The 124,453-nt window shown below is 50.2% G+C and overlaps 3 protein-coding genes across 4 annotated transcripts; 1 reads left to right on the top strand and 2 right to left on the bottom strand.

Moving 5' to 3' along the window:
• The first annotated feature begins 1,435 nt into the window (after positions 1-1,435).
• On the top strand, positions 1,436-39,436 carry NID2 (nidogen 2). The gene is made up of 21 exons (XM_007663133.3): positions 1,436-1,738; positions 3,369-3,677; positions 8,580-8,812; positions 15,596-16,287; positions 20,064-20,213; positions 21,258-21,503; positions 21,646-21,846; positions 22,899-23,129; positions 24,803-24,949; positions 25,757-25,885; positions 26,410-26,553; positions 27,498-27,617; positions 28,436-28,651; positions 31,230-31,451; positions 32,186-32,355; positions 34,342-34,471; positions 34,879-35,050; positions 35,416-35,573; positions 36,936-37,059; positions 38,498-38,610; positions 38,698-39,436. The coding sequence occupies exons 1-21, from the start codon at positions 1,481-1,483 to the stop codon at positions 38,706-38,708; spliced, it is 4,176 nt and encodes a 1,391-aa protein (XP_007661323.2). The 5' UTR covers positions 1,436-1,480; the 3' UTR covers positions 38,709-39,436.
• Positions 39,437-39,534: 98 nt separating this feature from the next.
• On the bottom strand, positions 39,535-53,393 carry RTRAF (RNA transcription, translation and transport factor). Its single transcript, XM_001514913.4, has 8 exons — positions 53,272-53,393; positions 50,465-50,589; positions 48,091-48,190; positions 44,797-44,883; positions 42,243-42,331; positions 40,821-40,889; positions 39,989-40,037; positions 39,535-39,845 (listed from the first exon to the last, which is right to left on the bottom strand). Exons 1-8 carry the CDS (start codon positions 53,330-53,332, stop codon positions 39,691-39,693), a joined length of 735 nt encoding a protein of 244 aa, XP_001514963.1. The 5' UTR covers positions 53,333-53,393; the 3' UTR covers positions 39,535-39,690.
• Positions 53,394-59,662: 6,269 nt separating this feature from the next.
• Positions 59,663-110,786, bottom strand: GNG2 (G protein subunit gamma 2). Of its 2 annotated transcripts, none has more exons than XM_007663118.2 (4): positions 110,613-110,786; positions 70,684-70,749; positions 65,824-65,937; positions 59,663-63,266 (listed from the first exon to the last, which is right to left on the bottom strand). In XM_007663118.2, the coding sequence occupies exons 3-4, from the start codon at positions 65,908-65,910 to the stop codon at positions 63,138-63,140; spliced, it is 216 nt and encodes a 71-aa protein (XP_007661308.1). In that variant the 5' UTR covers positions 65,911-65,937; positions 70,684-70,749; positions 110,613-110,786; the 3' UTR covers positions 59,663-63,137. The 2 variants fall into 2 exon arrangements, with proteins under 2 accessions (XP_007661308.1, XP_001515398.2); XM_001515348.6 differs by lacking the exon at positions 110,613-110,786 and adding an exon at positions 110,543-110,596.
• Between the last annotated feature and the right edge of the window lie 13,667 nt (positions 110,787-124,453).

The raw sequence follows: 124,453 nt of genomic DNA on the forward strand, positions 1-124,453 counted from the left end.
TACCACAATTATTATTTTCTGTGCTTGTGAACTCATCTACAAAATGGAGATGAAGACCGTCAGCCCCACGTGGGACAAGGGCCGCGTCCGACCCAATTAACTTGTACCTACTCAGCGTTTAGTACAGCGTAGCGAGAAGCAGCATGGTGTAGTTGGTAGAGCACGGACCTGGGACTAAAGTCAGGAGTTCTGATCCCAGCTCTGCCACATAATAATAATAATAATGGTATTTGTTAAGCGCTTCCTATATGCCAAGCACTGTTCTAAGCGCTGGGGTAGATAGAAGGCAATCAGTCCCACGTGGGGCTCGCAGTTTTCATCCCCGTTTTACAGATGAGGTAACTGAGGCACAGAAAAATGAAGTGACTTGCCCAAAGGCACACAGTTGACAGGTGGCAGAGGTGGGATTAGAACCCATGACTTCTGACTTCAAAGCCCTTGCTCTTTCCACTAAGCCACGCTGCTTCCCCTCTTGCCCCCTGTGAGACCTTGCACAAGTCACTTCACTCCTCTGGGCCTCAGTTCCCTCATCTGGAAAATGGGGATTGAGATTGGGAGCCCCACGTGGGACAAGGACTGTGTCCCTCCCCATTTCCATGTATCCACCCCAGCGCTTAGTATAGTGCGGGGCACATAGTAAGCGCTTAACAAATACCACAACTATTATTATTTTCTGTGCTTCAGTGAACTCATCTGCAAAAGGGGATGAGGACGGTGAGCCCCACGTGGGACCGGGCCCGCGTCCAACCCCATTCTCCTGCGCCTCCCCCAGCGCGTAGCACAGTGCGGAGCACATAATAAGCGCTTAACAAATACCACAATTATCATTATTATTCTCTGTGCCTCAGTGAACTCATCTGCAAAAGGGGGATGAAGACGGTGAGCCTCACGTGGGACAGGGCCCGCGTCCAACCCCATTCTCCTGCGCCTCCCCCAGCGCGTAGCACAATGCGGGGCACATAATAAGCGCTTAACAAATACCACAACTATCATTATTATCCTCTGTGAACTCATCTGCAAAAAGGGGATGAAGACGGTGAGCCTCACGTGGGACAGGGCCCGCGTCCAACCCCATTCTCCTGCGCCTCCCCCAACGCTCAGCACAGTGCGGGGCACACAGTAAGCGCTTTAACAGTGCTCAGTACGTAGTAAGCGCTTAACAAATACCATTATTATTTAAAACAAAAACCTAGTAAGCGCTTAACGAATACCATCATCATTATTTAAACCCCCCAAAAATCCCCTAAAAAGGGGGAGGGGGCGGCCGGGGCCGGCTCCTCCCTAACGAGAAGCAGATGCGGGCCTCGGCGCCCTGATTGGCTGCCGCCCGGGTCTCGCCAGCCAATCAGTTTTGCGGGCCGGGGGCCAGGGCCCCTCCCCGCCTCGGGGCAGAGCGCGCCCACCGCGCCCAGTGCCTCCCACTAGCTCCCAGTGGCTCCCACCGCCCCCCACCGGCCCGGACAGCCGCCCCCAGCCCGGCATGCCGGGGCCAGGACGGTCCCGCCTGATGCCCCTGCTGCCCCCGCTGCTGATACCCCTGCTGCCCCTGCTGCTGATGCCCCTGCTGCTGATGCCCCTGCTGATGCCCCCCGCCTTGGCCCTGCCCCATCAGGACCTGTTCCCCTACGGGCCGGCCCGGGCCGACCTCCTGCTGCAAGAAGGAGACGACGAGACCTCCCCCGTGGTCCAGCTGCGAGCCCCCCTGCCCTTCTACGAAGCCCAGTTCGGGAGCCTCTATGTAAGTGTCACCCCGTGCCATCCTAGAGGAGGGGACGGGGACCGTCTGCCCCCCACTCCGGGACGCCCCTTCGGCCGCCCCCGCCTCCCAGCTGGGCTTGGCCACCGGGCTCTCCGGGAGGAAGGGAGAGAATAATAATGTTGGTATTTGTTAAGCGCTTACTATGTGCCGAGCACTGTTCCAAGCGCTGGGGCAGATACAGGGTCATCAGGTTGTCCCACGTGAGGCTCACAGTCTTAACCCCCATTTTACAGATGAGGGAACTGAGGCACAGAGAAGTGAAGTGACTTGCCCACAGTCACACAGCTGACAAGTGGCAGAGCGGGGATTCGAACTCATGAGCCCTGACTCCAAAGCCCGTGCTCTTTCCACTGAGCACGCTGCTTCTCCCGTGGGGCGTCGGGGGCCTCGGGGCAGCCGGCAACATGGGGAGAGGAATAATAATGTTGGTGTTTGTTAAGCGCTTACCATGTGCAGAGCACTGTTCCAAGCGCTGGGGCAGATACAGGGTCATCAGGTTGTCCCACGTGAGGCTCACAGTCTTCATCCCCCTTCTACAGATGAGGTCGATGCGGCACCGAGAAGTGAAGTGACTTGCCCACAGTCACACAGCTGACAAGGGGCAGAGTCGGGATTCGAACCCGTGATTTCTGACTCCCGAGCCCGGGCTCTTTCCACCGAGCCACACTGCTTCCCTAAGAAGCAACCATGAAGACGCCTCCCTGCTGGGACATGGGCGGGAGGTCTCCGGAGGCTGTGGGGATGGAGAGGGAATTGGTGGGAAAGGGAAAGCCCCAAAGGCCATGGGGAACCTTAGCTCTCTTGGCTTCGCCCGGTGAAGAGGGGGTGCGGGGTAAACTGAGGAAGAGGATGCAAATGGGCTCATATGGCCGAACTGATTGGGAGCAGGGCATCCGGGCTCAGTCAGTCGATCCATCGATCGATGGGATTTTGGGCACTCGCTAAGCGATTGGGAAAATACAGCAGAGAGGGTAGATGTGATCCCCTTCCACGACGAGTTTACAGTCTGGATGGGGAGACGGACATCCAAGTAGATTTGAGATAAAGGAAATGTCCCGAGAAGTCCGACTGGACGAGTGGTGGTGTTTTTGTCCCCCGGGGGTATTGGGGAGAGGGGTGGGTTTGGGTTTGGGGATAGTGACCCGATGGGTGGCGGGCAGTTTGAGGATATGAGGTGGAAGCACCGGTCAATCAGTAATAGTTACTTAGTCCCTTCTGAGCATGAAGCTGTTCAAGTGTTCACTGCCTTCCAGGATTTTGAGTCTTATCTATAATGATAATAGTAGCATTTGTTAAGTTCTTACTGTGTCAGGCGCTACACTAAGCATCGGGGTGGAATCAAGTAAATTGGGTTGGATACAGTCCCTATCTCACAAAGGGCTCAGAGTATTAATCCCCATTTTACAAATGAGGTAACTGAGGCACAGGGAAGTGACTTGCCAAGGTCACATGGCAGACAAGTGGCGGAGCTGGGATCAGAACCCAGGTCCTTCTGACTCCCAGGTCCTTCTGACTCCCAGGTCCTTCTGACTCCCAGGTCCTTCTGACTCTCAGGCCCGTGCTCTGTCCACTAGGCCATGCTGAGTGATGCTTCTCCATCTTCCTCCAGGTGGGAACCAACGGCATCATCTCCACCCAAGACTTTCCCCGGGAGACCCAGTACGTGGACGATGACTTCCCCACAGACTTCCCTGCCATCGCTCCCTTCCTGTCAGACATCGACACGAGCAACGGGAGGGGGAAGGTCTACTACCGGGAGGACGACTCGGAGGAGGTGTTGAGCCAGGCCGCCCGTTACGTTCACATGGGGTTCCCCAGCACCGCCGCCGGCTTCACGCCGACCCGGGCCTTCGTCGCTACCTGGGAGGATGTGGGGGCTTATGAGGAAGTGACCCGCGACCAGCCCCCGTCCAGTCAGGTGAGCGGAATGGCTGCGGCCCTGTTCGATTTCACTGGTTCCAGTTCGTGCATTCATTCGATCGTATTTATTGAGCGCTTGCTGTGTACAGAGCGCTGTACTAACCGCTTGGGAGAGTACCATAGAACAATAAACAGACATCTTCCCTGCCCACAATTAGCTTACAGTCTAGAGTGGACTTTCCTTAGGAAACCGGAGAATCCGTTTGGTTGGAAGAGGCTGGGGGAGGCGGGAAGGTGGGGCCCTTCTTCAGGTAAATATTCTTAGGGCGGTAAAAGTGGACTATGGGGGAAGACTATATTCATTCAGTAGTATTTACTGGACACGCAAAGGGTGCCAGGAGCTTAGGTGAGTATAATGAAATCAGTGTGCAGAGCTCTTGGCCTCAAGCGGCTTACAGTCCAATGGCCATATTTGGGGACAAGCTCTAGATACATAAATGCAGTTCTCATTCTTTTCAGACTGCTCTCCACTGAGTCCCAAAGTCCTTAGCTTTGGCCAAGATTGATCCACAAAGAACATTTTGAATGTACCCTTTGTGTGTGGGAGAGTTCAGAGAGAAGGGTTCCCTTCTAAAGTTTTGGGGTTCCCTAGAAACAAGGGGCTCCTGGCATGCACAGTGTCTAGGTCAACGAGTTCATGCTGGTAGGGTTCAGGCCGGCCTTGGGAGATTCCAAGCAGCAGTGGGTTGGAGTGTTTGCCCAGCTGAATGGGAAATGGAGGCCAAATCTTGGAATCTCCTCTCCCTCAAAGGGAGAGTGTTGGAAACTGGTGACCCCGACCTCAGATTCTTTCCATGCAGGTGTTAGAGCCACAGTTCTGCAGCTGCCGGTTCTTGAGGCATCAGGCCAACTCTTCCCAGTGCTTCTTGGCTCTAGAAAGGGGATAAAAATCTTCCCAGGAAGCTAGACTGACTCTTCTCAGGGCACAAAATTATTCCCGAGGGATTTAAGAAAATTCTTTGTCATTAATTTTCCCAAAAAACAACAGGCTTGGAATATAGAGTTATTTCTAAAATCAAAGGTTTGGACATCCCTGAGGAAGGCAGAAGCATTTCCAGTGATAAAAAGTGAAAAAACAGAATGCATGTCAATGTGTACGGAGGTTTTTTTCTTTCCTTTCTCTCACATGGCTGACTCTGAGGGACTCGATGATAATGTTGTACTTCTGCCAGTCTCAGGAGGGCTATGTGTGAATTAATGAGGTAAAAAATGTTTTATGATCCTTGGAGAATGGCAGTCTGGAAATTCACTGTTTTAGGTTGCCTGTGGGTTTCTGTTTTTTTAGTGTGTTTTTTTTTTTTAAAGTTTGGCCTCTGCCTCTCTCTCCTTGTTGTAATTAAAAATAACTGGTAAATCATTGACAGTGGCTTTGGAATTTCCATTGTGGTTTCCTCTTAAAGGAGATGATAATTAGATCTGGTCTGGACTGGAAGGCATTGTTTCAAGTACTCTGTGTTAATGGTTCCTGAGAAAACTCCGAAAAATCTCCAGCTGTTATGGGAAGGAGCTTTGTTCACAACTAGGCCGGATCATCCAGCTAGCCAGCATGGCTATCCCTTTCCCTTTCCCAGGAAACCAGTTCCTGACCATGGAAACCAGTTCACGACCTGCTTTTTCCATGGATGCTGATAGTCAATTGATGAACACTTACTGTGTGCAGAGCACTGTACTAAGAACTTGGGAGAGTACAGTACAACAAAGTTGTTTTTATGGTATTTGTTAAGCACTTACTAGGTTCCAGGCACTGTACTAAGCGCTGGGATAGATAGAAGGTAATCAGATTGGACACAGTCCCTGTCCCATGTAAGGCTCACAATCTATCCCCATTTTACAGATGAGGTAACTAAGGCACAGAGAAATAAAGTGACTTGCCCAAGGTCACAGCAGTCATGGGACAGAGCTGGGATTAGAATCCAGGTCCTTGACTCCCAGGCCCTGGCTCTAATCACTAGGCCACGGAGTTAGTAGACACATTCCCTTCCCACAGCGAGCTTACAGTCTAGAGTGACGTAGCACGTGGCGTGGTGGCAAGGGGCCCCAAAGCTGTCACCTTCTGACAGCTGCCCTGTCCGACAGATGGACCATCGGCCCTGCCCGGAGGCTCTGAAGGAAACCTGTGAGTTTGGGTGCCCACCTGGTGCTGGTAGCGGCAAAGGGGCCTTGGTCCCAGACTGTAGGGAAGCGAGGAGAGAAACCATTTTCTACAGAGAGAATGGAAAAGAGACCATGCCCTGGAACCCCAAGTGCGAATTATAGACCAGGCCAGCGATGATGGGGTGATGATCTCGGAAGACGTATTCCCTCGCGAGCTTTTCAAGATGGATCGACTACCTTCTGGATAGCTGCTCTGACAGTATCACTGACATTAACGATGATCTGAGCCAGGGTCGCGATCGCCCAGTTTAGGAGCTATTGTGCCAGGCTGGACCGTGGCTGTTTCGCGCACAGAGGGCAGCATGCAGATCACGATTCAGACTCTGGGGTGGTCTATGGGGCAGGCTGGCTCTCTCAGTTTTGCCCTGTTTCGTGTTTACGGCACTTGGTGGAATAGAGCACCTTTGGGAATTAGGGAACGTTCTCCCGACCACCTGCATCATTCTGGACTGAGCGCCACCTGGGTTTGGAAGAGGTGGTTGTGTGCATGACGTGGTGTTGGCAGACTGATCATTCGTCCATGTATATCCCGGTTAAAGTCCGCTGACCTTCTGGTCTTCCCCTGTCTAGTGTGGACACCTTTATCACATCCACTGTTTTAATTTTCAGGGGCCCAGCCTCCCGCTACCGAGTTTCGTGGCTTGGAAGGGGCTCCCGTATTTGTGGGAATCTGGGAAGAGAACAGCTGAGAGGCAGTGTGCCCTAGTGGATAGAGCCTGGCCCTGGGAGTCTACTGTGTGACCTGGGGCAAGTCAACTTCTCTGGGCCTCACTTGCCTCATCTGCAAAATGGGAATTAAGTACGTGAACCCCATGTTGGGCATGGACTGGATCCGGTCTGATTGTGGTGTATCTACCACTTAGAACAGTGCCTGGTGCCAATTCACTCACAGTCATTCAGTAATATTTATTGAATGCTTACTGTGTGCCAAGCACTGTACTGAGCACCTGGGAGAATACAGTGTAACAATATAATAGACACATTCCCCACCCACGAGTTTACAGTCTAGAGGACGAGACAGACATTAATATAAATAAATTATAGTTGGGGACATAACTGTTGTGGGGCTGGGAGGAGAGACTTATAAAGGGAGCAAGTCAGGGTTATGAGAGAGGGAGTGGGAGAAGAGGAAGGGGGGACATAGGGAAGGCCTCTTGGAGGAGTTGTGCCTTCACTAAGGCTTTGAAGGGGAAGGAGAGTAATTGTGTGTCGGAGGCAGGGTTGGGTGAGAGGTCAGCGGAGTAAGTGCTTAACAAGTACCATAAAAAGAAAAAAACAAACAGAAAAACCCCAGTGGAAGCAATGAAACAGTGAAGGGGGTCTGAAGCCTCCCCTATCACACATCCTGTCCTACCTAGGTTCGGTCAACCTCTGCAAACAGCCTTTCGTTGTGTGTCCTTAAGACCTCTGCCTCATTTACCATAATGTCCAAGCCCAGCACACCTCTGCCTCTTGCACAAAGATGGGGGGCGACAACAGCCATCTCAAGGGCGTCGGTGGTTGCAAGGAGGGTCTCCAGCACGAGTCTTCCTCGACGCGGGCTTCCGCAAAAATGCAGTGCCCACGTTTCGGGAGACCTGGGGCGTCTTCCGGCCTCTCGATCGGCTTCTGGTTCTCAGTGAGAGCAGCACTCCCCTCAGCAGGCCCCCCCCCCGCAGCAGGCCTCGCCCCCACAGTTGTCTTCCGTCGGAAGCTCCTCTCCGACGCGGGATCCCGACGGAGCGGAGGCCGGCGACCCTGTTTGGCAGTCCTTCTGAGAGTTTTCCTCCTCAGGATGCTGGACTGAGACAGGGAGGGTGGGTCTCTCGCAGAGCTAGAGAGCTAGGAATTTCATGACCTTTCCGGTTTGGCACCGAGCCGATCCATGGCCCGCGGCAGCCGTTCGGGGAACGGAGGAGCGCGGTTGGGGCTCGGAGTCTGAGGGGCCTGAGGGGCCACGGGGGAGACTCAGAGGAGGGAAATTGGATGTGGCCCAGTTCCTTTTCAAAGCTGCAAATCCTTGTCCGAGGGGGAGGTTTTAGGTCAGGAGTGGAAAGAGCCCAGTGACCGATTTTAAGCAACTGAAAAGCCATGCGGTTAGTGGATAGAGCCCGTGCCTGGGAGTCAGACTTATCCAGAAGTGAGGAACAAAAACTCCTCACTCTTGGCTTCAGAGCTCTCCATCACCTTGCCCCCTCCTACCTCACCTGCCTTCTCTCTTTCTACTGCCCACCCCCTATACTCCGCTCCTCTGCCGCTCACCTCCTCACTGTCCCCCATTCACGCCTATCCCGCTGTCGATCTCTGGCTCACATCCTACTGCAGTCCTGGAATGTCCTCCCTCCTCACCTCCGCCAAAATAACTCTCTTCCCCTCTTCAGAGCCCTACTGAGAGCTCACTCCTCCAGGAGGCCTTCCCAGATCGAGCCCCCCTTTCCCTCTGCTCCCCCTCCCCTCCCACCCTCTGCTCTTCCGTCTTCCCCTCCCCTCAGCATTGTGCTCATTTGTATATATTATTACCCTATTTATTTTGTTAATAAGGTGTATATCTCCTTGATTCTATTTATCTTGATAATGTTGTCTTGTTTTTGTTCTGTTCTGCTTTGCTATTTCCCCCCGTTTAGACTGTGAGCCTGTCATTGGGCAGGGATTGTCTCTATCTGTTGCCGAATTGTCCATTCCAACTGCTTAGTACCGTGCTCTGCACATAGTAAGCGCTCAATAAATACTGTTAATGAATGAATGAATGTGACCTTTTCTTTTGCAGCTGAACACTTTTCAAGCCGTTTTGGCATATGACGAGTCTGATGCCTACGCCCTCTTCCTCTACCCCGCCAGCGGGCTCCAGTTCTTCGGCACCCGACCGAAGGAATCGTACAATGTCCACCTGGAGCTGCCGGCCCGAGTGGGTTTCAGCAGGGGAGAAGTCGACCACCTGAAGCGGGAAGGCCCCCACTTCAGTGTCACTAGCACAGAGCAGTCGGTGAAAAATCTCTACCAGTAAGTGGCGATTTATTGTCGTTAGGAAAAGCTCTCCGAGTTAGTGGTGACTGTCTGATGCAAAGTCCTTCCCGGTAAGTGGTGGACGATTTTTACAATGGAAAGTCTCTCCCAGCTTGTGGTCTTTGTCCATTTAGTTTGGTAATTCTGAAGCACTCGCTATGTGCCCATCAAGATGATGATGATCATTGTGGTATGAGTTAAATGCTTACTACGCACCAGACACTGTACTAAGCACTGGGGTAGATACAAGACAGTTGGGTTGGACACTATCACTCTCCCACATTGGGCTCACAATCCTAATCCCCCTTTTACAGATGAGGAAACTGAGGCACAGAGAAATTAAGTGATTCATCTGGGGTCACACAGCAGATAAGTGGCAGAGCTGGGATTAGAACCCAGGTCCTCTGACTCCCAGGCCCGGGCTCTTTCCACTAGGCCATGCTGCTTCCCAGCCGCGAGACTAAGCACGAGTAGATATAAGACAATCACATCAGACTGTCCCCTTTGGGAAAGAGAAAGAGGCTGTGGTTGGCAATTAAGCACTTGCACAGGGCCAGGTGGAGGGCAGGCGATCTGATTGGGCACATTTCCTAGGAGAAACCTTTAGAAATGGAGAAGCATGTGTGGGTGGCCATGGAAGTTGAGTGGTCACTTACACCTGGGATTAGGGGACATGGGTGAGGGCCGGGGGCATAGGGTAGGGGGGACCCTAGAAGGCATGAGGGGAAAAAAAACAGTTCACCTGGAAAGTTTCCCAGCCTGCTCCTGGCTGGGAGAACTAAGGCACCCCACCAAACTCCCCGGCCTGATGTTTTTTTTTCCACAGCTTGGCAAGGGGGCAGCAATGTCTTGGTCCCACCAGACTCTAATTCTCCCTGGGGGAAAAGCTGAGTTTGGGCCAAGAAACCTCCTGGGGCTGGATCAACTCTCAAATGAGCTGCAAAGCAGCCGAGAAGCAGCATGGCCTAGTGGATAGAGCAAGAGCCTTGAGGCTGAAAGACCTGGGTTTTAATCCCAGATCCACCACGTGTCTGCTGGATGACCTTGGGCAAGTCATTTCATTTCTCTGGGCCTCAGTCCCCTCATCTAGAAAATGGGGATTATAATTGGGAACTCCATGTGGGACATGGACTGTGTCCTGAGAAACTTGTATCTACCCCAGTGCTTAGTATAGTGCCTGGCATGTAATAAGCACTTACAAATACCATTTAAAAAAAAGTCAGTCATATTTATTGAATGCTTACTGACTGACTGATGTCACTGTCCCAGATAATAATGTTGGTATTTGTTAAGCGCTTACTATGTGCAGAGCACTGTTCTAAGCGCTGGGGTAGACATAGGGGAATCAGGTTGTCCCACGTGGGGCTCACAGTCTTAATCCCCATTTTACAGATGAGGGAACTGAGGCACAGAGAAGTTAAGTGACTTGCCCACAGTCACACAGCCGACAAGTGGCAGAGCTGGGATTCGAACTCATGAGCCCTGACTCCAAAGCCCGTGCTCTTTCCACTGCACCACGCTGCTTCCCCTGATGGCAAAGCCTGGACTGAAACTTAGATCTCCTGACCCCTAAAGCCACTTTTTTTTTCTTGGGAAATGGGAGGGGAAGAGCCTCAGTTGTATACCATTCAGTGTATTGTTATATTGTACTCTCTCAAGCACTAGTATAGTGCTTTGCACAAAGTAAGTGCTCAGTGAATACGATTGAATGAATAAATGAATGAATTGGCTTCCTTAGGCCTTTCTGTTCTCTGCGGCCCTGGTCTGGATCCCGGCCTTTCCTCTGACCAGATGCTCCTTGGTCTCTGTTTTCGGGGGGCTTCTTCCAAGGGACTTTTCCTCAGAAATGTTTGTTCTGCCCTTCTTTGTCCACTCTGCCCCCTCCCTCAGCTAGTCCCGTGGCTAAGCCCAGTAGGCCAAAATGGCTTCTCACAACTTCACGTCTAAGAAACCGTGACTGTGTCCTACACTGAGGAAACTCAAAAGGGCTATCTGTCCCTGGTTCGTTATTCAGTCATTTTGTGGGCGTTTTCCTGAAATGGTGGCCCGGGAGCTCATCCTGCTTTCTGGAAAACTCTGCAAATTTTCTGAGTCTCTGGCCAGGAGCTTTTTGAATTTTGGTTCTCCGTTTCAAAATGAGCTTTACCTTCTATAGTGGCTCCCAACTCAGCATAGTGGGTTTTTTTCCACTTCCATAATTTTGACATTTCTCATCCTTGGAAGCCCATAAAAATTTCCATGACTGGCTGTAAGCTGGAATTTTGGAGCTGCCACACTTCATATCATAGCTTATTCCATCTTCTCCGGCCTTTCCTTTATCTCCCCCAATTCCTCTTTGCTTGCCAATAAGGCAGACATCTTGTAAACACAGCCCGTGTACACAATTGAGGAGCAGAGATCAAGATCTTTCCATGTTATCTCTCCCTCAAGTCAGGCAGTAAAGATCCTTTCTATTGAAGAAAGGTCAGCTCCATAGAAATCCGGGAGGAGAGAATAAGTGGCTTCAGCTGGGGGTTAAGAGAGCACTTACTCATGTTGAATCACAGAATTGCTCATTAGGCATTTTATTTACCCTTCATCTTTTCTGAGTGAGTTTTGGGGAAGCAAGCTTTACTTTTCCATAAAAGATACCCAGGCTTCTTTATTTGCAAAAGTTTGGGCTTAACATGCGAGAAACCTCATGCATAATAGTCCCAACTAAGAGGTGTAATTGTTTCTTTCTAAGAGATGATTCCTGGACTCTGTCTTGTTTGTGGCAAGATTCAGGAGAAAGCTGGGGAAACATACAATTTTTTTAATGGTGAAAACTTCATTCTTCAGGGGAGAGACGTGGTAACATGAACTCACTAAGCACCATGGAGGTTTCCAAGTCCCAGTTAACCCTCTTTTTCTCTTTTGTTTTTTCTTTTTTTAATGGTATTTGTTAAGCACTTATGTGACAGGCACTGTACTAAGCAAAGGGGAAGATACAGGCTAATCAGGTTGGACACAGTCCATGTGTCAGGTGAGATTCCCAGCCTTAAGCCCAGTTTTCCAGGTGAGGTAACTGAGGCCCAGAGAAGTGAAGTGACCTGCCCATGGTCAAACAGCAGATAAGTAGCGGAGCCAGGATTAGAATCCAGGTCCCCTGACTCTTAGGTCCATGCTCTTTCCACTTAGGTCATGCTGTTTTTCCATTTCCATTAAGGAGCTTTGTTTTTTTTCTCCATATTTTCTAGCTTACATTTCCAGAAGATAATTTAGTTACATTGAGCTTGGCCGTAACACATAATTTCCCTTTGCTTTTGGACTAGAAAGTTGTTAGGGAATGTTGCCCAGCTTGCCCTGTTCTGTCAGGAGAAACAGCTCATTCATTCATTCAATTCAATTGTATTTATTGAGCGCTTATTGTGTGTAGAGCACTGTACTAAGCACTTGAGAGTATAGTAAAACAATTAGCAGATACGGTCCCTGTCCTCAACTATCTTACAATCTAGAGGGAGACACAGGCATTAAGAGAAGCAAATATGACAGATATGAACAACAGAAGTGTTGTGGGACTGGGAGGGAATATGAATCAAGGGAATGAGTCCGGCTGATGCAGGGAGCAGGAGAAGAGGAAAGGAGACCTTAGTCGGGGAAGGCCTCTTGGAGATGTGCTCGCATTCCTCGCATCCGTCTCCACGGCCTAGGATGGGGGTGAGAACACAAGCTTTCCTTAATGTGGGGTTTTGTGAGGACGCCACCCTGGCTTGCACCTCTTTGCCGGGATACCGTCTTATTCAGCTAGCCATCTTGCCAGGTGTCCTAGGGAAATGTGGGTAAATGTGCTGCACCATCTCAGAGTTTGAATGATATTTTTCTAGGGCCAATTCCCCTTGGATGCTCAGAACAGGGTTTTCTGGCTTGGGAAGGGTTGGGGGAGGGGGGGATTTTTGCCAGGTATTCTTAAATTTTAGCTTTCTTTTTTGAAGGAAAGGTTAGGCAGAAGTGTTAGAACTGTGAGGCTCTTGGGAGTTTCTTTGGTCTGAGCCATCCTCTGGAAATAAACTTCTCATCCCTGTTAGGTGAAGTGAATGACTTCTTTGAGGGCTTCAGACAGGGTACAGAAGAGGGCCCTGTCTGAGGCTTTCCTTTTGGGGCGAGTTAGAGATCTTCCAGGGCTGAGGGCTCGTCTCCATGAGGACACCCGCTTCCTAGCCCACGATAGGCACAGTCTGTAACAAATGGACTCCCTGACATTTGATGTACTTTAATTGGATTTCTTCTTTTCCTTTTAACAGAAAGATTGCTGAGAGGGGAATTTAGGCCTTATTAGCACCCGGCTCTCCTTATTCAAGGAAAGGCTGAAGACTTCCTTTCTGGCCTGGCTCATCGTCAGCCACAGTGATATGGGGAATGGTGTAATTCCTGGGGACCATCCACCCAATCAGGCCAGGCCTGATCACTGGGGGTGTCCCCTCTGAAGCTGGCTGCGAAATGGGTGTGAATTCAATGGATAATTGTTAACCTTCCACTTCTGTTTGGTTGGGTAAACACAGCCTCTGGCCCCCCTGTTTCCCTAGGAAATGATTGCTGGCACTGGAAAAAAAAAACACCCCAAACCCTCGCTGTGACTCAGTGTAGAGAAAGTTTTAGCAACAACTAAACTAAAAACTCCATTACTGCATGTTGATATAAATGACTTTGTTAAATAACAAGGGGAAAATGCAGAAACTTCTAGAATGAAAGGTTTTTTCCAAACTCTGTGCTGTAATTTGTCATTTTAGGCTGAACTTAGGTAGTTTTCTTAGAAAATTAAAGTCAAATTCCTAGGGCAAAATGGCCATTTTAAAAAATTCTTCATAAAATAATTGAATGAGTAATATGATGATTTTTCTGTTTCATACAAATTTCAAAATAGTAATTACAAAAGAGACAATCTGTATACAGTAAGTACTTAACCTGTGCCACAGTTATTATCTGCAGTTTGGCTAGAACGCTCATGGCCCATCCTTCTACCAGTGCGTCAACTTTGCTGGGTGTATTTTGTATTTTTTACTTTTATGCTATTTGTTAAGCGCTTCCTCTGTGTCAGTCACTGTTCTAAGCACAGGGGTGCGTACAAGTTAATTAGGTCAGACACAGTCCCTGACCTGCATGGGGCTTACAATCTAAGTAGGAGGGAGAGCTGGCATTTAATCCACATTTTACAGTTTGAGAAAACTGAGTAATAATAATAATGTTGGTATTTGTTAAGCGCTTACTATGTGCCGAGCACTGTTCTAAGCGCTGGGGTAGACATAGGGGAATCAGGTTGTCCCACGTGGGGCTCACAGTCTTAATCCCCATTTTACAGATGAGGGAACTGAGGCACAGAGAAGTTAAGTGACTTGCCCACAGTCACACAGCTGACAAGTGGCAGAGCTGGGATTCGAACTCATGAACCCTGACTCCAAAGCCCGCACTCTTTCCACTGAGCCACGCTACTTCTCACTTATCTGAGTCACAGATAAGTGAAGTGACTTGCCCAAGGTCACCCAGCAAGCAGTTGACAGAACCGGGATTAGAACCCAGGTCCTCTGACTCCCAGGCCTGTGCTCTATCTACTAGGCTAGGCTGCTTCCCTGATGCTTCGTGGTGGTGTCCGTCTAGGTTCTTTTTATTTTTAATGGTATTTGTTAAGGGCTTACTATGTGCCAGTCACTTGACTAAGTGCTGGGTAGATACAAGCCTATCAGGTTGGACACATCCCTGTCCCACATGGGGCTCACAGTCTTAATCCCCACTTTACAGATGAGGTAACTGAGGCCCAGAGAAGTTATGTGACTTGTCCAAGGTCATACAGCTGACACATGGTGGGGCTGGCATTAGAACCAGGGTCCTTCTGACTCCCAGGCCCTGGCTTCATCCACTAGGCCATGCAGCTTCTCCTTGAACACGGGCTGCCTCCTCACCCTGCCCCACACCAAGGGAAATTGGTTCTCTCATACCTGCCGTGTCCACCATCCTTCCGGCGCTGAGGCAAACCCAGCCCACCCAGGCTCGCCATGAGGCGGAACTGAGGCTACTCCACTACCAATTCTTGACCTGTTTATCTTGTGTCTTCCCCGGCGTTTAATGCAATGCTTAGCACACACCAAAAGTGCTTAACCAATACCATCATCATTGTCAGGGAAGGGGTCCCCTGTTCTCAGAGACCTGCCTGCCCCCAGACTGAAAGGGGCGCCGGCGGTGAGGGCTCTCGGAAGAGGGGCTGCGGCCCAGGGGAAAGAACCCGTGTCTGGGAGACCGGGGCCCGAGGTTCGGCTCAGCCCCCAACCAGTGACGTGACCTTGAGCGAGTCACTTAACTGCTCTGGGCCGCCGATTCTTCCTCTTGGAAATGGGGAGGTGGTGGTTATTTTTTTTTAAATGACATTTGTTAAGTGCTGACTTTGTGTCAGGCACTGTTCTAAGCCCTGGGGTGGATACAAGCAAATCAGGTTGGACATAGTTCTGTCCCATGTGGGGCTCACAGTCTCAATCGCCATTTTACAGATGAGGTAACTGAGGCCCAGAGAAGTGAAGTGACTCGCTCAAGGGTCATCAGCAGACACGTGGTGGAGCTGGGTTTGAAACCCATGACCTTCTGATTCCCAGGTCCGTGCTCTATCTACGATGCCATGCTGCTTTTCTACTGGGGGAGATTGAAACCCCCTCATAGGGCAGGGCCCGTGTGTCATTATCTAACCTTCTAGCTGCCCCAGAGCTCATCATCTAGTGAGCACGAGAGGAACGTCACCAGTGGCTGATGCCGTAACTATGCCTCTTTCCGATTCAGAATGAGCAACCTGGGCCTCCCCGGCGTGTGGGCGTTCCATATCGGCAGCTCGTCGCAGCTGGAGAACGTCGTGCCCGCCACCTCCGAGGGGAGCAGCCCGGTCCCTCCGGGCCGCTCTCCCGTCAGCACCTCCTTGGAGCACCGGCGCCCAGAAGACAACCTGGACTACGCCGAGACGTTTTATGACGAGGACGGCGATGCCATCGACTATCCCCCCGCTGGCTCTCTGGAGCCGGAGCTGGACGGCCACGGCCCCACGGGTCCTCCGCCCCCCTCGGATGGCAACCCGCGCAGCGAGTCTAATGGCCAAGAGCTCAGGCCTTCTGGCCCCCCGCTGCCCCAGCCGGGGTCCCCCGGGACGGCTTCTCTTCTCCCCTTGTCTCCTCGGTTAGAAGACGGGCCTCCGGAACGGGGAGCAGGCCCGCCCGCGCCGGGAGAGCGAGTCGACCCTCCTCGACAGACAGGAGAAGAAGGGTCATCTCCATGGGAGGCCCAGCATGGGAGCGGAGTCACCGGGGCTCCACCGTCTTCCTCTGCACCAGCCTACCCCCCTGGCCGGGCAGATGTTCCACTGGCCTTACCTGAGGGAGAGGCGGTCCTTCCCGGATACCCCTTGCCTGGCCAAGCTCCACCATTCAACCATGGGAAGTATGCAGTCGGCGTGGCAGAAGATCTTAATGCCAACACCAAGGGTGAGCAGCTCTCTCTCTCTCTTTCCCTCCCTCTCCCTCTCTTTCTCTCAGGGATATTTGTTAAGCACTTTTTACGTGCCAGGCACTGTACTAAGCACTGGGTTGTTAGTTTGGATGCAGTTCCTGTCCCGCATGGGGCTCACAGTCTTAATCCCCATTGTACAGATGAGGGAACCGAGAGGCACAGAGAAGTGATTTGCCACAGCCACCCAGCAGACAAGTGGCAGAGCCAGGATTAGGACCCAGAGACCCATGCTCTAATCAGTAGACCATGCTGCTTCTCTGCCTCAGGATTTAGCATCTTATGGTCCAAGTCCACGCCATTTGGGGAAAAGTTACCCGAACCAGAGAAAATCAGTCAATTAATCGTATTTATTGAGTGCTGTGCATGCAGGAAGTACTCAATAAATATCACTGATAGATTGAGCCCATGGGAAAAGAAGAGGCTGAACTCAGTCTGTGCTTCTGGGTCAGTGATAAATCGGTTTCACACAGCTGTAGCCTTTGTCTCTTTAGAGACTTACCCCTGGCCTAATCAATCGATCCGTCATATTTACGGAACACTTAATATGTGCAGAGCATTGTACTAAACACTGAGGCTCTATTTATTACTGGCCTCGTAAAAATGGCATCTCCGTACTTCGTTCCCTTCCCCTCAGGCCTCTTCATCGTAAGGCCTCCTCAGCTGACCTCCTTCTGCAACCCAATCCACACATTAACACCGACCTATGCACTGTACCTCCATCTGATCTACCCCGCTGCCAACCCTTGCTCGTGTCCCCTTGCCGTGGGAAAGTACAGTATAATAGAGCCGGTAGACATGATCCCGACCGCAAGGAGTTTATAGTCTACAGTGGGGGCAGTCATGAAAATAAATTAGAGACAGAGAAAATAGAGTAAAATGCTAGGCTCTGAAGTGCTATGAGGTTGGCCTATCGATGTTGAATAGTTGAAACAGAGGGAAGGCAGTTGGGGGAAATAAGGGCGTAGTCAGGGAAGGCCTCTAGAAGAAGGTGTGATTTTAGGAGGGCTTCGAAGATGGGGAGAGCAGTGAACTCCTGGATAGAGCAGTGAACTGCCGGATATGAAGGGGGAGGGAATTCCAGGCCAGAGGGAGGACATGGGCAAGGGGTCGACGGCGGGGTAGATCAGATCGAAGTACAGTGCGCAGGTCGGTGTTACTGTGTGGACTGGGTTGTAGAAAGAGGTCAGCCAGGCAAGCCTTATGAGGAAGAGACCTGAGGGGAAGGGAATGAAGTACTGAGATGCCATTTTTACCAGGCCAGTAATAAACAGAGCCTCAGGGCATCTAGGTTCTCCCATGCCTTGCGGAGGCCTCTCTGCCTCAGAATTGTAATGTCCACTAGACATTTCGGCATCTTTGTAATGATGATGATGGTATTTAAGTGCTTACTACTTGCCAGGAACTGTACTAAGCACTGGAATGGATATGAGTAAATGGGGTTGGACACAGTCCCTGTCCCACGTGGAGCTCATAGTCTTCATCCCCGTTTTCCAGATGAGGTGACCGAGGCCCAGAGAATGAGGTGACTTGCCCAAGGTCACAGCAGACGAGTGGCAGAGTCGGGATTAGAACTCAGGTCCTTCTGACTCTGTGGGAGGGCTAGTGGATGGTGATTTCTTGTCTGCAGGAGCGCTTAGAGATGAATGTGTGTGCCTTCACGCCCACACACACTTCCAGACGCCCCTACACACTACCACATGCACTCACACACATCTGCGTGCCTCCAGACGCGCTCAAATCCTCTGCCCACCAGCACACGTTACGAATAAGGATTTTGCCAGGCCTGTTCTGAGCTGGAAGAAGTTGAGGCACTTGAATTACTATGAAGGAGGCTTGAAGAGAGTAGACTGTGGAGAAGATCAGAAGTTCATAACCCGTCCAATGCTTGAACTGTGATATTTAGCAGCTGCCACATGGCCTCTGACACCGACATTTGGCAGAGACCTGATCCATTTACAAAATGCGACGTTCGCTCAAGAGGCCTCTAGGAATCCTAAACCAAGCCAAACGCTTGTAACTCTGTATGAGAAAATTCACAACCCCGCACCCTCACGCAGTGGGGAGGAGTGACCGCCCCATCATGGCCTTGGGGTTGGGCCCCCTGGCCTCTCTCACCCGGCTCTTGGATCAGACAGTTGCCAGCCAAGTCTGAGGAGACCGTGAGAGTGGGGGGCTTTCAGGCTTGTTTGCTGTTCAATTTCTCCCCCCTCGCCCCTCCTCTCCTTTGCTCCCCCACGTCCTGTGAATGGCTGGAACTCGTATCTCTAGTTTGCACGTAGAAAGATGTATGGAATTTGTGTTTGCACTGTGTGATGGGGATTGTTGGCTTTTCACGGGTCTTTCCAGCCTACTCCCACTGTCACCAGAAACCCCTGTGGAATGGTGGTGCGGGAAGAGACCACAAAAGTGTCCCTCCACCGGGTCCAGTTTCCTCGGGGCCAGTTGCTGGTCTGGGTTCCCTGTGGGTGCTGCAGGGCCTGACTAAATAGAGTTCTTTCTGGAAGGCAGTGGGCAAGTGATCTCTTCTTCCCCCCTACCTCCCCTATGCTCTCAGGCACCTCCCCCCAAACTCTCACTTCCATCAGGAAATGTGAGTTGAGGTGGAGAGTCTCTCCTCTCTGAAGGACTAGCCAAGTTGAGTAAAACCATAACTGCGTGTGCCCTCCTCCAATCCACAAATAGCTCCCCAGTCCCATTTCTTCCAGGTTTTCCCAGCACCAGATCAGGGTTGAGGGGGAGTGTGGGAGTGGATTCTGGCCTGTGGAGAATTGACTTACCTGGGCCCTGGTTGGATTATTGACTGGACTGGAAGAAGTGGCTTTGTTCCTCGGTTGGTGTTGGGACGCAGGTGCCCCTCTTAGCTGGTGATGCGGCGGTCCGGGGGGGCGGGTCTGCGGAGCCGCTCTCTGGATCGGGTGGTCCTGGGGATGGCGGGAAAGTGGATGCCACCATCCCCTCCATCCTTGTGTTTCCTTCACCCCACTCCCTCCCTGATTCCAGGGGCCACTTGGAGTGGACCTTTCCCTCCGTATCCATCAATCAGTGGTACTTATTGAGTGCTTACTGTGTATACTGTGTGTTCTGGAGTACAGCAGAACAGAGTTGGTAGGGTGCGATCCCTGCCTATAGGGAGTTTTCAGTGTGTAGGGGGAGATGGACCACTCAAAACCACCATTTTTGTCCTTCTCTGCTCCCCATTCTTGTCTCCCTCCCAAGATGGGAAAATGCCATTGGGGCTGAGCATTCTACTTTCCTGATACTAAATGAGAGCATCCTTCCCAGGCCCAGAGCCCCCAGTCTGGGAGCACGTGATCCCCAGAGAGCGGGGAGCAGGCGGACTCCTCCCTGCTCCCCCGGAGCGAGGCCGTCGAGTAACTCCGACCTGGCCTCTCTTGTGCTGCGGGTCACCAGCTCTGTCAGAAAGTGAGGTCCGTGTGGGCAGGGAGTGTGTCTCGTGCTTCTCCAAGTGGTTAATGCGGTGCGTTACAATAGATACCACTCCTCCTCCTCCTCCCCCAGTTGCCCCTACCACCTCCTGCACGGGAAGCAGCCAGCCGGCCCAGGGTTGGAATTTCCCTGCGGGGAGGGCGACGGGTGGCTCTCGAGGACAGAGTCCGAGGTTTTGCGTGTTTCCAACACAAGCCGACTTGGCCGAAGCGGGGCCGGCCGCCCGACGGCTTCGGGGACGGGATCGGGCCGTGGCATCGGAGGCGGGGCCGTTGGTTCCAATCCCCGGGTGTTTCCGTCCCAGTGTTCACCTACAGCGCCTCCGGCAGGGAGACCTGTGAACGGAACCACGGCCAGTGCTCACAGTATGCCTTCTGCACCGACTACGCTACCGGCTTCTGCTGCCACTGCCAATCCAAGTACTACGGGGATGGGAAGCATTGTCTGCCAGAAGGTAGGGCCCTCCACATGGAGCTGGGCACAGAGGCTGGGCTCGGGTGACACTTCTAGGGGCTCTTGGGGAACGGGAGTGGGGGAGATTTACGGTGCTGGGAAGAGGGGCGGGGGCGGGGGTGGAATGAAACTCGGTGACACAGAGGCCAACTGGAGAGATCTGCACCCTCAGACTACCGACCTGCCCGTAGCCGCCCCACTCTCGCCAAACGTTGGCCTGCCTAACCTGACCGGCACCCCCCCGGGGGGTACCCGGCTCCAGCTGCCCTCCCATTGGTGGGTGGCTTGTGATTTTTGCTTCTCCTCCATTCCCCTCCCACCCCCTCCTCCTATGTGCTTCTTCCAAGGAGGAAGGGAAAGAGAGCCAGGCTGTGCGGTGGCTTGCCAGCAGTTTGGGAGGGGAGCCGACGGTGGGGATGTGGGGAAGATGAGTTAACCTGGGATTTGGGGGTGTCTCTGCGTTTCATCTGTCCGTCGAGAGCCCAGAGAATCAAGCGCCCGTTGCGGGTGCCACTGTACTAACCCCGGGTTAGTTACCAGAATCAGATTATAGATTGTCCTCCGCTCTCAAATAACTCAGAACCGGAAGGAGATAGTGGATTATGAAATGTCTTAAGTACTTACTGTTGGCCAAGCACTGGAGTTGATTGAGAATGCTTCAGTCGTGACCCAGGCAGGGCTCATTGTTTAAGAAGCACGGAGAGCAGGAATCTGATGCACTTGAGATGAGGGAATTGAGGCACAGGGAGGTTGAGAGACATGTCCAAGGTCTCACAGCAGGCCAGTGGTGGAGTCGGAATTAGAACTCAGTCCCGTGATCTTTCCATCAGGCCACGCTGCCTCAGCGGATGTGCATTGAATATCGAAATGGGTCATAGAGAAGCCTGGGGCAGGAAACACCTGGGCTCTGTTCACCTTCCGGCCTCCCACCCTGAGACCGATGCTGAGGGGTAGATGTGGGGGCTTTGACCACACTCGATCTGGCCAGCCTCAAGCCTGGCCCATCCTCAGATATTCCCGCTGTCCCTCCCCGCTCCCCTTCCAGGAATGCCTCACCGGGTCAACGGGAAAGTGAGTGGCCAACTCGGCGTGGGCCAGGCGTCCGTGGCCTTCGACGACGTGGACCTGCACGCCTACATCGTGGGGAACGACGGGCGGGCCTACACCGCCATCAGCCACATCCCCGAGCCCGCCGCCCCTGCCCTCTTGCCGCTGGTGCCCATCGGCGGTCTATTCGGCTGGCTCTTCGCTCTGGAGAAACCGGGCTACCAGAACGGCTTCCGCATCGCAGGTGAGACGCGTGGGCGGCTGTGGCCCCGGGACGGTCAGAACAGCCCAAAATGGGGAGGAGAGTGGCCGTCTCTCGGCCAACTGGGCCGGGTCTGTCTCCATCCCTTTCTCCATGGATCTCTGTCCCTCGTCTTCCCTCCCAGGAGCCGAATTCACTCACGAGATGGAGGTGTCCTTCCACCCGGGAGAAGAGCAGGTCCACATCACTCAGACGGCCGAGGGTCTGGACCCGGAGAACTACCTCACAGTCAGGACGATGATCCGCGGCCGGGTCCCGGCCGTTCCGGAGAATTCCACCCTCCATATGGGCCCCTATGAGGAGCTCTACCGCTACCACAGCTCGGGTACGGTCGGCCCCTCGAGGAGCCCTCCCCACCCCGGGCTCAGAAAGCGGGGAGGGACAGGCAGGCCCTCTTTGAGGGTCTGGGATCGATGTGGCGGGGAGAGATCTGGGGACGCTGTTCTGAGGACCAGTAGGGATCAGTGGAGGAGGACAGAGCTCGGCCGATTCTCGCTGACCATTTCCCGAGGCCCAGCGACGGCCTGGGTCGATGTTCAAGGGAAGAAGTTGGTCTTTCTGAAGGCCTCCCTCTGGAAAGAGATTAGGAGGTGCCAATGTGCAGGAAGCATGTCTTCGGCTATTTCTGTATGACCCGTTGTGAGAGGAGCAGGGGAGGCCCCGATCATTGAAATCCACGGGTACCCGGGAACCCTCTGGTCCGCCGAAGCTCCTCCCTCTTCCCCCAGCAGCCTTCGCACCCACCATTAACAGCGGTGCAATGCACTGTGCTGATGTTTTTGTCCCTTTTCTGGCCCGTCCTCCAGGCCGCTAGAGAGAGAAGGCAGAGTGGGGTCTTTGGAATAGCCACAAACTGGGCAGCCCGACTCCCCGGCCCGCAGAATCTGTGATATTCCCTGCCCCTGAGAGGGCAATCTTTAGAGAGAGGCTCCTCCTCCTTGGAGGCCTAAGTGCTTAGTGGTTGGCTCTCTTCTGTCCCCATTTCTTCTCCTCCTCAGCCCTCCCAACCTTGGGGACACCCCCCCCCACTCCCCGCAAGCCCCATGCAGTTGTCTCTCTCTCCCCCCTCCTTCCCCTGCCCCCCAGAGGGCCAGCTGCCACTGGCATCATTCAGGACGGGATGCAGTTTGTGGGGACTCCAAGAGATCCCGACTCCGCCACTTGTCTACTGTGTGACCTCGGTCAAGCCACCTCACTTCTCTGGGCTTCAGTTACCTCCTCTGTAAAGTGGGGATTAAGAATGTGAGCCCCAAATAGTCTAGGGTCTGTGTCCACCCTGATGAAATTCTATCTGCCCCAGCATTGAAAACAATGCCCGCCACATAGTAGGTGCTTACTGTGTACCATAATCCTCATTTTTATTATTATCATCTGCAGGCGTGACCTCCACCGCTTCCCGAGAGTACACTCTAGTGTCGGGCGGGGTCGAACGGACGCTGTCGTACCGGGTCCGGCAGAACTTTACGTACCTGGCCTGTGGTCCCGCTGGCCCCAGCAGGGCGGTACCCGCCAGCCAGCAGCTCAGGGTGGACCGCGTCTTCGCTCTGTACAGCGCCGGGGAGAGGGTGCTGAGGTTCGCCGTCACCAGCCACGTGGGGCCCATAGAAGGTGAGCTCTCTGCTTCAGCTTCCTCCCTTCCCCTCCTTTCCCTTCTCCCCCTTTCCTGCCCCTCTTCTTCCTCCCCTGTCATTCATTCATTCATTCAGTCGTGTTTATTGAGCACTTATATTGTACAGAGCACTGTACTAAGAGCTTGGAAAGTACAATTTGGCAACAGAGACAATCCCTACCCAACAACAACAACACCTCCTTCCTATAAAATCCGGCCGTGGGCGGGGGGCCGCTCCGTTTCCGCTTCAACCCTGGAGGAAGGTGACGGCACTCGGGGGAGACGTACTTATCCCCCCGACCGCATCAGGCTTGGCCAAAAAAAGAGCCCAGGGTGGGACTGGGACAACTTCCTGCCCCGCTCAGTGGGGGTCTGGAAACGCTGGTTGGCTGGAGGGTCCCTACCCTGCTCGGACTGAAAGGAGAGGGGCGGGGGTAGGGGGTGGGAAGTCGAGGGGCTCACATTTATTCCCTCCAGAGGGAGGGGTTTCGGGGTTGGGGACTGGAATTCTCTACACCAGCACCCTGTAAAGCAAAATGCCCACCCTGCTCACTTAGCGGTAGGAAATTGAAGACCTCTTGAGGGGCTGGGGTGGTATGCGTGCGTGCGTACGTGTACCCGTGTGTGTCCATCTGTCCTTCTCCCAACCCTCTGTCTTTTTCCTGGGGGAGTTGTTTTCTAATAGGAATGCCTGTAAAACAACACAGCTGTCTGCCCTTCACGTGGAAGCTTCATTGTTTCCTGAGGCTTGGAACAAAGCAGCGTGTCTTTCCTCTTCAGGAATCCAGGATAAATAGCCGCTCGCTGACTCCCTCTCCGCCTCCCTCCCCTCTTCCTTCTTCTGCCCTCCGGGACCCCAGAGCAGCCCTGTGGATGGCAGGGGCCATGAAGAGGGCTCTCGGGGTTCTCCCTAATCCTCCCCAAGCCTCCCGAAAGGCCCGTTTACTCAGGCATCCGGTGGAGTTTATTGAGCACCCGCTGTGCGCCGAGCACTGTACCGAGCGCCCGGGAAGGATACAGTGGAGTATAAATTGAGCGGGGCCCACAGACTGAAAATAAGGGTCGGGGACAGGAAGCGGACTCACGAGGAAAGGTTGAAGGGATAAAAAGAGAGCAAAAAGATCAAGACACCAAGAACAATGAGAGCTGATGTTTGTTCTGGAAAAGCTCTTAGAGGGTAGGGGTGCGTAGAATATGTGGCGGTCCCTTCTGCACGGAAATAGTGGTGATGGTATTTGCTGAGTGCCTAAAGAGTACATTCCACTGAGCACTTATGAAAGGACAGCAGAAGCAAGGCACGCATTCCCAACCTCCAAGGAGCTTCCACTCAGTCGATCATACTTATTGAGCCTTACTGTGTGCAGAGCACTGCACTGAGCCCCCGGAGAGTGCAATATTACAGACACATTCCTTATCTACAACAAGCTTATGGTCTAGAGGAGACTTGAACAAGGAGCTTATCTTAATCGGGTTCGGGTCATTCGGCTGTATATACGGAGCACTTATTGTGTGCCGAGCACTGCGCTAAGAGTTTGGGAGAGTACAATATAAAAATAGACACATTCCCTGCCCTCTTGCTCTTGCGCCTCGATCTTTATCTTATCCCGACGTCAATCCCTTGCCCGGCCCTGGGTCGCAGCACGTTTGTTTTTTTTTCCCTCTGCCGATTTAGGAGATGCTGACGCGTTGACGGTGAACCCCTGCTCCGACGGCACCCACACGTGTCACGGCTCGGCCCGGTGCCTGGCGGGAGCGGCGGGCCCGGCCTACACTTGCGAATGCACCGCCGGCTTCCAGGGAGACGGGCGCCACTGCGAGGGTAGGGGCCGATGCCAGCCAGGCAGGGTTACTGACTGATCCAGAAGCAGCCTGGTGTAGTGGGTAGAGCCCGGGCTTGGGACTCAGAAGGTCATCGGTTCTATTCACGGCTCTGCCACTTTGCTGGGTGATCTTGGGCAAGTCACTTCACTTCTCTGGGCCTCAATTCCCTCATCTTTAAAATGGGGATTGAGACCGTGAGCCCCATGTGGGACAGGGACCGGGTCCAACCTGATTTGCCGCTACCCAGGTGGGGGCTTCAGCCTCTCTTGGAGCTTTCACGGTGGCCCAGGAGTTGCTTCAAGGAGAGTTTCACGCGTGCAAGATTTGCAGGGAGAGTTTCTGAGCTGTACGCGGTTGCTCCAAGATCCCCCAGACACCTTTAATGGACTGCGTTCTGGGCCTGGCTACCTACTCCTTACAAGGGCTCCACACAGATTTCCGCCACATGAATACGTGCGACCATTCCACCCAACAGCTACAGTCCAAGTCCTCTTTGTCCTTCAAAGCTGAATTTCCATTTGTTTTTTTTCCCCTGCTAAACAAGGTGGACGCTATCATTAGGATGCTATTTGGAAGGAGAGAAAACACCCCCTTAAAACTTTTGCCGGTGTGAGCTGATTTTTTTTTTTTTCATTTAGTTCAGTTTGGAGTGATCTCTAGTCAGAGCGGGCAGAGAGACGTGGCCAGCCGCTGTTCCCTGCCTGCTTGGCCCGGCCCGGCTGGGGGTTGGCGGGAGGGCATGAGGGGGATGACGGTCTGCCCTTAGCCGCCGTCATCGTGACCTCTATCTGTGCTTCCTCCCCAGATGTGGACGAGTGTGCTACGGGCTCCCACCACTGCGGCCCCAACTCCCACTGCATCAACTCGCCGGGCAGCTACCGGTGCCTGTGCCACGGCGGGTCCCAGCTCGCCCCTGACGGGCGTACCTGTGTTCGTAAGTGTGGGCTTCAGGGCAATCCTGCCCGGCATCAGAATGGGGCACAGCCATGGGCCGAGCTCCGTACCCAGTGATTTCCTTAATTGGCTGCCTTTGAAACTCAACTAGAAGGGTGAGCTGCCACCCCTTACACCCCTTGGTCTCCGGACTCTCCCCGGTGGAGCCGCGTTACCAGGTTTAGGATCCGCTAATGGGTTTCCGCAGCTACAGACACTGGTTCGGAATGCCCTATAAGGAAATAAAAAGCATTACCGAACTCACTACTCACCGATGAGCCCCCACAATGATAAATAACAAAATCTTTAAGGTGCTCTCACGTCAGTGACCTCCTTTTATCCCAGTGTCTCTGTGAGGGAGAGAGAGAGAGGTGGTTGTTATTCTCCCCATTTTACAGAGGAGGGAAGTGAAGCCGAGGAATGGGGAGTGACTCGCCCAAGGGGGCACCTGGGTGGGCAGAGCGCTGTGCCGGGCACCCTTGCTGCCTCAAGGAGGCTGAGCCTGTTTTGCCTCTCCCTCCTCAGTTGTTTCCCCTCCCTCCGACCCCTGCGAAGATGGCAGCCACAACTGCGGCCCCCCGGACCGTGCCCGCTGCGTCAGTCACGGGGGAGGCTCCTTCAGCTGCGAGTGTCTCCCCGGCTACGTCAGCGACGGCCCGGACTGTGCCGGTGAGCGACCCCGCCTCTCTGACTCCCCAGGCTGGACTGGAAGCTCTCCAAAGGCAGGGGTCGTGTCTGCCAACTTGACGACACTGCCCAAGTGCGCAGTACAGCGCTCTGCAATCAGTCAATCAATCACTCATATTTATTGAGTGCTGACTGTGTGCAGAGCACCGTAGTAAGTGCCTGGGAGAGTACACTATAACAGACACATTCCCTGCCCCCGGTGAGCCTACAGATTAGAGGGGGAGAGAGACATTAAATAAATAAACGACAGATACGTACCAAAGTGCTGTGGGGCTGGGGAAAGCCGGGGCGGGGAGGTGGAATAAAGAGAGCAGGTCAGGGTGATGAAGAAAAGGTTAAGGGGGCTTAGTCAGGGAAGTCCTCTTGGAGGAGATGTGCCTTCGGTAAGACTTTGAAGGTCGGGGGAGCGATAGTCTGTAGGATACGAAGAGGTGGGATGTGGGCAAGAGGTTGGCGGTGAGATAGATGAGATCGAGGTGCAGTGAGTAGTTTGGCAGGTACAGCGAGTAGGTTGGCACACGGTCACATGGTAGGCACTGTCGATTGACAGGATAGATGCTGTCGATTGACCGACTGCCCTCACCCGCCCACGTGGGTTCACCCCAGAGAGACCGGGGATCTGAACTCTCCTTGGGACTCTCGGGCCGAGAGCAGAGGGCGTGCGGTGTGTCTGGAAGGAGAACGCAAGGTGGCCGTTCCTCCGTGCCACCGCCCCTGGGAATTCTGAAGGGTCCAACTCTGAAAGGCCCAGCCCCCACCCCGGAGGAGCTCCCAATCTCACCGGGGAGGCAGGCAGATAGACACACACGTTATTTCCCAGTGGTGGGATCAGGAGGAAGAACCAAGCTGTGACAGATTGCGTCTCTTGGTGAAGTGGCCCTTTACTTCCCTGTCTCTCCTCTCCCCTCCCCGGCCGGCCCCCGCAGATGTGGACGAGTGCGCGGAAGGCCGATGTCACCACGCAGCCGCCTGCCACAACTCCCCGGGCTCCTTCACCTGCCACTGCCAAGCCGGCTACCGAGGGGACGGCTTCCAGTGTGTACCCGGTAAGCCTTCGGGGCTTGGGGCGTTGGTGCCCTCTGCCCGCCCTCCGCGTTGCAGATCCCGAGCCTACCCCGGCTCTGGCCGCGGGGTCCGGCTTCTGGGTTTAGCTCCGGCCTTTCTCTCCTCCTCGGGTCTTTCCTCCTCCCACGCCCGCCCCTTGGTCAACCCTCTGCTCCCTCTTCCGCCCCGGGGTGGGAGGAGGGATGAAACGTCCTCCTCGGGACAGTAGTAATGGTGTTTGTCGAGTGCTCCGTCTTTGGGCGCGGTGCACCGGGCTGAGAGTCAGAAATTTATCCAGTGACAGCGAAGGGCCAGGCCCTCCCCCTCTGGGGTGTAATTTTCCCATGACATACACGCTGCATGACGTCCAGCACGGTGACCGGGGCGGTGCCCGCCACTGAACGCAGACACGCAAGGTGGCTGGGCCCGAGAGGCCGCTGCCCAGAAACGGGGCCGGTTCTCCTTGATTCGACAGAGGGAGGAGCAGGGTGCCAGTTCCCCCTTGTCACTCCCCTGTGGGCACTGCCGCCATCCCCCCGGGGAGGGGACCGGTCTCCACCTGGGGAACTGCTTTCGTTTTCCCCGCGGGGCCGGGCCTCGATGTAGGGATCGTGGGCCCCGCAGAACGCCGAGGGTCGGCTGAGCGGAGCCTGGGGACGCGAAGGGCATCGGGCTGGCGGCAGTCCCGAGCCGAGAGGGCCGGAGCCTCTCCGGTACCTGCTCCCGAGTGGGTGGGGGGGCGTCTGCCGGGAAGACCCAGCTTGGTCTGACCCTCTCCTTCTCCCCTACCTCTCACCCTGGGGCCGGTTCTCTCCGGAAGACCCCGTCCCCGGTCTGAAGCTGTGCGAATACCAGCGACGCTATTCCCAGGCCGAGCCGGACTTCCACATCCCGCAGTGCGACGAGCAAGGAGACTTCCGGCCTGTGCAGTGCCACGGCAGCACCGGCTACTGCTGGTGCGTGGACCAGAACGGCCTGGAGATCGGCGGCACCCGGACCCCCCCGGGGGCCTCCCCGCCCCGCTGCGCCACTCCAGGTCAGCTTTCCGTTTTTTAATTTAGTGAGCACCGTAGCCTAGTCGAAAGAGCCCGGGCTAGGGAGGCAGAAAGACATAGGTTCTAATACCAGCACCGCCAAGGGTCTGCTGTGCGACCTTGGGTGAGTCACTTTACTTTTCTGGGTCTTATCTATAAAACGAGGTTTAAGACTGTGAGCCTCATGTTCAACCCGATTAGCTTGTATCGACCCCAGAGCTTAGTACGGTGTCGGGTGCATAGTAAGCGCTTAACAAATACTATTAAAATCTTATTAATACTACTATTAATAATAATTATGGTATCTGTTAAGCACTTACTATGTGACAAACACTGTACCAGGCAGTGGGGTAGACACAAGGGAATCAGATTGGACACAACTGAGCTAAATGCTCAGTTCAGTGCTCTGCACCCATCAAATATACGTGATTAAGGACGGAGAGCAGGTACCTTCTCCGCCATTTGGTTAGTAGTGAAACTGAGGCCCAGAGAGGTGAAATGCCTTTCCCAAAGTCACACAGCAAGCCAGTGGAAGATCCTCCGTTCTCCTTTATTCCTGCCATCCAGCCGGGTGAGTTTTGTAGCTGGGTTGTGTCCTCTCTCCCCGGGAATCATTCGGCATTTTAAAGAGGAAGATCGTGGCCTCTGGTTTCAGGGGTGCCTCCTTCCGGGAAACCGGAGACTTGAGCTCGACGAAACTTCGATTCCGACAGGGGACGCCGGATCGCTCAGATTAACCAGCACTTTAGCGGCGGGTTTTCCAGCCCGCCCGCCCAGCTGGTCTGTCTCTGGAGCGGCCCGCGGATCTGCCCCGCGCCAGCTCTCCCTTCCTCACGAGATCCGAGTCCTCCCCGGACGGGTTTAACCGTGGATCTCGTGAGGTGGTGAGCTCGGGCACGGGGGAAGGGAGGTGTTATTGAAAGGTTAAGAATGCAGCAGAGGACAAGTACACGGGAAGCAAATATCTCCCTTGGCAATATTGAGAGCATACAGCACCCCTCACCTCCCCACCCTGGGTGGATGGGCAGAGGCAGAGTGGCAGTGGCGGAGAGGAGGGGAGGTAGGCCCAGCGTTCCCTCCGTGCCCACGTTGGTCGTGCGGGGAGAGGAGAGGTAGGTTATGGTGGGGTAGCGGTGGTGAGCAGAGGGGCGCTCAGTGAGGGCAGCACACTGTATGTCCGGCAGTATATATATACTGCCTCCTTCCCTGCCCACGAGGAGCTGACGCTCTGATGGGGAAGACCGAGAGAAAGGCACTTACAGAGTAGTCAGGCTACGTGTCGGAATGTAGAACGGAATTTGATGTCAGCTGAGGATGGGCAACGGTAAGACTGCACGTGGTAGAGTTAGCTGGCTGGGTCGGGTGACGTGGAAACACTTCCCCGAGTTGGAGGAAGTGGGTGCGCACCAGGGCTTTGGCCATGGGGAGGGCTGGGGTCGATGGCGCCGGAGCGGGAGGGAGGGAGACGGAGTGGGGACGATGATGAGGAGGAGGAGACGGGGGAGGAATCGGGTGCTGCCGGGGTGGCATGAGGGGAGGAGGCGAATCTGGGGAGCCCCGAGATGTAGGGTGGCAGGCAGCGGGTGAGACGGAGCCCCGCTGGGATGCATTTGGACGACTGCTGAAGGCTTTAGCTCTCCCTAACGGACCAGGCCCCACCGGGGACGAGGCTCCAGGTCAGGAGATGGTCCAGTCCAAATCGTCCCCAAAAATTGAGTGGTGGGCTCCCCGTCCCCATCTCACTGAGAAAACCTCCTCCGGGAAGGCTCCCGGGCGGCCGCACCAGAAGGTAGAATTCTTCTCCCGACCTCTGGAGAGCCGAGGGCCCCCAGGGAGGTTCTGGGGTGGGAGCGGGGGTCAGGGCGACCTGACCACGCTCGGACCGTGACGGGCACAGATGGCCCGGGCACAGCCCCTCCCTGGGGCCACAGGCCCCCTCCTCATAAGCAAGGCAAAGGAAGGTTAAGATTGCCTGGAGATTTTTGTCTCCTGAGGCCCTCGTTGCCTAGAAGCTAGATTGGGAGCTCCCTGGTGCTTGTCAGATGCCTCTGGTCATTCTTAGTCACTAACTTATTCAAGCAGCACGGCCTAGGGGATAGAAACTGGGCCTGGGAGTTAGAAAGGTCGTGGGATCTAATCCAGCTCCGCCACTTGTCTGCTATGTGACATTGTGCAAGTCGCCTCACTTCTCCGGGCCTCAGTTCCCTCACCTATCAAATGGGGATCGAGACCGTGAGCCCCACGCGGGCCAGGGACCGGGTCTGACCCGATTTGCTCGTATCCACCCCAGCACGTCGTACAGTGACTGGCGCGAAGAAAGGACTGAACAGATACCACAATTATTACTATTGTTATTGTTCAGTCATATTCATTGAGCACTTACTGTGCAGAGCACTGTCCTAAGCGCTCGGGAGAGCACATTAGAAGAGTAAACGGACACATTCCCTGCCCCTTGCCCCTCCTCAAGCCGGGGACCCGTGAGGACCCGCGTCCGAGCTCGCCGCGGCGGGCCGGTCGGGCTCGAAGCCCCCCCGGCCCGGCCCCTGCCCCGACCGGGTCTCTCCCTCTCCCCCGGAGCAGAGCCCACGCAGAGGCCGCAGACGTTCTGCGAGCGATGGCGGCAGAATCTCCTGGAGCATTATGGCGGACGGCCCCGGGAAGACCAGTACGTGCCCCAGTGTGACCAGCTGGGCGAGTTCCGCCCGCTGCAGTGCCACGGCAACAGTGACCACTGCTGGTGTGTGGGCCGTGACGGCAGGGAGCTCGAGGGGACCCGGTCCCGCCCGGGCGTCCCGCCGCCGTGTAAGTACTCGTTCGTTCCCTCGGATTGATTGAGCGCCCGCTGCGGGCCGAGCACTGTACTAAGCGCTGGGGAGAGTAAGATCCGACAGTGTAACAGATGCATCCCCGTCCCCCGTCCCCAACAAGCTTCTCCGGGGAGGATGGCAGCCTGAGCTGTTTCCGTGGGAACGGGAGGAGTCCGAGGAACGGGGGGATCCCCAGACTAAGGGTCCACGGCCAGTCGATTTGAGGGAGGAGGGTCCGGTGGCAGATGGAACGGGCCAGGAGCGGCCAGGTGCCGGGGCTTACGGGTTAGGTGTTTTGGGCCGGCGTTCCCGGAGCTACCCAGAGACAAACGTGACCGGTCTGTCTGCCATCTGGTTTAGTTGGGGGGCCATCTGGAGCTGATGGAGCCACGGGGGCCCCCCTCTATCTCCCCTCCCCCAGCTCCGTGAGATCAGGAGAGGACGAGGGAGCCTTTGCCGGTGACCGTCCTGCCCTTTCTCCCTCTCCTTTCATTGTTCTGGAGGAAGTTTTCCTGGTCTTCCTCCTCCTGAGCCATTGGCAGCGATTGACATAATTGATCCCTGCTTCAAAGGAAAGGATCCCCAAGAGTTAAGCGTTCTTCAAGAGGACATATGGGGCCCATTTGTGTGTGTGTATGTGTGTGTGTGTTTGTGTGTGGGGGCGGGGGATACACAGCCCCAGGAGCCAGTAGACTGTGGGAAACCCGGGCCTTGTCTCTCTGTTGGCAGGTTTGCCCAGCGTGGCCCCGCCCACCGCCCAGCCTTCACCGCGTCCTGACGTGAACCCCCCGGCCACGGGCACCTTTCTCCTTTACGCCCAGGGGCAGCAGATCGGCTACTTACCTTTGAATGGCACCCGGCTTCAGAAGGACTCGGCAAAGACCCTGCTGTCCTTGCATGTAAAGTATCTCACTGGGGAAGGGCCGTGCCCCCCAATCCCATCCCACCCCATCCAGCCGGTCCTTGGCCTTCATTCGTAGCGTGAGGTGTCCTTCTCCTTTGGGCAAGCCACTTTACCTCCCCCTAGGCCTTGGTTTGGGTAGGATGGGGATAAAAAAAATACCTATGTCTCTCCCTAAGGGAGATTTTCTGAGGCTAAAATGCAAGCTACAGGCAGTCCTCCCATCATACCAGTTTTCACTGGGTGCTGTTGGGGAAATTAGTGTGGCTTAGTGGATAGAGCATGGACCTGGGAGTCAGAAGGACCTGGGCAAGTCACTTGACTTCTGGGCCTCAGTGACCTCATCTGTAAAATGGGGATTAAGAGTCTGAGCCCCATGTGGGACAGGGACTGTGTCCACCCTGATTATCTATCCCAGTGCTTGGCCCATAATAAGTACTTAAGAACTATTACTAATATTGTTAATAAGGGTAGTAATGATGATAATTGGGGGATGTTCTCCCACCTCTGCTTGCCTGTCGGGATGGAGAGAGTGTGAGTGGGGGCAGAGGAGAAGGTTGTGTGCCCGCAGGCGGCGTGGTAAAGCTGCGAGGGGCACAGGGCCATTTCTCAGCAAGAGCATTGTGCCCCGTGTCGCGGAGACCCTCTTCCTATCCCCAAGAATCCTTCAGTCTCCCTGTTGTGTGGGCCTACTGCCCCATCGGGGCTCCCGCCCAGAGTCCCCCGCCCGGGCTCAGGCCCATTTTGCTGCTCCCCTCTGGGAGCAGCCTCTGGATCTCTGGCTGTGCAGGTATCTCTCAGCTTGCTCTGACGTCGGATTGGTGTTGCCCGTTCCCTGGGTTCCTCCCTACACGCGGCCCCAGATAAGGCTTTTCTTTCAGCTTCTTGAGTTTTTTCAGCTTTGGTTAAGCTCAGCAAGGCAGGGCCAGGCATTCCGAGGGGTTCCCTGGGGCCCCCGGGCAAAGCGCCATCCCCCGTCCTCCGCGTGGGCCCCAAGGAGTGCTCCGGGACATGAGATCCGTAGGGCCCGTGGCCTCCATCCCAGCCGCCTCCTTCCTCCCTCCTTCTCCCAGTCCCACATGTTCGCTTTTTCCTGACTTGCAGCTCTGGGCCCAAGGCTTATGGCTAGTTCTCACAAAAGCTGTTCTCACTTCCTGCGAAGCTTTCATTTTCCAAATCCTATTGGAAGGGCCAAGTGGCCTTTTTCTCCGCATGACCTCCCATTTGTTAGCTCCAAGAGCGGCACGATCCCGGCGGGACGGGAACCCGGGTTGGCCGACCGTCTCGGGGAAATTGACCTCAGCGGTGAAGAATCCCCCTCCCGCCCCCGAGAAGTCTCGCAGTCGTCATACCGAGCCGCTTCTGGCCACGGCGGAGTATCTGCTGGATCCCCCAGGTCGCCGAACGGCCGTCTGGATACAGCTGCGTGTCCCGGAGCTGCCGCGAGGCTGGCGGCCCCTCTCTCCTGCCGTATGGGGGCTGCGCTGGGGCCGGACGGCCTCCCAGTCCCAATCGTGGGGCCCGAGGCTGCGGTTCAAGACCTATTTGTGCAACACCTGAGCTGGCCAGGCGAGAACCGGATCCAGTGGCCGCCTGCCTTTACACGTAGGGGTAGAATAATTCATAATTGTAATAGTAACTGTGGTATTTGCTAAGCGCTTCCTCTGTGCCAGACACAATACTAAGCGCTGGCGTGGATACGAGAAAATCGCACTGGACACGGTCCACATTGGGCTCACACTCTTAATTCCCATTTTCAGATTTCTGATGCTCAGAGAAGTGAAGTGACTTGCCTAAGGTCACCCAGCAGACGAGTGCCAGAGCTGGGATTAGAACCCAGGTCCTACTGACTCCCAGGCCTTGGCTCTAGCCACTAGGCCACGCTGCTTCTCTAAAAAACAGCCTGCACCAACCCCTCCCCGCTGCAAAAAAGAAAGCAGTTGAGTCTGAATATTTTTCCTCCTGGCTGTTTTGGACCTCTCAGGGCTCCATAGTTGTGGGCATCGACTACGATTGCCGGGACAGGACGGTGTACTGGACGGACGTGGCCGGGAGGCTGATCAGCCGGACCAGTTTGGAACCGGGCTCTGAGCCCGAGACCATCATCAACTCAGGTAAGGCCACGTTTTTAGGGCTGGCAGGCTTGACTGGATTTCTGGTCAAATCACCACTTGTCTGGAAACAGCTTACGGAAACCGGGGCCCTGGTTTAAATAGGATGGAGTCGGTGGGAGCGCTGGGGCAGTCCGGGTCGGGAGGAGGAGGGCAGGTCCGACAGGCCTAGCTCTTTATCGAGGACCCTGGGGCATGGGCACGGGCAGAGTTCCGTTCACGTGACACTCTGCCCTGTCCCCCTTCCTTGGCAGGCTTCCCTGCTAACTTGGGGACTATTTATAAGACTAAACCCCTGGGGTGACCAGCTCTGCCTCCCGGGAGCTGGTGGCCGACCCGTCCCCTTCCCCCACCGTTTCACCCGGCCCTGCCCAAGGCTGTGATCTTTTCTGCCTTCGCTTCCTCTCCAGGGCTGATGAGTCCAGAAGGGCTGACCATCGACTATTTCCGCAGAATCATGTTCTGGACCGACAGCGGCCTGGACAAGATAGAGAGCGCCAAGCTGGACGGCTCGGAGCGCCGCGTTCTCTTTGACACGGACCTGGTGAACCCCCGCGCCATCACCGTGGACCCCATCAGAGGGTGAGCTGCCCCAACTGGGGCTCACAGTCAAAAGTAAGAGTAGGACTGAATCCCCATTTTACAGATGAGGTAACCGAGGCAAAGAGAAGTGAAGTGACTCGCTCCAAGTCTCGCACGTGGCAGAGTCAGGATTAAGAGCCAAGTCCTGTGACTCACTCCCAGGCCCATGTTCTTTCCACCGGACCTCATTGCTTCCCTGTGCCTCCGACCTGGGAGCGAGGCTCGCATTCAACTGCACAGGATCGTGGATTGGGGTGGGGGGAAGGGAGCGAGAGGCGAGAGAGACCCCATCGAGCAGGTGAACCACCTTGAGCCTTCCCCCTTGCCAGCAGTTACAGCTCTATATGATTTCTGCCCCTGCACAGAAATCTGTACTGGACCGACTGGAATCGGGAGGCTCCAAAAATTGAAGTCTCATCCGTAGATGGAACGGGCAGAAGAATCTTGGTGAATAAAGACATCGGGCTACCAAATGCTTTGACCTACGACCCCTTCTCCAAGCTGATCTGCTGGGCAGATGCAGGTAATTTCATGCCAAGTGCGGAGACTGTCGTCAGAGAGGCAGTTTCAGGTACTTTTGGTCAGAGAAGCTCCTTGTAGGGCAGCGGGTGCCCTTTCAGAGGAAGATGTTTTAAAGCTGTCCGCTAGACTGAGACAGGCCTGAGCCAGTGGGTTGCTAACACAAAAGGTCAGATGTAGTTTCCCCACACCTGTTACACTTTTAAAACTCAGGCTCCTCCTGCCTCAGCCCCACGAAAGTCTGGGCCGAGGAGAGGAACTGCTGGACTTCTCTACCCAGAGGCAAGTCCCGTCAGGTGAAGCTTTTCAGTCAGGACTGGAGATCCCAGTTCTGGGTGTGGAAGGGGGTGTGCCCAGCCCCCAAGTATAACCCCTTCTTTCCACTTTAAAAATGTTCCTGTCAGTCAAACCCAGCACTGATTGGGCTGCCTGAACCAAGGGCCGGGCTTCTCTAACGAGGTATGGCCCCTGCTTTTTGATAAATAAGCTCACCCTGATTGTGGCCGCTCTTCACCTTCCTCACTTGACAGTGTTTCTTCCCCGCTGGGCTGGGCCCTCCTCCATTCCTCCCTTTTCAGGGCTTAGCTCGTCTAATCTCGGTGCAGACCAGAGCGGGTGGGCCACTTAAGAAACGATGCCCCATTTTGAAATTAGGAATGTGAAAGTCTTAAAAAAATTCTACTGAGGCAATATGCACGCGATGTTAAGGAAATTGTCTCTAGAGGTACGTGGAGCTGGGAGACCTGGGGTTTGAACAGGTGCCTAAGAAAAAAGAGAGTCTCACTAACTCAGGGATACCTTAATTTGGTTGTTTCTCTTCAAGGATGGTTTTTGTTTTGTTTCTTTAATGGTAGTTGTTAAACACTTACTAGATGCCAGATAATCAGATTGGATGCAGTCCCTGTCCCCCATGGGGCTCAGTCTTAGCCCCCATTTTACAGATGAGGTAAATGAGGCCCAGAGAAGTGAAGTGACTTGCCCATGGTCTCAGAGCAGACATGTGGCAGAGCCTGGATTAGAACCCTGGCCCAACCTGATGATCTTGTATCTGCCCCAGGGCTTAGTACAGTGTCTGACACATAGTAAGCTCTTCACTAGTAAACACCAGTTATCCTTCTGACCCCCAGGCTCATGTTCTATCCACTAGGCCACCCTGCTTCTCTGGTTAATGGCTGACCATTAAACAGATAGACTGCCTGCCCCACCCCCAACTTCTCTGCAGGGAATTCAAGTTCTTCATTTACAGAGCGTTTGTTCAAAGGAGGCTGGAAGGGTCTCTGCGCTTCCTTAGGGACAGGATTGGCACATACAGCATCTTTGCTTCTCAGCTCTTAACTCAGGGCCGTTCCCTGCTCTATTGTACTAGGAACCAAGAGACTGGAGTGTACGCTACCGGACGGCACGGGACGACGCGTCGTGCAAAATAACCTCAACTACCCCTTCAGCATCGTCAGCTATGCGAATCACTTCTACCACACTGACTGGAGGAGGTAAGGTGACACTTGCTTACTGAGAGCAAAGTGACATTTCAGCATCAACTTCATAATATTAACTGTGGTATTTAAGTGCTTATACTGTGTGCCAGGCACTGTTCTAAGCACTGGGGTTAGATACAGGACAATCGGGTTGGACAGTCCCTGTCCACGTGAGGCATGAAGTCTTAATCCCCATTTGTCAGAGGAGGTAACTGAGGCACAGAGAATACTAATTATGTATTTAAGTGCTATGTGCCAGGCACCATTCTATGTGCTGGGGTAGATAAAAGATAATTGGGTTGGACACAGTCCCTGTCCCCCATAGGGCTCAGTCTTAATCCCCGTTTTACAAAGGAGGGAACTGAGGCACAGAAAAGTGAAGTGACTTGCCTAAGGTCAGACAGCAGATAAGCGGAAGAGCTGGGACTAGGACCCAGGTCCTTCTGACTCCAGACCTGTGCTGTATTTGCTAGGCTATGCTGGACTTGCCCCGCTGCCCCCATCTGTTGAAAGCTCCTAAGCAATTTACATAATTAAGGCCCTTCTCAGCTAAGCACCAGAGTGGGAGTGCCTACTGCATGCTCCTGTTTGCCCTCGCTCTGCCTGGGCTCTAGTTATAACTCCAAGCAGCAGGCAGAGGAACCCAGATGGGGCTGTTTAAGTTGAAAGACTGTTGATCTGCCTGCAGGGCGAGAGAGTGGATGGGGTCTCTTGCTTTTTGCATTTAAATGGGGGATCTCTGGTGTCTTGCCTGGTGGAGGGTTTCCCTCCCACTTAGGGTCCAATTCACCACTGGAGGGCTGACCCGTCCCTCCTGCCAGGGGCGGACAGGAAGATGCTAGGAGTACATTTGATGGTCCTGTGTTCTTTGTCTCAGCAAATGGAAACCCAGGCAGAGAGAGGTAGGTGGGTTGGGGCCCTCAAAGTGTAGCCCCCCACTGCAAGGTGCTATGAGCCGCTGGCCCGCTGATAGAGACGTGCTGCTCCTCACTGACTTCAGAATTCCTAAAATAGTCAATGGGAAGAGCTGTACCTGTCCCTTGTAAGGAATCTTAAAGTGCTTTGCGGTAAAAACAGCCCCTGTGTAATATGCTTCCCTCAGGAGCCTTTAGAAACTCACCCCCGATTCCGCATCTTGTGCTCTCTCTCATCCTGCTTGGGCTGGACGGAGCATTCCACCTTCGAAGCGCCGCACCCCTCAGCGTGTCAGCGGAGTTGGGGCTACATGGCTCCCTTTCCTAAGGTTCAGGCATCTGGAGGTCGTTCCTGTAGGCTCAGGGAGGACCGGGCCTTGCTGAGAGCGCCTTTGGGGAGGCTCCCTCTTCCTTTCCCCCTCCCTGAGGAAAAAAGAGGACTCCTCTTTTACGACAAAAAATAGGGCCCCCTTTGGAAGGACAAACAGTTAGGAAGCCCGGCCTCCGGCCACTGACTCCTGCCTCTCTTCCGCCCCCAGGGACGGGGTCATAGCCGTAAACAAGGACACGGGCCACCTGACTGACGAGTTCCTTCCGGAGCAACGGTCGCACCTCTATGGTATCACCGCGGTCTACCCCTACTGCCCCACAGGTAAGGGACAAGGGGTCCGCGGGCCGCCTCGGCCCGCCCGAGCGGCGCCTTTCGGGAGAAAACCATGGTTTTCCTTCCTCCTTTCAGGAAGAAAATAAACCGTGACTACCTGCGGGGCGTAAAGGAGAAGTCAGTCTTTACCGAAGAGAGCCCTGAGCCAGAAGAAAACTCACTGCAGACGGTTAAAGGGGAAAGGAGGGGGACCAAAGCCCATTCTAGTTCCCGGAGTTGCGATGAAATGAAATTGGCTTAATGCAAACGACTGATTAGTAAGTGCATTTGGGGGATACAAAAAAAAAATACCTCAATCTTTACTACTGTATTTTTTCAAAGTTAAAAACAGTTCAAGGAAAAATGGCCCTCTGTGTACTCCCTGGTGCTTACTGAAGCAACTTTCCCCTCCCCTCCTCCCGGCAAAGCTGAATTCGGCTTTGAATGTTTGAGAAAACAGAGTCTGGCGGCAGCTTGGGGGCTGCTTTTAGTCGGGCAAGAAGCACAGCCCGAGCTCGTAACTGTGCCACCTTTAAGGAGGAGGCCCCGGTCTGGGAAAGAGCCAGCATATTTAATGCTTTCCAGACATAGAGCTGAGGTTGTTTTTTGTTTTTAACACCTATGCAATCACAGCATTTCTTTTAGTATTTATATTAGGAGAACGGGCCAGAACCAAAGAAGGCATTTCTATTTTATGGTCCTATTAAGTGCCTCTATAGAGTTACCCTCTGGGGGGGAGAAAAAGAAAAAAAAAACCCCTCCGTCAATACTTATAAGATGTAACATCTTTGCTATCATTGTCTCAATCTCTCCAATAAAATATTTGTTTTCTGACGCTTGAAGCGTTTTCCATACTGACATAGAGGAAACTCAACAAGACAAAAATCTGTTGATTGTGTAAAATGTGAAATAAAGGGGAAAGGGGGACGCGTGTTAAAGCCCCGCGGACTACACCCCCAGAATGGGGCTGAGCAGGCCATGGCTACTTCTCCCAGCTTTATTCGCAGAGAGAAGAAAAGACAACAACGGTAAGTCGCCCATCCCCCCCGGACCCCAAAACGGGATTCGTTCCCCACTGGCCTTGGCGCCTCATCTGCCGACCTTTCCCAGCCTATGGTCCGTCTTGGGGTCGGCGATGATGGCCTGCACGGCCACGATGGCCTCGTTGATTTTCGTCTGCAGCTCCCTGAGCTCCTCAATGTGCAGGAGGCGCAGGATCTGGGCCGCCTCGTTGAGCACAGCATCTGGATGGGGCAGAGAAGACGCGGCCTGAGCGTGGAAGGGGCCAGTAAAATTGCCTAACACAGTCGGGTTTGGGTAATTGGTCTCATCAGTGAGGGCGAGGAGAGTGCGATTCACTGAACAAAGGCAAACAAAGCCCACTTACCTCCTGTGTCAAAACCCAAAATGTGCTTATCTAAAGCGACAGGCAAGCCCTGGAAAGAAAGAGAAAAATAATAATAATAATGACTACGGAACTTGTTAAGCACTTACTATGTGCCACACAATCTAAACGCTGGGGTAGATACAAGTCAATCAGGTTGGACACAGTCCCTGTCCCTCATGGGGCTCACAGTCGTTGCCATTTTACAGACGTGGTGACTGAAGCCCAGAGAGGTGAAGTGACTTGAGCTGGGATTAGAACCCAGGTCCCTTCTGAATCCCAGGCCAGGGTTCGATCCACTAAGCCACGCTGCTTCTCCGTTGGACACTGGAAGACACGGCCACCCGGCCTGCTTCGAGCTTCCTTAGGTTGAGGAGATGTTCTGCTGCCCTTGAGGAAAAGGCAGAGAAAGCTCCAGAAGGGTTTCCCCCCCAGAGTAAAGGAAACAAACAATCCCTCCCAAAGCCCTTATTTGCTCACCTTCAGGCTAATCGCCCCCACAGTTTGAGGATTTGCTCCGTGATGCTAGAAGCAATCACGATCCACAGTGAAAATCAAATCTTAAGCAGTGTGGCCTAGTGGAAAGAGCAAGGATCTGGGAGACCGTAGACCTGGGTTGCTAATCCTGGCTTGGCCACTTACCTGCTGCGTGACTGTGGGCAAATCACTTCACTTCTCTGGGCCTCAGTTACTTCACCTGTCAAATGGAGATTAAATCAGACCCCATGGGGACAGCGACTGTGTCCAACATGATGAAATTGTAGCTACTCCTACGCTTAGTATAGTGCTTGGCAAATAGCAGAGCACTTTACAAATGCCATTATTATGAACATACCTCCTTGGTCTGATTTGCCTTGGAAACTGCCTCCTGCGTCAAGCGCTCCTGCACCAAGATACGAATTGCCTGGGAAACACACACACACAAATGTAGATGGTAATAATAATAATAATAATCAGAATTTGTTAATATGTAGGAGGGCCCAAGGGGATGGAAAATCAGCCTCTGATGCCCCATCTCTTGTTTCCAAATCCCAATATACCATGTGGCTTTTGCCTTAATCTCCTTCCCCCAAAAGTGGAGTTCCCAAGGCTCCAGGGGGTCCTGTCCTACTTTGGGATTTAATGTAAACATTGCAAGTACAGAAAAGGCAGCACTGCATACAACCCGCTAAAAAAGGTCAGCTCCCTTACGCTCAGAAACTCAGTCGGCATCGAGGATTGCTTTTCATTGTCCTGCTGTCAAATAGTTAATTTACTGGTCCCGGTTTGGGGCAAACAACCTCACTAAAATTTTTTCCATATGACTGTCCATTGTTTGAAATGTCCCTAAAAATAACCTGAAGGACACCAAATGGCCAGAATTAGACCATTACAAAGCCTATTCATTCCAGCTGCTGGATCCCATTTCCCCACTGAGCTCTCTCCAAGCCCGACAACTGCAATCATCCAGTTTCCCGCTCTACATTGTCTGGTGCTCTGAGGGCTCAGAATGTGATTAAAGCCACATGGGACGTTACAGAATTCTCTAGCTTGCAGAAGAGTCTGGGAAAGAGCTAGATTGGCCAAAAATAATGACATCCTAAAAAGGCAGCCGATCTGGGTTGAAAATTACCAGTAGGTTCAGTATTAATGTCTGTCTCCCCCTCTAGACTGTAAGCGTGTTGTGGGCGGAGAATATGACTACTGTTATACTGTCCTCTCCCAAGCGCTTAGTACAGTGCTCTGCACACAGTAAGCGCTCAGTAAATATGACTGACTGGCTGACAGTGGGATGCACTGAGACCAAGCTTTCTCCCGGGGCCGGTTTACTTCTGTAAAGCAGAGGGAGTTTTGGTCCTGGGATGCTGAGATTTGACACAAAGACTCTCTGCCCGTTGGTTTTTGGATTTGTATATGTTCATGGGTCAGGTGCTAAAAGCTTACAACTTACTTTGGGAGAAAACCACTTGGGGGGTGCTGATATATCAAAGAATTCAATCTGAACCCTCCAGAGGGTGGGAGACTCTTCATCAATTAGATCCAGGCATAGAAGCTGTCTACAGTGAAGCTCGGGGCCCACTTCCTCCACCCTTGGGTGAGTCGAACAAAAAGCCCTCTGCCGATGCACTGAGGGCCATTCAGATGAGACCACTTTTCCAAGAGGGACCCATCTCGCTCCCTCGGCCGCACAGGGGAACCCCAAACCACAATCACCCCCATTCTACAGCTCAGCTAGAGAGAGAGAGAGAGAGACTTGGACCCAGATCACCAGACTGACCTTGAGCATGACCAGGTAGTCGTCGTGGCGCTGGATCTGGAGCAGGTTGGCCAAAGCCATCACGCCGGCCTTAAAGTCAGGGTTGTTTACTGCAAAAAGAACAGCAGCCTGAGATCCGCTCCAGCAACGGAACGTTTCCGAAAGCCCCCTCGGGGAGCGGGCCCCAGGGAGAGGGTCCGGCAGCCCCCACTCCACCCGAGAACCAGCGTCTCATGCCCACAGTTACAGGCTGGGGGTCACAGGACGGACCAGTTGGCTGGTTTTTAACAGTCAAGTCAGTTTGGCTAGTGGCTCACACTATCTTGTCCTCTCCCAAGCACTCGGTACAGTGCAGGTGTGGTGGGTAGAGCACGGGCCCGGGAGTCAGAAGTTCACGGGTTCTATTACCATTTGGGTGCTGTGTGACCTTGGGCCTTGGTTACCTCATCTGTAAAATGGGGATGGAGACCACGCCTCACGTGGGACAGGGACTGTGTCCAACCTGACTTGCTTGTATCCACCCCAGCGCTTAGTACACTTCCTGGCACAGAGTAAGCACTTAACAAATACCACAATTACTATTACTGCTCAGCACATAGTGAGCACTCACTAAATATGGCTGATGGATTGACTCCCATGAATCTGGTTCCACTGTTCGGTGTCGGCCTACAGCTCGCTGACACATCTGTGTTTGTTAACAATTCCCCCCGACAATAGTAACAGAAATCCACAGCACAGGTAGATCCCTTCAAAGACCAGAGTTTTCCCACTTCCTCAGAGAACAAAAATGGGTTTTCAGTTCAGAAGTGTTGAGCAGCCCCAACGAACCAGTCCCTGACAAAGTACTTGCACGGGTGATGAGCCAACGGCCTGAAAGCCTCACTCGAACAAAGCCAAGAGCACTACACAGGCATGGAAAGGCTGAAATCGGCGTGCTCTGCCTATCACTACCAGCCTCAAAGCTGAAGGGGCTGCTGAGCTAGGGACTGAGAGCCTCATACGGAGATGAAACGCTTCATTTTTCAAGGTTTGGAGAGGTCCACGGGGCATTAAAAATCTGCATTCTGTTTAAAAACAAGAAACAAGTTTTGGAAAAGGTCCGGATTCAGCCTGAAGCCCCCAGGAGTTCTGTGTTTAGTCCTTTTCCTAAACAGGAAACAATAATAGCCCGGTTCAGACTCAGCCCTCTGTCTCCACTCAGCTCATCCTGGGTAGGGAATGCCTCCGTTTATTTTTCTATCGTATTCTCCGAGGTACTTAGTACAGTGGTTTGCACAACTTAAGCGTTCAATAAATACTAGCGACTGACTCTCAGGATGGCCACCCTAGACTCCTGATCCCAGACTGGAAGATAACTTCAGTTTGGCACGGGCTCAACAGGCTTTCCCAGAAACGTAGATGAGGAACGCTGTTCTTCCTAGAAAAACAGGACGCCACCTCAGTGGACAGGTAAAATTTTAGATTTTTAATAAAATAACCACCTTTACCTTTACCCTTGTTGACATGAAGTTTCTCTCCTCCCAAAGCCATCATATTCCACGACTGCTCCTTGAGGGCAGGGATCGGGTCTACTCATGCTACTGTGCTCTCTTAAGTTGCTTGTTACAGTGCTCCACACGCAGTAACGAAGTGCTCAATAAATACTGTTGATTGACGGAAAATTTCTCCAGACACGTTGGACATGCTAATACATGAGACATCTTATGGTATAAGTTCCTTATGGTATAAAAATCAATCAGTGGCCTTGACTGAGTGCTTACCGTGTGCGGAGCACTGTACTAAGTGTTTGGGAGAGTAATAATAACAATAATTGTGCTATTTGTAAAGTGCTTAATGGGTACAGTGCCTGGCACATAGTAAGCGCTTAACAGATATCACAATTAATAATTATGTGTCAAGCACGGTTCTAAGCCCTGGGGTAGAAACAAGCTAATCAGGTTCGACACAGTCCCTGTCTCACCTAGAGCTCACAGTCTTAATCCCCATTTTCCAGATGAGATAACAGGCACAGAGAAGTGAACCATTTGCCCAAGGTCACACAGCAGACAAGTGGTAGGGCCGGGATTAGTACCCAAGTTCTCTGACTCCCAGGCCCAGGCTCTTTCCGCTAGGTCATCCTAGACACACTCTCTACCCTCAATGAGCTCACAGTCTAGAGCATTTCCCCCAGTGTGGCAAAATGTACATATGGCATGAGAAAGCCCAAGAAGAGCATTCAGAATAGCCCAGGATTCCCAGCAATGGTACAGGGCCTATTAATACAGTTTGGAAAAATAGCCCAAACGCTCTCCTTTCAAACACTTCCACTCAGTCTCTAGACTGTGAGCTCGTTGTAGGCAGGGAATGGGACTGTTTACTGGTATATTATACTCTCCCAAGCTCTGCACACAGTAAGCGCTCAATAAATACGACTGAATGAACGAACCTAGGATGACAATCCTGATGATAAAGGGAAGCCAGGTGTCCGAAGGCAGCCGCAAGTGATCTCGGAAGCCAAGAGGCTCTCCGAGCACGGCTGTGGGAGCGAACCCTCCCAGCCCTCCCATCCCGCCGCCACCGTCGTGGCGGTGCTTACCATCCAGGTTGATGAGAGGCTCTGCGTTCTTGGCAGCGTTGTCGCCATTCTTGGCGCTGTCCGGGCTCGAGTCCTTGTACTTGTCAGCTACAACGACCCAGAGACACCGGTAAGGAACCACAAGTGGTCAGGAAAACCCGATTTACAGTCCCCATCGACCAGAGCCCCTGCTTCTGTCTTTTTATGGCATTTATTAAGTGCTTACTACGCGTCAAGCGTCAAAGGCCGTAAGCTCTGGGCCAGGTACAAGTTAATTAGGTCAGACAGAGTTACTGTCCCTCAGGGGGCTCACACTCTAACTAGGAGGGAGAATAGGTCCCATTTTATAGTTGAGGAAACTGGCACAGAAAAAGGAAGTGACTTGCCCAAAGTCACACAGCAAGTAAGTGGCAGAGCCAGGATAAGACCCCAGGTCCTTCTGATTCCCAGGCCTGTGTTCTCTCTACTAGGCCATGCTGCTTCTCACAACTCCCCAAGAGTCCCTATTATTTGCTCTCAGTGGGGGGTTGGGGGAAGGGGAAGGGAAGGCTGAGTCAGTGATCAGCACTGGGTGTTGTCCAGGTTCTTGCAGAGACATTTTTATTATTATTATAGAATGTAAATAATATTATGTGCCAAGCACTGTTCTAAGCACTGGAGTAGATATAAGTTAATCGGGTTGGACACAGTCCCTGTCCCACTTGGAGTTCACACACTAATCCTCATTTTTCAGATGAGATTAACCGCCCACGGTCACACAGCAGATACGTGGCGGAGGTGGAATTAGAACGCAGGTCTTTCTAGCTCTCAAGCCCTTGCTCTATCTATTAAGCCCCGCTGCACAGAGGAGCTCGCAGAAGCCGCTGCTGGCTCCTAGACTTGGAACAAGGTTGGCGGTGTTTCCCCATGGCCAGAAATGGGGTCCAATACGAGGGTCTTTGGGGAAAGGCTTTCCCAGAAACATACACGTTTAGATAATCAGGGCCGGCCGGGTACACACAGTCTGCTGGCAAAAAGGTAGATAAATAATCCCCACTACCACTACATTATTGATTTATTCATATTGATGTCCATCTTCCCCTCTAGACTGTGAGCTTGTTATGGGCAGGGAACACGTCTGCTAATACTGCTGTACTGTCCTCTCCCAAGCGTAGAGTGCTCTGCACATAGTAAGCACTCAACAAATCCATTGATTGATTGATTATAAACTCCTTAATAGCAAGGATCGTGGTGACTCTACTGTACTCTCCCAAGCACTTCGTAAGGTACCCTGCGCATGGTAAACTCTCAGTGAGTAGCCCTGATTGATTCTAGGTCTGCCCCTTCCTAGTTTGCCATCTGGCCTCCTTGAAGCAAGTCTCCCCTCTTCCAAGAGAAGAAAATATGAACAGAGCCATTGTGTGGTTTGTGCTGGAAGATGGAGCTTCCAGCCTTTTCAGGGAATATGGTGCCAAACTGATCTCTTGTCCAGGGAGTAACAGGGGGAAGAAAGAGGGTGGGAGAGGGGACAGGCAGGAGAGGACAATATAATAATATACTGACACATTCCCTGACCAAGACAAGCTTACAGTCTAGATGGGGAGACAGATGTGAATATAAATAAACTTCAGATATGGACAGAAGTACTGAGGGGCAGGAAGGTGAATAAAGGGAGCAAATCAGGGGGACACAGAGGGAGTGAAAGAAAAGGTAATGAGAGTTTAGTCAGGGAAGGCCTCTTGGAGGAGATATGCCTTCAATAAGGCTTTGAAGGTGGGGAGAATGATGGTCTGTCGGACACGAAAAGGGAGGGTGTTCCAGGCCAGAGGCAGGACTTGGGTGACAGGTCGGCAGCGAGATAGACATAATAGAGGTACAGTGAATAAATCGGCATTAGAGGAGTGAAGTGTGAGGGCTGGGCTGTAAACCCAAAAGAACCAGTAGCTCCTCCTTCTGGCAAATTCACCTAATTACTATTATAACCCATCCCAATGAACGCTTAGTACAGCGCTCTGTGCATAGTAAGCACTCAATACATACTCCTGATTGGGCAGTGTTTGGCACATAGTGAGACTTTAACAAATACCACAATTATTATTTTGATTCTTGAAGCTCATTCCCAAAACAGCCACAGAAGTTGTTCACTTCTCCTTATGGTCTACGGGTCTGTTCAAGGAAAAGGACTTGTTTTATAGCAAACTGTGATTGAGTTCCTTGACTCCTTCGTAGACATCTGGCCATGACCAGAGTGGTCCCTCTTCAATTTGCCTTCTGTGGGGTTCACTCCTATAGAGAAGCAGCGTGGCTCAATGGAAAGAGCATGGGCTTTGGAGTCAGAGGTCATGGGTTTGAATCCCGGCTCTGCCACTTGTCAGCTGGGTGACTGTGGGCAAGTCACTTAACTTCTCTGTGCCTCAGTTACTTCATCTGTAAAATGGGGATTAAGACTGTGAGCCCCACGTGGGACAACCTGATTCCCCTGTGTCTACCCCAGTGCTTAGAACAGTGCTCTGCACATAGTAAGCGCTTAACAAACACCACCATTATTATTATATTCAATTTTGTTTTGCAAGAATACCGGTGTTGAGTGTCCTAATCTTTCTAACTCGGGAAAGACAGACCTTTGGTGACTAAGACGTCCATCTTCAAGACCAGTGACTTGAACATAGACCAAGCTCTCAGTGATGGCTAAGGGTATGGTCTGAGAAGCAGCATGGCCTAATAGATACAGCCTGGGTCTGGGAGTCAGAAGGACCTGGGGTCTGATCTCCGCTCCACCACCTATCTGCTCTGGGACCTTGGGCAAATCACTTCACTTCTGTGGGTCTCAGTTCTCTCATCTGCAAAATGGGGATTAAGACTGTGAGCCCCATGTGGGACAGGGACCATGCCCAACCTGAAGATCTTTTATCTACCCCAGCACTGAATACAGTATCTAGCACGGAGTAAGCACTTACATAACATTAAAAACAAACAAACAAAAAAAATCATGGGATTGAGAAAGCTGAGTCTCAACCACTCCACCCTTTTCTGATTTCCAACAGTCTTGCTTACTGGTACCAGTGCTTACCAGAGGTCTAAATGCCTCCAGTAGCCTCACCATTCTTTCAAGCCAAAGTGAGAGACTCGTTGTGGGCAGGGAATGTACCTGTTTATTGTTATATTGTCCTCTCCCAAGCGCTAAGTATAGTGCTTTGCACACAGTAAGCTCTCAATAAATACGACTGAATGAATAACGCCATCACATCGGATCTGAATGATCAACAACCAGTAAGGCTGCTCTGAAAGTTGGTGCCAAGCCCCCGTAAACTGGAGGGAATTGAAAGCGATCCCTACCGTTGTCTCCATATTCGAGCCGCACAGCTAAGCCCAGAAGCCAGTCGATCGTTTCTTGCCGTTCTTGTGTTTTGAAAGGGCAGTTGACATCTTTGAGATACTATGGAAGGAACCGAGATCGTTGGTAAGAGCGAGCCAGAAGCCCGTGCTCATGAATGAGCCTCAGTCCTCTCCTTCCCACCTAACGCGTTCATTTTATCGACCCCTCGGGCTCAGGAACGGGTGGCGGCGGGAGGGGCACTGGTGCCCCGCAGGCCTAAGGATATGCTGGGATCTCCCCAAACTCATCCACGTTACCGTTTTCGCACTGCTAAATGTGCAGGAGCCTAGTCTCCCCAGAACTCTGACTTAGTTCCCCAGGCCAACAGAATCACCGGTTCTCCCAACTCCCTCCCTCAGTCCGTTGGGTTGTTTAAGCTCACTTGGCATCTTCTCTCGCTCGCTCTCTACCAAGTTTTGTGTTTGCTGACTCCTCATAAGAGTAAGAGGGATAGGCTCCGAGTCCTGACCGGCCCAAAGGTCCCACCCGCTGAAGCCTGGCCCGATCCTTTTCAGGAGCGAGAGAACCGACTGTCTCACAGCAGCCGCTTTCCTAACCCTCCCCCTGCCACCGTCCCTGTGCTAGTGCTTTGCAACACTGCTGGCTTCAAGGACATAACGATCCCCACTGGGCTCCTGATTATTCTCTCTCTGGATCTGCAAGGGCATCATCTACATCCCCCAGGTGTCACCACCTGCGAGTTCCCTTTAATCGAGAGATAGATGATTTAAAAAAGGGATAAGATCGCTCAGGTGAGGGCAGCAACCAGCTGAAGAACAGATTAATAAATGAAGCATACAGGGCGCTGTGTTGGAGAGAACCAATTCGACTGAACTGTTCTATTGCTACATTGTCCCTATGCCCAAGACTGTGGAGAAGAGGGGGTGCCCCGGACAGACGCAGGTGGGTCAGCGGTCAGGATGGGCTCATGTTCTGCCATAATCTGACACTTGGAGAGCCCAAGAGAGCCCCAAGCACTGACAAGCCCCGCTAGCAATCCTGGGGAGAAAGGACTCTGGACCCACATTGACCTTTAACATCAAGTCTGTATCCACAGGAGCAGTGACCTGGGTTCTAATCTCACCTTTGCTTTGGGCCCCTCTGGACTAGTTGTAAGATCTCTGGGCCTCAATGTCCTCATCTGTAAAATGGGGTCGATACCCACTCACTCTACCTTCACACTGCAAACCCCAAGTGGGGGCAGGTATTGTCTTTGACCGGTTAATCCCGGGTTGACCCAGAGCTCAGCAAGTGCTTGAAACAAAGTACTTAAGAGCTAACATTTATATGATAATTGCCTATCACTAAATTTAGTCTAACCAATCATGTTTATTTCAACCGGCTACGGAGGGAGTAGAAACTTTGACACCCCATCTCTGGAAGATGGAGCTCGCTTTACAGCATCCGTAGGAGGAACTACTTTTATTCCCAGTTACTAAAGAAATATCAGTAAGGATGACAAATGACATCCTTTCCAGCCAGGGGTCAGGGACAGCAATAAACTACCATGTTAATCGCTAGTTTCAAATTCTCACCTGTAAGAATTTAAAAGGTAAAGATGTAAAAAAAAAACCAGCCACCATTTCAGTTCTTACTGGACCCTCCTCATGCCCTTCCCTGACAGAGAGAGATGTTTCTCACACTTTGTATAGGCTGCCCTTCCCGTCCCACCCCCTCCAGGCAGGCCCCTGCCACCCGGCTCCATCGCTGGCAAGGGAGGGGAGGGATGAGGTGAAAGTAAGCCCGTCATTGGGCAGGGACCGTCTCTATCTGTTGCCGATTTGTACATTCCAAGCGCTTAGTACAGTGCTCAGCACATAGTAAGCCCTCAATAAATACTACTGAATGAATGAAAGGAGGCAACTGCTCTGGTCCATGCTCTCAGCTGAAGAGGAGACGGTTCAGCCTGCTCCGGGGCCCTGCTCTCTGAGGTTCAGCCCACCAACGGGATGGCCGAAGTAATGGAGAGCGCAGGGGACGGGAAGAGAGGGAGAAGGGGTTGGCAAAAGCCTCGCTTCCACTACCCACAGCTCACCGTCCTCCTTCAACCGCCCGTGAACGCCGTGGCCCAGGCTTCGGGGACCTGCAGGACACGCCTTCCGCTCTGCTTTTTATTCAGTGGCATCTCTTGAGCGCAAGGCACTACCGCTGAATGCTAGGGAAAGTCCGGCAGAGACGCAAGACACGTTCCCTGACCTCGAGGACTTGGGATCTGGGCCGGGCCCATTCTGGGGGGGGCCCAAATTGGAACGAGAAGGGTTCGTGGCCGGGCCTGGAACGAAAAGGTTCCAAGAATGTGAGTCACGTTCTGCGGGGTCCTGGACAGTTTGTTACCTTTTCGAAGAACTTGAGCCATTCGCTGTTGTGGATGTTTCTTAGGTTTCCTCGGTCTTCTATCTTGTAGTGTCGAATTTTCTGGTCTTCAAGCCAAACAATAAAGTTTCTAAATTCTGTTTCATCTACAGCAGAAAAAAAAAACCAAACAGATCATTTAGAAGAGCAGCAGTAGGGAAAGCACAACATATCATTTAATACTCATATTATGGTTTACTGCAGAGGTAGTAGGGGAAACAGCTATTTCTAACTGACTGAATGCTTCCATTTGACCAAATTTGGTTCATTTGAAGAAGTTTTGCTAATGCAAATAGGCTCTTCCTGAAAAGGTAGTTTAATCATATTTAAACAGAATGGATTAACAACTGTTCTATAGAAGAACTACACATTTTACCAGAGAATGGTAAACATCAGTGGTATTTATTGAGCCATTCTACAACTGACATCTTCCCAAATAAAAAACTGAGTTGAGAAAACCTCAGTGTTTCTATTCACAAGTCTGGAGAATTCAGAAACTTCTACGACTAACATTTACGGGAGGCATGCTCTTAGTACAGTGCTTTGCACACAGTGAGTGCTCAATAAATACAACTGAATTAATGAATAATGTTGAGTCTCATGTACGACAGGGATTGTGTCCAATCTGATTCTTCTTGGCAGTTACTAATCGCTTAATATTGTAATTATTTTTGTATATGGCTCTATAAGGGCTATAAGGCTCTCTTCCAATCTTATTTTATGACCTGCCAAAGGCTGGGAGGAAAAGTCTGATCAGAGGAATGGCTTGAAAAGTAAAGCTTAAAACCACCCATGCACGTATTTTTAATGCTACCCGTATTAGTTTAGGACTACGCACGTGCACAAAGTTAGAGAAAACATCCCCACAAGGAAAAACTCTTCAGTCTCTGCCTTCCTGGGCCATCCAAACGGCGACCCTAAAGTTTTTCTGATCCTAGGATTCTGTTCCCATTTGTAAACTAGTCCTTTTCAAGATGACTTTTTGTAAATGTTCCAGCAAATCTTCAACCTACACATATATATTCACACACACTCACATATATACATGTAACTGTGGTATTTGTTAAGTGCTTACTACGTGCTTACTGTACTAAGCAATGGGGTAGATACAAGCAAATCGGGTTGGACCCAGTCCCTGTCCCATATGGGACTCACAGTTTCAGTCCCCACTTTACAGATGAAGGAACTGTATAGGCACCACCCCCTGCCACCACACACATATATATTCCCACACATAAATATATTCTCACACACACACACACACACACACACAGAGTCAAATGTATATTCACACAAATGTACATATATATTCACATACACCCATAAATCTACACACAAATATATTCACTCACACAGTCACATATACACATTCTCACACAAACACAGTCAAATGTATATTCACACAAATGTACATATAAACTCACATACACCCACAGATCTACACAAATATATTCACTCACACACAGGCACATATACACATTCAAACACACACACATACAGTTAAATGTATATTCACACAAATGTACATATATACGTACATGCACCCATAAATCTACACACAAATATATTCACTCAGAGTCACATATACACACATACACATAAACATACATTCATATACAAATATATAATCACACCTATATTCACATAATGCACATATACAGTCACACATATATTTACATACATACACAAATATAGTCACACATATATTCACACACACACACGTATAGTCACAAATATATTCATACACACATATAGCCCCACATATAGTGGCGATGAGCTGCAGGGTGGCTCAGTGGAAAGGGCCCGGGCTTGGAAGTCAGAGGTCATGGGTTCTAATCCCGACTCCGCCACGTGACTGTGGGCAAGTCACTTCACTTCTCTGTGCCTCAGTTCCCTCATCTGTAAAATGGGGATTAGGCCTGTGAGCCTCACGTGGGACAATCTGATTCCCCTGTATCTCCCCCAGCGTTTAGAACAGTGCTCTGCGCATAGTAAACGCTTAACAAATACCAACATTATCATTACTATTGTCAGCTGGGTGATTTTGGGCAAGTCACTTCACTGGGCTTCAGTTCCCTCATCTGGAAAATGGGGATGAAGACGGTGAGCCCCACGTGGGACAACCTGATGACCTTGTACCACCCTCCAGCGCTTAGAACAGTGCTCTGCACCTAGTAAGCGCTTAACAAATACCAACGTTATTATTATTATTATTACTATAATGGGGAGCCTCACGTGGGACCACCTGATGACCCTGGATCTCCCCCGGCGCTTAGCACAGTGCTCTGCACCTAGGAAGCGCTTCACAAATACCAACATTATTATTCTCTGGGCCTCAGTTCCCTCATCTGTAAAATGGGGATGAAGACTGGGAGCCTCACGTGGGACAACCGGATGACCCTGGATCTCCCCCAACGCTTAGCACAGTGCACTGCACCTAGTAAGCGCTTCACAAATACCAACATTATTATTCTCTGGGCCTCAGTTCCCTCATCTGTAAAATGGGGATGAAGCCTGGGAGCCTCACGTGGGCCCACCTGACCCTGGATCAACCCCAGCGCTTAGCACAGTGCTCTGCACCTAGGAAGCGCTTAACAAATACCAACGTTATTATTAAGAGAGGGAGAGCCTCACGTGGGACAAGCGGATGACCTTGTAGCCCCCTCCCCCCAGCGCTTAGAACAGTGCTCAGCACATAGTAAGCGCTTAACAAATACCACATCATTATTATTATTTCGGAGGAGGGGGAGGTGACGACGGGCTCCCTCAGGCCCGGGCGGCGGCCTCACCTTTCCAGTTGAAGCCGGCGGGGTTGTGGTAGTCGAGGGCCGTGAGCTTGCGGCGGAACATGATCCCGGCGGCCGCGCTGAGGGGACGACCGCGACGAAGGCGGCGACCGGAAGCCAGGCCTCTCGACCCCTGAGCGACGGCAGCGCGAGCCAATGGCGACGCCGCCGGCGACGCTCCCCGCCAATCCCCGTGCGGTTTGGGCGGAAGGGGGCGGGGCCGGGCGTCGGGCGCCTCACGCCGTCAACAAACTTTATTGGTCGCCGCCCGAGTGACAGAGCGCAGGACCGGCGGGACCGAGACGCAGGGAGGGAGGGGGAGTCAGAGGTCATGGGTTCGAATCCCGCCTCCGCCACTTGTCAGCTTGGGGAAGTCCCTTCATTTCTCTGGGCCTCAGTTCCCTCATCTGGAAAATGGGGATTAACTGTGAGCCCCACGTGGGCCCACCTGATGACCCTGGATCTCCCCCAGCGCTTAGAACAGTGCTCTGCACATAGGAAGCGCTTAACAAATACCAATCATTCTCTGGGCCTCAGTGACCTCATCTGTCAAATGGGGATGAAGACTGGGAGCCCCACGGGGGACAACCTGATAATAATCATAATGTTGGTATTTGTTAAGCACTTACTATGTGCAGAGCACTGTTCTAAGCGCTGGGGTAGGCACAGGGGAATCAGGTTGTCCCACTTGGGGCTCCCAGTCTTCATCCCCATTTGACAGATGAGGTCACTGAGGCACAGAGAAGTGAAGTGACTTGCCCACAGTCACCCAGCTGACAAGTGGCAGATCCGGGATTCGAACCCATGACCTCTGACTCCAAAGCCCGTGCTCTTTCCACTGAGCCACGCTGCTGTATTTTCTCCACACACACACACACCCCCAGGCGCTTAGAATAGTGTCTAGCACATAGTAAGTGTTTAACAAATGCCATTATTATTATTATTATTATTATTATTAAGCACTTACTATGTGCCAAGCACTGTTCTAAGCAAGGGAGTAGGTGCAAGGTCATCAGGTTGTCCCCCTTGGGGCTCACTGTCTCCATCCCCTTTTTACAGATGAGGGAACTGAATTATTATTATTATTATTATTATTATTATTAAGCACTTACTATGTGCCAAGCACTGTTCTAAGCAAGGGGGTAGATTTAAGGTCATCAGGTCATCCCCCTTGGGACTCACAGTCTCCATCCCCTTTTTACAGATGAGGAAACTGAGGCACAGAGAAGTGAAGTGACTTGCCCAAGGTCACACAGCTGACAAGTGGCAGAGCCAGGATTAAGACCCATGACCTCTGACTCCCAAGCCCGGGCTCTTTCCACTCAGCCACACTGCTTCTCTGTTTAATGTTTTAGAGAGATGGGGTCATCAGTTACGTCCTGGTTTCACCCTCCGTCCCTGCTGAAGGGCAAGGCTTATGCCTCTCATTATATGACAGTTTTAATATCATAATTAAACCGTTGCCATAAACCTTGAAACACAGGGCAAAGACACCACTTCGGCATGACACCATTATCAATAGTACCTCAACGAATCAATCGTATTTATTGAGTGCTTCCTGTGTGCAGAGCACTGTACTAAGTGCTTTGAGAAACAGCGTGGTTCAGGGGAAAGAGCACAGGCTTGGGAAACAGGGGACAGGAGTTCTAATTCTGACTCCGCCACTTGTCCACTGTGTGACTTTAGGCAAGTCACTTAACTTCTCTGTGCCTCAGTTACCTCATCTGTAAAATGGGGATTAAGACTGTGAGCCCCACATGGGACAACCTGATTACCTTCTATCTACCCCAGCTCATAGAACAGTGCCTGGCACATAGTAAGCACTTAACAAATACCATGATGATTATTATTATTACACTAGGGAGCAATATAACCGACACATTCCCTATTTTAGAGTCTGGGTTACACCACTGAGTACCAAGTGCTTGAAGGGCAGGTTAATATGTGCATAGGAAACCTTCAGCAGAGGTATAGTGCATGGTCCTTCCCGCTAAATGTTTACATACATAAAATAATCCCCATTAGATTGTAAACTCCTGGAGCCCTGGGATTTTGTCTACAAAATCTACTGTATTCTCCCAAGCACTTTGTACAGTGTATGCTCAATAAATACCATTGATTGATAATCATATTACTTTGAATTTGTCTGGCACTTTTACTGGCCATAGAGGCTTCGTAGCAGTTTCCGCTCTTTAACCTCACAATATCCCTGCAAGATGGGGAGAGGCAGCTATTATTATCCCCATTTTATAGATGAGGAAACTGAAGCAGAGGGTAAGTGCCCAAGGAAACACAGCAAGCCAGTGGCAGACCTAAGCCAGATCTCCTGGTTCCCAGTTCCTTGCTCTGTTCCCACACAATGCTCTCCCAGGAAAGATGAAAGTGCGTTGGTTAAAAATAAGCACAGATTAAAATAAAATTGCCTTACCAACTACAGTTCAGGGAATACTGTGCGTTTAGCGGGGAACACCTTACGTTTGGCTCGGAAAACTGACCAGCAGAGGGCTCTCCCTAAAAAAGAATAGCCCTAATATTATTACTATTTTTAAAATTATTATTATTATTACTCTGCTGTGATACCAGGGGCCACTGGCAACTTATCTTCCTTGGGGCAGATCTGCATTTGGGTGAATGGGATCCCCTCCAAACTACTCTCGTCCAACCCTAGGAGCCACCCAAGAACTCTCTTCCCCTCTTCAAGGCCTGAGAGCTCACCTCCTCCAAGAGGCCTTCCCAGACTGTTTCCCCTTTTCCCTCTGCTCCCCCTCCGCCCTCCGCTCCCTCCCCCTTCCCCCCTTCACCTCCCCTCAGCTAAATCCCCTTTCCCTCTGCTCCACCCCCTGTCCCTTCCCCTCCCCTCAGCAGTGTGCTCATTTGTATATATTTTTATTACCCTATTTGTTAGTGAGGTATACATCCCCTTGATTCTATTTATCGTGATTATGTTGTCTTGTTTTTGTCCATCTGTCTCCCCCGATTAGGCTGTTAGCCTGACATTGGGCAGGGATTGTCTCTATCTGTGGCCAAATTGTCCATTCCAAGGGCTTAGTAGAGTGCTCTGCACTTAGTAAGCACTCAATAAATGCTAATGAATGAATGAAAGTGTGTGTGAGATGGGGGAAAAAAGGCAGGTGGGCAAACCCAGCTGAGAAAGCCACTCTTGCAAAGCAAGGGGGCAGAGTTGGGGGCTGGGGGTCTGTTTTCAAGAACCCCAGTCCTCAGAGAGGCAGCAGCAACACTGCTGGCTAATTCTGCTGCAGTTGGAGAGGCCCAACAGCTGTTGCTCGTTAGCCCAGGGCAATGTTGGTGCCATCAGATGCCATGCTGTCGGTACCCCAAGAATGCGTCAGCTCCTTCCCTCCAACTCCCTGGACCAATGGGTTCAAGAGGAGCGGGTGGGGAGCTCTTCACACCACACTCATTGTTTCTGCTTCTTGGGCCTAGTAGGCCTATTGCCTCTGTGCCTTGGGAGAGCCAACCTCCACGATGGTTGGCTGTTCCATCAACAAGCGGAACACGTCCCAGTCACACCCAATTCACCAGTGACATCAGCTGGATTGGAACCAGTGATTCAGTCCCCGGGGTGTACAAGCTAGGCTATCCTTGCCCATAGAAAAGGGGGCAAGGCCCAGATACTTTTAGACTAGGCTACCTGCTCAGTCAATCAACAGTATTTACTCAGTGCTTACTGTATGCAGAGCACTGAACTAAACGCTTGGGAGCACAGACTACAAAAGAGTTGGTAGAAGAGTTCCCTGCCCTCAATGCGCTGACAGTCTAGAGGGGGAGATAGATATTAATATAAGTTACAGATACGTACATAAGTGATGTGGGGCTGAGGGTGGGATGAATATCAAGTATCCGAAGTGCCCAGAGGGAAAGCTCTTTGGCATAGGATGTCAATCACTTACCTGGTGACATCACGGGAGCAGTACTGATGATGGGAGGATTTGGGTCAGGAAGAGGGGGCTAAAAAGTGGGAGGAAACCCCCGAGGACCACCAGGAGGGGCATCTAGGGGAGGAGGGTGGGGTAGACCAGGTTCCAGATCAGGGAGAAGTTGTTATTCCCAGATCAGCTTTCAGATGCTGTCATTCATTCATGCATTCAATGATATTTATTGAGCCTTTACTATGAGCAGAGCACTGTACTAAGCGCTCGGGAAATACAATTCAGCAACAAATAGAGACAATGCCTGCCCATTGACGGGTTTACAATCTAGAACGGGGGGGGGACGTGCAACTACTGTGCAATCTTAAACTCAGTTAATACTGATGCTCCATCTTCTGTCTTGCATCAGAGCTCAGGCCTGGGCGATTTGGAAGCGAGAAACACACGGTGCGGGAGAGATCACCGTCATGAGGGGGAGGGAGACTTCGGGCAGTCCTCCAGGCCCCAGCCGTCTGCCAACAGACTGCAGGACTGGTGAGCTGACTGACCTCGGGTGCTTCCTGGGCCTCCTGGGGGGTCCCAAATCTAGAAGCCAGGGGCAAACCGCTGGGGCATTCGTGGGACTCCCACGTGTTGGAGTCCCAAGAGAGTCCCCACCCCGGCTGCCAACCGCCCTGGGCACGAGCTTGAGCGAATGAGCTCAGGGATGACAGAATCATCAGAGTCCCTACCCCACCCACCTGCCTCTCTTCTCCAGTCTGAAGACCCAGACCTAGCCCGCACCCAAGGACAGCCGTGACCACCCCCTTCATCGAAACTAGATTCCAAGTTGGTCCCCTTGGTTTTAAGGAGGAGGAAATGTAGATTTGGGGCAGAACCAGAGGGAACGGAATTTCCCTGGGCAAACGCTCGCAATTTGTGAATTTGGGCTGACCCAGCTCCAATTCCCTCTGCCCTCGAGAAGGCTGACAAAAACGGGTCTTTTACCAACTTATTAAGTACAATAGCTGGAGGCAGTCCTGCCGAAGTGACTCGAACAAAACACGTATGGATTTTCAACTTCTCTGTAAATAGTACTCACGCCCAGTCTGGGTCCTCCGTGGGCTCCATGCTCCAAGCTGACCTGATTGTGATTGTTGTGGAAAAAGCAAAATAAAAAATAATAACAGTGCTACTTATTAAGCATAAACTATGACCTAAGTACTGAGAAATTGGATGAGAAAGGTTCCCTGGCCCTACGGGTGTCACACTCTACAAGGTGGGGAAGTGGTGCGGTCTAGTGGGTGAAACACCGGCCTGGACCTGAGTTCTAATTCTGGCTCTGGCTTCTGCTGCCTGGCCCTGGGCAAGTCACTTAACTTCTCTGTCCCTTCGTTTCCTCAACAGCAAAACCTGCTATCCTTCCTATTTAGATAGTGAATCCCGTGTGGAACAGGGACTATGTCCAACCTGATTAACTTGTATCTACCCCAGTGCTTAGAACAACGTTGACACATAGTAAGTGCTTCACAAATACCACAAAAAATAACACCTTACCCCCTTTGTACAGATTAAGAAACTACGATCTAGAAAAGCTGAGTGACTTGCCCAGACTCATACAGCAGAGGGGGGGGTTAGAACCCAAGTCTCCCAACTTCCACTCCCTCTGCCTTCTCAGTATAATTAATTAAGAGTTTCACTTCTGCTCCCTAAGGGCAGTAACAGTTGGGAAGTTTCAGGAGATACAGTCCCATTTACCACCTTGTTATCAGAAGGAGGGGATGCAGGTAGAAGTGTTTGGAAATGCTCTCAAATTGTCTCCAGCTTGAAGGAATCCAGCATCATTCTCTTTCCTCCTACACCCTGGTTAGTGACGTAACTGAGTCCGTGGAGATAGAAAATGTTACGTAAAAGTGTACTGAAGTAAAGTGTGTTAATGCATTTCCCCCATTCCACAAAATTGACCCAACCCACACACTTAAATCACTGTTTAAAAAACACACACTGCAGATAGATGATCAAATGCCAGTGTAGATGTGTTGATAATGAAAGAATACGATTTAGGTTTTTTTTAATGTGAACATATGTAAATAATTTTTAAAGTATTACTTTTCACATCCTATTCAGCAAAAGGCCCCTTGTGCTAACACCTAAAGACCTGCTAGTATTTCTGCTCTGCACACAATAAGCACTCAATAAATATGATTGATTGTGTGAGGCCCTGGGGGCAACAATGGGTCTCTTACTGGGCTTTCTGGTTGTCCTCCCCATAGCCAGCCAAGTCGTGTGGGGTGGGATAAGGTGAAGGGCAGAGCTGGTAGCCTTCTCTCCCTTCCGTAGCCCTGAGACAAGTGAGGGTCCACCAGAGCCCGCGGGAGGGTGCTGGTATCTTCCGGGGCGGCTATGGCGTTCTGCTCTGACCTTTGTAGAATTCCCAGGTTTATCTTTTAGAGCTAGGCGAGCCCAGGCAGAAACCGGAGGCTCGAGGGACGGGTGCCCAAAGAAAGACTTTCAAAGGAATCGACTTGCGTTTGAAATGAATCTGAAGAGTTTATTAGAACAAGTACAGTGCTCACAAAGAAGGGAATTGCACACGTCACAGCTCCATTCAAGCTTCCCTGCGTGAAAAAAGCCAAACGAAGTTAACCAGGATGTTACATTTCCCTCTCCCTGAAGGAACACACAACACCGATCTTTTGTGGGGAAAATGGTTACGACTACCTGGGTGAGAAGATGCGATGCAGGTGGGATCCGTATGCCTTTGCCGTGACCATGGTTAAAAGTGGGCATTAAAAAAATACTGTATACAAAAGCTACTTGTCCTGAATTCTCGATTTGCCTCCTGGTAGGATTTAGCGATATTTCCAAAATGCAGCCCAACAGCATGAAGCATGTGGAAAGCTGACCTACATCTGCTTTAAGTTTTCCTCGATAGGCACTCACGTTTAACCATTGCCAGCCAACGCTGGGTTGGGTGGATGGAAGTATTGGTTTCCGATAAGATTGTCTTTTAAAAAGAGAAAAAAGATCTCTCTATATAGTTATGGTAAACAGTCTGCTCCAATGAATGTGGAGGAGGAATTTCAAATCTCCTATAATGAACTTCATGTGACGTTTTTCCCCTTTCCTTCTCGGACATAAGCAAGCCATTAAAAAGTTATTACAAACGATTTCACGACAGAATCAGAATCCCAATCGGGCCCTGGTGAGACAGGATGGCCTTGGACAACTTGGCTAGGTTTCTTTGCCCGTTAGAGTAGATCTTACGATTAAAAAAGAACACTCGACATTTATTTACATTGTTGTTCCAGCAGTGAAAGCAGACCTGGTCTTGTTCCAATCAATGAGGCTGAAGGAATCAAAGCTACCCCAAAGAATGACTAAATGTGGATTTTTTCCCCAATTATTCTTTTGAAAACTACCAAAGGAAGGGCCCTTGCTCAACCCCCCTTAATAAGTCTATAAAAATTTCAACCTGTGAAGAATCACAGATAGAATTTAGGGTTAAGAAGTGGGGGTCTCGACGGCATGAAATCTGCCTATACAGGCCCGGGGATTATGAAAATTTAGCCTGAAAAATATACTTGGTTGAGATTATGCCTCTTGGGTTTCTGAAGAAAAACATTCAAAGACCCAAAGCCTTCTCATGTCAAAAAATGGGGGGAAAAGAAAGCTCACTCTGGATTCTGAGTTAGTCAATTCCACTCCAATATGAATTTAACCTGCATTGAGGGTTAGGCGCTTGAATCCAAAATGCTAATTTTCAAGCTCCAGATTCCCCACAGAAAACTCGGGAGAGGCCTTCACAGAAAAGAGCACGTAGATGTTGACAAACGTCTCTTCTCAGCACCCAGTGGTCATGAAAACAGTGACCCGAGCAGCTTATTTGCAACTGCCCTGACATGGACATGATGCAGCTTCATTCTCTCTCTGCGGTGATGGGCTTAGCTGTTTCCACAGCACCAGCAAACAAGCCCTACGACGTGAACCTGTGATCGCTTACATCTTAGTGCAGTAAGGTAACCTCAATTTGGAAGTGACTAGAAAATCCCGGGCTGATCTCAGGTTGGAGCTATTAAGGCTGAGTTTGTGTGTACCTCACAAACTCCCACTACCCCTGCAGGTCAGCAGTTTTATAAGTGTGCTTGTTGGCCAGTGCTCAAAGAAGCTAAATGGACTCCACACTTCCAGAGCCCAGGCGGTGCTTCTAGACCCCAGTGAGGCTCTCTGGACATCTCCCTTCTCTTCTTTATCTGCAACAGTTGGTGCTCAGAGCAAAAACAAGACACGATGGGGAGACCTTCTGGATGGGAAATGGATGCGGGAACAGCCGAAGGTCAAAAATCGGGTAGAAGAACCAGCCAGAGGCCAAATCCGCCCGATCAAAAATAATTGAGAGGCAGGTCCTGAGGGGAAGAGGCCAATGGGCTTAACCTAAGGCTGAGGAGGGTCCCGGGTCCTGAGAGCCAGAGCCCAGACCCTGGCTGTCACAGAGAGTGCCTGCCTACCCTACCTCTCTGCAACTCTCCTCCTCTCCACGCCCAGTGCTGCAGCTCAGACCAGGAGCTACAAGAGCCAGGGGAGTGAAGAGTGACCAGCAGGGGAGGAAAGGGAAGAGGTGGGTTGCCATGGAGATGCCCGTCGAGGGCGGGGTTGGTTCCCGATGGCACAGGGTCCTGAAGAAAGAGGTCTTGCAGTTAGGAGATAAAAAGGGGAAAAGCTGAGCAGAGCAGGGCAGGACTGAGGGGGAAGGAAGAAAAAATTTGGTGACAGGACAGTGATGAGAGCCTGGTTCTTTCTGCCTGCAGCTATTTGGGGGGCGGAGGGGGCATTGTCCCACAAGGCCATCATGGAGTGTCGGCTCACTCGGCCTGCTGAAAGTGATGGCTCAGACCATGAACCTAGATCATTAAACGGGGATCTGCATGGACTTGTAGAAAAAGGATCCTCTTCACCTGGAGTTTCTGCGCTAACGACCGAGTCCACAGGCAAAGCTGCCAGTCCAGTTAACACCGAGCTTCCTGGACTGAGGCGGACCCACGGCTTCTGGGGAGGTGTGGGTGTGGGCCATCCTGCCGACAACGTGACAATCAACTTCAGAGGCACGGCTATGGCAGGACGGTTAACTCTCTGTTTTTGAGACATCCATTTTGGTCCTCTGGGGGCTCCTTCAGGGGCGTCTGGAGCAAAGCAATTGAGGCGGGGGAAAGGGGCCCGGGGGGGAGGGGTTGACAGCATAGGGCTGTTTCCGTGTAGCGTTACGTGAGGCCACGGAACTGGCGGCCCTTGACTATGACAGGTAGGTGACTTCCACTGGCAGAATCAAAGTGACCACTGTACGGGCGTTAGGGAGAGGAGCAAGGAGTTTCTAGGAATAAAAACAGGCAGTGTCTTCTATGGCAAAGGGGAGAGTTTGAGGGGAGTCTCCAGCACTCTGCCTGGTTGAATTTTCTTGGAATCCAATCTCAAAGCCAGAGCCCGTCTCACCTTTCTGCTACTCTAGTGCGAAAAAATAACACGATACCAAACATCGATACCCTGGAAACCTGTGACTAAGGACAAGTCGACTTAAATTAATATTCAGAAAACAACAATATTCATTCCAAGTAACAGTCATTATTAAGTATCCTCACTTGGCACAGGAGCCTTGGTTTTGCTTTATTAAATAGGCAAGAGACATTTTTTTTTCCTCTCGGGAGAGCAGAAAAAGGGGACACAGATTTTATCTTTATATATTCACTCTGTAGGTGGCTCTGAAGAAGTCAGATCTCCACCGTCACGACGTACGTAGATCTCCTCTCCCTCTCCCACCCCCAACCCCCCACCCCCACCCCCGAGCACAGGTGGCCGGTTTGGTTAAACATGCACTCGCCTTTAGCGTCCGCGCTGTCCCCCCTCCTCCCTCTCTTTCAATTTTGTGGACTGGAAAGGCTACCGTGTTGCTCAAAACTCTACATCCGGGTCCCCGAGGCCGAGGGCTTTCCAGACTCCCTAGAGGCGTTACAGGATGGCACAGAAGAACTTCTTCTCTCGAAATGGGTTTTCTGAGGCCGGGACTGGGGTCAGGAGGGGGTCTTCCTTGGCATGGGCCTCGCAGTAGGTCATCAAGTCCGCCGCGGCCTTAGACACCTGTCACAGAGACGGAAACCCAAGCGAAGGGGTCTGAGCCACGGGACAGGGTGAGGCCCAGGCCTCCAACTAGGGCCAGGAGGGACGCCGCCTCCGGGACCGAGAACGGCTGCTCCTTCACCACAGAGAAGACGTGACGAGGTGACCGTCCCAGAGTTCTTTGGAACCAGAGAGAATGCTGGGAGCATGGACACGGTGTGCCCAAGGCTGAGGCACCGAGGACGATTAGACATTATTCCAAACCTATGTTCTCTTCCCTGGCTACTAATGCAACTGTGGCTCCAGGCTGAGGCTATTACCCTGCTCTTCAAGAGCCTGGATGAGTAGGTATCAGTCTCTCTTTCTCCCCTCCACCATCGCCTACCCCCCATACACACATTGCCTCTTGTGAAACTACCTGGCCAACAAGGCCATAGTGGCCACCCAATCGTAGAGGCCTGCTGGTCTCTATTACAACATGCTGAGGCCCGGCTGGCGGAGACAATAGTTTACGGCTTGCAAGGGGCACTGAGCGGACAACCAGCTCTAGAATCCACCCCCTCAGTTGCAAGTGAAATGCAAATGGGGACTCTGAAAAGTCTAACAGACAATGGGAAAGTTATCGGGCTACATGAGGACCTGAGTATGCTCCTCTGGAGCCTGGGACACCTCTCACCGGTCACGGGCGCATCTGCCAACTTTAGGTGCCGGTGGCCCGGCAACGGCTTGGCCTGAATCAGCCAGAGCAGCCCCTCAGCGGGGGAGACATCCTAACGCTGCAGAGAGGGGCTTTTCTATGGTATTTGGTAAGCACTTACTATGTGCCAGGCACTGCATTAAGAGCTGGGTTAGAACAAGGTAATCAGGTTGGACACAGTCCATGGCCCACATGAGGCTCCCAGTCTTAATCCCCGGTTTTCCGATAAGGCACAGAGAAGTGATTTGCCCGAGGTCAAAAATCAGACAACTGGCGGAGCTAGGATTAGAACTCAGGTCCTTCTGACTCCCAGGCCTGTGCTCTATCCACTAGGCCACACTGCTTTCAGAGGCATCAGGGCCTCCCGAGCGACTAGTCATCCCATCTGGACGGGCACCAGGCTGCTGGCAGCCACGAAGCCCCTGATTGCAGCAGCCTGGCGCGGAGCGGGTCCAACCGTGCCAGGCTGGGGAGGGCCGACAGAAAGATTTCCCCGTTGATCTTCTACCTGCACGTCTACCCGCCTCTTGGGCTGGGCTTTGGGCTCAGTTCCAAGTGGGAAACCAACTCTATTACTGGATTTCAAAAGGCTGTGAGGCCCTTCCCCAAGCACCTAGTACTGTGCTCCGCACATAGTAAGCATTCAATCTATACCACTGATGACGACGTGAGGTGCATCCTTTTCAGCTCGGACGTTAAGCAACTCAGGGTGCCCCGTGCACGCTCTTGGCCTCACTGGTCGGGGGGAAACACGTGTTTGTTCACAGGGTCGATGTCCTGGCATCCCGACCCTGCTCAGTAATCCACGGGGCTCCCCCAAATCACTGGTCTCTATCTTACACACTATAATTGACCCCAGCCCCACAGCACTTATGTACCGCTCTGTCTGTCATCGATTTAAATGTCTGTCTCCCTCTCTGATCTTTAAGCTCCTTTAGGGCAGGGATTATCTATTCCTACCCTTTTATATTGTGCTTTCCCAAGAGATTAGTACGGGGCTCTGCACACAGTAGGTGTTCAATAAATACCACCGAAGGATCGATTTACTATTACCGAGTGCGAGGTACTACCAAGCTCTTGGGAGAGTGTGACAGCAACAACACAAGATCCTTACCATCAAGGAGCTTATACTCTCAATCAATCAATGGTATTTATCGAGCACTTACTGTTGCTGTACTAAGTGCTTAGGAGAGTACAATACAACAGAGTTGGCAGACACGTTCCCTGCCCACAAGGAACTTACAGTCTAGAGGGGGACACAGACATTCAAATAAATCACGAAGACGCACGCAGTCTGCCGTCTCACGGGGGAGGCGGCAGACAGCGGGAGGAAGAACGAGGGATACGATGACAGACACGGCAAGGTGAAAGAGTTGAATGAAATAACTGAATCTACAATTGAATATTCATACGTCTCAAGTGCTGCGAATGGGAAGAAAATACAGAAGTGACAGCGTTTCTGTAGCGGGGCTGAGGCTTAACGGGGGGGGAGGCTTCCCAATTAATCCGTGTATCTCTTGGCAGCAGCAAATGCGTTCTATCTACTCTGTCTTTGTCATCTGTTGGTACCCAGAGCCACCTGCCTGCTTCTGTTAAGAAGCAGAATCCCTTTCCTCTCAGCCATTCATTCTGGAAACCCAGAGAGAGAGAGAGAGAGAGAACTAGAGGGGAGAGTGTGGGGAGTGGGAGAAAGAGCCATGCCTCGAGATGCCCCTCTGCTCTCTCCTGTGTTCTCTCTTCACTGGTCCCGCCCGATCCTCCCCTGTAGGGCTGGGTCCAAGACTGAGGCCCACCTGCAAAGAACACTTTGGAAAAATGTTTTTCTGTTCTACGGCCTGCAACCGCTCCTAAAGGAGAAGCCAGGGGGCTGCCTTTCTTTACCTTTATTCTATCGATGTTGGCTTCCATCTTTAGCTGCTCCACCAGCTTCCGGGCTTGGGCTATGCTGGCCGTGTTGTTGCTGGCCATCTGGGGGATCTCTTCCCAACAGATATTCTAAGGAGACAGAGGGCAATGCATTAGGGAATCAGGGAACATTTGAAGACTCAGCGAATCTGGGGGGAGGGGGACTTTTTACTAAAAGTGACTCTCAACCTCCCAAAGCACTTCTGCATATCTCTTCCACACCCTTATTACTTAAGAACTAACTCATGCACACATATATCCTCTTTTCCTTCTTCTTCCTGTCATTTATTTTAGCATCCATCTCTCCCTGGGAGATCAGGAGCTCCTTGAGGGCAGGGATTGTCTCTCTTTTTTGCTGCATTATATTTTTCCAAGCGCTTGGTACGGTGCTTTGCACACAGTAAGTGCTCAATAAATGCGATTGAAGGAATTAATCAATAATAATGACAATAATTATGGTATTTGTTAAGCGCTATGTACCAGGCACTGTACTAAGTGCTGGGGTGGGTTTAAGAAAATCAGATCGGACAGAGCCCCTGTCTCGCATGGGGTTCACAGTCTCCCCACCCAGCCAGTAAGTTCATTGTGAGTCTACCAACTATGTCGTGCTGTACTCTTCCAAGCACTGAGTACAGTGCTCTGCACACAGTCAGCGCTCAATAAATACCACTGATTGATGGATTGATTCTCATCCCACATTTGCAGTTCTGTCTTCTTGGGGGAGAAATAGGGTCAATGGGTGAGCTTGTTGTCATCATGCCCCGTGGCAGGGGGGGAAGAGAACGATTCCTGGTACACAGTCAAAAAGACGCCCCACAATTCTGCACGAAACAGCAGAAGCAGCTGTTTCTCAAAGGCTTTCAACTCACGCCCTTTCACTTTTCAATTTGGTTTGACAGAAGGCAAGGCAAAGACCTGTGACTTCTCCAGATACTTTCGAGGTGACTGCACAGTGGGCCGTTTTTCTGCAGTGAACTCATTGTAACCTCCGGCTATTACTAACATGAACAAAAGAAACGTTTTTAAAAAGTTCTTCATCTTAAGTCCCTGAGATACACATACTGACACCATCCAACCCCACATATGGGGCTCCTTCCTTCTTCACCGCTTACTCTGTGTCAAGTGCGGGGCTAAATTCATTCATTCATTCATTCAATCGTATTTATTGAGCGCTTACTGCATGTAGAGTACTGTACTAAGCACTTGGGCGAGTACAATATAACGGTATATGGTGGGGAACATATTGGGCAATCGGATCAGATACGGACAGATCCGTGTCCCTTAATGGGTCCCCAACCTAAGAGGAAGGGAGAACAAATATCTCATCCCAAAAGGCCGAAGTGACTTGCCCAAGGTCACACCGCGGCCCAGCGGCCCAGCTTGGATTATAGCAATGTTGTCTAGTGGATAGACCAAGGGCCTGGGAGTCAGAAGGTCCTGGGTTCTAATCCCAGCTCTGCCACTTGCCTGCTGTGTGATCTTGGGCAAGTCACTTCACTTATCTTAGAGAAGCAGCATGGCTCAGTGGAAAGAGCACGGGCTTTGGAGTCAGGGCTCATGAGTTCGAATCCCAGCTCTGCCACTTGTCGGCTGTGTGACTGTGGGCAAGTCACTTAACTTCTCTGTGCCTCAGTTCCCTCATCTGTAAAATGGGGATTAAGACTGTGAGCCCCACGTGGGACAACCTGATTCCCCTATGTCTACCCCGGCGCTTAGAACAGTGCTCTGCACATAGTAAGCGCTTAACAAATACCAACATTATTATTATTATTATCTCTGCCTCAGTTACCTCACCTGTTAGATGGGGATTAAGAATTGTGAGCTCTATGTGGGACGTGGAGTGTGTCCAACCTGATAAGCTTGTATCTACCCTAGCGCTTAGTAGAGTGCCTGGCACATAGTAAGCGCTTGAAAAATACCATATAGAAAAAAATGGGTCTCCTGACTCTCAGTTGGGTGCTCTTTCCACTAGGCCCCACTGCTTCCCTTCTTACACCTATTTGCACCCAGGAGCATTTGTGAGGCACTGAAGAGAGCACGCATACTCCCATCGCTCTAGGCTGTATCTTTATGGCAAACTTGAAAAATTCTCCTCTTTATGGAAAAACTTCTAAGGAATTGTGGAAGTCAATGGAAGGGACCGATTTTTTGAAGGTTATCAGAAGCAGAGGCTTCCCCACCCTCCAGTTCTTCCTGCCTTTGGGATTTCCACTATTTTTGCTCATGGGGATCACAACTCCACAGGAATCATGAGGGAGGGGGGCCCCCAAAGCTGGCTGAGCCAGACTTCCAGTCTCACTCATTCCAGGTCCCTTCAGTCAGGCTGAAAGACCCCCATAGAGCGGCTTTCCGGCCTGTTGGCTCCCGAGAACCCAACTCTTCCGAGCCCTTACCCCCTAAAATGTCTGCCCTCCTGTTGTCCCACAGTCCCAGGGAAAAATCAGCCCCTCTGTTGATGATCGACTTTGCCAGACGACGGGCCCGGGAAATGGTGGGAGACTAAATTCCCATGCGTTTGTTTCGGGAAGCAGTGTGGAAAGAGTGTGGGCTTGGCTTCATCATCAGCCTGCTGGGTGACCTGGGCCAAGTCACTTTACTTTTCTGTGCCTCAGTTTCCTCCTCTGTAAAACGGGAATTTAATAATACTACCTGCTCTCCATGCCTCATAGTGTGCTTCATGGGGAAAAGGGACTGTGACCGACCTGATTATACTGTATTTCCCCCCAGTGCTTAGAACTGTGCCTGGTACACAGTAAATGCCTAATACCACAATTTCTATTATAATTATTATTTTATTTCTTCAAGCATCTTCAATAAAAGCTTTGGGGAGAAACTTCTGGATAAAACCCGTTATCTGAATTTTCTGTGAACACGTCTGTCAGTTCTGTTTTACTGCACTCTCACAAACACATAGTACAGTGCTCTGCACAAAGTAAGTACTCAGTAAATACAATTGATTGATTTCACAGATCCCTGCCAGCACAGGCATCCAAATGTTCATGCTGTCATCTGACTTGACTTGGGAGCGGGGGCGGAAGAAAAACTCAAGCTTGAAGCCTCTGACATTCAGATCACGCTCTTGGCAACCCTTCAGCAACCCACACTGCTCCAGAGAGGAGAATCCCTCTCATGGTACCCATTGGCCTGGTCTGGCTCCAGGGACCCCAGGAGGCTTTGGAGACTTTTCCCCGGCCACCCACACAGTGAGGCAAGAGCAGAGTGGCATCTTTAACCGCTTTGCCTCTCAATCCATCAGTCAACACTATTTACTGAGCATTTACTGTGTGCAGAGCACTGTACTTAACACTTGAGGGCACTTACATCCATATCTGTAATTCATCTGGATTCATGTCTGTCTCCCCCTCTAGACTGTAAGCTCATTGTGGGCAGGGAATGTGTCTGTTTATTGTTGTATTGTACTCTCCCAAGTGCTTAGTACAGTGCTCTGCACACAATAAGAACTCAATAAATATGTCTGAGTTGGGAGAGTACAAAACTATAGAGTTATGTTCCTTTATTTATTCATGTTAATGCCTGTCTCTCCCTCTAGGCTGTAAGTTCATTATGGGCAGGGATCGTGACTGCTAATTCTGTTAGATTGCACTTTCTCAAGCTCTTAATACTGCATCTGGTAAGTGTTCAAAAAATACCACTGATCACAAGGAACTTACAGTTAGTGTAGTTACAGCCTCTCACCTTCCTCCCCTTCCTCACCCCCAGCTCCCTTTTACTTCATTCCGTGCATTCAAGCATATTTATGGAGCACTTACTCTGTGCAGAGCACTGTACTAAGTGCTTGGAAAGTACAATTCGGCAACAAATAGAGACAATCCCTACCCAACAACGGGCTCACAGTCTAGAGCTTACTATTATCACTCCCCTCTGCACTTTAACTCCTTAGAGGCAGGGAACCTGTTGAGCAACTCTCTTGTACTGTCCTCTCCTGAGTGCTTACTACAGCGCTCTGCACCCAGTAAGCATTCAATAAATGCTATTGATTGATCTTTCCGGTCCTAATGCACTAGCCTCCAAGACTGTGAGCCCCTGTGGGACAGGGACTGTGCCCAACCTGATAAGCCTGTATCTACCCCAGCCCTTAGTACAGTGTCTGGCACATAGCAAGCGCTTAACAAATACCCATACGGGGTTGTCACCTGCAGGGAGGGGAGACAGGGAGCACGGTCCCCAGACGTGGCCCGTGCAGGGAAGTGAGGAATGATAGGCTCTGATGACGACCTACTGACTCTTGTTCAGAGAATCCTCAATTCCATGTTGAGATTTTTGCTGCTTTTAGGAGCCTTGGCAGTTTTAGACTGTAAGCTTCTCGAAAGCAGGACTCTTATATACTAATTCTACTGTAATAATAATAATAATGCTGGTATTTGTTAAGCGCTTACTATGTGCCAAGCACTGTTCTAAGTGCTGGGGGAGATACAGGATAATCAGGTTGTCCCACGTGAGGCTCACAGTCTTAATCCCCATTTTACAGATGAGGCAACTGAGGCACCAAGAAGTGACTAGCCCAAAGTTACACAGCTGACAGGTGGTAGAGCCGGGATTAGAACCCATGACCTGTACGCTCCCATGCCCTGAGCTTGCTAAATACGATTGATTGATTGATTGTGTGCCCACATGGTCAGCTCTCAATAAATACTATTGATCTGGGGCTGGGAGGGCCCTGAGGAAGCTGCACCGGGATCGGGAGGGAGAGGAAGCCTGGGAAGGCAGATAAAGGGTACGGGAAGCAGCACCCCAGATCCAGGACCACCAACCCCCCAAACTCAGTCTTTACTCATTAGCACCCCAAACCGAGAATACATCCGTTCGTTCAATTACCAAAATCGGGGAGCCTCTGAGGTTTCTTCTTCAGAGATTGGCCTCCAAATCTGGGACACTTAATTCCTAGAAACAGATGTGGAAAGAACATGTTAGCATCTAATAATCACACAGGACCCTTTAAAACAAGGAGAGGGTTATCAATCAGTGGTATTTATTGAGTGCCCACTATAATGTGCAGAATGCCATACTAAGCTCTCGGAAGAGCACATCAAGATGCAAAAGACATGGTCCCTGTCCTCAATAAACTTAGAATTTAATGGAGGAATTTACTTCTTGTACTCTCCCAAGCACATAACTGCTCAACAAATACCATTTTTTTATTGACAAACACTACTTGGAAAAGGACGGCTTTTCCCTAAACGACATTTGACATAAAACTAGATGATAACAGGATAGCCGCCCTAAGTCTTCCAAGTTCTGTAACTTTTTCTTCTGTTTTGACAGAAATTCCACAACATGTAGAAGTGGCCTATCGCCCTCCAACCCCATTAGCGGTTCTCCTAAAATGGTGGGGGGCTTGTCTTCCTGCAGAGCCCCGCCTTGAAGAGGACATGTGTTCAAATATTCACCCCATACTTGATGCCACTCACATCCATTCTATCAGTCAGGCGCTAGGCATACAGATGCATGTGGTCAAAACTTTCCCTGCTCCTGCCCTTATGTTCTATCCAAATTGCCTAGTGAAATCCCGCACTTGGAGGGAGCTGAGTACATATTACATACGTATACATGTACATATGTGGAAGCCAGGGCTCGTTAACTCTCAGGAGAGGGAGATTTGCACCCTGCACTATTCCACTGAGCTCTTTTCTCCCTCAAGGGAGATGGCGGAGCTGAGCAGAGTCAATCAATCCTGAGCCCTGTCAATCAACCAATAATAGTATTTATTGAGCGTTTACTGTGGGCGGAGCACTGTACTGAGTGCTTAGGACAGTAAAATTGAGTTGGTGGATACGATCCCTGACCTCGAGGACCTTACAGTCTACTGTGTGCAGAGCACTTTGGTCAAGCATAAGAGTTCATTCATTCATTCATTCATTAGTATTTATTGAGCGCTTACTATGTGCAGAGTACTGTACTAAGCGCTTGGAACGTACAATTTGGCAACGGATAGAGACAATCCCTGCCCAATGACAGGCTCACAGTCTAATCGGGGGAGACAGACGGGCAAAAACAAGACAACATAATCACCATAAATAGAATCAAGGGGATGTACACCTCATTAACAAAATAACTAGGGTAATAAGGTAATAAAAATATGTAAACACATTCCCTTACAGGGGGCAGAGCACCGTACTGAGCGTTTAGGAGAGTACATTAGGGTTGGGGGCTTACAATCCACATAAAGCTAAAAAGCCAGGGTGGAGGCCTTCTGACGGGAGCCCTCAGGGTAGCCCAATCCCTGGCCAACGGGAACTTGTGAATGCACGTGTGTGGGTAGGAAGTGAACGGGAGAGTGCATATGTGCAAGAGAATGCTTGCCAGAGAGCCAGCACATGTGTGTGGCAACGGGCAGACGGGGAGAATCGTCTGTCCTTAAATCGGTGCCCAGAGAAAACATTGTCTCCTTGGTGACCGTATAGCCCCCTGCAGCCACAGCGTAATTAAAAACCCACGGATGGGACCCAGAAGTGGCATTGACTTCTGCCAGCATCTTGGTAGCTCCCAACTGCACAGACCAAGAGAGGTGTTTCTCCGTCCCAGAAGCTTCTTCCTCTCTCACGCAACGCTTTCCCCCGGCAAGCCGTGCGTGGGGACGGGAGCCAGCCACACACCGCCCCTTGGCCGGTTTGCCCCGGCTGGGCTCGGCTCTGATCCCGAAACAACTGGGGTCTCGCCTTGGGCGGATGGAGAGCCACCGCCTTCCCGGAGCTCCGATTCCTGTGAGACTTAAGAGTGAAGGGAATTTGGCCCAGACCAACAAAAGAGACTGTTCCGATGGGCTCGGTCGAAATGCACGAGCCCTGGACCCTCTGGCGAGAAACAAAACCGCCACACCATTCTTGAGGGGTTTTTTGATGAGTTCAAGAGCCTCTGGGAGGGAATCGAAGTCCGATTCTTCACGATGGTTTTTTTTCCGGCCATCGCTTGCCCTCTAAATACAACACAGCTTCCCCGCCTCTGGGATCCTAACTCCATCCTTGCAGCTTGAGACCAGAAAAATGGATCCTGGGACTCACAGGTATGTCTCCCTCTCCACATTGGCATGAGGCACGACCTGGACAATCAATCAGTGGGTGGGGAATGTGTCTGTTATGTTGTTCTATTGTATTCTGCACACAGTAAATGCTCAAAAAATCCAATTGACCGACTGACTGTTGCCTGAGCCCACCATCTGTGTGTGGAGTGTAGTACTGTGCGCTTGGAGAGCCTAAGAATTAGAAGGTATGATCCCTGCCCTCAGGGGGCTTCTGGTCTAGTGAGGCAAGAGAAGCCACAGGGGTGGTGATGGAAAGGGCAAAGGAAGAAGGGGCTGGGTGAGCCGGGACATCAGTATGGAGAGCATGGAGAGATCCCAGTCTTCCCTGCTGCTCCATACCCTGGGCTCACTGGCGGCTCGGGCCCCGGGCCTTCCGATGCTGCAAGTCAATTACTCAGAAACGCAACAACGTCTGCCTGACTCCACTTAACCCTGCAGTGTTTCTCTGGGGTATTCTGACACCCCTCCTGCACCCACTCCATTTTTTTAATAATAATAATAATGATGGCATTTGTTAAGCACTTACTATGTGCAAAGCACTGTTCTAAGCGCTGGGGAGGATACAAGGTGATCAGGTTGTCCCACGTGGGGCTCACAGTCTTAATGCTCATTTTACAGTTGAGGTAACTGAGGCACCGAGAGGTTAAGTGACTTGCCCAAAGTCACACAGCTGACAAACGACCCATGACCTCTGACTCCCCATCCCGTTCTCTTTCCACTGAGCCACGCTTATTTGATAAGCACTTATGATGTGTCTGGCCCTGTACTAAGCACTGGGGGTGGACACAAGCTAATCAGGTAAGACACAGCCCCTATCCTACATGGGACTTCCAGTCTTAATCCCTGTTTTTGCAGAAGAGGTAACTGAGACCCAGAGGAGTGAAGTAACCTGCCTGAGGTCACCCAGCAGACAAGTGGAGCTGGGATTAGAACCCAGGTCCTTCTGACTCCCAGACCTGTGCTCTTTCCTCCAGGCCACGCTGTCTCTTGATCGGTCCAGAACTTCGGCATTCCCCTCCAGGGGGCCCCTCTGGATGTGGCCACTGTTTCTGGATAGCAGAACTCGGCTGCAGGAGCTGGGGCAGAGAGAGGCTTTAAGTTCCGGACAGACGGAAGTCCAGTGCAAAATGATACCGGACAAGGGAAAGACCAACTGAAGAGCAGACTTTCTGGTATAAAATGAGATGCTGTGTGACCTGGGGCAAGTCACTTCACTTCTCTGTGCCTCAGTTTCCTCAACTGCAAAATGGGGATTCAGTACTTGTTCGCCCTCCTACTTAGATAGTGAGCACCAAGTGAGACAAGCAATGTATTTGCCTAAGTTGTATCTAGCCCAGTGCTTACAGCAGTCTTTGACACACAGTAAGCACTTAAATACCACTAAAAAATGTGATGAATAACAATCCTATTATCCCCATGATACCACCGCACGTGGAACAGAAAACCAAGCCCAAGACTTTCAACAAGGCAGTAAACCTTGGGAGGAAAAATCTGGTTATTGCTCAGTATCATGAAAAGCAGAAGATTCAGTCGTCAAATCCATTCTGCTCTTCTAAAAATAAGACTGTGTTTTTTTTCTTTTGGGAGGAAATTTTTGGTCAAGCAATCACGACATTTTCTCGCTCCTGATGTGAGGGGGAAGGTGGGCAACTCCTTATATTAATCAACCAATCATATTTGCAGAACAGAACACTAAGCATTTGGGAGAGTCCAGTACAACAGAGTTGGCAGACACGTTCCCTGCCTATAACCAGCTTAGAGTCTACAGGGGGAGACGGACATTGATACAAATACATAAATTATGGATATGCACATGGATTATATCTGCAGCCTCCTTGCTTTGCTCATAGGGTCTTTGCCTAGAAAATCAAAGGTGGCTCACAGAGGCCGATTTCACTGCTACTAGGATGATGTTCAGGCGGTGCAAGACTATAGACAGAATCTCCCCAAGATGCCGTACTGTAATTATATTGGCATTCTCTCTTGTAACTGCTTTGATGTCTGCAGGAGGTACCATGTTTGCAAGGCAGTCGTGTGCAGATCAAACAGTGATCATTTTCCAGCCATATGATGTTCCTCTCTTTATTCCCTAACTTTCCAGTCACTGATATAAAAAGACACTGGAATCAGGTAATTTTATGACTTTAGAATTTTATCCTTCCCTAATGTTTACTTGTGAAGCCTCCGAACACTCGGATACTGGAGTGAAACCAAGGCCAGATTTTAGAGAGGGATACGGAAGGTCAGTGGGGAAGGGAGGTTGGAGGGGTGGGAGTGTGGTAAATGTGACCAGATGTCTCACTGAAAAGTTCAGATGTCTTGCTTCACAAAGAAGTTAAGTGACTTGCCCAAGATCACTCAGCAGGTAAATGGCAGAGCTGGGATCAGAACTCAGGTCCTCTGACTCACAGACCAAGCTCTTTCCACTAGGCCACGTTGGTTGGAGTCCATTTTTCCTTCCTCCTCTTTTGTCTTTATTTTGGGTCGGATGGACTCCCTTGCTAGAGCATAAGCGGGAATCAAGTCCTCTAAACCTACTGTACTCTCCTAAGCGCTTAGTACAGTGCTTGCCACGTGGTGGATTTTCTGTAGAACGGAACTGGCTGTCAGGAGACCCAGATTCTAGTTCCGGCTCTGTCATCGGTCAACTGTTTCACCTTGTGGGGTGGGGTCAGTTCACCTTGCCAGGCCTTCTTCTCCCCATCTGGAAAATGGGGCTATAATAATGCTCTCCCTTCCTCTTGGACTGTGAGCCCCAAGTGGGACAGGGAACCACCTGATTAACTTGTATCTAACCCAGCATTCAGAATGGGACCTGACACATAGCGCTTAACAAATACCAAAACAATAGCAACACATTATTTTATGTCTGCCCTAGTGGTTGGCACACAGTAAGCGCTTAATAAACACCATCATAACTATTAATGAGAGATGTATAAAAGGAAGGACGGCACAGCCTAAACTCCATCTGGGCCATTTTTCCTGCCCTTCTCTAGCTTACAACCACTCACCAAGTAGGAAATGGGGCATCATAACAAACGCGCTTTTGACTTCAGTACTTAAATGAACCTCGTAACAGTCTGGTTCATGTAGGCACCATATTCATACCCTTCCTCACAGTGGCCTTTAGTTCCCAGAATCGATGTTTGAAATGGCAACTCACTGTGGTTTTTGAAAAGGTTATTCTGACCATGATCGGTTTTCTATTTGGGAATAAAGCCCCGCATACAGCTGGATTTCAAAACGGACAGCAATGGGGGTTTGGGAGCGTTGGCTCACATGCTACCAACCGCTTTCTCTGAAACAACCAAGCGGCGGAGGCTCGTGATAGATAAAAGCGATCTCAGATATGATGGGGGCTTTGGGAGCCGAGATTGAGATTTTATTCCAAGACCGGAGGCAGCGGCCCCTTCCACTAGAAGTATTTATTTTGACCCCAAAGAAAAAGAATATTGGAACTGTGGGTGGTTTATCGCTGGCTCTGTAAACTTCGAAAGGCGATTTTCGACCTGGAGGGCTGCCCACGGAGACGGGGACGTAAGGAACGCACTGGTTTCCATGGAAACCACTTTATCCGCCCGCTGGTGCCTGCTTTTCCCTGACGGCGAGGCTGCCTTCTGCCTCCCTGCCATCACTGTCGGCATTCGGCTCTGCCAAGTGGTAGCCATGTTCTCAAAGAGCCTTGTGTTGGTGGTGGGGGTTGGAGGGGAAGAAAAATCACCTGATTCGTAACCACTGACTTGACGGGTCCATGCCTGACAATTTTTGATATTTAAATTTATATCAATGTACATACACATTGCTCTAAATTCTTGTTACTGTTCTCACCGCTGGCCAGATACTTAGCTCCCCGTTGCTATTTTTTCTGTATTAAATTCTGTGAATTAATAAAAACCAACAAACAAACCCAGCCAGACATAAAATCTTGTTTCGCCCAGTAGTGAAAACACATGTTTTAGCAGAAACATCTACACCTCTTTCTTAAGGTTCTACAGAGGTTCCGTCTTCTGTTTTGTATTTTTAATGGTATTTGTTAAGTGTTATGTGCCAGGCACTGTACTAAGCACCAGGGGTAGATAACGAGCTAGTGAGGTTGGACAGAATCTCTGTCCCACATGGGGCGCATGGTCCTTATCCCCATTTTACAGATGAGGCAGCTGAGGTAACAGAGAAGGGACGTGACTTTTTTATAGTATTTAAGTGCTTACTATGTGCCAGGCACTGTTCTAGGTGCTTGGGTACATATAAGCTCATCAGTTTGGACACAGTCCCTGTCCCATTTGGAGCTCACAGTCTTAATCCCCATTTTCTAGATGAGGTATCTTGCCCAAGATGACCCAGCAAACAAGAAGCAGAGCAGGGAATTAGGACCTAGGTTCTTCTGACTCCCAGGCCCGTGCTCGATGCACTAGGCCACGCTCCTTCTCAGATTCCTTGAACCAGCCCCAGACATGAGGGAACGCTCAGGACAGAGTAACAGTGCCCACAGCCTGAAATCATTCCTCAAAGCAGGGCCAGCTTTTGGACATTTGGCCGCCCTGAGGTGGGAGAAAATTTTGGTGGCGGCCCAGATGGGCGAGCCGCTGGGTGGTCATGCCGGGGAGCGACCGTCATGTCAAGATGTCCACGGGGAACATTCGCCGAAGTCCATCTGTGCCTATGTCAAACGATCCCCGCCATCTGCTAACAGTTTCAATCTTAGGATTGATGCATCTCAAATGGTGGCCCGGCAGGAGTTCTGACCAGACAGACCTTCACAAGCTCATCATGCCCTCACCCCCACGGGGCACTACCCCCTCTGACAGCAAGCCTTTTGGCTGCTGCATCCTTTGCTTACTGCCCGGTCCCGGCCCTTTCATTCATTCATTCATTCAGTTGTATTTATTGAGTGCTTAATGTGTGCACAACACTGTTTTAAGCGCTTGGGAGAGTACAATATAATAATAACCAGACACATTCCCTGCCCACAAGGAGCTTACAGTTTAGAGGGGGAGAGAGATATTAACAGAAATAAATAAAACACAGATATGGGCATAAGTGCTGTGGGGATGGGAGGGAGGAATGAAAAAAGGGATCCTGTCGGGGCGAAGCAGAAGGGAGGGGGAGAAGAGGAAAGAAGGACTTTTAGCCTACAAAGCCTTGGTGAAAGGTTCACATGGAGTTCCATGAGCTTCAGAGGCTTTTGCAGAGTTGGGCAATCTGGACATCAAGCAATCCGTCAACAGACTTTCAGCTTGCTGTGGGCAGGGAACGTGTCTGTTTATTGTTCTGCTGCACTCTTCCTAGCGCTCCGTACAGTGCTCTGCACACAATAGCCACTCAACACATTCCATTGATGTCATTTCGCAGTTTGCCATCTTGGAATGGAAGATTGAGGTGCCACTAAATTCAGTCGAACAGTTTAGAGAAAACGAGAGTGGGGAAAATCTCAGCCCATCTTCTTCTGAGCAAACGAACACCAGGAAAGGAGAACGAACGAATTGCAAAGAAGGAACAAGTTGCATTTTTCATATGCCTCATGGTTCCATTGAGAAACGCTACTTTCTCTTTCAGAAGAGAGGCTTGCAAAAATATTGTCCTCAGCTGCCCTCGCTCACAAGTCAAATGTCCTTCCTGGTCAGGGAAGGAGAACAGAATTAACTCCCAAGATGAGGGGGCACGGAGAGGTGCCCTCACGAGCCCCTTCTAGCTCCCAATTTATTAAAAAGCTTTCAAACAAATCCACTCCATCCAGCACCCTTTCTATTCAGCCTCAGCCAGAGATCCAAAGCTCGACTTTTAATGAGAAGCAGGGGGGTCTAGTGGCTAGAGCGCGGACCCGGAAGTCAGAAGGACCTGGGTTCTTATCCCGGCTCTGCCACTTGTCTGCTGGGTGACCTCGGGCAGGTCGCTTCACTTCTCTGGGCCTCACTTACCTCATCTGCAAAATGGGATTAAGACTGTGAGCCCCATGTGGGACCCAGACTATGTCCAACTTGAATCCAACCCAGGGCTTAGTACAGTGCCCGGCACATAGTAAGCGCTTAACTAATACCATAAAAACCAAAAGGGGATGGAGAAAATGAGAAAAAAACCAAGAGTGCAGCAGTGTTTGCCTCTGACTAACCACCGACCTTTCTGAGTGATTTCTGAGCAGAATAACAGTCAGCTGTGTTGGTAAATGAATATGTGGCAGACCTCCTCCACCTTCAGAGAATCGGGCTATTTTTATATCTCCTTTTCCTCATTTTCAAATGTCAAATATTTACAGCACATCATCTGCAGTCGCTTGCACGGCAGAATTCTGACGGGGTGAGTTATTTTAACTATTTAAACTTAAGAAATGGGTTTGGTGCTTTTCTTGTACTTTCCCAAGTGCTCAGTACAGTGTATTGCCCGTGGCGACCATTCAGGCCCAATAACCGGCAACTACCCTCGTCTCCTGCTACTAGTTCCCTTAACTTCTCTGTGCCTCAGTTACCTCATCAGTAAAAGGGGGATTAAGAGTGTGAGCCCCACATGAGACGGGGACTGTGTTTAACCCGATTTGCTTAGAGAAGCAGCGTGGCTCAGTGGAAAGAGCACGGGCTTGGTAGTCAGAGGTCATGGGTTCTAATCCCCGCACCACCGCTTGACCTTGGGCAAGTCACTTAACTTCTCTCTGCCTCAATTCCCTCATCTGTAAAATGTGGATTAAGACTGTGAGTGCCATGTGGGACAACCTGATTGTCTTGTATCAACCCCAGCACTTAGAACAGTGCTTGGCACATAGTAAGCACTTAACAAATACCATAATTTGTATTACCACTACCTTCCTGCCACATAAACTAAGGTACAAATATCTCCCCACTGGACTGTAAGGTTCTCGAGAGTTCAATCAATTCTTCTAACTCTACTGTGCACCTTTCCAAGCACTCGCTCAGTGCAGTCCTCTGCACGCAGCTCAGTGATGCCAATAATAATAATATTGGTAGTTGTTAAGCACTTACTATGTGCAGAGCACTGTTCTAAGCGCTGGGGTAGATTTACAGGGTAATCAGGTTGTGCCACGTGAGGCTCACAGTCTTAATTCCCATTTTACAGATGAGGTCACTGAGGCACAGAGAAGTTAAGCGATTTGCCCAGTCACACAGCTGACAAGTGGCAGAGCCGGGATTCAAACCCATGACCTCCAACTCCCAAGCCCATGCTCTTTCCACTAAGTCACGCTACTTACTGAACGGTAAGTGTCCACAACACACTTCCTTTGGTAGGGAAATGCCCTGTGCACATAAGAGTGTAAGCTTCTTGTGGGTAGGGAACATGTCTCCGGTTCTTTCCCAAGTGCTCAGAACAGTGCAATCTATCAATCGATCACTGCTATTTACTGAGCACTTCTTGTGTTCAGAGCATCAGACTACGCGCTTGGGAGAGTGCAGCACAGCAGAGTTGGTAGACGCATTCCCTGCCCTCAAGGAGCTTAGAATCTGAGGGCAGAGAAGTTAAGTGACTTGTCCGAGGTCATGCAGCAGACAACGCAGACGTCCTGTAAATACTGTGGTTACTCTCGCGACTGCTAAGGAAGCAGGGCCCATGTGCATTCAATCCTGAACTGTTTAGGCACTTCCTCCTTGGCCTCAGGTCAGTAGCTCATTAACGTTTCAGACACGAGCGAAGAGATACAGGTCTCAGGTTTACTAGACCGGATGATGATGCTTCCCATTGTCCCGGCGCCAGCAGGAAGAGGCAACAAGGAAGGCTGGCAAGGGGACGAGGTGGACAATGCCAACGGCCTGCAAACGGCCCCGGGCTCAAGCGGCATCTCAGTTACGGCAGTTAAGGAGCACGATCGATCAATCGGTGGGATTTATTGAGCACCTGCCGCTTGTCTTGTCTTATGCCGTCGAGTCGTCTCCGACCCACAGCGACGCCACAGGCACATCTCTCCTAGAACGCCCCACCTCCACGTGCAATTGTTCCGGTAGTGGATCAACAGAGATTTCCTGGTAAAAATCCCGAAGTGGTTTACCATCGCCTACTTCCGTGCAGTAAACTCGAAGCTGTCCATTCCCTCGCCCCCTCCTACCTCACCTCCCTTCTCTCCTTTTCCAGCCCAGCCAGCACACTCCGCTCCTCTGCCTCCTCTAACCTTCTCACTGTGCCTCGGTCTCGTCTGTCCCACTGTCGACCCCTGGCCCACATCCTACCTCTGACCTGCAATGCCCTCCCTCCTCACAGCTGCCAAACTAGCACACATCCCCCCTTCAAAGCCTTCCTCAAGGCTCCCTTCCTCCAGGAGGTCTTCCCAGACTGAGCCCCCTTTTCCTCTGCTCCTCCTCCCCATCGCCTTGACTCCCTCCCTGCCCCACAGCACTTGTGTATATATGTACATGTTAATTATTCTATTTATTTTATTAATGTATATATATATATCATTCCCTTTATTTATATTGATGCTATTGATGCCTGTCTACTTGTTTTGTTTTGTTGTCTGTCTCCCCTCTTCTAAACTGTGAGCCTGTTTTGGGGTAGGAATTATCTTTATTTGCTGCTGAATTATACTTTCCAAGTGCTTAGTACAGTGCTCTGCACAGAGTAAGCGCTCAATAAATACGACTGAATGAATGAAAACAGTGTTTGGCACATAGTAAAAGCTTAATAAATACCACAATGATCAAGCTGCTGTGAGTGTAGACCCTGGGCTCTGCTCCCGAGAACGTGAAGGTTGCTCACGGAGAGGGAATCAGTCAATCTATCCAGCAGTGGTATTTGTGGAGTGCTTTCTGTGTGCCAAGCCCTGGACTAAGCAGTTTGGAAAGTACATTACCACAGAGGTGATAGACACGGCCCCTGCCCATGATGAGCTCGTGGCATCGGGGCCCTCCGGCTTAAATGTCTGTCTCAGCCCTCTGCAAGCTGGGCAGCGTAAGCTCATTGTGAGCAGGGAATGTGTCTGTTTATTGGCATATCACACTCTCCCAAGTGCTTAGTGCAGTGTTCCACATACAGTAAAGGCTCAGTAAATACCATTGACTGAATGAATGAAGCAGGGGTCCTTCCTGGGCCCAGGTTGGCCAGACCAGGGTTTGGCCACTCAGTCAGACAGTCAAAGGCATTTATTGAACGCTTTTTGTGTGCAGAGCACTGTAGTAAATGCTTGGGAGAAAACAATAGAACAATAAACAGAAACATTCCCTGTCCACAGTGAGCTTACAGTCTAGGGACTGCAGAGCTGACTGCTTTGCATTTCTGCCAACAAGCAGCATGGTGGAGTGGATAGATCATGGGGCTGGGAGCAAGCTCTGAAGCTTGTCTGCCCTGTGACCTTGGGCAAGTCTCTTTACTTCTTTGGGCTTCAGTTACTTCACCTGCAAAATGAGGATTGAGACTGTGAGCCCCACATGGGGCAGGGAATGTGTTTAACCCAATTTGCTTGTATCCACCCCAGTGCTTAGTACAGTACCCAGCACATAGTAAGCGCTTAACAAATACCACAGTCGTTATTACTGCTGTCCACACTAGCCCCGCGCCGGGCTGGGCCGATGCCGTGAGGCACGTCGGCAAACCCCATCACCACCGCCCACTGCCACCTCGAAATTGCCTCTCCGTCTTGCCCCGCTGGCTCCGTTACCCGAGGAGGTGGGCGTCTGCCCTCAACCGGGCCCTGGGGGTGGAGGGGAGCCACGGGCATCGTGCCAACATCTCCCAGCGATGAGCTGCATGCGGCTGGCAGCCCGGACCCACACCGGGAGCGGGCGGGGGGCCCGGGGCTGGGCAGCCGGCAGGAAACAAGGTGAGCGCTGTTCCTCCAGGGCCGGGATGAGGGAGAACAGATGCCCCTTTGATGGCTGGAAAATCCTTCGGTAAACGTTGGAGAGAAATGAATGGAGCGGAGCCCAGTTCTCCCCAGGAAGAGAGAAACCTCTCCCACACTTTTTTTTTTCTTTTAATGCACCTCTGGGATGGTGACTTCAGAAAAAATGTTTTCCGTGGGGACCTCCTGGAGCAGGGGAAGTGGGCTGGGGCAGTGGCACCCCCGGGGGGCTGCTGTGACCTGGGGGTGACCCGCTCCTGATGGTTCTCCAGCAGAAGAGCCACAGTGGTTTCCCCGTCCTCGTTCCTTTTGGCTGCTCAGAGAGTGACTAGGTCCTCCACGGTCCTCAGAGTTTTTTCCTTACTGGGGGGAGGGGTAGAGTCAGGATGCGGGGCAAATGCGGGCGAAGGAGATGGAAGAGGACAGAACAGAATCACTAGAAGGTTCCACTAACCCCTTCAGACCAACACATACACACACTCCCCCGCCCCGGCACACACATGCACTTGTGTGCCCGTCCATGCGACCAGGGGCGAAGACAGGGGATGCCAGGAGCAAGAACCGTGGTCTCGGGGGGCTGGGACTCAGGTCGCCCTTCCCCCACCTCTGGCCCAGGCCCCCTGTTTCTCCCTACACGAGGCGTTGCCCGAGAGCTCAGCCCTGTCCAGGGATGGAATGATGGAGATTTCCATTTTCAGATCCATCAACCTCAACAGGTGAGGAATTTCGATGCCATCTCACTTCTTGATGCTATTTCCCAGGATGCTGAGCGACCAGGGTTGGTGAAGATGGTGGTCCCTGCTACTTTTGCGGAGCCCAAGCCTTAGGCTCTGTTTCTGTCACAGGATATTGCATCTCAAAGGAAGTTTGCAGAACATCTTGCAACGAGAAGGAAGCCGACATCCGTCCGTCCGTCCCCCCTACCCCCACTGTTGGACGTAAGGGCCATTTCAATGAAGAATGGTTGTTCTGCCATGTTGTCTGGCTGGCTGGGAAACCACCTGATTCCTCTCTTGGAACGAGGACAGATGTTTTGCTCCTTCCATTCGACCTCACAGGGTGGGAGGTGGGTGGAAAGCACACGAAAGTAGGGCACCCAAAGAGTCGTGGTAACACTGAGCTGAGATGGGGGATGATTGAAAACAAGGGAATCAGAGAAGCAGCCTGGCCTAGTGGAGAGAGCCCGGGCGTGGGAGTCGGAAGGACCACGGTCCTAATCCCGTCTTTGCTACGTGTCTGCTGTGTGACCCTGAGCAAATCACTTCTCTGGGCCTCAGTTCCCTCATCTGTAAAATGGGGATTAGGACTGTGAACCCTATGGGGGACAAGGACTGTTTCCAGCCTGACTAGCTTGTATCTACCCCAATGCTTAGTAGTGCCCGTCACCCAGTAAGCACTTAAATACCATAAAAAAAAATAAATAACACTTTGGGGTGGCAGTGAATGGCAGTCTCAGACTTTGTGACGAAGCGGCCGAATATTGAGAGGCTGCAGCGATGGACAGAGTGACAGAGGCTGGGGACTCCCATCAGGAACGACGGACGGAGGAACGGACGAGGGTGCTGGAGGCTGGCCCGGGGCCACTCAGCCTCCCTGGTCTGGGCCGGTCATCATGGTCCAGCCGGGGCCCTGAGGGTAGGGAGCGAGCAGGAAAGCAGGTCTACAACACACTGCAAAGTACATACGTGTCTTCTCCCCCGTTAGCCAGGTCCATCAGTCAGTCAGTTGTATTTATTGAGCACTTACTGCATGCAGAGCACTGTTCTCAGCACTTGAAAGAGTACAACATATTATAACAGACATATTTCCTGCCCACTATGAGCTTACAGTCCAGAGGGGAAAACAGCCATTAATAGAAATAAATGAGAGCTATGGACATAAGTGTTGTGGGGCTGGGAGAAGGGATGAATAAAGACAGCAAGTCAGGGCGACGCAGAAGGGAGAGGGAGATAATGAGGGCTGTCAGGGAAGGCCTCCTGGAGGAGGTGTGCCTTCAGTGAGGCTTTGAAGCCGGGGAGAGTAATTGTCCGTATGTTATGAGAGGGAGAGAGTTCCAGACCAGCAGCAGGACGTGGGCGAGAGGTCAGTAGCGAGATAGATGAGCTCCGGGCAAGTGCTTAGTACAGTGCTCTGCACACAATAAGCGCTCAATAAATACAATTGATTGAATGAAGGAACTGGGACCAGAACGCAGATTTTCTGGTTCCCAGGACAGCACACTGCTTACTGAACCAAGAGCAGGGCTTCACAAAGTCCAGGCCAAAGGTATGGTATTAAACCAGAATTTCTGAGCCATTCAGTTGCAGCATCACTACATCCCTTCTGTCCATAACCTCCTCTTAGGAAAACACAGTCTTACTCAATCATGTGCTTATTTTACAACATATGGACTCATCAGAAATTTTCCTTGCACGTTCCCCCTCCTGCCTGGCTCTCAGGAGGATGTCTACATTTTGACATGTTATTCTAGAAGCGATGGGCTCCTCCGACAGAGAAATTATTACAACATCTGTTCCTTTAGCTCTAAATTTACGACCCATAATTTGATACGTGTAGGCAACAGTGATAATTTTATGCTAATTGGCTGGCTCTTTCCCGGTTTTTGTTCAGGACAATTTGATTTTAATGCTCAGTACTCTTTCGCCACAAAAGACCTCTGTTTTAGGAGAAAGGCATCTAATATTTCCTCTGGGGAGAAAATGATCTAAAGACCTGAGATTCATCAAAGACATCGGCCTTATCTGTTTTCGGAATAACGTCAGGTTTGATTTTGCAGTTTCCTGCAGAAGTTCTAGAGCCCGCTCTCTCTTCACTCACTTTGTTTCTTTTCAACCCCCAATCCAGAAACCAGTGTAGATGCCCTCCGGGAACACATTTACCATCTTTATTTCGATAACCCCTTCGCCATGGCAACTTGGGGTTCAGTGAGATGATTTAACCCAGGAAGAAAACATGGCAGTAAATGGGACACACTTAAAGAGAGGCTTTTCTATGTCTTTTCCACAGGATGGAGGTGATGTAATATAGAAAAGCCAAATTAACCGCACCCTGCCTCCCAACCCCACAGGCACCTGTTCTTATCTACCAGCTCTTCTTTCTCTGTGCGCTCAAAAACGGCCTCAGCCCTTCCCCCGGCCTCCTCTGGGGCGAGCCCTGTCTCCTTCGGTTTTTCGGTGGTTCAGAAGAATCGCAAACAGCAGTGACCCTCACCCTTCGAGCCTATCTCCATGAATTCTCCCCTTCTCAGAAGGATTTATTCGGTTTACACATCCATCACCGCTGCCTCCCCTTTCCCCCAGGCATCTCGCTCCTCAAAGGAGAACAATTCCAACCTTTACTGACAACTGACTCTATGCGACATTCCCACCAAGCCGCTGAACCTGTCCAGCCCAAGGGAACCCCCAAAAAAGTTATATTACAAAGCTCCTCCTCCGCTAGTCATCCCATTTCTTCAGGGTTTCCGAGGTATACGCTTAGCCTGCTTTAATTGGGTCTCTGGCTCACAAATGAATCAATTAGGGATGAGCACCTGCAGTGCATTATCCTTAACAGTCTATTTGTAACTTCAAATACATCACAACAGATCACGCCCCATTACTAGAAATGCACCCAGGAAGTTAAACGACTGACCAAGATTAAGCCCGGGTGTTCTGCTCAGCGACTGGGCTTTCTTATTAATTGCGGCATTTGTTACGTGCTTACTATGTGCCAGGCACTGTACTGAGCGCTGGGGTGGATACAAGCAAATCAGGTTGGACACAGTCCCTGTCCCATGTGGGGCTCACAGTCTCAGTCTCCATTTTACAGAAGAGGTAACTGAAGCCCAGAGAAGTGACATGACTTGCCCAAATTCACACAGCAGACAAGTGACAGAGTTGGGATTAGAACCCAAGACCTTCTGACTCCCAGGCCTGTGCTCTATCCAGTATGCCATGCTGCTTCTCTGCATCCTGTCTGTTCACCCCTGCAGAGCATCCATCTTAATCTCTTCTCTGTGGCAATTTACCAGGGGGATTTGGCAACCTTCAGGGAAGATAAAGAAGTGGTATTTGTTAATCACTGACTTTGTGCCAAGGCACCGTACTAAGCACTGGGGTAACTATAAGCTGATCACGTTGGACACAGTCCATGTCCCAAGTGGGGTCATAGTTTCAATCCCCATTGTACAAGTGATGGAACTAAGGCACCGAGAAGTGACTTGCCCAAAATTGCACAGCAGGCAAGTGGTGGAGCCAGGATTAGAACCCAGGTTCTCAACTCACAGGCCCAGGCTCTTTCCACTGGGCCATGCTGATTCTCATTTTTGTGATTCTAAAATGGAATCACATTGAGTTCCTTTGGGCTGTCTGCTCTTTCCTTTATTCAGGATTCTTCTTATAGGGTTTAGTCCCCCCGTGGCTAATATAAGATGGAACCGGACCAAATGGTGGCCACGGGAGCCGGCTGGGGGCAGGTGGCACTGGGCTTATCGGGTGGGGCAACTGAGCTGGGCAGCTTGTGGCTGGGCAGAAAGGTGAGGATGGCAGTAAATTGTACTTATTGAGAGCTTTACTGTGTAATAATAATAATATTGGTATTTGTTAAGCGCTTACTATGGGCAGAGCACTGTTCTAAGTGCTGGGGTAGATACAGGGTAATCAGGTTGTCCCATGTGAGGCTCACAGTCTTAATCACCATTTTAGAGACGCGGTAACTGAGGCACAGAGAAGTTAAGTGACTTGCCCACAGTCACACATCTGACAAGTGGCAGAGCCGGGGTTCGAACTCATGTACAGAGCAGTGTGCTAAGCGCTTGAGAGAGTACCACAGAACAATAAACAGACCCACTCATTGCCCACAATGCTCTTACAGGTCTGACTTTCCCCCACCTAATTCCCTTCCTGTGATCTGACTTGTTTTTTTCAACTCGACTGACTCTCATTCATCCTTCTGGTGGATTTGTACTTTTCCGATTTTCCTGGAGCTGCTGTCAAGTTCCTCTCTTCCTCAGCCCATTCCACTTCCAAACCAACAATTAATCAATCAATAATGGTACCCGTTAAGAGCTTACTGTGTGCCCAGCACTGTCCCGCATGGAACTAGGAGTCTAGTGGGAGAGAGAGAACAGTCCGGTGAGTCTCATTATACAGAGGAGTAGCAGCATGGCCTAAGGGAGGGAGTGTGAGCCTGGAAGGAGGAGGGCCTGGGTTCAGATCCTGGCTCTGCCGGTTGCTTGCCGTGTGATCTGATGCATGCTGCTTTGCTCTTCTGTGCCTCAGTATCCTCATCTGTGGGATGCGGATTCAATGCCTGCCCTCCCTCCTAGACTGCGAGCCCCAAATGGGACAGGGACTGTAATCCCAACTGATTAACTGGTATCCACTACCCCAGGACTTACAACAGTGCTTGACAGATAGCAAGCACTTAACACAATAACAATAATAATAATAATAAGCACTGTACTGAGCGCTCCTGCCCTCAGACCAGATCAGTGGTCCAGCTGCAGGCTCCACCCCAGCTCTCCCCATAATGTCAGAACTCTCCTCAAACCTCGACACAAAATCCAGTAGCAATAAAGTCCCACTAGGGTAGATGGAGGAGAGAGGAACATTTTACTTCCAAGATTTGATTGAGCAATAATCATATTTCATTTAGCTGGGATGACAAAATACTGGGGTGGAGGACAGGGTGAGGGGAAAGAGGGCAGGGTTGCCTAGTGGAAAGTGCCTGCGGGCTGGGAATCAGGAGACTGGGGTTCTAGCCCCAGCTACGCCCCTGGTCTGCTCTGTGGCCTTGGGCCTCAGTTTCCTCATCTGTAAAATGGAGGTAATAATGCCTGCCTCTCCCTACTTCACAGGGATCCTGAGGATAAAAATGAAATAATTGATGTGAAAGCACTTGGTAAAAATGAGAGCTATGCAAAAAAACAAGTTACTGTTAGTATCATTACATTGGATCGGAGACTGGCTCCCGCTCCCACCCCCCAATCAATCAATGGTATTTACTGAACGCTTACTGTGTACAGACCACTGAACTAAACACTTGGGAGAGTACTCTACAATCAAGTTGGTCAACATGCTCCTTGCAATTCTCTGAGCCCTGTCCAGGCTCAAGGCATGCTCTAACTTTTGTCAAAGAAGGGGAGGGGAAAAAAAAAAAAAACTAGGTTGCCTTGAGGCCGTTCAGCTAATTCCACACGGAGGGAGTTGACCCATATTATGTCAATTAGATCTGCTCTGGCAGTGCACAGCTGAGATTCTGTAAAACCCGGAACGTAAGAGTTTGGAGCCGAAGCAGATTAAGGTTACATTCAATGCACTTGGGTCTTCCCTCCTTAATTCAATTAATAGAATAGGGTGCTGACTTTTGGTGGAATTCTCCTCGGTCCAAGCCATCAAAATGGGACAGCAACTTCTATTTACAGTTTTACTGGCGGTTTCAGGCGCGGTCATTCAACAGCCTCAGTTCCCTCTTCCTCCTCTGCCAGGTGGGCCACAGGGAGAGAGAGCTTCCACGGGAAAGGCAAACGGGGAAGAAAGGGACCAGCAACAGCTGTTCCAAACATCTCAATCCCAGGGGGGAGGCTTGGCTGCTCTTGCTTGCTTCCTTGACCGTATCAGGCATCTCCTGCTGGGCCACGCGGGGAGCCGTGTTTGGGTTTCCTTAGAGCTTCTTGATAATAATTAATAATCCTGGGAATTTGCCAAGCGTTTCTATTTTACCCCCGAGCGCTCTCGTGGTAATGATCTAATTCTGTCCTCCCAACATCCCTGTGAGGTAGGGAGAGGCAGTCATCCTTATCCCCGTTTTATAGAATCAATCATATTTATTGAGTGCTTCCCATATGCTCAGTACTTTACTAGGCACGGTCTACTGAGCCCTACCTGGTGCAATCAATAAACAGAGAAGCAGCATGGCCTAGAGGAAAGTGCAAAGGCCTGGGAATCTGAGGACCTGGGTTCTAATCCCCGATCTCTGCCACTTGTCTGCTGTGGAACCTTGGGCTTCACTTTTCTGGGCCTCAGTTTCCTCATCTGGAAAATGGGGATTAAGACCGTGATCCCCATGTGGGACAGGAACTGCGTCTGACCGGATTAGCCTGTATTTATCCCAGGGCTTAATTCAGGACTTGGCATATAGTAACTGCTTCACAAGAACCATTATTAAAATTTGAAAAATAAATATCCCTGCTACAACTACCATTAAAAACACTTTAAAATTAAAAACATCACTAGGCGTGACTCTCCTTTATACAGCCTCCAACCTGTGAGGGAGTTTATTGGAAAGTCCCTTTTATACCCCCTTAATGTTCCTCTGTTCAGATGGCAATTTCTGACCAATATCTTGAAACCACACCCTTGGGAAAAGGATTAATATAACAAATGGCCCAAGATCTGCTTCACGGACAATGAAGACAAACCTTGATCTAGAAAAAAAGCTTTTTCTGATGATATCTTGAGGATCCCCAGCGTTCGGCAGAGACTGTCAAGTGCTATCTTGGGTCTTCTGACCGTAGAGGGAAAGGTAGACAGAATCTTGCCTGGAAGTGGAAAGGGCACAAAGCTGGGAATCAGGAGACCTGGGTTCTAGTCCCAGCTCTGCCGCCAGCCTGCAAGGTCTCACACAAAGTCATTTAACTTCTTTGGGCCTCAGTTTCCTCATCTGTAAAATGGGGAGAGGATCCTGGCTCTCCCTATCTCTGAGACTGTGAGCCCCGTGAGGGTCGGGGACTGAGTCTAATCTGATTATCTTTTATCTAGCCCAGCTCTTAATACAGTGTTTGCACATAGTAAGGGTTAAACACAAATGATGTATCACTTACGTTTGGGGCAGGTTGGGTGGCTGCCGTGCTACTGCAGAACTGACTGAATTCACCAACCGATAATGGACAAAATGAGAATTTGGCGGGATTGTCAGCTGCTACATTCGTCACCTTTTGCTACGTTTGTCCTTCAGGCTGGGAGGAGCGGTGACAGAGAAGGGGAGGTGGGATCTCTTTAGGGCCTTGGGGCACATTCTCTTTCTTGTAAGGGACTCTAAGAGGGTAATAAAGAGCAGAAGGAAAGGGGGAAGCACAGGGCACCCGCCTGGGAGTCAGAGGACCTGGGTTCGAATCCCAGCTCCTTCACATGTCTTGTGTGACCTTGGGCAAGCACTTCACTTCTCCGGGCCTCAGTTCCCTCATCTGGAAAACGAGTCTCAAGACTGTGACTCCCATGTGGGACAGGGACTGTGTCCAATCTGATAAGCTTGTATGTATCCCAGTGCTTATTACAGTGCCTGAAACATAATAATAATAATGATGGTATTTGTTAAGCGCTTACTATGTGCCAAGCACTATTCTAAGCACTGGGGTACATATAGGGTAATCAGGTTGTCCCACATGGGGCTCATACTTTTAATCCCCATTTTACAGATGAGGTAACTGAGGCACAGAGAAGTTAAGTGACTTGCCCAAGGTCACACAGCAAATAAGTGGCAGGGGCGGGATTAAAACCCACATCCTCCGATTCCTAAGCCCCTGCTTACACATAGTAAATGCTTAAAAAATACCCCAATTATTATTATTACCTGGAACAACGTAAGCACTTAAAGACCACATATTATTATCATTATCCATTAAGTGATTAGTGAATGCAGAGCAGTAAGATCTTGGGAGAGTACAATTTAACAATCCAACAGACCCATTCGCTGCCCACAGTGAGTTTAGTCTAGAGGGGGTAGACAGACATGAATAGAAAGAAAGAAATGACAGATATGGACATAAGTGTTGTGGGGTTGGGAAGGCGGTGGGGCGGGGGACGACGAATAAAGGCAGCAAGTCAAAACCAGCCTGCTGCCACTGACGTTTCTGCTCCCCGGAGGGACGGGGGAAGTCCAGAGTGGGTGGAATGGAAACCGAGGTCTGGCGAGATTGAGGCCAGGCTGGTAGGGGCACCCTCTCCTTCCAACCATACCGGCAGATACAGCAAGCCTTAGGTGGAGGGCTTCTTCGCTCACAGGTCCTCCGGGACACATGAGTGCCCAGTGCGAATAAACTGGAGGAGGCAAGAGGGTTGGGGAGATCCCAGCCCCTTTCGGAAGGCTGTTTGTCAGGGCCCTGGCGGGCAGGGTGAGGTGTGGTGGTGGTCTGGAAATCAGTCACACAGGGCCCAGGGCCCTTCACCACCTCAGTTCAGGCCCAGAATTTAATCTGGTAATAATAATAATTCTCATATTTAAGCACTTACTATGTGCCAAGCACTGTTCTAAGCCCTGGGGTACATACAAGTTAATCAGGTTGGACACGGTCTCTGTCCCACATGAGGCTCAGTCTCATTCAATAGTATTTATTGAGATCTTACTATGTGAGCACTCTAATCCCCATTTCACAGATGAGGGAACTGGGGCCCAGAGAAGAGAAGTGACTGGCCCAAGGTCACATAGACATATGGCAGAGCCAGGATTAGAACCCAGGCCCTTCAGACTCCCAGGCCCGGGGTCTATCCACTAAGCCATGCTGCTTCTCAGCATCTGATGGACAGGGATGCTGGGGAGAGGGAGCTTTCCTTACGCTCCTTATGACCCGCTCCTCTGGGAATGGAAATGAAAATGGGCTCCTCTGAAAGGCCCGATTGTGCTCCCTGAAACCATTCCCATCACCGCCTCTTCTCTCTGGTGCTACTGGTTATTAAACCTGTTCTCGCCATGCTCCCTCCCACTGTCAAAAATTCCACCCCATTCTGAGTTAGCGCTTCTGTCTGACACTTGATTGGCAGGATATCCTGTGTCTAGTGGGCTCAGATAACCATGGCAGTGGTTAAAGGAAACAACAGTCGAAAGCAGCTGCCATCAATTACTTATATACACACCTATACATATATATATAGAGAGAGATGTATGTATTTAAAAAAAGGAACTGTAACTAGACTGAGACCTTTATTACCTATAATAGAATGGAACACTACTGAACCTCAAACTACTGAGCTTTGACAAGACACCCATATGGCCCTCTACACTCTCATCTTGAAGACATTTCAAGCTGTGTTCGATATGCTGGAATGTCCTTCTCCCCGATGGTGTAGAGGTTACTTGTTGGGGGGGAACATTTCGCTGGCTTGTTCTGTGCTGAACAAACACTTCGTACAGTCCATTTCATCCAGGGCGTTCTCAGTAAATACCAATAATCAATCAATATACCATACTTATTGAGAGCTTACTGAATACAGAGCACTGTACTAAGTGCTCAAGAGAGTACAGTACAACAGAGATGACAGACAGGTTCCCTGCCCACAAGGAGCTAAGCGCGGCTGAAGAGGAAAATCTTCCAGTTTCTGAAGGCTGAGGGAATGTTAGTAAAAAAAAAAAAGGACTTCAAATTAATAATGCTCTTGCTCTTTTGCGCGTATTCTCCCTCCATCTCCTTCTCATTTTTTTTAATGGCATTTGTTAGGCACTTATGTGCCAGGCACTGTACTGAGCACTGGGGTAGATGCAAGCTAATCAAGTTAGCTTGATTACTAGATATTACTAGATATTAATAGAGAAGCAGCGTGGCTCAGTGGAAAGAGCATGGGCTTTGGAGTCAGAGGTCATGAGTTCGAATCCCAGATCTGCCACTTGTCAGCTGTGTGACTGTGGGCAAGTCACTTAACTTCTCTGGGCCTCAGTTACCTCATCTGTAAAATGAGGATTAAGACTGTGTGTGAGCCCCATGTGGGACAACCTGATTCCCCCGTGTCTCCCCCAGCGCTTAGAACAGTGCTCTGCACATAATAAGCGCTTAACAAATACCAACATTATTATTATTATTATTATTATTATTATTATTATTATTAAGTTGGGCAGAGTCCCTGCCCCACGTGGGGTTCACCTATGCCTCTAAGGGAAGGCAACCAGTACTGCACAATTAGGACTAAAAATCCCATCGTTAACCGAGGGTGCCAATCTAGAAGCTCACTTACAGGGTCGGCCTCATTCTCTGCCCACTCAGGTAATGCCAAATTAGGGAGCAGAACATTTCCCTCCGATTTGGATTTGTCAAAGAATTCGCAGAGCTTTCAAAATAACCTGGCCGGGGGGGATTCATTTATTCATTCTTTTATATTTACTGAGCATTTACTCTGTGCAAAGTACTGTACTAAGCACTTGGAAGAGTACATTACCTTTGGAGATGAAATCAAATGCAATTCGCTTACTAGAAGAGGGAATGATTGCTTCATCACTCCTATTATGTTAAGCGTAAAGGTGACTGAAAGATCCAGCCCAGCTAAACTTAAATGCTATTCTACTCCAAGACTAGACTCTTCACTATAAGCCTGACGTAGTCAGGGAATGAGTTGGCTGATTCTGTCGTACTGTCCTCTCCCAACCACTCAGTGCAGTGATCTGCATAGTAAACGTTCAATAAATACCACTGATAGATTGATTGAGAGACGGTGGCCAAGATTTGGCCAATCTTTTCCTGGCTTCCTAGCAGTAATAACCTCTTAAGAATATTCTTGTAAATGTCAACCGGCCAAAAAAAGAATCTCCCCTGCTGGATTATAAACTCTTTGAGCGCAAGTATGATTATTTATTAAGCCCTTCCTATGTATCATGTACTGCTCTAAGCACTGGGGTAGATAAAAGTGAACCAGTTTGGAATGAGTCCCTGTGCCACAGGCTCTAAATTGAAGGGAAAAGAGCCATTCAATCCCCATTTTAAAGATGAGGAAACTGAGGCACAGAGAAATTAAGTGCCTTGCCCAAGGCAACTGGCGGAGCCTGGATTAGAATCCAAGTCTTCTGACTCCCAGGCTCTTTTTAATAGGCCTCGCTACTAAGTCAATGCTCATTCTATTGTACTCTCCCAAAGGCCTTCCAATTTCCAGTGCTCTGCACACTGTAAGTTCTCAATAAACACTCTTGATTGAAGAAGTGGGGAATATGCAATTTCTAAAAGAGGATCCACCTCAAAAAATGCCATTATTTTCCTCGTTTAATAGACGCTTTTCATCCAACTCATTAGGCTTTTCTATTAGGCTTTCTCTTTCTTAGAGGTAGAACACTTCATTTTCATTCTGATGAGAAGACCAAATAACCCAAGTCTATTTCCAATACACCAGCTTCTAATTAGCAGCACTCTATTTTGTTTTGTGGGGTTTTTTTTCTTTCCATTTTCAGAGGACTATTTCTGTATGGGTTGTCTTGGGTCAGGGTGATTGCTGGCTCTACTGAAATACACGAGCTCCCTCGGTCTCTTTAATTCAGTTTTTGAAAACAGTCCTGCATTAGGTAAACTCATGTCACAGATAATGAAACACATCTCTCGAGAAAGAGTGAATCCATGAGAGAACAAGCACGGTTAGCGTAAGAATTAGATTGCAAGCTCATTGTGGGCAGGGAATGTGTCTGTTACATATTTTTTATGGTATTTGTTAAGCGCTCACTATGGGCCAGGCACTTATAATACGTGCTTACAAGGTAATCAGGTTGGACACATGGGGCTCACAGTTTCCATCCCCATTTTACAAATGAACTAACTGAGGCACAGAAAAGTGAAATGATTTGCCCAAGGTCACAAAGCAGACAAGTGGCAGAGCCGGGATTGGAACCAGGACCTTCTGACTTCCACGACTGTGCTCGATCCACTAGGCCACACTGCTCTCCCAAGTGCTTAGTACAGTGTCCTGCACATAGTAAGCACTGAATAAACATGATTGATTGATTGATTCAAGGTTGATGGTAAGAGATAATAATTATAAAAATAATTATTGTGGTATTTGTTCAGAGCTATGTGCCTAGCACTGTACTAAGTGGTGGGGGAGATGTAAGGTAATCAGGTTGGATGCAGTCTTAAAAAATCCCCATTTTACAGATGAGGTAACTGAGGTCCAGAGAAGTGAAGTGACTTGCCCAAGGTCACACAGCAGACATGGCCATTTGTTCTTGCTGGCTACTGAGCAGAGTAGAGGACGATCCCATATCCCGCTCTGGGTGAGGGGCACCTCACCCCAACTAGCCATAATGGGAATTATAAAAGGTGGGGCCCAACCCCACCTCTCACACACATAGGGTGAGCCGTGTGCGGGTTCTATATCGGGCAGTCTTTCCACTCGCCTAGGATTTTTATTTTCAGCTTCCAGGGTCCCCTGCCTCAGCTCCCTCCACCAGGTTCTGTGGTCTGGAAGTGACACTGGCTGCCCGGAGACCTGGGAGGGGAATATCACATCTCCAGACCAAGTAGGAGGGTCGGCGATAGCTCGTCCTCTAGACTGTGAGCTCATTGTGAACAGGGAATGTGTCTGTTTATTGTTATTTTGTACTCTCCCAAGCATGTAGCATAGTGATCTGCACACAGTAAGCACTAAATAAATACAACTGAATGAAGATACCCCAGCAGCAACACCCTACGTCTGGCCCAACTTGGCATACTTCTGCAAAATGGCACCTCTGAAGTCATTCTATCCCGCTGCGTGTTGGGGCATCTGTGCCATCAGGGCCCCCCGCTACTCAACCACCAACGAAAAATTCTGCTTTCTTACTCTCCGATGGTAAAATACTGTCAGGACACAGTTAGCGCCTCAATTCTCAACTCCTCTCACCACATCCACCTTCACCGGCACGTTTCTTAACACTCAAAGACGTAAATCTTCTAAGAACAGGCCTGCTGGAGACTGCCCAGTGTTTTCCAAGAAACTGAAGTTTACAGGCCAGCATATGCCACAGCTGAAGAGAGTTTTAAATAGCACTCCTCAACACACACGCACACAAATCCACCACCCTAGAATATAAATGTTACTTATTGGCTACTCCCAGTGCTCGTTGCCTGGTTACTCTCCTGAGAAAAGGTTAGGGTGGTTATTCCTTCTAGGAGCAATGACAGATTCCAGAACTTCCACAGTGAAATGCAGAAAGTTCACCGAGGTGAGAATGAATCAAAGTCTAGGTTCGGTAAGGACATTAGGAAGGGCCGTGAAGCAGCAGAAACTTCTGGTACAGGGCAGGGCACTGCCCAGGTGGGCAATATTGCTAAAATATTAACCGGATGAGGGGAGGGAGAAGAGGATGGCAACAACACATCTAGGCAGATGTCTCTTTCACAGGACCATGTTTGTCCTGTCCTGTGAGCCCCTCATGGGACTGGGACTGTGTCTGATCTGATGTTCCTGAACCCACCCCAGAGTTTAACACATAGAAAGCCCTCAATAAATACCACAACTCATGTAAAAGCGTTGACACTTTTGATCAAGGGAGGCTTTTCCAATGTAAGTCAGCCCATTCACGAGATTTGAAAGAACAGCATTTCGGCATATCTATTAGAGTACACTCACTGGAGGAAAGAAATAGAAATAAGAAACAGCATGGCCTAGTGGAAAGAGTGCAGGTCTGGGAATGAGATAACGTGGGTTCTAATCTTACCTCTGCTGCATATCTGCTATGTGGCCTTGGGTAAGTCACTTTACTTCTCTGGGCCTCAGTTCCTTCATCTGTAAAATGGGGATTGAGACTGTGAGCCCCACAAGGGACAGGGACTGTGTGCAACCCAATTACCTTGAATCTGCCCCCAGTTTAGTACAGTGCTTGGCACATAGTAAGCTTTAAACAAATATCACAGAAATTATCATCATTTAAATTGAATGTGGGCAGAGGGCTTTTTGAGGGGCACAGGGAGCTATCCCTTTTAGGACTGGAAACCCATTTCTGTTTGGAATTTTTTTTATGGTATCTGTTAATAATAATAATAATGTTGGTATTTGTTAAGCACTTACTATGTGCCGAGCACTGTTCTAAGCGCTGGGGTAGACACAGGGGAATCAGGTTGTCCCACTTGGGGCTCACAGTCTTAATCCCCATTTTACAGATGAGGTAACTGAGGCACAGAGAAGTTAAGGGACTTGCCCAAAGTCACACAGCAGACAAGTGGCCGAGCCAGGATTCGAACCCATGAACTCTGACTCCAAAGCCCGTGCTCTTTCCACTGAGCCACGCTGCTTCTCTGTTCTTAAGTTCTGTTAAGCACTTACTATGTGCCAGGCACTGTTGTAAGCGCGGGTGTGGATACAAGGTATTTGAGTTGGATGCAAACCCTGTTCCACATAGGTCTCACAGTCTTAATCCCCGTTTTACAGATGAGGCAACTGAGGCCCAGAGAAGTGAAGTGACTTGCCCAAGGCCACACAGCAGACAAGGGGCAGAGCCGGAATTAGAGCCCATGTCCTTCCGACTCCCAGGACCATGCTCTATCCGCTAGGCCTCGCTGCTTCTCTAAATTGCTCTTGGCCATTTGGAGTGTCAGAGGGATTAATCAGTCTGCTTGTGTTAGGCTTCCTTTAAGCGGAACTCAAGTCAATCAGTCCACTGCTGGTATTTTTCTAGTGCCTGCTGAGGGCAAAGTCTTATGCCCAGTGCTTATGGGAGTACCACCAGAGCGAGAAACACGTTCCCTCCCTCAAGGAGTCACAATCTAGTGAACTGGAAACCCCAGGACCACCTGAAGGGTAAAAACACTTGGTGGCATGTTTATTCTGCCACACACAATCACACACATGCATGCATATACACACCTTTCACTCTCCAGACCAACTCCATACCAGAAACTGCTTATCTTTTAGCTCTAAGATACATAGGTGGAGGAAAATAAAGAAAGTAAGCAGGTACAGATATGGGTTTGGACGGGGGACCACTCTGGTTGGGCTCTGAATTTTAAAATCTGGTTTCTTCTATTCCCCTCCCTTCAATTCCACCCCTATTATCACTTCAGGCAGGCCGGCGGGCAAGCAGAGGGACGAGCAGGGGCCCTGGCGTTTCTCAGGTGCCGGTCGGACCCGTGCCAACTTCGCGAGCCGCTAAGCACACTCTCCAGGGGTGGCTAGATGCCAAGAGCCGCCCCCGCTTTAGCCCACGGGCCCCAGTTTTACTTGGCTGAGAAACAGGCTCAGTTTGCTTCAATCTGCCGGGCTGGATCCAATTTCCGGCTCTCTAACAACCTCACACACTGCCAAGCCAGTTTAGAAGACTTTCTGTCCAGGACTAAGGTGGCCATTCATCTGGCTTTTGACTGGCTTGTCCCCTGGTCGGTCCCAATATGGCACCGGATGCTTTTATCCCCGATTTACTCACTCTCCGGCCCTCAGCCTTCCCCCATTACCGGCCCCTGCTACTGACGGGAACCACAGAACTGAAGCGGTGGCCAAACCCACCCGGACTCTGAAGAGGGATGCAACTATCCTGGGGTGATTGGGGAGTTAGGGTGCCAAGAGAAAAGCTCAACTTTTCAGGCTGATTCTGGCTGAATTGGGATGCACTTCTGCAAAATGGGGGCCGTGTGACCTCATCACGCTATGCTATGCCCTGGCAGAGTGTGGATGATATTTGGGGAGTCTCTCACAGGGCCGGTTTTTGGATGGTCATCGCTGACCCCCTGATCCGGGGCTGGTTCCATTTAGGAAGACCACATTCCCTCAAGTTCTACGTGACGGAACAGGCAACAACTGAGGAATTCCATCACTGCTGTTACATCGAGCCGGTGGTTTGAGTTCTGTATTTCCATGAGTGCTTAGTACAGTGCTCTGCCCACAGAAAGTGCTCAATAAATACCAGCTGATGACCGCCTGCCCTCTGATGGTATTGTTCAGCACCTAAGAACCCCTTATAGTTTGCTGAAGAGACCAAACGCATCATGCGATCATCACTTACCCACAGTGTAGCTCTCTCAACTGGACACAAACTTTATGACAGTTTGCAAAGCCATCTTACTGACACTTGCATTTTCATTTTCAACCTACTGAAGGGGGACCTGACAGTTGACAACTCTTATTCAAATTCAGCACAGTCGAGCTGGAAAGATTAGGTTGCAGATCAAGGGAGCCCACTGTCGTTTGCTTTTTTTATGGTATTATTTAATAATTATTATTATGGTATTTAAGTGCCTAAGTGCCAGGCAGTGTCAAGCACTGATCTAAGAACTGGGCTAGATACAAAAACACCATGCCTGTCCCTTATGGACAGTCTAAGCTTTGCCATGATAGTACGTTCGTTATTTGTCCCTCCCAATTGGCCCAGCAGCTTGCTGTCATCGGTTGCCTGGAGATGGTGATAGATCTGGGCCTCTCCCTCTCCCCATCCGCTTGCCTTTGGCCACCTACATCAGAGGGGGCAAAAGGAAGGAGAAAAGACAAGCATGGGCATGGATGGTGCTTAGTATTTGGCTGCAATTGCTTTTCTATTTCTAAAGACAAATGTCTTACTCAAACACACACTTGCCTTGTGTAAGCCCGTTTGCTCTTTCACAAGCAAAGAAAAATTCACTCTGACTTAGTGCCAAGCCAACCAGGAAAATATCCCCTCGAACGGGACTTTTCAGATATGTAAACTTCCTTCTTCTAGCTCACTCACAACCTTTTTTCAGACCCACACTGATGTTGGAAACCATTACGCCTCGTGAAAGAAATTGGGGTTAACTGTTTTGCAGAAAACAAAATGCCTTTGGTTATAAAGAGAAAACAGCAAGAGTTGTTTTAAGACGTTCGTGAACACAAGAAGTAAAAAAAATCAACACAACTAGACTGTAAGCTCTCTGAGGGTAGAGACTATGACTTCTATCTGTATTTTATGTTTCCAAGCTACTAGAACATCCAGAAACTCAACAAATACCAATGAATGCATTCAGAGTTGAATACATGGTTAGTACAAAAACATAGATCCATAGATGCCTGCACATCCTCTCCACATCTTTGTCAAATTTCAGAATTCCAAATACCAGCCATATACAATAGTTGTATTAATGTAGCCTGAAATCTCCTTGAGGGCAGGGATCATGTCTGCCAACTCTGCTGAACTGTTCTCTCCCAAATGCTTAGTGTATTAAGCTCTGTATGAAGGAAGCCACTGTGTGCTCCGCACACAGTAATAATAATGTTGGTATTTGTTAAGCGCTATGTGCCAAGCACTGTTCTAAGCGCTGGGGTAGATACAAGGTAATCAGGTTGTCCCACGTAGGGCTCAGTCTTCATCCCCATTTTACAGATGAGGGAACTGAGGCCCAGAGAAGTGAAGTGACTTGCCCAGGGTCACACAACTGACAAGCCGGGATTAGAACCCATGACCTCTGACTCCCAAGCCTGGGCTCTTTCCACCGAGCCACGCTGCTTCTCCCCACCTGTAAAATGGGGATTTAGACTGAGCCTCGGGTGGGACATGGACTTTGTCTAACCTGATTAACTTGGATTAACTTAGTGCAGTGACTGGCACATGGTGAGCATTTGTGGGAAGCAGCGTGGCGCAGCCGATAGAGCCCGGGCCTGGGAGTCAGAAGGTCCTGGGTTCTAATCCCGACTCCGCTCTTTGTCTGCTGTGCGACCTTGGGCAAGTCACTTCACTTCTCTGTGCCTCAGATACCTCATCTGTAAAATGAGGATGAAGACTGTGAGCCCAATGTGGGAAAGTGACTGTGTCCAACCCAATTATCTTGAATCTACCCCAATGCTTAGTATAGTGTCTGGCACACAGTAAGCACTTGAATAGCACAATTGTTATTTTTATTATTACTTAAATACCATAAAAATAAATACTACTGATTGAGCACCTGAGTGCAATGCATTGTACTAAATTCTTTATTATGCTCAAATACAATCCTGCCATCAGTTGACTTCTCCTGTTGGGTGAGTGGGTGGGTGGGTGGGGGGGGGAGAGGGTGTGTGTGTGTGTAAAGGCCAAAACAGAGCCCATAGTCCCAACCACAACAGATACAAAAAGACACTCCTTTGTTGTGATGCTGTATTTGTTATTTGAAATGCAGCTGTGGTTTCCACTACACAATCCTCCCAAAGCTTCACAAAAACAACCCTACCAGTCTGCTGCGGTCATTTCCTGCTTTTCAGCTGTAGGCCATACAGTCTGAACACCTGTCTTACTGCCAATCTCCCGTATTAGAACAGAAACACCTTGTGGACCCAGAATGTGTCATTTCTTTGTTTTGTATTTCCCAAACAGTATAATGCACTGCATTCAATAGGCAGGCAATAAATCCTGTTACTACTGCATCCTTATCACTTTTCCCCATTCCCTTTGTTTTTGGTAGCCTAATTTCAACTCACCATATAGGAGACCTTTGCCAATCCTACTGTCATCCACTTTCCTTAAGTGTCCCACAAAGAAAGGTATGGGAAGGGTGATTCTATTCTAAAGACAAGTCGACTGGCTCTGATAGCAGCAGCACTGAGATCTGTGTGTGCTGGGGGAATTTAGTCCACTCATTTTTCTTCCCTGTCTGAATTTCAGGGCTTCAAGAAGAGAGGGTTAAAGGCTAAATCCTCAAGGCTCTTAAAGATGAGTATTTATTTGTCTACATTTGGTGCATGCCCTCACACAAAAATCATCCCTAGAGATGCTCAAGTGATTCTCAGTCATCAGAAGCCTAACTTTATTTTTTTTTCTTCTTCCCCCTCAAAAGAATTTCTCCTTCATGTCACTAATTTGCTCTCTACTACTTCAGAATCTTGTTTACCAGCAAGGGTAAGGCCCCTCTATGTCTCCACTTCCCATTAGAAATGACCCTGATCTGAAGAAACCCTTGAATCTCTCTCTCAACATTAAAGTGAAGCTGATTGTTTTTCCCCTCCACGGGAAGATAAGCAATCCAGCTCGACAAGCCTACTTACCATGGCAACGCATGCACTGTGATTATGTGTGTGTGTGTATTTGGCTTTCCTTCACAATGACTCATAAATCTCATTTTCTGGAAGTCCCAATCACACAGGTTTCAGGTTTAGAAAAACCATCAAAATTTCCTTGCAAATTGTAATTATTTTTTGTTCCTAGTAGCATAGCTAGCGGGATGGTAATAGACACTCATCAAGTGTGAGGCTCCTTTAGGATGAAGAAAAAAAGGAAACAGCTGCATTCTACAACAGCCCAACATTAATCAACTTAAACCTCAGCATTATAATGAAATTAATTTGAGTTTTTATATTGGAGATAATTAATCCATTCCTAATTTAAATAATTAAGGCATTCCACAAGGTAGTTTGGGAGACCCAATTTAACAGTCAGATGGAACTAAGATGATCTGCGCAAATGTACGAAACGAACCGGGGATATGAAAATAATTCAAGGATTGGGATTCATAATGGGACAGGATGGCCTAGTAGATAAAGCATGGGCCTGGGAGTCAGAAGGACCTGGGTTCTAATTCCCGTTCCACTAGTTGTCTGCGGTGTGACTTTGAACAAGTCACTTCACTTCCCTGGGCCTCAGTTACCACCTCTGGAAAATGGGGATTAGTACTGTGAGCCCCATGTGGGGTGCGAATTGTGTCTGATCCGAGCAGCTTGTATCTACCCCAGGGTTTAGTACAGTGCCTGGCACACAGTAAGCACTTAACACTAATAAAACAAACGATAATCATCATCCATCCTTAGATGATGGAGTCTCCCACTGAGAAGAAGCCTGGCCCCGAGACTTCAGAGCCGAGAACCGGGGTGGAGGATTGATTCCAGCGGTGGGGTTTGGGCGGCAACATTCACACTTTCTCATTTCTGCCAGCCGTGTTCCTGCTGCGGCAACGAATGCAACGGGCAAATGATTGGGCCAGGGGGCAGCTCCTGGCAAACTGCAGGATTCAGAAGGCTTCTCCGTGCAGGCTGAAGTTCATTAAATTGTATTTATTGAGCACTTACTGTGTGCAAAGCACTGTACTGATGGCATTTTAGTGCTGGAGCACCATAAGCCAGCAGGCCTTGACAACTGCTGGGGTGTTCCCCACTCCCACCACTGGCTGGTGTTTCTCCGGAATTCCCACTGGACTGCACTTCAAGGAAACTTCAAAGGTGGTTCTTTGGTCAGAAAACTCCCCCGGATAATGGCATCGCTCCAGAGTCGTTCCCTTACCAGCAGAGAAGCAGCGTGGCCTAATGGATGGAGCCCAGGCCTGGGAGCCAGAAGGACCAGGTGGACCTGGGTTCTTCATCCCAGCTCTGACTCTTGTCTGCTGGGTGACCTTGAGCAAGCCACTTCACTTCCTCTGTGCCTCAGTTACCTCATCTCGAAAATGGGAATTAAGACTGAGAGCCCAATGTGAGACACGGACTGTGTCCAACCTGATTAGCTTGTATCTATCTCAGTGCTTAGTACAATGCCTGGCACATAATAAGCGCTTAACAAGTACCATATCCAAACCACAACAAAAAAAAAACCCCAGCACCCTGGTCTCCCTGTTCACACATCTCGATGATAAATGGACAGACCCCAGAGCATAACTCGTTCCCAACTGTCCCCCTTCCTCAACAGCCAAGGTTTGGATGTAAGGGCTGCAAGGATTGGTGGATGATGATTGATGATGACAGTATTTAAGCGCTTACTATGTATCAAGTACTGTTCTAAACGCCAGGGTAGATACAAGCTAATCAGGTTGGACTCAGTCCCGGTCACACTGGAGCTCACAGTTTTAAATCTCCTTTTTACAGATGAGGGAACTGAGGCCCAGAGAAGTGAAATGGCTTACCCAAGGCCACACAGCAGGCAAGTGACAGAACCAAATTTAGAACCCAGATCCTCCAGCTCCCAGGCCTGTACTCTTTCCATTTGGCCATGCTGCTTAGGACGGTGCTCTGCACACAATAGAGACGCAGTCATGACTGTGGATTGATCAAGTCAGAACTGTTTCTGGGCTTTGAACAGAGGAGTCAAAAAAAAAGATGTAGGAACACTGAAACTGTAGTCTACCAACCAGAAAAATGGAAGATCAACAGGTCCTAAGATTATTTTCAATTGATCAATGAGTGGTATTTACTGAGTGCCTACTGGATGCAGGGCATTGTGTGTGGAAAGTATAATAGATACAGGAGACCCCATTCTTGCCCACAAGGAGCCGACAATCTAGCTGACTGTAAATTCCCAGAGTGAGTAATTCGATCCTCTTCTACCTGCACTGTATTCTACAAAAACTTCCCTTTTCTTGAAATAAAGGACAGAGATTGTCGTGACATAAATTGACACGAAACCACTTTGCCTCTCCTGGCAAATTACCCCAAACTGAAGTTTTTGGGAACTTTCTTATAGATCATTACCTCGGTTTTTCAATGTGTGTTTTCCCCTTAGGAGGTAAACACCTATGTTAACACCTTAGAAGGTTGATATCTTGTGGGTGCGAACGCGCCACTTTCTTTTTGTTTAATTTAATGCCAGTCTCTCTCCGTAAACCATTGAAACTTGTGTCCACTAACTCTAGTACACTGTACTTTCCCAATAATTAAGTACAGAACTCTGCACAATAAGTTGCTCAGTAAATACCACTGATTGATTTTTTTGTGCTACCACAAATAGGTGATCAAATAGGTGATCAATTAGTACCATTATTACTATTGCCTTCTAGTTTCTTCACCAACCAAAATAATTAGAGGTTGCGGGATAGGCTGAGCTTTCATTCCTGAACACGTCTACAATTCTGCTGTATTGTATTCTCCCAAGTGCTCTGCACACAGAATTGTATCTGTCATTTATTTATTTATTTATTTTCTATTAATGTCTGTCTCCACCTCCAGATTGTAAACTCATTATGGGCAGAGAATGTGTCTTTACTGCTCTATTGTACTCTCCCAAGTGATTAGTACAGTGCTGTGCAGACAGTAAGCATTCAATAAATACAACTGAATGAATTCAATGAATGAATGAAAGTGCTCAATAAATACCAATGATTGCTTTTGACATGGGACATGAGAAAAGCAGCATGGCCTAATGGCAAAAGCAGGGGCCTGGGAGGTTCTAATCCCAGGCATTGTCTGCTGGGTGACCTTGGCCAAGTCACTTCACTGGGCCTCAGTTCCTTCATCTGTAAAATGGGGATTAAGATTGTAATCCCCACGTGGGGACATGAGTTGCGTCCAATATGATTAGCTTCTATCTACCCCAGAGCTTAGTACAGTGCCTGGTACATAGTAAGCATTTAACACATACCACAAAAGGGGGTGGGAGGAATGATAGTCATATACATGGGTATATGTACAAGTTACACAGGTGGGATATTTAATAACCAAGGCAATTAGGTGGATTCTCATGGGTCTGAGATTTGTGGGATGAAAAGTGGGGAAACCTACCACCTGGTTAATGGGATCACTCTGATAATAATTATGGTATTTATTAAATGTTTGCGATGTGCCAGCCACTGGGGTGGATATCAGCAAATTGGCTTGGACACAGTCCCTGCCCCATGTGGGGCTCACAGTCTCAATCCCCATTTTGCAGATTAGGTAACTGAGGCACAGAGAAGTGAAGTAACTTGCCCAAGGTCACATAACAGACAAGTGGCAGAGCCAGGATTAGAACCCTTGACCTTCTGACTCCCAAGCCCCTGCTCTATCCATTCCGTCACGCTGCTTCTCACATTACTCTGATGTACTGCCTTTGTTCTTTACCATGATAGCTTTCCTTTCATTTATAGTTAAGGCTACAGAAACACACTCTTCTGTTTCTGTGGGGCGGGAGAGCTACCATCTAAAAATTAAGAGACACAACCTTCTGGGGAAAATGTCAATTCAAGCAGCTCTCCATTATTCAGGGCCTGTTAATTTGGGATTTTTGTCACTTTGCTGGCTCATTAGCATCTTGTCTCTTTTTGATTCTGTGATGACTTGTGAGCCTGGCCAACCTGATTTACTGAAAAATAGATCAACTACTTCCCACTGACAGTACTTATAACAGTAGAAAGCAGAGATGACATTTAGGTATATATGTAAGGATATCCCCTTCAAACAATTTTTATTGTGCGTTACCAATATTGAAATGATTTGTGCTTGTACGTAGGTGTTGCCATATTTCGATATCTGTAATGATAATGGAGTCACCTAATAGCAATGTGACAGAGGAGCTCAGTTCTGTGGCTTCATGACAGAGACCTTCAGCAGAGACTATAAGTTCATCCTCTAGACTGTATGCTCGAGGACAGGGAATGCATCTGTTTATTATTACATTGTGCTTTACCAAGCGCTTAGTACAGTGCCATGCACACAGCAAGTGCTCAATAAATACATTTGAATGAATGAAAGAAAACTGGCCATGGTGGTTTGTGCAATGCCGTTGGCTCTGTTTGTTTTTTTTTTTAACTGCAGGACCCATGGGTGGCTGTAAGGCCAATGCTATGCATCAATAAATATGAATGAATGAAAGTAATGCCACGCCCAGGGGTCGGCTGCCTTGGTGGCCACTGCAGTATGTGTGGCCCGCAGTAGCCAAAGGGTCTACAGGATTCCTGAGTGTCTCATGGCACACTGCACGTGGTTTTTCATTCTGAGTGAGGCTCACTGCCGACACCACCGCCCCCCAAGACATCCCCCTTCTAGGGAAGCTCAGACACATCAAAAACTCCTCACTGTCGGCTTTAAAGCCCTCAATCCCCTTGCTCCCTCCTACCTCACCTTGCTGCTCTCTTACTACAACCTAGGCTGCACGCTTCTCTCCTATTGCCAACCTACTCACTGTACCTCCATCTCACCACCGACCCCTCACCCTCGTCCCGCCTCTGGCCTGGAATGCCCTTCCTCTAATCCTGGCTCCATCGCGTGTCTGCTGTGTGACCTTGGGCAAGTCACTTCGCTTCTCTGGGCCTCACTTACCTCATCTGTAAAATGGGAGTTATGAGGCCCATGTGGGACAACCTGCTTAACTTGCATCTACCCCAACGCTTACAGTAGTGCTTGGCACATGGTAAGTGCTTAAGTACCATATCCGTCAATTACTCTCCCCGCCTTCAAAGACTTACTGAAGAAGACTTCCTCGACTAAGCCTTCATCCCCTCTCACTCCCTTCTTCATCACCCTTGCACTTGGATATGCTCCATTTATTTACCCCTCCCTCAGCCCAACAACACATATCCAAATCCGTAATATATTGATTTATATTCACATCTGTCTCTTCCTCTAGACTGTAAGCTTGTTGTGGGCAGGGAATGTGTCTATCAACTCCACTGCGCTGTACTCTCCCAGCACTTACAACAGTGCTCTTACCCAGAGTAAGCGCTCAATAAATTCGATGGCTCAATTGGGACGCTGCAATCAGAATTCTGGTGTCCCGATTCCCAGAGTCATTCTCGTCTCCCTGGACCAACAGCAGGGCTCAATATTTAGAATACAAAATAGAGTAAGATGATGTGAAGACCAAAATCAATCAACAGAGACAACTTTAATTAGATAAGGATAGGAACCAAGAATCTGCTAATGCTTCCTGACATCAGGCTTTCTACTCACTGTTCCTACTCACCCGAATTTCAGGAGGCCAAGGCAACATGCTAATTTGAAACCTTCACCCCAAGTACCAGCCATGACAGAAACATAATTCAATTCAGCCACTGGCCACAGTCCAACGAAATCTTCAGTCTCAACCAACTCACTAAAGATTCAGTTATGGCAGTTCAACTATAGGCAAAATAACTCTCCTCGACAGAACATAAAGAAAGGGTACACTGAAGGGGCAATCTTTATTCTGCCTGGGGTCTTACCCATACTTTCCTTAGGCACCCTGAATTTTTTCTCCAACCTAAAACTGAACTTTAAAGGGAGCTGACACACAAGTCAGCAAAACTGCTTTGTTGTTTTGGGCAAGGGGAGTCGGGCCTCCGTTGACTGTACTAAGTCTTTTTGGCCAGGAATCCTTAGCATAAAATATGTACGAGTTCATTTTACACAAGCTTCTCTCACACACACACACAAAAATTATTTAGAAAGGACCTAGTTAGGCCCCTTTTACCCCACACAAAGTGGCAATTATTCGGTGAATTCAAGCTGGGTAGACAGCCAGTATGGATCATTAGGGCCAAAAAGCAAACAAAAAACAGCACCCGTTTGCCCAGAAAACTAAAACAAATATCTACTTGTCCGGAATGATCCAGTTTGACCAGTGCAAGGTCCCTACATAATCACCAACTCTCCCTTTCTTTTGGCTAGGGTAGAACTGGTCCTAGAATTCCCTTGGGGAAACAAGGGAGCCCCTAAATCCACTCCAAGTTATTCTTCCAACTGCTAGAAAAGACTAACCTGTAAAGGTTTTGACTTGAAGGTTTTGGAGAGAGGCAGGAAAAGTTTTCTCTGACTGGATTTACTTAGTATACAAAGCATCTTTGGTTCCTGGACCCCTTCAAAAATAACTGCCCCAGTTCTTTCTCTGTGACTTTCCTATCTTTAACACGCCCCACCGCCATCTTGGGGCTCAAGCTTCCTGAGATTTCCTTGTCCACCTAGAGTTTGATGCTCTATTCGGTCCACATACACTTTATTAAAGAGCATCCTCCCTTCTGTGGAAAGATGCTCTTTCATCTACACACTTGCTCAATAACAGCTTGCCTCCGAGAAAGCACTGCTACGCCCCATCTTCATTCTAAAACAGAATTTGAGAAGCCACAACTCTCATAGAGGCTGGGCTGGTGGGGCAATTCTGACATCTAGACATTTCTACAGTCAGGGATTTTGACTAGGAAGACAGCCCTGGAAATCTTACTAGGTAGAAAAATGCACCCACATGCAGAAATTAATATTGCCATTAACAATAAAGGTGTATATATGCACATGATAATTGTCATCTATTTGCAGTGCTCTTTCCATGTTCTCAAAAGATTTCTCCCTTTCCCGTTTGAATCCTGGAATTCATGCCTAAAATCTGTGTACAATCTTGATTACTTTCAATTAACAGAACACATCTGCTAATCCTGTTGAACTGTACTCTCCCAAGCACTTAGTACAGTTCTCTGCACATAGTAAATGCTCAATGAATACCACTGATTGTCTGAGGTAATCTAAACCGATTCACCTGGAGACATCAAGATAGTTCCCTATCCTTGCCAGCTGCCACCTCCCAAGTCTTTCTCAGCTAGTTTCTACAAAAGGAATCTCAGTCTGACTCCTTAGCCAGCCACTGGCGTTTGTGAATGATGGGGGAAAAGCAGAGCAAGGCATAGTACTAGGCTTTCCATGAAAGCAGCCATCACTTAAGAACTGAAGAAGTCGAATAAAACCAGGCTGCTTTTCCTTTCCCCCCTTCTGCTGGGCAATAAATCTAATTTGATTTCAGTCTTTTTTTTCTCCCACTAAGGACTGCACCGGTAGTGCCTGGAGCCTGAATATGAACAACATGGGAGGGTGGGAGGCGACTAAAGCATGACCAAATGGTGCCCACGACAAGCTGCTGTTACTACCCCCAATGGCCCAGGCTGGGGGCAATTTTGGGGGTCAACCCTCTTTCTGGGGGACCCCAGAGGGCGCTGACAGCATCTTGCCCCCAACAAAGGCCACACCTCCCTGTGGGCTTCAGCCTTGCCCTCTCCAACACACCTTTGGGGCTTGGCTGGCCAACTGAAAACCCCACCATGATTTCTTCCCAGAAAGAAGAACCAGCCTCTCCTTTTACCTTAAGTAACAGAATGGGGTTTGAGGGCGGGGACGAGCAGGAAACGTTGGGCTCCTTTCCAATCCCTGAAGCAAGAGAATAGTAACACCCTTTGGGACTGGACCACTCCTGGGTGACTCCTGACCCCCAGGACCCTGGGCCCTTTAAACTAAAACGTGTGTGTGTATGTATATATTCACACATACACACACATTATATATATATATATATACACACACACATATATATACACATGCATTTATGTGTGTGTGTGTGTGTGTGTTTTGGGGAGGGGCTGGTGGGAAAACAGCTTTATGCATCTTGCACAACGGTTTGCTGAGGCTGATCTGGCTTAGCTCAGTGACCAAGAAGAAGCATTGCTTAAATTGGAATAAAAAGGCAATTCAAGGAGAGGTGGGGTTTTTCTTGCTGTTGTTGTTCTTTGGTTTCTCCTCCCCCTTTACAATGTCCAGTGTCCCCTAGTCCTTAAAAAAAAAAGATCCATTTTCATCCTTCCCCAATACCCCACCCCACACACCCACAGCCCTACCCTTCCCCGGGTCTGAAATCCTCACCCTCAGAGCCCTCTTGTTCCGTACATTCCGCGGATGAAGAGGACGAAAACGGAAAAGAGTCTTCTTTTACCTTAGTTGCTCAAGGCTGCTCGGGCGACCCAGTGCCTGATCTCTTCGGAAAGGAGCGGGAAAATGGGCAGGAACCCAGCCCGGCGGCCGCTGCGACTCCTCTCCCTCTGTGTGTCTGTGTGTGTGTCTGTGCGTTTGTCTGTCTCTGTGTGTGTGTGTGTGTGTGCATGTACGAGGGGCTGTAAATGTCTGCGGGGCTGAGGGTGGAGGGGGCGAATTGAGCCCAGTCCTCCCCACCCTCTCTTTTGTCTTCAATCATCGCAGATTACAGGAAGCAGCGGCAACGCGTCTCCTACTTCCTCCTCCTCCTCCTCCAAATGTCTGCTGCTGCTGCTGTCTTCTTTTTCTCCTCCTCTCCTTCCATTTACGCGAACCAGGGCTCCCACCAGGGCAGGAGCACGAGCAGCAGGGGCAGGAAGAGCAGGAGCAGCAGTAGGAAAAGCAGGAGCAAGAGCAGGAGCATCAACAGCAGGAGCAGGAGGAAGAGCAAGGTAGGAGCAGGAGCAGCAGCAGAAGGAATAGGAAGAGCAGGAGCAGGAAGAGCGGGAGCATCAACAGGAGGAGCAGGAAGAGCAGGAGCAAGGGCAGGAGCAGAAAGAGCAGGAACAGGAAGGGCAGGAGCAGGAAGGGCAAGATCAGGAGCAGAAAGAGCAAGGCAGGAATAGGAAGAGCAGGAGCATCAACAGGAGGAGCAGGAAGGGCAAGAGCAGGAGCAGAAAGAGCAAGGCAGGAATAGGAAGAGCAGGAGCAGAAAGAGCAAGGCAGAAGCAGCAAAAGTAGGAGGTTGCAGCCCCCCAGGGTCCTCCGTGTTGCCCTCCCTCCCAGGCGGCCCTGTGGTCTGGATACCCTGGAACAACCGTCCCTCCACCCATTGGCCCCGAGGTGGGGAGGGGAAGCAGGGGAAGGGAGGGGGGCAGGGAGGAGGGTGATATTTACCTATTTATTTGTATTAATGTATGTCTCCCCCTCTGGACTGTGAGCTCCTTGTGGGCAGGGGATGTGTTTAATGTTGAATTGTCCTTCCTCAAGTGCTTACTAAGGTGCTTTGCAGACTGTAAGTGCTCAATAATTATGATTATTATTAATAATGGAGGGGGGTAGGGATGAGGGTGGAGGGTGGCAGAGAGGGTGGGGTGAGGAAGCAATGAATCACAGGGGCTGCACCCAAGCCTGCTGCTTTCCGCCCTCCACTGCAGGAAAGTCCCCCCCAAAGTTGGATCTCTGGGTGACAGGTGAGAGGGCTGAGGAGGGTGTGAGAGACCTGGGGGGACAGTTTGTGGGAACCTCTGCAGGGTATTTCCAAGGAGGGGACAGCAGAATTTACCACCGGTTAGGAGAGAAACAGGAACACACCAACAGGGATAGCCACCGATGGGATTCCGCAGCGTCAGGGATCTCACTTGCACGGGTCAAATTAAGTGTAGAGGGTTCCGAGTGGGAAGGCATCCAGTTGGGAAGGCCTCACATAAGAGGTGGAGTTTGAGGGGAGAGGGAAGAAATGGGGCAGGTTTTGAAAAGTTGGGGGAAGACAAAATACCCGAGCAGGGGCAAAGAAGCCGGAAGAGACTAAGCCAAGTTGGCTTTGCTGGAGCCAAATCAAACGAGGTTAGGGCAGGGGATGAGGGCAATTAGGTAGAAGGGGCTGGTGGATAGGGCAGGGCGGGGCAGGCTAATGGAGAGCTTTAATGCCCTTTTCCCAAAAGTTTTAATTTCCTATCTGTGCATCGGGGAGCAACTACAGGCCTCTCCTTAGGGAAGATGTTGAAGCCTGCTGAGTTGACAGTAAATTTCTGGTTCCACATCGGCTCGCCTACTTCTCAGTAGGTGAATGACATGATTGGAAGGCCAGAAAATCCGAGTTGCGGAGAGGACTCTACTCTTCAACATGTGACTCATAAGGGCTTGGGCCTCAGTCACCCCATTCCTGCCCCAATAAAGATTTTGGGGGTGGGGGGTGTCCACCACTTTATTCCAGAAATGCATTAAATCTGCACTAAAATAACCTTCCCAGCTGCTCTGGGGCTTGTCCATTTTAAATTTTTCCAAGATTTTGTTTAGTTTTAGGGGTTTGTTTTTTTTTCCCTAAAAACTGGCTTTCAAGCAATCTTGCCCAAACCGGGAAGTTCCAGAGTGGAATGTTTGTGGAGGAGAAAACCTGGAAACCGTTTTGCAAAGCACAAGCTGAAAACACTTAAAAAGGGAGATGCTGTATATGGAACATGCTAGCCTCTAATCAGCCTAGTTCAAATCCAAACAGAAAAGCTGATAGTAACCTCCAAGATGAGGCCAAGAGTAGAGAGGTCATTACTAGGTTAGTTAGGTAATAATAATAAGAAGAAAGATGGCATATATGACCAAGTGCTGGAGTAGATTCAAGGCTGTCAGATCGGACAGAGCCCTGGCCCTCGCAGGGGGGCTATCAGTCTATCTTATCTCCATTTTACAGATGACGAAACCGAGGCCCAGAGAGGTCAAGTGACTTACCCAAGGTCATACAGCTGGCCGGTGGCATAGCTGGGGCCAGACTCTAGCTCTTCTGACTCCCATTCCTGTGCTCTTTTCGCCAGTTCCCTTTCAAACCCGTGATTCAGTGCCCAGCCTCCGAGTGACCTTTTCGGCTGCTGCCACTCACATTCTCCATATGCCAAAGAAGAGGAAGGCTGATTCTAAGATGTGAGAAGCTCTTTGTTAACAGATGAAGAAAACAAGCCTTTCTTGATGGATGCTCAGGCTGTGTAGCCTAGTAGAAAGAGCACGGGAACTGAGGATTGGGAGACCCAGGCTTGAGTCCACCCACCCCCTGGGAGACCTTGGATGGGTCCCTTAACGATATTAACTGTGGTACTTGTTAAACGCTTACTATGTGCCAGACACTCTACTAAGCACGGGGTGGGTACAAGCAAATCAAGTTGGACAGAATCCCTGTCCCATATGGGGCACACAATCTTAATCCCCATTTTACAGATGAGGTAACTGAGGTCCAGAGAAGTGAAGTGACCTGCCCAAGGTCATCCAAGAGACAAGTGGTGGCCTCTCTGGATAAAGCAGATGGTGATCCCCTTGTGGGACAGGGACTGTGTCTGATCTGATCACCTTTTTCTAATAACGGGGGCATCTGTAAAGCGCCGACTATGTGACCAGCACTGTTCTAAGCGCTGGGGTTGATACAAGGTAATCTGGTCAGACACGTGGGACTTTCAGTCTAAGTAGAAGGGAGATGGGTATTTAATTCCCATTTTACGGATGAGGAAAGCGGGGTGCAGAGAGGTTAAGTGACTTGTCCAAAGTCTCACACAGCAGTCTAGTGGCAGAACTGGATTAAAACCCAGGACCTCTGACTCCCAGGCCCTTTACTCTAGCTCACGCTGCTTCTCCCAGGCACTAAGCACATAGTAAGTGCTTAATAAATATTACTGATGACAATGAACAAGGAAGACCTGCTTTTCTAACTCTGGCCGTGCTGCCTCCAATAGCGTGAAAGCTACTTTTGGGCAGGGGTCACGTCTTGCGGACCTGTCGTACTTGTCAGACGTTTAGTATAGTTCACCGCTCTCGGTAGGTGTTCACCAAATACCATTACCACTATCGCTCTTAAGAGAAAAATCAAATTTCCTTCTCTCTCGAGGATGGTGTCGCCCAGGGAAAGGCTACAACTGCAAAGGGCAGTTTGAATATTCAGATGGCTCTGCCTGCCAATGTTTATCTTGGTAGGAATCAATGTCAGGAACCACTGGTGTCGTCCTAACAATCCAGGCAGAGGCCAAGGCCCGGAAAGGACGTAAGATGTGAATGTTGAGAGATTTCACTGGTTTCTCAGACCCTCTTCTGGAGGTCTAAATGCGAAGAATGAAAGAATTGGATTTGCAAGTGGGAAAACTCCTCTTAATCAAAGCAGAGCAGCTGACCAGGGACGGGGTGGACATGGTAGGCAGGTGGCAGGAGAAGGATCAGGTTGGGAGGACACAGGTGTGCCTGTCTAACTCAGCTCCCAAGGCAGAGAAAGACAGCAAAATATCAGGAATCTCCCGAGAGAAGGCTGTGCCCAGGGCTAGCCCTAATTGACTTTCTTTCCCTGGGAAGGAAGTCAATTTGTCTACCAACTCTGTTGTGCTATACTGTCCCGAGAGTCCGTGCACATTCCGCTCACAGTAAGCACTCACTAAATACCACCGATGGACCGAAGTCTGTTTTTAGGCAGACGTGACCCAACGATGCAGAGAAGAAGAGTCTCAGCCACTGATTCCTGAAGACTGGGGTTTTCCAAAATGTCGAGTGTTTGGCTTTTAGGTCCTTTAAAATGTCTCAGATGGTGATTCCAACCCACAAGCTGCAGTTGTTAGCCATGTGGCATTTGGTAAGGCCCAGGTCTGTCAGGGTTACTGGGGGAGGAAGCCGAGAAAAGTTCATGGTGCTGCCGGAAATTTTCCAAGCATGTAGAGCTGAGACACAAAGGTTAGTGTGATGCTCTGGGGGAAGAAAGAGAGGATGGAAAAACCAGATCCAAATAATAATAATTGTGGTATTTTTAGGCAATTACTATGTGTCAGGCACTGTACTAAGCGCTGGGATGGATATAAGCACATTGGGTTGGACAGAGTCCCTGTCCCATATGGGGCTCCCAGTCTTAAATCCCCATTTTAGAGATGAGGTAACAGAGACACAGAGAAGTTAAGCGATTTTTCTAAAATCGTGCAGCAGATGAGTGACAGGGCCCGGATTAGAACCCAGGGCCTTCTGACTCCCAGGCCTGGGCTCTATCCTCTAGGACCTGCTGCTTAAGTGCTTCCACACTCTTAGATATACAAGTTTTGGTATATACATGGATTATTATGAATACACAAGCAAACTTCCTTAGATACACAGCGTTCTGGGCAAATGTACTCCCAAGTGAGCACATATGGCAAGACACTAAGGCAACCAGAATGTGTTCCAGCAGGCAGGAAGTGAGAAAGAGAGGGTTGTCTTTCCACAATTTGAAAGGTTTCATTCCCCCTTGCTGATGGGCTGTGACTTCCAGAGGTTTCAGGTGAACTCTGGTTCCCTGGCAGATGTGCTACGAGAATAAGGTTCCTACTTTTCTAGAATTTCCTAGGATAAGGTTGAAGCAGCATGGCTTAGTGGAAAAACCACGGGCTTGGGAGTCAGATAGGTGTGGGTTCTCATCCCAGCTCCGCCGCTTGTCAGCTGTATGAGTTGGGGCAAGTCACTTCACTTCTCTCTACCTCAGTGACCTCATCTGTAAAATGGGGATGAAGACTGAGAGCCCCACGTGGGACAACCTGATTACCTTGTATCCTCCCCAGGGCTTAGAACAGTGCTTGGCACATAGTAAGTGCTTAACAAATATCATTATTATTATTATTATTTTTACTTCACTTTCAGGCCTCTGATTTCACTTGCTCCTTAAATATGTCACAGCTGGATGCTGCCTTCATCAAGATATTGAAACACAACAGATGGCCTTGTCTTGGTCCTTAGAGAAGCTCAAGGAAGCAGTAAGGACAATTTTTTGGCCCAAGACAAAATATACCTAGCCCATATAGGGGCTGGCTGCTATATTCATACAATAAATGATATTTATTGAGCACTTACTGTGTGCAGAGCACTGTACTAAGCACTTGGGAGAGAAGCGGTATGACCTAGTGGCTAGAGCACAGCCTGGGATTCAGAAGTTGTAATCCTGGCTCTGCCACGTATCTGCTTTGTGACCTCGGGTGAGTCGCTTAATTTCTCTGTGCCTCGGTTACCTCATTTATAAAATGGGGATTTCAACTGTGGGCAAGTCACTTAACTTCTCTGTGCCTCAGTTCCCTCATCTGTAAAATGGGGATTAAGACTGTGAGCCCCACGTGGGACAACCTGATTCCCCTATGTCTACCCCGGCGCTTAGAACAGTGCTCGGCACATAGTAAGCGCTTAACAAATACCAACATTATTATTATTAACTGTTAAACCCCATCTGGGACATGAACTGTGTCCAACCTGAATAGCTTGTATCTACCCCAGTGCATAGTACAATGCCCGGCACATAGTAAGCGTTTAACAAATACCATTAAAGACTCCCAAAAAACAGAGTTGTTAGATATGAACCCTGCCCCCAAAGATCTTACAGTCTACAGGGGGATACAGACATTAAAACAGAATTAGATATAGGGGAAATAGTACAGTGCAAGAATATTTACATGATATACATACCGCTGGGGTGAGTATCAAAATGTTTAAGGGCAAACAGCCAAGTGGAGAGTCGACGCAGAGTCGATGAGGATGGATTGGGGAAATGAAGAGCTCAGCCTGGGTAGGCCTCTGGGAGAAGTTGTGATTTTAGAAGGGTTTTGAAGGCGGGGAGACTGGAGGACTGTCAGATCTGTTGCACTGTACTCTCCCAAATGCTTAGTACAGTGCTCTGCACTCAGTAAGCACTCAATAAATACCATTGACGATGATATGAAGGAAGAGAACACATTCCTCAGTAAAGAGAGAAACTGATCAAAAATCTGGGGTGCATATTTTCATTTTGGGCTCCCACCCTTCCCCCGCTTCCGTTCTTGCCGCCCGGTCCCATGGCACGGAAGCAGTGTCCGTGCTCGCTGGGAGCCGGGAGGGGGATGCCAAGGGCCCGGTTCCCCGCGAGAGCATCACAGAACGTTGTGCGACTGGCATAAAGCCCGGATCCTGTCCTGTCTTGGTCACTTCTAGGTCGGCAGAAGAGGGCCCAACCTCCACGAATGTCCTTGCTACCACCCACTCAGGAGGTGTCGAGGCTATGCCAGGATAATCGAAGCCCTCCCGAGGGACAGGGACCATCTGCCGGCTGCTTCTGCTGGGTCCTTCCCCACCGATGCGGCGGCCACCCAAACCCCAGCCCCGCCGGATGGCAGGTGATGCTCGCAGAGTATGGTTTGGGAGTACCCCGGTTTGATGGAGGAACGGCAGCTGGGGTACACTCGCGCCCTCTTTCCAGTGAGGGTGGGCAACCCTAAGGGGTGGGAAAGGCAGAGGTCTGACAGGAAGCAGAGATGAACAGGGTAGCTTCCGTTCCTCTTGTCACTTCTGCAATTCAGTTTCCCGTTTTGTTACCAGCTAAAGAGGCTCCCCCAACTCTCTCTTTCTCCCTCCCTCTCTCTGGCACTCTCTCTTTCTCCTTCTTTCTCTCTTTCTCTCTCCAATGTCTCTTCCCTTTCCCCCGGTACCTATCTCAGCAGGCAGGTCCGCCCCTACCAAAAGAAGAATAGCTTCCCCCCATTTATGCAAAATCCAATCTGGTTTATTCGACTCTCACCTCCCCGAAGGGCAAAGGGTGTCCAGCTCCGCGGTCTGGGGATTACAGAGGGACAAACCACTTTCTGGTGGTGGAAAGATGCGCAGAGGGCGGCAAAGCAGCGAGGTCTAGTGAAAAGGCCGTAGGCCAGGGAGTCGGAAGACCTGAGTTGTAATCCCAGGTCCACCAATTGCTTGCTCGGTGACCTCGAGCAAATCACTTTACTTTTCTGGGCCTCAGTTTTCCTGTTTTCCCTCCTACTTAGACTGTGAGCCCCACGCAGGATAGGGACTGTGTCCAACCTAATTCACTTCTACCTCCCCTGTTTTAGCATTTTGCAGGAGGTGCCGGGTAAAATTAGGGATCTACCGTCTGTCTTCTGGAGAGTGCTTAGAACAGTTTGACACATAGTAAATGCTTAACGAATACCATTAAAATAAAAATAGTCCACACCGGGTTTGAAACATTCGCTAGCTTCTTTCACGGCCGGCCCTACGCGCTGGTCTCGTGACGCCATTTCATAAGAAGATTTGAACGCGGACGCTCATTTCTCGGTCCAGAGTTACACGTGCCTAGAAATGCTGTAGGTTTCCAGGAAAGGGCCTGCTAGATTGATAAAGTGGGCTTCCCCTTCTGGTTCCCATAGCAACCCAGGGCCGACTACTGATTTCCTGCCTCGCCCAGGGTAAATGGGCTGGGAGGCCAGCCACTGCAGAAGGCGGTGCTATTTAACGAGCAAAGACTCTCCCTCTGGCCCTTTTTTCCCTTCTCAGGGAGAAGAGGATGGGGGAAGGCAATTCTAATTGGAAATGGAGTGAGTGTGCCTGATCCTCATTCTTCAGGAGGGACCCTGGGGAAAAGGGAGGGAAGGGGAGAGAGGCTGAGAAGACTGAGAAGTCGGCATAGTGATAGGTAGGCAGGTGCCCGTCTCTGGTGGCTGGATTTCTGTCATATCCGCTGGCAGGCGCAGAGGTGCCGGGTAAAATCAGGGATTTACCATCAGTCTTCTGGAGAGTGGTCTGGCGGGGAAGGGGACGGGGAGAGTCTCGAAATGTTCTCTCCATCAAGTCATTCATTCATTCAGTGGCACTTACTGAGCGCTTACTATGTGCAAAGCACTGTACTGAGCACTTGAGCGAGCACAAAATAACAACAGACATATCAAGTCCCCAGGGATCTTGTAACTTTCACAGGTCACAGCCTCCAGCTTTCCCTGACGGCCACCCCGCTGGCACTGGAGTTGGAATGTCAGCTTGCCGCCGTTCCTGGGGAGATGGATGGAGACTACACTTTTTTCAAAAAAAAAAATAAATGGTATTCGTTAAGCGCTTACTGTGTGCCAGGCGCTGTACTGAGTACTGGGGTAGATACAAGCTAATCAGGATGGACACAGTCTACGTCCCACAAAGGCTCACGGTCTTAATCTGGCACAGGCCTGGGAGTCAGAAGGTCCTGGGTTCTAATCCCTGCTCCGCCACTTGTCTGCTGGGTGATTTTGGGCAAATCACTTCATTTCTTTGGGCCTCAGTGCCCTCATCTGTAAAATGGGGACTAAAAGTGTAAGCCCCACATGGGACAGCGACTGTGTCCAATCTGACTGACTTGAATCCACCCCAGCACTTAGAACAGTGCTGGGCACACAGTAAGCATTTAGCAAGTACCATATTTGTTCATTTTTCTTTATAGTCCAGCACTAACTGAACCATAGGGTTCCCGGCTTGCTGAAACACACACGTACAGACACACACAATTAATTAACGGTCCCGAGGCACAACAAAGTCCCTCCGTCCTTCAACGTGGCTTAATTCCATTTCTGATTTTTCCTTCCTCTGGGTTAAGAACTGCCAATGGAAGATAATAGGAGGAGGAATCCTTCAATGGAATGTTATACTACGATCGATCGCGGCTGTGTTAAGAAGACCAGCGTGGCTCAGTGGAAAGAGCATGGGCTTTGGAGTCGGAGGTCATGGGTTCGAATCCCAGCTCTGCCACTTGTCAGCTGTGTGACTGTGGGCAAGTCACTTCACTTCTCTGGGCCTCAGTTACCTCATCTGTAAAATGGGGATTAACTGTGAGCCTCATGTGGGACAACCTGATTACCCTGTCTCTACCCCAGCGCTTAGAACAGTGCTCTGCACATAGTAAGCGCTTAACAAATACCAACATTATTAAGACCCTCCACCCCCCCGGTCCCCAGGTCCTTCCAGAGTATCCGTATCAACTGATTTCCTTACTTTTGTGGGACACCTCATCTGGAAAAAGGGATTAAGACTGTGAGCCTCACGTGGGACAACCTGATTGCCTGTATCTACCCCAGCGCTTGGAAAGAGCACGGGCTTTGGAGTCAGGGTTCATCAGTTCGAATCCCAGCTCTGCCACTTGTCGGCTGGGTGACTGTGGGCAAGTCACTTCACTTCTCTGGGCCTCAGTTCCCTCATCTGTAAAATGGGGATGAAGACTGTGAGCCCCACGTGGGACAACCTGATTCCCCTATGTCTACCCCAGCGCTTAGAACAGTGCTCGGCACATAGTAAGCGCTTAACAAATACCAACATCATTATTATTATTAACAGTGCTCTGCACGCAGTAAGCGCTTAACAAATACCAACATCATTATTAACAAATACCATCATTATTGTTCCCCCGCGAATGGTCTCCACGGCGGGGGCCATCGTGCAATACAACCCTCTTCCACCAGGGCGCGCTCTCCACGCCGTCTTTTTCCCGGGACCGAGTCGTCTCCGGGCGCTAGAGGGCGCCGCAGGGAGGCGCGGAGCGGCTGGGACGCCGGTCGACCACAAGGTGGCGCTCCGCTCCTTCAGAATCCGCCTTTCTCAAAACGGGCGCTAGGCCGGGGAATCCTTGGCAGCCGCAGCGTTTAGCACAGGAAAAGACGGGCACCGGCCAACGGTTTGCCCGGAGAAGTCTCGCTTGGGATGGGAGGCTGGAACCCGTACGGGAACAGGGGAAGAAAGAGTCAGACTAAGGGAGATTGAGATAATACCAGTGTTAGTAATACCAATACCAGTGTTGGTATTTATTAAGCGCTTACTATGTACCGAGCAAAATGGTAGTATTTGTTAAGCGCTTACTATGTGCAAAGCACTGTTCTAAGCGCTGGGGGATACAAGGTGATCAGGTTGTCCCACGTGGGGCTCACAGTTTTTAATCCCCATTTTACAGATGAGGTAACTGAGGCACTGAGAAGTTAAGAGACCTGCCCAAAGTCACACAGCTGGCAAGCGGCGGAGCCAGGATTAGAACCCATGACCTCTGACTCCCAAGCCCAGGCTCTTGCCACTGAGCCACACGAGCACTGTTCTAAGCGCTGGGGTAGACACAGGGGAATCAGGTTGTCCCACGTGGGGCTCACAGTCTTCATCCCCATTTTACAGAGGAGGTAACTGAGGCACCCAGAAGTTAAGTGACAAGTGGCCATCGTGCCACTGGAACCCGTACGGGAACAGGGGAAGAAAGAGTCAGACTAAGGGAGTTTGAGATAATAATACCAATGTTGGTATTTGTTAATAACGTTGGCATTTGTTCCCATGACCTCTGACTCCAAAGCCCGTGCTCTTTCCACTGAGCCACGCTGCTTCTCCAAGTTAAGCGCTTACTATGTGCAGAGCACTGTTCTAAGCGCCGGGGTAGATACAGGGCAATCAGGTTGTCCCACGTGATGCCTCCCCATTTTCCAGATGAGGTCACTGAGACCCAGAGAAGTGAAGTGACTCACCCACAGTCACACAGCTGACAAGTGGCAGAGGTGGGATTCGAACCCATGACCTTTGACTCCCAAGCCCGGGCTCGTTCCACTGAGCCACGCGGCAGCGTTTATACTGTTATTCTGAGATCACGGACAGCTCTGTTGTGTTGTTAAACTGTCCTCTCCCAACCACTTAAATCTGTACCCTGCACACAGTAAGCACTCAATAAATACAACTGATTGATTGAATGGTCCAAAGGTCATAAATCCAAGTGCCTAGATGAGACGGCAGGGAGAGGGAACTGGGGAAAAGAGCCCTTCGTCGGGGAAGGCCTTTTGGAGGAGATGTGAACGGCTGCCTCGTCATCCTCTCCCAGGGCACCTCTGCCGCTGGGGCCGGCGTATTGGGTGCAGAGCACTGTATTAGGCGCTTGGGAGAGTATAGAACAACAGAAGCGTCTGGCACATTTCCTGCCCCCAGAGAGTTTAGGCTGCAGCGTGGCTCAGTGGAAAGAGCCCGGGCTTGGGAGTCAGAGGTCACGGGTTCCAATCCCAGCTCCATCGGCTGTGTGACTTCGGGCAAGTCACTTCACTTCTCGGTGCCTCAGGTCCCTCATCTGTAAAATGGGGTTGAAGACTGAGAGCCTCACGTGGGACAACCTCATTACCCTGCATCTACCCCAGCACTCAGAACAGTGCCCGGCACATAGTAAGCGCTTAACCAACACCGACATTATTATTAATAAAGAGCTTACACCCTAGCTGTGACTCGACTGGACACCTCAGGCTTGATTCCTGAGGGGACCACCAGGCCCTGGAGGCCCTGCCGCCTACGAGCTCCCTGTGCTCAGAGAGAATGGCCAGTGCACGCAGTAAAGGCTCCATAAATATGAGTGAATGACTGAATGAATGGGGAATGAATGAATGAATGAATGGGCACGGATGGTGGGGGTGGTGGAGGGGAGAAGGGTGTCCCCCCCCGCCCACCTCGTGCTGGCCCTTTGGCCTGTAGGAGCCGGTGGCTTCCCGGTGGTCCCTCCCTCGTCTTCCCATCGAGCTCCCGTGGTGCCCCACGCTGCCCTGAGCATGAGGGCTGGCTCCCGTCATGCCCTGCCCGTGGCTCCCCCATGGGGCTCCCGGTCTTCATCCCCATTTTCCAGATGAGGGAACTGAGGCCCAGAGAAGTGAGGTGCCTTGCCCAAGGTCCCAAAGCAGACATACGGGCAGAGCTGGGATTAGAACTCACATCCTCTGACTCCCCGGCCCGTACTCTTTCCACTAGGCCGATTTATTGAGCGCTTTTTACGGACAGAGCCTGGAAGATCACAGTACCACAAAATCGGCCACAAAATCGGCAGACACGATCCCTTCCCACTCCTTTAGCTTCTCCAGGGAAGACCTGGTGGTTGCCCGTTGCTACCCTTGGTGGGGGGGGGTGGGGTGAAAGAACTCCACCTGATTCCCGCTGTTCTCGTTGCCGCAAATTGTAAGCGATATTAACCTCCCCCCGAGCTGCTCCGTATCAACAGATGCTTGCAAATTGTTCTGCGTCCCTAAGGTAGAGCAACGAGACTCTAAAAAGGAACGCTAATTGATTAGAAGCAGGGAAGCAGCACGGCCTAATGGCTATAGCCCGGGGCCTGGGATTCAGGACCAGGGTTCTAATGCCAACTCCATCATTTGCCTGCTGTGTGATCTTGGGCAAGTCACTTCACTTCCCTGTGCATCAGTTGCCTCGTTTGTAAAATGGGGATTAAGACTGCGAGCCCCAGGGGGGACAGGGACTGTGTCCAACCTGACTAACTTGTATCTACCCCAGCGCTTATTACCGTGCCCGGCACATAGTAAGCACTTAAATTCCATTTAAAAAAATTAGAAAGCTAAGGAGTGGCAGAGGATGCTCTCTGGTCTTTCCTATGTTTAGAGTGAAGATGGAAGCATACCACTGTCCTCCCGCCCTCCCGGTAGATTTCCACGGCCTCCTCTTTCACCGGTATCTTCTTGCTTCTCTCCATATCGGAACTTCCCTGTCCTAACTCTAGGCAGACCGGCCTAGTGGAAATAGACTGGCACTGGGAATCAGGAGACCTGAGTTCTAATCCCAACTCTCCCCCAGCCTGCTGCATGATCTTGGTTTAGCCACTTAAGGTTTCTGGACCTGTCTCCTTATATGTAAAATGGGGATAGCCATCTCCGTTCTCCCAGGCTCTCAGAGTGTGAGTACCGGCTGGGACAGGGATTGCGTCCTATCTGATTATCCTGTATCTAGTCCAGCGCTTTGCCTATGGCTTAGCATGGAGAAAGTCAGTCAGTCAGTGGTATTTATTGAGAGCTTACTGTGTGCAGAGGGCTGTACTAAGTGCGTGGGAGAGTACAACAGAATTAAAGGACACGTTCCCTGCCCACAAGCACTTATATGCCATTGTTATTATTGTTGCCATAATTTGCTATACACATCTACCGTGTCATAAAACCCAGATTCAGAATCTTCAGACTCTTAAGTGTTCCAGAAAGAATCAGGAGGGTTCCAGCAAGTGGCGGTGATGATAGCTTTGGAAAGAAACTAAATAACAAAGTCAACTTCCCCATAGACCACGCAGACAAAAGCAAGAAATCCTCCAGCTCTGCCTCTCTCCCCCAGCCCCGACCAGAGGGCTCGCTGCCTCAGTTCTCATGTGATTTTGCTCGTGGACCCTCGGCTTCTGGGTGCCCCGGGCCTTGCGAATCTGTAACCGCAGTCTGAACCTCTGGCCCCGGCATTCCCAAGGAAGGGTCGCGTCCTTAATATCCCGAAAACAGCCTCATCAATGAAGTCTTGTTCCCCCATCTGCCCCAAACACACATGCCACAGGAATGCGTTTGCCTCCTATTCATTGCT

The sequence above is a fragment of the Ornithorhynchus anatinus genome, chromosome 14 (assembly GCF_004115215.2).
Source record: "Ornithorhynchus anatinus isolate Pmale09 chromosome 14, mOrnAna1.pri.v4, whole genome shotgun sequence".
NCBI classification, from domain to species: Eukaryota; Metazoa; Chordata; class Mammalia; order Monotremata; family Ornithorhynchidae; genus Ornithorhynchus; species Ornithorhynchus anatinus.

Bases quoted from the DNA above. Each gene is read 5' to 3' on its own strand.
- NID2 (XM_007663133.3), top strand. From the start codon at position 1,481: ATGCCGGGGCCAGGACGGTCCCGCCTGATGCCCCTGCTGCCCCCGCTG. The intron at 3,678-8,579 runs GTGAGCGGAATG...TTTCTTTTGCAG, and splicing joins ACCAGCCCCCGTCCAGTCAG to CTGAACACTTTTCAAGCCGT. The intron at 27,618-28,435 runs GTAAGCCTTCGG...TCTCTCCGGAAG, and splicing joins CGGCTTCCAGTGTGTACCCG to ACCCCGTCCCCGGTCTGAAG.
- GNG2 (XM_007663118.2), bottom strand. From the start codon at position 65,910: ATGGCCAGCAACAACACGGCCAGCATAGCCCAAGCCCGGAAGCTGGTG. The intron at 63,267-65,823 runs GTAAAGAAAGGC...TCTCTGTGACAG, and splicing joins CCAACATCGATAGAATAAAG to GTGTCTAAGGCCGCGGCGGA.
- RTRAF (XM_001514913.4), bottom strand. From the start codon at position 53,332: ATGTTCCGCCGCAAGCTCACGGCCCTCGACTACCACAACCCCGCCGGC. The intron at 44,884-48,090 runs GTAGGGATCGCT...GGGTCGTTGTAG, and splicing joins GCTCGAATATGGAGACAACG to CTGACAAGTACAAGGACTCG. The intron at 40,038-40,820 runs GTATGTTCATAA...CTTTCTTTCCAG, and splicing joins AGGCAAATCAGACCAAGGAG to GGCTTGCCTGTCGCTTTAGA.